Consider the following 137,699-nt stretch of genomic DNA (forward strand, 5'->3'; position numbering starts at 1 on the left):
AATCACATTAATAAAATGATTTTACTAAATCACGTTAAATTTGTACAAAATCGATATTTAGGAATGAAATCATACCAAATTTATAATAAATATTTATTTAAAATATTTTAATAAATTCCATATAAATTTACATATATTTTAATTATTTATTCCGTATAAAATTATTTGACCATAATTTGTACAAATTTTGTATAAAATTTGTATTACTACTTCTCTGCACTTGATAAATTTCCTTAAACTGTACTTATGTATGTATATGAGTACATATATACATATCATTATTCATATTAAATATATATGTATATGATTATGAACACATATATACACATCTTTTATTTATATCATTTAAAAATATAAAAAAAAAATTTCGGGAAACCCAAAATTATGTATCACGTGTATCATGTGATATTAAATTAATAATTACCGCAGCTTCAGCTGCGGTATAGTGAAAAAAAATTAAGCTTTTTTTGGCAAAGCTTAATTTTTTTCTCTCTTTTTCACCTTTTGCTTCCCCTCGATTTCCTTTCACCTCCCTCTCTTTCACCCTTTCCCTTTCCCTCACTCCTATCCCTTCTTCCCCTTTTTTCCACCCTTTCCCCTTCCCTCCTTTCAGAAATAAAATGGTAAGTTTTGAAGGGTTCGCTTCAAAACTTTTTTAGAAAATTTATTTTTTAAAAAAAAATTAACTTTTTAGGAAACGTTTTCTAATGTTTCCTTTGTTTTTTTTTGTAGCGGGAATTAGTTTAGGAGCTTGAAATGGTGAGTTTAACTTAAATTATATATTTTTTTATTAGAAACGTTCTAACTGAACATTTCTTTCTTTTTTGTAGGTTTGGTTTCTGGAAATTTAGAATTCAGAAAACAGTAAGTTTTGTACGTTTTACTACAAAACTTTCATTTTTCTTTTTCTTTTCTTTAAGAAACGTTCTAACTGAACGTTTCCTTTCTTTTTTGTAGGTCTTTTTAGGTGATTCTTTCAGTTTCCTTAAACACGAATTTGGTAAGGTATTCAATTTTTTTTAACTATTTTTGTTAACAGTTTCTAACAGTTCATTACTTTCTTTTATCTAGACGGTTCTCTTTCTGGTGGGTAATTTTTTTTCATTAATTACTTTAATTTAATGAACCCTATTAATGGTTCATTTTTATCTTAGATTTTGCCGATTCTCTCAAGTGAGTGTCCATTTTTTTTCACTTTTTTATTTCTTCATATTCATTATTAACTTGATTTTCTTTTTTTTTGTAAATTTCAGCTTCTCTTTAGGTTTTCTTTCTTTTTTAGGTATTGCCGATTTTCTGGGTGAGTGTACAATTTTATTTTCATTTTATCTATTTGTCTTCATACTAACAATTAATCTTTCTTCTTTAGGTTTTGATGTTTCTTTTTTTATATTTTAATGTCTCTTTGGAAATAAAGGTGGGTTTTTTTATTGTTTGTTGTTTTTTTTTGTCATCTTTGGTACTAAACTACTAAACTTTCTTTTTTTAGATTTTGTCTTCGTTCCACCCTTCAAATACATGGGATTTTGGTAAGAAATCGGACAATATCATGTTTCTATATATTTCTTTAACGAAACGTATACTAACGTTTCAGTTTTTTCTTCTTTTAGAAGACCAAGTCTTTGGACGCGTAAAAACTTGGTAGGGTGGAGGAATTTTTTTGAACTATTCTTTGAGAAACATTTATTAATGTTTCTTTCTTCTTTTTAGGTAACCTATTCTTTGAACTTCCGGATGTGGATTTTGGTGGGCATTTTATTCTTAGCTATTTATTTTAATGAAACGTTTTCTAATGTTTCAATTTTTTCTTCTTTTAGATGGTTCTTCTGGTCTCTCCAGATGCAGCATTTTGGTAAGATTGTCATTTTTTTTCTTAAAATTTTTATTTTGACAAACATTTTCTATCTGTTCTTTTTACTTTTTAGACAGTTCTTCAACTCTTTAGATGTGAAACTTCAGTGGGAGTAATATCTTTTTGTTTTATTCCGTCTTTTATTATGTCTTCTAAAAACAGTTGCTAATTTATATTTTTTTCTTTTTTAGCAGCTTAGACACAGATCTTGGTGAGAAATCAACTCTCAGTTAGATGCATGAGATAGGTAAGTTTCGAAAAAAAGGAATTTGAAACTTAGAAAAAGGTTTTTTTTTAATTTTTTCCTTTTTTTTTTTGTAGTGAAGTTGGCTCCAGCTTGGAAACCAAAATCCCAAGTAAGTTTCAAAAAAAGGAATTTGAAACTTTAGAAAAAAAATTTTTTTAACTTTTTCTTTTTTTAGTGATCGAATGCTTGATTTATACGTGATGTGAACTTTAGTATAGATTAATATTGATACAAAATAGATTTAGATTTAGATAGTTAATACAATGAAGCTGTATTATAACTTTGAGTAAACTGTAATATTACTTTAAATAAACAATATTTTTAATTACATATATTAAACAAATATAAATAAATTTGGTACATTTTTGGCAAATATTTGGCTTATAGATGGCTCAACATCAGCATAAATATAGTTAAAATTAGAATGAATTTGGAATTAATTCAGAACGAATCAATTCAAATTTTGTGCCAAACGGGCTCATCCTTGTATATTGTATATTTTAATATATATTTGGTACAAATTTATACAAAAACTATTTACTGGGCATTATTTTGTTCAATTTCTAAGGCTGGCAAGTAGTAGAGAATAAATAAATAATAAATTACTTTATCAATATTTTAGAAAGCAAAGCCATTCTTACTATAATCCAATAGCTTTAATATAAAGATTATTTTTGTGGAATAAACAAACCACTTTGATTAAATGAATAGTTTATTTTAGATTTAAGCACTAAATTTGTCTTTAGTCTTTACTTCTCTATGAAAAATAATCATTCAATTTTTGTAATTTTCATATATATGGAAACCATACAATTATCATAGTTATTGGATAAAAATAACCATAAAATTTTGTTTATATGCAAAGTGTATGATGGTTATACAATCTAAATAAATTATGCAATGTATGTAGAAATATATCCCAACCAGGTTTGTGCTAAATTTGTGTCAAACGGGCTAATCATTCAACATTTATTCAAAATTTGTACTAAAAAATAATATAAAATTCGAACAAATTCTAAACAAATATCATATTATTAACCCATTTGGCACAAATTTGGCACAAATTTAGCACAAACTTTTTTTATAGGGCAATTCTTTTCTTGTAGAAATATCTTCTGAATTTCTGACTCCTTCCCCCTATAAAGCCTATAAAGCCAATACAGTATTTTCCTTTAATTATATATCTATTATAAGAGGATAGTAGATCTTTCCATTCTCAAATATACACCACTTTGTCAGGGCATTACTGCCACCTATCCAATGATACACTTAATCAAATGTATATTTGGTTAAATCTTTACTGTTTTTTTTTCACAGTGAATTACAAATCTATTTGTAACTATATATAATTTACCTTTACATATTCCACAGTGTCAAAAATGTTTCTGGCTTGTTGAAATTTGGCATTAGCCTGAGTAAGCAATATCACTAATATACACAGTTGGAAGTCGCCATATTTTTTGTATGATTTTGTATACAATTTACATATAAATAAATTTTAGCATATGGTCATTATCTTCAATTTTTAACTACTAATTAAATCAGGTGATCAATCAATAAAAAGTTACCAATAAGATAGATATAAAATTGGTCAGCATTTTACTTGCACAAGTTCATGCTATTAATACAAAATTTCATAAATTCATAATCTGAAATTGCAAAACTATATAAAAAGAAATTATTTGATTTGAATTTTTTATTAAATAGATTTTTTAATAACCAATTTGTTCTTTTCTTTTATTAGCTTTAATAACACTTTTCTTTGAGTTTTTTTTTGTTTTTACCAAAAGCAAAATTACATTAATAATTTATAAATACTAATAGTGAACTTCTCATTACATGATACCTTTATTAAAACATTTTTCAAAACTGATAATTAAAAATCCCTTCATTCTGCTAATATGATTGTCTATTTAAACATTATTAAGCATAGCGTACTATGGTAACAGAATCTGATCTACTTCACTTTTGCAAATACTTTCAATGTAGTTAATCTTCAATAAATCTAGATACAGTACTATCAATTTATTTCATTTTTTAAACACATATATGTCAAAAGTGTCAGACTATACTACATTACTAGGTTTGGCAAATGATTCAATTTTTGTCAATCTTGATAGAATAGATTTAGTTATAAAAATTCTGTCAAACGAGTTATTTGCTAAATATATACAAATTATACAAATTAAAATTAAATTATATATGTCTTAATTTTTTAACTGTCATATTGATATAATGTTATTCAAAAATTATATCATGCCATATTTGGCAGAATGATACAATTTTGTCACAATATGACAAAGAATAGATTCAGTTATATATTTCATGTATTAATTTTTTTCTTTTTATATCTCAATTCAATCTCAATTCATCAGCCTGAGTCATATTATTTACAGGAGATTTTTTTTATTTAAGACTCCTTCCTTTTTGTAATTTTAAAAATTTTGATTGATTTTAAGATTTTATCAACCAGATTTTAAGAGATTTTACAACTTATAATTTTTTATTGAAATTAATTAACATGAGTACATCTGAAAGCTACCCTGGTCAAAATGGTATGCCTTATAAAATGTTAATTTTGATTAGTAATATATAATAACTAATAATTATCTTTTAATTTTTTTAGTTCTTATCTCTTACATAAAAAAGCAAAAAATAAAGGCTTCATATTGTGGATTCTTGAAAAATTACCATGATATCATTGTTATTTCAACTATTTCAGACAACTGGGATAAGCTTAATAATACTTGGGCTGTTTTAAACAATTGGAAAACCCTTGATAATCTTTGGGCTGGCCGTTTTTTAAGTGAAGGAACAGATTTCCCTGATATAAAAGACAAGGTGTGTATTTTTTTTATTTTGCAATGATAGGGCTACCCCTTAGCCGATCATGACTTAGGGTATTACTGGTGACAAATCCCGGTAACCATCCCGGGACTTTCACAGGTCAAAAAGTGAAAAATCAGGCATTAATCAGTCACCAATCGGTCACCAATCAGGTACCTGATTGTGACCGATTGGTGCCTGATTTTTCACTTTTCGACCTGTGTCTTATCAGGTGTCCTAACTTTGTAGTTGTTAAAAGTCTGCTTATTCTGGAGGAGGAATTTACTATGTATCTTCTTTTATCACTAAATAAAATTTTACACACTACTAATAATCACTTTATAACAGTTAAATATAGAACATTCACATTATGCAAGAACATTGCAAATATACTGGAGAAGAATTATTAAGGAATATAAGGAATATAAAAAAGAAAAAGAAAATCATTTAAAAATAATTGAGGTTTCTGCTAAAGATCAGTCTATTCCTGATAAAAATCATTCCTTTTCTGAAGATTATTCTATTAAAGATTATTCCATTTCTTCCAATTCTCCCAAAGATTCCATTTTTACTAAAGATCAGATTATTCTATTAAAGATTATCCCATTTCTTCCAATTCTCCCAAAGATTCCATTTTTACTAAAGATCATTCTATTACTGCTGAAGATCACTCCATTCCTACTAATGATCATTTTATTTCAGCTAAAAACCATTCCAAAATTTCTTATAAGAGTACTAATTTTTCTAATTTCTGTTATGATATTCTTCAAAAACTTGATGAACAATCTAATATTCATCCATTCTATAAATATGCGAAAAACAAGAAGATTCAAATAAAATTATAAAAAATCAAATGGATTTATTTACAATAAATTCAAAATTGGAAAATGATCAATATACAAGTACAAAAGAATTTGAAAATGATATTCGTCTCATATTTCACAATTGTTATACATATAATGATATGGGAAGTAAAATATATTGTCTGGGAGAAGAATTAGAATCCGCTTTTAATAAAATATGGACAGAAAAAATAATTTTTCATGTTAAACAAAAGGAAATGTTAAAAAGAGTGAGAGATACTAATGATGCTGGTTCATCTTCTGGTAAATTATATACTGTATTATTTTTCTTACTTTTTACATTTATATTAATATTATTAACTTTTTATATGTAATTTATTAGAACTTGTAACAAAACAAATTCGAATTTTAGAACAAAACAAAGATAAATTAGTATATAGACAAGTTGTAAATGATGCTTGTCTTATAGCTTCAGCATATGAAAATCTTGTTGCAGGTAATATTATACCTTTTATTGAAATTTTAAAAACATTCCTATCAACAAGATCAAAAATGTCATTATTTTCTGCAGATGAGGCTGTTCTTCAGGCAATTGTTGAAAGCCTTTTACCATTGAAATATCGTATTCCTGAACTTTCACTAGTAATGGATGGTACAAAATTAAAAGGTTTTGGCTGTTTTGGATATTCTGATATTTTTGTTTTAAAAGGAATAGGTGATAGCAATGTTAGTTTAGAATTAAAATACATTTCATTGGTTAAATTAATTGATTTAATTAAAAATTATAAGAATAAATTTAATGCAAATGATCTAGAAAATCTAGATAAAATTATTGAAAAAGAAAATGAAGAGGTTTTGTTAAAAAGATCATATTCATATTGGTCAAGAGAATATGGAGAAACCAAACAAACAACTATAGGAGAAGTATTAGACAATGGGGTTAATCAATTGAAATCATATATGAATGTTATTTCAAATGGAAAAACAATTAATTATTCTAGTTCAGGAATATTTGATGAACGGGTTAAAATAACTAAGTCAAATCCTAATAAATTAAAAGGATTTGTTATCTTGGTAGTTGGCTTTCATCATGTTTTATGGAGGTCTGTAGAAGAAATAATATCTAATTATTCATATGATAATAAGGTTTAAAATATTTTTTCCTAGTATATCATATTAAATTTATTAACTAATTTTAGATGCAGTTATTATTTATTCCTTCCTCAAGAATGATAATAGCATTAAAGGCATTGTTTGATTGTAAAGTAGTAGCAGACTAGTAGTAGTATCATTTCTTATTACATATTACCACCACATTTCATAATCTATCAAATAAAATAAGAATAAGGAAACTTAATAAGCATAAATTTATTTGTCAATAGGAACTACACATATTTGATGAGATGATAGTCTTTATTTATACTTAATCCATTATGTGATAAAATGTATCAAAAATAGTTTCTGTAAATGGCTGAAATGCATAATGCATATTATAAGGTTTAAATGCTATCTAGGAGTTCAACATATATACCATTTTAAGTAATATTAAAATTATTATAATTTTTATAGTATATATCTAATTTGTTAATTTGCTAAAATCATTCCTGAATTCGGATATAATGGTTGGTTCAATTTAATAAACATGTAATGTCGATAAGTGAGATAAACTTATTTTTATAAATTTTTCTTTACAAAAAAAATTGTCAAATAAGATTACATTGTTTTAATATAGAAAGATTGCCATCAACTGAAATCATCTGTTATCTAATAATTATAGCCATGTTTATTTATTTTAATATGGTTTTTTACATTATATATTAAGTACGCTTAAATTTTCTATAAATTATTATTGTACAGAACTAGTTTCTTTCCTGTTTGCCCGATATTATTTTAGTCCGCAGTTCATTTCAACGATCGAAAAAAAATAGTCGGTTCACGTAATATATTTCGAAACGTATAATATTGTGTAATTTTCTATTTAGGAAAAGACATCGATGTTGCATGTATGTGCGCATGAACTTTGTAACGCTATTCGCTTGTTGTACTGTACATCATCACGTGCCAGGCGGCAGACGAATATAGTACGACTGTACGTCTGTACGAGTACCTCATTTTATACTCTTATTATTTTTAGTCTGGCCTTTTAGGTTTATTGTACCGGAATCATTAACTTCTTTGTTTTTAACTTAGATTTTATTTTCCAGTAGTTGCAGTAGCCCACACCGTACTATGTATGATATATTAATTAGTAATAGCTTTCTTAGTTTTATTATTTTTATTTAAACAGAAATATAAAAGTCACAATAAATCAAAGAAAGTATTAAAAATAATACAAAGTAAAGAAAAACCATGATAGAATCCTAATAGCATAAATAGCATAGTAAATTAAGCAAGTTTTAAAATTTTAAATTTATACTGCTAGCAAACCTTATAATATAATATTCATTAAAAAAAAATAATTAATTTATAAATTTATCAAATCGTAAATAAAATCTCTAACAAAATTCTTTATTGAAAAAAAAATTTCAAGCCAAAATTCTCAATACCCTTATTATTACTGTATTAAAAATTATTTTCAATAGAATTTTCTATTAAAAGACTTCTAACCGAAATTCTCCATAAAAAAAAAAGAGTTTTCTATAAAAAATTTTTCAACCAACAAAATTATCAAAAATAAAATATCCCCTATTAAAGAAAAAATTTATAACGAAAATCTCCTATTATATAAAAAAGCAATCTGCAATGAAATTTCTATCATAAAAAAATTCTCAGCAAAATTATTTATCTCTATTAAAGAAAAATTCTTTAACGAAATTCTCTAAAAACAAACCCCATATTAAAAAAATTCTCTAACGAAATTCTCTATCGAAAAAATTTCTTTATAAAGAAAAATTATCCATCAAGAAAAAAAAAATCTTCCCTATTAAAAATTCTCCAATGAAATTCTTTATCAAAAAAAATCTCCCTATTAAAAAAAATTCTTCAATGAATTTTCTATAAAAAAAAAATTCTCAATGAAATTTTTTTATCAAAAAAAAAACTACTACCTCTATTAAAAAAAAATTCTTTAACGAAATTCTCTATCAAAAAAAAAACTCCTGTACAATTACAACTAATAATTGTAATTTCGTTTTAAAAACATTACAGAATATTAAGTCTTGTTTCATTTATTTTATAGGGAGTTGGGAATAATAGGGTTTTTTTTCCTGAAGGGATAAAAACCCTTTCCCATGAAATAAATGAAGCGTGTCACTCATTAAATATTAACTATATTAAACTTAACTATTATAAATTAAAATTAGTAATTTCCCGGCTATCTGTATGAGGCCGGAAAATAAGTAAACGAAGATTCCGGTCATATAAACTCAGCTAATCACTCGCAATTTTTATAAATTAGTATGAAGGTGATCAAGAGTGAACACTTAGTGCGACAGGGGATTAATAGTTTATATATCCATATTATTTTGTTAATTTTTGAGAAATGATTATTAATATAATTCAAATAGCAGATTGATTTTTTATTATAATTTCATTTAATTATGGATATTTTTTTTTAATTTAATTTTTTTTTTTTTAAAGTCAAAATAGTATCTATATCTTTTTTTTATATACAAATGAAAATTTTAATTGTATAAAAAAGAAATTTTTTAAATATAATTTTCTGTGAAATTAAATTATCAAATTGGTGTTTATGATTATGATTTTATTCTATTTTTTTTATAGAAAAATTTCTTTTAAATAAATTGTCAAATTAATATATAATTATTATGTTTTTCATTTTAATATGATTTTAATGAAAAGTCAAAATGAAATTCAAACCTAATTTCGTCATTAAAGTTACGTGTCTTTTAGAAGTTATATATTGTATATTATTGTACGAGCGTTATGCTTAATAATGATCTGATGTGGCAGTGGCATGAAGTGCATTATTAAGCACGCTTGTACAATGGATTTTGCTGCGCCACAATAAAGCTTGTGTTATGATCAACATATTAGCAAATATTGTATTTAGCATAAATATTGTTTGTATATACCCACATTACTTTTTCAGTTTTGATATACCGTAATTATATAGTAATGGCTCATGATAATAATAAAGGTAAAAAGCGCATGAATATTTAATATAAATTAGAATTATTCTAACATTTTTAATCAAATTAATCAAATTGCAATAAGTTTCAAGTAGCACCAAGGAACCTGAAGGTAAATATAATATATTAAACAAGCTAAAACACTAAACAGTAAAATTTTTAAATAAAAATAAATTTACATTAATTTGAACTAACTATATTTTTATTTAAAAATTATGTTAAATGATTTAGCTTGTAAGTTAATAGGTTATTTTATAATTGAATAATAATGGAATTACTTATTTTTGTTATATTCCATATAACTAAATGATTCATTTAACGATTAATAATACTATAGTTGGTAAGTTATTGGCTATTTAAATCTTTAACTCTTTACTTATTTTTCATAATATTCAAATAACTAAATTTTTTGTTCAAATAACTACTTAATAATTAATTATATCGCAGATGGTAAATTACAATATTTAATAATATTCTTAAATATCAATAATTTATATAACTTAACTAATTATACATTCTCTATTTAAATGATTAGAGTGTAAGTGATATATTTAATTTACAGCATACACTTTCGTATTATATTTCATATCACTAATTAATAATTAATAATACTATAGGGTGTAAGTTATATGTTATCAACATTTCTATTACTTAGATAGGTTAAACTAACTAATTTCTTTGCTTAAAAATTATTTGGTGATTTCTTTTAGTTGGTAAGTTATAAGTTATTTATTTGATTCTATTATTACATATTTATATAATATTTACATATAATTTAAACTTTACATTAATTAGAAAGTAAGTTAGAATTGATTTATCTAATTTCATAATATAATATTTCTAAACTAACTAATTTAAAAAAATTATTAGGGGGTAAATTATTTATTTAATTCTATTATTGCATATTTATATAATATTTACTTTATTAAATTAATTATTAAACTTATTTCATAATATAGGGTGTAAGTTACTTATTTAATTCTATTATTGTATATTTATATAACATTTCATATAATATAATTCTTTATTTAAAAAATTATCATAATATACTAGGGAGTAAGTCATCTATTTTAATTTTCCTTATTTATATAATACAGTATTTACATATTGCTTAAACTAACTAAATTCTTTATTTAATTACTAGAACGTGAGTTATGAGTTATTTATTTAATTCTATTATTTATATAATATTTCATATAATTTATTAAAACTAACTAAATTCTTTATTTAAAAAAATTACAGGGTGTAAGTTATTTATTTAATTCTATTATTACATATTTATATATAAATATTTACATATAATTAAACTAACTATATTTTTTATTTAAAACTATTTTAATAATGTAGGGGGTAAGTTATGTATTTTAATTCTATTATTACATGTTTGTACAATATTTATATAACATATAATTTAAACTAACTAAATTTTCTATTTGATTAGAACGTAAGTTATAAGCTATTATTTAATTCTATTACTACATATTCAAATAATATTTCATATAATTTAAACTAACTAAATTCTTTATTTTAAAATTATTAAAATCATTTCATAATATAGGATGTAAGTTATTTAAGTTATTGATTTAATCCTATTATTATTTATTTATATAATACTTACCTACATATGATTTAAACTACTAAATTCTTTATTTGAAAAATTATTAAAATTGTTTCATAATATAGGGGGTAAATTATTTATTTAATTCTATTATTGTATATTTAAATAATATTTACATATAATTTAAACTAACTAAATTCCTTATTTAATTAGATCGTAAGTTATAAGTTATTTATTTTATTCTATCATTAGTTACATATTTATATAATATTTCATATAATTTAAACTAACTAAATTCTTTATTTAAAAAATTATTAATAATATAGGGTGTAAGTTATTTATTTAATTCTATTATTACATATAATTTACATACTAATTTAAACTATTTATTTAAAAATTGTTAAAATTATTTCATAATATAGGGAGTAGTAAGTTATTTATTTAATTCTAGTATTACATATTTATATCATTTTACATATAATAACATAAATTCTTTATTTTATTTCATAATATAGGAGGTAAGTTATTTATTATCTAATTCTATTATACATAGTTACATAATATTTACATATAATTTAGACTAAAGTCCTTTATTTTAAAAAATTATTAAAATTATTTCATAATAGGGGGTAAGTTATTTGATTCTACTATATAATATTTACATATAATACAAACTAACCAAATTCTTTACTATTTAAAATTTTATCTCATAATATAGGGGGTATGTTATTTATTTAATTCCAGTATTATTACATATAGTATTTATAATACTTACTATAATTTAGACTAACTAAATTCTTTATTTAATTAGAATGTAAGTTATAAATTATTTATTTAAATCTATTATTACATGTTTATATGATAGTTACATATATATTTGAACTAATTATTTAAAAAATTATCATAATATAGGGAGTAGTAAGTCATTTAATTAATCTATTAATTATTATATACTGTATTTATATATAACTAAATTCTTTATCTAAAAATTATTAAATTATTTGATAACATAGGAGGTGAGTTACTTATTTAATCCTATTATTAGCAGCCGGAGATAATCCCGAACGAAAGATAATGGTTCGGGATATTTATATAATATTTACATTTTAACTAACCAAATTCTTTATTTAAAAAATTATTTAATAAAATAGCATGTAAGTTATTTATTATTGGTTATATATTTTATATAATATTTAGGTTTAATTAACTGAATACTTTATTTGAAAAATATCTGTTACTTTAGTTGGTAAGTTATTGATTATAGGTTATATATATATATATGTATTAATACAAAAACTAAGTTTACACTTTATTATAATTCTAATTAAATTTTAGAGTAAGTGTTATTTTTTTAAAATTTGATACAAATTTTGATATCAATTTTAATTATTTAAATTTTAGATTTGGAAAAAGTGGAAATGCAATTATTGATGAATTTATTCTAAAAAAAAATTTAAAATGGATTCCTTATAATAAATTTACAAATATTGAATATCTTGATGAAGGAGGATTTGGTTCTATATACAAAGCTACTTGGTTAAATAATAGTGAAGCTAAAGAAGTGATTCTTAAATGTCACAATAATTTAAATGAAAATTTAAATGAATTTTTAAATGAAGTATGTTTATATATTATTTATTTATTTATTTTTTTAAAATCTAAATTATAATTTAATTATGCTAATATATTGTTATTTTTACAGTGGAAATATCATGAAAGTTGTTTAAAATCATTTAATATAATTTATTTCTATGGATTTACAAAAAACCCAGATACTTTAAATTATATGGTAGTAATGGATTATGCAAACAAAGGTAATTTAAGAGGAAATTTAACAAAAATAATCAAAAATAATTGGAAACAAAAATTACATATGTTGCATGAAATTATTTCTGGGCTTAATGAGATACATAAACAAAATCTTGTTCATTGTGATTTTTATGATGGCAACATTTTAAATCATAAGGAAGATAAAATTTATATTAGTGATTTAGGATTATGTCAGCCTGCAAAATCATTTTTAAAAAAGTATGATATTTATGGTGTTATGCCATTCATGGCCCCTGAGGTTTTAAGAGGTAATTCTCATACTACAGCTAGTGATATATATGGTTTTTCTATGATTATGTGGGAATTTACATCTGGAGTGCCACCATTTAATAATAGAGCACATGAACTTCAACTTAGTTTAAGTATTTGTAAGGGTGAACGTCCTGAAATTATTGAAAATACTCCACAATGCTATGTAGATTTAATGAAAAAATGTTGGGATGAAAATCCATTAAAAAGGCCATCTTCTGAAGAAGTTTTAGAAATTATTGAAGAATGGATTTTTCTTCCATATCAAATGAAAGCTAAGGATATTAATGAAAAATTAAAATGCAATGTTATGGAATTTATAAATGCACCAATTGAGCATAATAACCTTTCTACTGAATCTCATCCACAAGCATGTTATACAAGTCGCTTACTTGATTTTACTAGTAAAAAATTGAATGAAATTCTTGAAAGTGAAGATTTACAAGAAATGCTAATAAGTGATAATTTGAACGATTGTATAATTAAAAATATGAAGTCATTCGGATTAGGTATGTAATATATTATAAAAAAAAGCAATTTCGCAAATTATTTAGTGTAATTGATTTAATTTATTTAATTATCTAGATATTAAACATGAAAATAACTAATTGTTTATGTTTTTTAAAAAAATATATTTTTTGTGATATTTGATTTATGCATCCAACAAAAATTCTCCTGTTTTGTTCTTTTTAAATTTATTTAAACACTAAGATGAGAGTAGTAAAATATTTACAAGTTTCTTAGTTTGTAATTTAAATAACTCCCTTTTTTTATAGCTTATCCAAATGTTAAATATATATATTCTCTTTTTCCATTTTATTTAGAATTATTTAAACACTAAGGCTAAAGTAGTAAACATTTTATAAGTTTCTTAGTTTGTAATTTAAATAAATCATTTTTTCTTTTTTTAACTTATTCAATTTATATTAAATACAAATTACCAAAAAAATATAAGCATATAAGACCATTCCTAGTGTTGTAGGATCAGGATATATGATTTGAAACTTTTTATATACATTGTAAAGAGCTGATGACATTAAAGTAATAGAATTTCATTAAGTTTAAAATTTGTAAATCAAGTAAAAAAATATTCTTTAAATTCATAAATATAGCATAAACTTAAAGATGTTGTTTCGATATCATTTCTATTATCATTTTGATATCATTTCGATATTGATTTAATATCGAAATGATATCAAAGTGATAATACTATCATATCGATATTAAATCGATATTGAAATGATATCAAAATGATAATGAAATGATATCACTTGAAAACTTAAAGTTTCTGTAAAGAATATTATATTGGGTAAATCAATTTTGATTGTTGATACAAAAATAAATTTTGGACTCAAGGTCAAAAGTCCACTCTCCAAATTGCTTGTTGAGTATTGGAAACAAATAGTTATTCCTTTTTTTTTAGTGACGCATTTCTTTATTAATTGAATCATATTTGCATAGATTACACATTAATTACATTAATTTTAGAAATACATAGAGGTAAAAATTGAATATCCCTATAACTAAAAAGTCTATCTATTTTATTTTATTTTATTTTATGTAAAGCCGGAAAGACTATTTAAGAGAACATAGAATCTAAAAGACCTTGCCCAACCTTTAGTCCATCATCCACCCAAAGATCTGGACGGACCCATACTTCTTGTTATATAGACTGATCCTGAATTACTACCAATAGAGGAACAGGTACCCACCAGAAAAAAATAAAATCAATTAAATGACGAGCACTAATCCGTATTTTTCTTTCAACCCATAAGGTTGCCACCTGTAAATACTGCAAGAGGTGGAATGGTTTACACTATTTTAAGTTGTTAAAATAGTACAAATAGAAACTATATGTATAAAATCTATATAATAAAACGAACGAACAGATACTAGATAATATTGTCAGATGAACTCATTTCCAAGTCCTTTAAGGTGGATATCATACAAACCTTTTTATTTTTATGATGACCGTAGAAAGTGTCTAAGTTGCCGTTATCATTGGCACATCGTTTGAGTGTTCGATCCTCCATAAGGGCACAAGGCTGATATTTTAAACCAACTTCTTCCCTGTGGTATTCCATGTATATAGCATGGTCTATAGTTTTGACACAATTAAATAACTCTTCTAAGATTTCTGTATCTTCTTGTTTTTTCTGTGCTATTTCTTTTTCTCGTTTCCTTTGTTTGCTTTTCTTAAGTGATCCAGGCACGGTTTGCATGATAGATGAGACTTCGAGTAATTTTAACTCATAATCATGTTGAGCGGTGGTATATTCCATAATCATGCCGCAAAGATCCTCTCAGTAGATACCTTTTTCGGGAGTAGTATCCCATCAAATTCCAGCATCAATTTTATCCAGTTCATATTTCGTATCCTCTATATGGATATCATAAATTTCTTTCATATGGGCTAACCAAGCATGACTGCCAACCGTAAGTGGTTTCAGATTGTGTTTCCTAATTCTGTTGCGAGAAGGTTGATTGTGTAGACCGCCTTCATAAAAGGGTTCTTCTGGAATTAACAAAATATAATGTAGTGGCACGTTTTCAAAAATATCAATAACAGATGGTGGTGGTGTAGAATTACCAAAGGGTGGAGATACAACGGAGCTGTCAATATGACTAAAATCGGACGTGGCTACTATAGGAATAGTGTTAGTTTCAGGAAATGGGAGTAGAAAGGTATAATCATCTTGTTTGGGTATGATAAATTTTTTCTTGTAACGAAGATGTTTAATAGGCTTGCTGAATTGTTGATTTTCTTGAAACAAAAGCATATGATGCTGTGCAGCTCGGAGTTTATCATCCATCGGAGCATCAATTTGTAGATTAGCGTTATGAAAAGTATGCCTTATCGATGCATCGAAGCGTGCCTCTTGTCTTTTTCTGACTTTTGTAGATGAACTAGGAGTACGTCTAAAATTCCGATAAACTTTGCCGTAGATAAAATCGAGTCCTTTTTTAGCTACAATATTACTATTATAAGCGCGATACGTTGTGGTAAAAGAAATGCCTAATCAATTCGAGAAGTTGTTACATGTCTTCTTTTTGGCCCATCTATTGTAAATATGAGTTGCGTGGAAATCTTTGAAAGTCTTGCAGTTACTGACATCAGGTATTTTGTTATCCTTTGAAGTAAAGTACAGGATCAATTTTTTGTGATGGGTAATACAGGCGTGATGGTGAAATGACATTGTGAAAGGAGCTGGGGTAAGACAGGCCACAGCGGTATTGCTGAGCGGATCCACTGTATGACTATGATTACATGGGAGGTAAATACCAAAATAAAATCTATATTTCTTATACGAAAAATTAAAAAAAGTTTTAGTCATGTGATTATTTTCATCATTCTTTTGAGCACGTGATACTATAAAATCTAAGCGCTCCAATAATTTTTTACGAATAAGCCTGAAAAATTTTTCTTGAAATCGTCGAGGAATAACTTTTTGTGTGGAAAAAAAGTGCGTGAGCTGTTTCGATATTTGAAATTTGAAATTTGGGAGTTGACTTGTGGAATTATGATTAATCGGGTCAGAAGACATATGATAATCATTTGTGTAAATCTTCAATTGAAGTTGATTGGTGTTCGGTAAATGATCAACCAGCTCAAAAAAGAAACTTTTTGAACGCCTAAAGTTGTAAATCTTGTTATAACCGGCTCTATGGTTTGGAGTCACATGAAATTTTTCATATTTCGTAGAGAAAATATAGTTTTGTTTTTTGTAAAATGAAGGAGAGGGCCTAATAACCTTAAGGTTTTCAGAGAGTGGAGGGGTATCTGACAAATTGTCTTCAGTGGGTGATAAGGAGTTTGTTGTATTATGGTTAAAAATGAAGTCTTCAGGACCAACAGGTGTATAGTCGTATCCGGGTCTAGGAACAAAGTCATCTGCTCGTGGGAGATAAGACATAACCAACCCTTGAATATGGGTAAAGTAAGAACACTAAAAACCTCGTCGTATGCCCGAGGCGCCCTATAGGGCCTCTTCCCCTTAAGAGTATATATTAAATATGAAAACTCAAAAAAAACCTTCGCTATTTACTGCGGAAAACTAATAAAATAAAAAAAGGGGAAAGAGTTTTTTTTCCTAAAAAGTCTATCTAAAAAAAATTTGAATACTATGCTAAAAGATCTAACTAAGGCACGTGATCTGTAATAAAAAAATTAAAGTATAAATAATAAATAATAAAGTAAAAATAAAATTAAAAAATACAAACTTGTATGGCTCCCATCATTGTCTATATTTTAAAAATAAAAATAAAAAATAAATAAATAGAAATTATTATTTATCGCGGATGCGTAGTCCCTGTTTATCACATGATTCACGTAGTAGTCATGAGATTTATACTTCAAGTCGACCACGTTCCCACGTTTACTTTCTCTCTCATTATTTTTTTACTTTTACTTTCTTTAATAAACCATACCTATTTTCATTTATTTTTTCCCTTATTTTTTTCCCTTTAACGTAAACCTACTTTATGTAAGAAGAAGAATTCGAAAATATTCATCTTTTAGAATTTGCTCATGGTATGTAATTAGGTAAAGTAATGTTGGCTTTAAAGTAACGTCGGCTTTTGTAGTGGTATTGGCTTTGGAATAGCTTAGGGTAAGGGTAATGATAGTTGGTTTAGGTTAGGTTCGTTGTCTCTAGAGTGGTGTTGGTCTGGAGTAGCTTAGGGTTAGGTAAGGGTAAGGAGGTTAGGGTAAGGAGAGTGGGTTTAGGTTAAGGATTAGAATAGATGCTTTGGGGTTAGAATTAGTTTATGAAGTAATCATTTCTAACCCTTCTTTTTATTTTATTTATTTTACTTTTTTTAGATGATTGTAACGAAGCGATCTTGTCTAATAAGGACGAACATGTACTATTATATTCAAGAAAGAAATTTCAATTATGTGAAGATTGCAAAGCCTTTATAGATGGTTAGGCTAAACAACAAGGGTTTCAGATCATTAAAGTTCGTGTAAGTCGTGAGAAAGACATTGTCCGTCGTTGTACGTATATCTGTTCTCAAAGTACTGAAATTTATGTATGGAAAATTACATGGAATGTATAAGAAAGCATTAACAAGGCTTTACGATCTAATTCTAACTCGGAACAGCTTATTAAATTGTTACAAGAATTTTCAGAAGTTGGGAAATCAGATTCAGAAGAATTGAATGAAATAAATCAAGAAGATGAAATAAACGATAACTCATATTGACCCTTTGGTACCAATGTCGCGAAATCCGAAAAAAGATGTGGTAAAAGATGACCGTTGGGAACTAAAAGATTTAAGTCATCTACTAAAGCTTGTAAACCTAAATCATGAAATCAACGACATTGCAAAAAATGTGGGAAAGTCGGGCACTATCAGAAAAATTGAAAGGTAGTAATTGTTGTATCTGTTTTACATACCCTGTTATTTTTTATATTAACGAACTTCATTACTTTAACTAGGAACAAAATATTTAACTTTGGTTTGGAATAATTGGTTGGGCTTGGAGATAGTTAATTAGAATGTATGGATAAAACGAATATATTAATAGAGTAGAAAATGTTTTAATGAGAAATGTATTAATAGAATACGAAACAATTAATTTGTACAATTTATTGACTAATAAAATCACATGATAAATTCACTAATCACATGACATTTAAGGACTAGCGATATCGCCATAGCGAGAAAATTTACTAGGATTTGTGTATATTTTACATGAACTCTAATAATTAAACTTCAAAAATCAATAATCTGAATCCGATACTACATCTGCACGAGTAATTGCCTTCTTTTTTTCTTTTTTCTTTCTTTACATCCGAATTGTCCAAACTTAGATTTCCTGTATTTTTGGTTTTGTTGTAATTGATGGTTTCACTGGTAATCTTTTACTAAAATCTTCATTTAAATGTATAAATTCTTCTACAATCTCTTTACTCATTCCAATATGTGATGACTTTAATCGGCGTGGGCGCTGGCATTGTTGTTGTATCTTTTAACTTATCCTCCACATCAAAATATGACTCAATGTCCATTTGTAAGTCGTCTGACAGTTGTGTAGACATGGTACTTGCTGGATTTGACTTTCTTTTTTGACCCGTCAAAAATGTATTGCTCGCTTTTCCCAAATAATTCTTGTTGACTTTTCATCTGTAACGACTCTCCTATATCTTCCATCGCCGATTTATAAATTGCATCCATCATCTTGTTTTCGTTGTTAAAGCATAATAATATATATGATGACCGTGCGGCCTTATAACCTTCCCGAACATGGCTTTGTAGGTTCTGACGTGCTTTATTACACACTCAAATTCTCGACTTTTTGAAATTTTCTCCTTCAACTTGAGGGCTGCTTGCTGTCTAATTTTGTAAGCCATCATTTTTCCAACAAATAGTTATTCCTTCTTTTTTAATTAATTTAATGAATTTATTTATTTAAAAAAAACAGTGTATAGAGTGTATTTATGGATAATGATGTACAGTATTTATTTTAATTATATTATTAACAACGAATTTTAAAAAAATAGTGTATTTATAATATTAATAAAGATTCGTATATATTTATTCAAATAAGCTGATATAACTTTGAAGTTGTATTCTTTCATCTTATAATAGCAAAATATTTAAACTTTACCGCGAGTTTGAATTTGTTTATTACATAATAATCTATGAAAATATTACCGGACTGATGGGAATATTTGGATTCTAATTAACTAATTATTTCTTTACATAGACTTCCAAACTGTTGTTGTTGTAATCAACTTAAAGGCAACTCGGTTGTATTTCATCAATTTTCTTGGTGATCACATGATGATGACTCATTTTTAGCCTACTATCTTATAACATTTTTTTTTTAAAAAAAAAAAATAGTAACGCATTTTATTAATTATTTTCAAATACAAAAAATTCATTTTGAATTTTTTTTTTGAATTTTTTTTGAAGTGTGAAAAAATTATCTGAAAATTTTGATTTTCGAAAAAAACTAAAAAAACTAAAAATAGACATATTTATTGAACAATGTAATGTATATAAACACAAAATTTGTATATTTTATTGAATAAAAAAATATACGTAGTAGGACCGGGCTGGTCTTTGCTGGGACCGATCCAGGCCGTTCAAATTAATAATTAATTTAACGTCCTTTTTGTCTAAAAAAATTGGGAGGAGGCATAATTTAAACAAACAAACACATTAAATAAACATATATGTAGTAATATATAAAATTGATTATTTTTTTTATTTAATCATTTCTTTTTCTCTTGGCAAATTACATTCATGCTTTTTTCAATTTGCATGATGTGGATCAAGATATCATAATAAATCAGTTAAATGATTAATAAATTTGTTTCCAAAAGTTTCGTGCATTCCTCCAGTCCATCCTAGTGAATTCTATCATAAAATTTGTAATTATGTCATTAAATAAAGGTCTTTATTTGTACGTTACTGGATGACACCATGTTTGACCATTTACAATTAATATTGACAAAGAATTAACGGATTAACACATGGTACAAAATCTTACAAAATATATTTAACTTTGCAAGGTATAAAATGATAAATTCATATCAAATTTTTATAATACTAGCCAATGTTTCATTATATAAATTGTACAGATATTTCCGATCATTAATTTTATAACCCCGTATTTCAATCAGCAAGTCTTAAAAATTTTTATTTTATTGTTCATAAACAGCAATGATGGTGGAAATAGAGTTATTTTTATTTTTATTTATGGGTTCCAGTTAGATATCTAACCTGGACGCGAATTGGTAAAAATAGAGTTATAAGCATAATAGTGTAGTTAGCCGGAAAATATTAGCCGCAACGTGATCCGGACCCGGCTCAGGATAGATCGTCGTGGAATTCCAGGGGATTTTCTGCGATTAAACCGGGTCCGGATGATCGGTAATCAGGAATTCGGTTCCGTTTTCTGGCTAACTACACCATTATGTTATAAACGATGAAAAAAAATTTTAAATTATAGAACAGATTATGTAGAACATGATCCATTTGTGTAAGGCGCGTGCTTAATAACTATTAGTTGGTTATGTCGGTCACGTGATATATTTAATCTGAATTTTCAAAAAAAGAGAGAATTAATTTGGAAGGTCTTATAATTTAACCAACGAAAATGCTCTCAGAGTGGAGAACGATTCAACATAGGCCTTTATTCTAAAAATGTTTGTAAAATGATGGCTTTGTATATTACATGTAATTTCTGCATCATCAATCATCATGGCTTTTATTTTACCATTTTAATCACCATTTGGCGAAAAATTTAATAAAAGATCAAAAAATTCAGATAATTTTTTTTTTAAAAAAAAAATATTTACAAACTATAAATTCTTAATATTATATGACTTTATGCTACATCTTCTGATAATCCATTACTAATATGTTTTAATTTTAGTTGTTTACAAATATCATTACATCTATGATTTGCCAAGAACAACTGATTGATTCCCTCTTTGCCAAAATTTGTTCTTCCAAATCTTAAAGAATCAACACAATGTATTGCTGGATCAGTTAATAAGAACTCATTAGTAAGTTCAATTCCTTGAAGATCACAAACCACTAAGTATCCTTTGGTGTATTCATACGTGAAATGGACGAAAGCTTCAAGAATAGGCCGAAGTTCTGTAATTACACCAGTATTTGCATTAAATCGTTTGTATTCTATATTATGAAATTTTGGTTCAATAGTATAATATCGAGTACTAAAATCGATAGTTCCACAACGTAAAAGTTTTACATTGAGAAATTTTACTTTAGGAAGATCTTTTCGTTCTGTAATCAAATTAAATTCTGTAGAAAGAAAAGATGCAATTGTAGAGATTTCTACCGCCTCAATATACTTTTCAAAAGAATCATTTCGCCCAATATGAAGGTATTCTTTTATCACCATCTTTTTTGCTGGATTTCTTTCGATATCAAGACCAAAGTAAGCATATTTTTCAGCACCTGCAGAAAATGGTTGTGAGGCAATCTTAAAGGAGAAACTTCTAGAAAAGAGATTCGATTTGTTGAAATAATTTGGGTCTTTAAGTTCGTCCAAAGTATCGAGAATAGGATACCACATAACTATTCCTTCTTGTAACGGAAGAATAATCCAATCAGGCTCATTTGGATTCATATCAAGTTTTTTTCGTTGAAAAGAATACAGATCCTTGGAGTCGCTTCCAATAGTACTGGTCATTGAAACAGCATAAGTAATAGATGTTGAGGTAGCTTTAATAAATTTTTCAATTAATTTAATTGGATCTCCTCCTATAAGATCAAATACTGGAAATTCACCAATTATACCACGGAATATTTGAAGCATTATTTCAGTATAATCTGTAATTTTTCCAAAAAAGTAAAGGATATTTTTTGATTGCATCTTTTCTAGGACATTTTCTGCGGTTAGGCCATGTGGATCACCATTTGGATAACTATCTGACAAATCTGTAAATTTTGTACCATGTGGTGGATAATCACCAATGTGAAGAAGAACACGAGTACCATTTTTCCAATCCATTTTGGTTATTGCTTCATTAAGACCTCCGAGAACATCCTCAGGAGCATCACCGCCACCGTAATGAAATACACTTTGCATATATGTTATAAATTGCTCATATTTGTCGGTAAAATCTAAAAATTGTAGACGACCATCTCCATCACAATGATCTCGATAACCACAAAAACCGACCCGAAGTTCAATGCTTGGATTTGTATGTTTAATGTAGTTTGTCACCTGTATGATACAATCTCTAGCAGCAGCAATAAAAGGCTCCATAGAATCTGTGCAGTCTAAAACAAAGCAAAGATCAACTTTCATTGAGAGTTTGATGTTATTGAGCGTTTTGGATATAGCCTTTTCTCGCAAAAATGTAACTTTAGTCTTTAATTCATTTTCTGTATTAGAAGTTATTGTTGTATCAGAAGACAGAGTATTTGCCTCATCAGCATAACGTTTCAAACGTTCCTCAGTGATGTTTAATTTTTTTAAATCAGATGCGAATGAAGAGGGGATAGAGGTAGATGTCGTATTAGAATCTTCAACCTTTATGTTTATTGGCTTTTCTTCAAAAGAAAAAGTATTTATCTCATCAGCACATAATTTCAGACGTTCTTCAGTGAGGTTTAGTTTTTCGGTATCATTAGAACGTGAAGGGGTAATGGAAGTTATAGTATCAGCACTTTTGGCTTTCGCCCGTTTTTTTGATTTTTTTTTCAGGCAGAACCACTTTGACATTTTTATGAATTATAAAAAATAATAAAAATTATTTTAAAAAAATTATAAACGAAAAATTCTCAGGGTTAATATTCAAAAATATTAATATTTTAATTTTTCCAAATTAGTTTAAATAAATTTCCAAATCAATGCAGATAAAAAAGATTGGCGTATGTAATGACAATGACTTAATGACTCCATATATATATATATATAAATAAAATTTTCTGGACATAGTTAAATTATTTATCCGGATGTTAAAAAGAACATGTTGATAGAAGTTATTACTATATTTAGTTAATATCAGCTAATGATTCATTTATTTATATTTATAATTTATAATTTATTTACTTTTTATTTCTAAAAATTCACCCAATAAAATAAATTAATTAAAAATCACGTTTATTAATTTAATATTGTTTATCTCGCTCATTAAAAATTAATTCATTCATCTTATAAAATTATATTATTTATTAGTATTTTTTGCGATGCGTCAGGATACCAATTTCTTAAGATTTCAAAACTAATGAGTTATAAAGCGAAAGTGATGTTTTACAGTTCGTGATTAATTTATGATGATCACTTGATGGTTAGGTAAGGATTTCTGTATAGAATATTTTTAATAACAAACGCGCCCAATTGCTAAAAGTGATGTTAATAATTTGAAGTATTATGAGTGGTTGTAAAAGAGTAGTTTATTTTTTCTAGCAATGCTTTGTTAATAAAAAAAAAATTTTTTTTGTTTAAAAGTTTCGATTCAAACTTACCGAGGTCGAACCAAAAACCTAAAAAAAAAAAAATTAATCAACGAAACGTTATAGATGATAAACATGCAATAAGTACAAAGATCAGATCATTATAATATAACAGATATTAAATCATAGTGAAAGCTTACGTAGTAACTCGACTGCATTTGGGGTAATTCATTTGATCCTTTTAAAAATGTTCAATAAATCACTACCATTTGACAGTTTATATTCGGATATATCAGATGGGTTTGAGATAGGTAGCTTTGTTTCACTTTTTAGCCCGCTTTCATCGATGCTTTTTATCAGGACAGCTTCGTTTTCTTCATCAAGCAACACACTACATTCTTCTTCATCCTCACAATCTTTCCTTTTCTTCAATGATTTGTTCTGAATGTATACTGTTATCGTTGATTTTTAGGCTAAAAAACATTCCGTCAGAAAGAATATAATTATATGAAATTGATAGAGCAAAAACCAGTATTGCTAATTTTTCTATCAAATAAATTCATAAAAAGAAGTAATTAGATATATCCAATCATTAATTAAAAGCGAATATCTAAGCAATGCAATTTTTTTTTAAAAAGCTTACCTTTTTTGTACTATTCTCGTCTAAATTATTAGTGGCGGTAATGGTAAGCGATGGTTCGTTAAAAAAAAAAAATTTTTCTTTGTTTAAAGTTTTGATTCAAACTTACTGAAGGATCCAGTCGTCCAATCGAACCCGAAACCTAAAAAAAAATATATTAGCGAAACATTAGCGACGTTTCGTTAAAATGTTTGTTTTTTTCATAGTTCGGATCAAAACTCACAGAAAGAATCCAATCGGACCTGGAACTTAAAAAAAAAATATTAACGAAACGTTAGCAATGTTTTTTTAAAAAAAAATTCTTTTTTTCAATTCGAAACTTACCCAAGGAGCAAACCCGATCATCGAAGACGAAGCCTACAAAGTTGATAAAAGGAGAAATAAATAGTTTCTCCAAAACAAAAATTTTTTAAAAAAAAACTTAGAAGAAGGTTTCTAAACGATCCTATCATTCAGGACCCGAGAAACTCACTCTACCGATACCTACAAAAAAAAATCAATTTTTTTTTTAGAAAAAAAACAAAATAAATTTAAAAAAAAATAACTGAGTAAAATGAAATGCTCTGAAACTTACTGATTCATTCCATGACTCTGATCTACAAGAGAAAGCACAAGTGCCGTTCAATATCAGCCGAAAATCCAGGAAGTCAACTTCCGAAGCTATATGTCCAAGGAGACCGAAAACCCGCCTAAAAAGAAAGAAAATAATGAACAATTAATAAAGTTCGTTAAGAAAATATAAAGGGAAAAATAGAGGAAAAAAAAAATTGCAAAAAAAGAAACTTACCAAAAACTTATTTCCAATGAGATCAAATAACTGCATCCATGAGAAATTCATCGCTGAATTAATTAAAGCCGAAAGAACCCTAAAAAAGAAAGCAAAATTTCGTCGAAAAATATCTTTTTTTTGAGTAATATTTATCGATTTTTTTTTCTTTTTCTTTCCTTTTTAAAAATTCTCTTCTTCTTTTTTAGAAAATTTTATCATTCGGAAAAATCTCAACTATAGTTATATCGATATATTGGGTCTTATATGGTACCAATACTTAAGGAGAAGTTATATTAAATTTTACTTACTAAGAATTTTTTATTCAATTATTATTGAAGAGACCTGTCAAATTTTTGTACATACAAGTGAGAAGGTAAAAAGATACCTTATACACTCGTATCGGATTTAAAGGAACTTTTGGTTTTGATTAAAGAGCATCGGTTTGAGCTAAATAGAAAAAAGATTGTTAATCATCAAGTCAACAAATTTAATATTTGATCATTAACGATTTATTGTCCGAAAGATGAATAAGATGATACAATACCATACAATAGATAAAAAGTCTGGTAAGGAAAGACTTTTAAAAGAAAAAATTCGCAAAAAAAAATTTTTTCTTTTTTGAAAAAAAAATCAAAATAATATTATTGATAATAAAGTGAGTTTTGAAAACATACAAACTATTACTGATACGACTGGATAAGATACCCAAGCCAATATAATGTTCTTAATAATTTTTCGCTCCATTTTCAAAGTTACGAAAGAAGCGAATATATTATAAAAGTATTATTGTTTACTTAATAATTACCGGGGGGTTTTTTTAAAAAAAAGCATATTGTTATTTCAAAATATAAAAATAATAAATATTTATGACAATTTAAAATATAAAAATAAATAAATATTTATGACACAAAGAGTTAAGAATGAGGAAGGAGTTTAAGGAGAGAAACTTTATAGATTCTAAGATGATCTTTCGGCATACAAACCCATATTTGAACAGTCTGATCATCTGATCAACCGTAAACGTGGTCAATCAGTCTGGCCGAAATTTTTCAATTTCAATTTTTTTTCTTTAATTAATTCACCCGTTATTAAAAAAAATATATTTTTTATTTTATAAATAAATAAATTATTAATCGCTTTTATTAAAAGAAAAAAAAAATTAAATAAAATTATTAATTGTTTTTTATTAAAAAAAAAAGTCATTTTTGGCCGGATGGTTGAATGAATATCGAAAAACCATCAACCCGTCTGGCCAAAATTTTCTCTTTGCCAATCAATTTAAAACAAAGCAAAGATCAATTTTCATTGATTGATTAAATTTTTTGACTTCAATTAAATTAAGGTTCGAATATTAATTGAATCAACACGTAAATCTAAACTTATTATTGGGGGTAATGGAAAAGTTGTACGTACCACAAACTGTCCTTATGTACGCGGGCAAAATAATGGTACTTGAAAATAAAGGCATTTTTGAATGAGTTGTTATTATTGAGAAAGATTATAGTTCTTCTTGGGTTTAAGTTATTGCCCACCATTCATGGTGCAATAATTGAATACATATAGATAGATATGAATGAATGAATTTTTGCTTTTACGGTCAATGGTACAAAATATTCAGAAGTACCATCGAAGTTTTATTCAGCGTTACGTTATCTTGACCGAATTCAAATTAAAAAAGATATTTTTAGTAAAAATTTTATGACTTATAATTCAACAAATTTATTTTGAAATAATAAATAAATATAAATAGATATACGCAATATACGCTTACTATTTACTTTTAATAAAGCTAAGAAAAGTAAATTTCTTGATTTTCGTAACGTCAAATTTATGATCTTTTTTTTTTTTTTTTTTTTTTGTTAAACCACGTAGAAGCCTGTCATACATATTGTTTTACCATGCTTGAGATAGAGCGCTCCTAGTTCTATCGTATTCTTCATATGCAGAATATAAAAATTATTTTTTTATTAATTTTAATATTAGTTATTACAAATTATTATAGTGGTTAACTTATGAGTAATTATGTTGATGAACTTATTTTTGATTTCAATTTAGCTGAAATTATGCGTAATACGGTTTTACGCCACTGATAATTACTAATCACACGATTAATTATTGTCCGGAGAGAAGCGAAGGACAATATATGTCCACGCACTATGAAAAAAAATCATCACGTGAATTTCTCTGTCCGCCACGTGATCGTCTCCCAATGAAATCGCAAATTTTAGTTTTTCAACCGTTTTCTAGTTGTAATTTTAATAATTCGACATAAAAGAAATAAGTCAGTAACAGAAGAGGCACAGATAAGAAAACCTCTACTCAATTTTTTCTTATTAGACCCAATATTATTTTTATTTTTTGATATTTTGTAGCTTGTTCACTAAGGGCAGTGACATATATTAGTTAATATTATTTTGTTAAGTGTACCCAGGTAAGATATTTGTGATCGTGTCTAATATAATCAATCATTTTCTTCTAAAGTATTATTAATTAATATATGTCACTGTCCTTGAATTGTAAACTGGTTGTAACAGGTAAGCCTGAACGAAGCTTGCCACCTCTACGAAGTGTTCAGTAGAAACAGTTTATGGGTTAACTATATCTGCTGAACAAGAGCAAGCATTAATAAATATGTGTTTTAATTGTTTATAACGTACTAAATCGTAAAATTTTCTTTTAAATGTGTGCGTATAACGATAACGTAACAATATTTTATTGAATAAGAAAGTTACAGATATAAAAATAGACTGTTTCTTCATCCAAAAATCTGCAATCAACAATTGATCAGAAATTGAAAGAAATATTTTCAAGTATTTGCAATTTAGGATGAGAAAATCGCTATTTCCTTTCGATGGAAACGAAAAGAATATTAAATAATTACGAACATTTCTTTGGGCGTCAGAGATTTTTCAAAAGGTTGGCGATATGAGTTGGAGTGGTTGGTGTGGTGGTGTGGTTGGTATGTTTATGGGTTGAAGTGGTGGTGGTGTGATTAGTATGGTTAATGGGTTGGTGTGTCTGACGAACGATCTTTGTTTTTTTTTGGAATGACAAGATCGTGATAACATCATAAAATGACTAAAATGTCAACGTTGTCAAACTCTGCTTCTTCCGGTCCTGATGATTTTTTCAATTCCTAATTGAATTTTGTCGCCTCATATATTGAGTAAAGAGGTATGTATTATCTATATATTTGTGAAGTATTGGCTTAAGCAAATCAAAACCTATGTAAAGTTTTGGTATGCTGATATAGACAGCTTCATAATTTGTCACCTCCATTAACTAAATATTACTTGTTATTCAATATATTTAATACAGAAATAATTTCGTTAAATTAGACAAATTCATAATTTTTTATCCAGGTTTATATATATGAAATTAACGCCGATAATTTATCGTTGAAGTTAAAAAAAGTTGTTAATAAAAATTGATGAATCTGTAAATTAAAAGAAAAATTAATAATGACACGCATTAAAGCATTAATTATTGAACTTAATAATATAAGTTTCAACGTTATGTAAAGAAAACTGAACTACTGCAATGTATGTAAAAGTTACAAAAAAATAAAGGGTCTGTTAAAAATTGAAATAATTAATCGTAATTTTTAGTTATAACTTTCCATATTATATATGATTATAACGATAATACTTTTATTATAATGAATTTGTTGTTTATTCTTAAGAAAATATCACGCGAATTCTTAATTAAATTTATATGTTCACTACATTCCAAGTTCATTGTATAAATATATATCCGGGTATACAATACATCATTATCAGTTATATCAACAATATAGCTCGATAAACATTTTACGCAATATATTTTATCTTTCTAAAAAGCATTTCAATATAGTTTTCTACGCAATATAATTTGAATCATACTAATAAAGATAAATTTAATTGGCATAGGATTTATGGCGTTGGGTCAAAAGAATTTTCATCAGCTGCATTTACAAGTTCCGTTTTATTATAACTAGTACTACAAATATCAATAATGATAATGAATTTGAAAAATCTGAGCACAATCTATGTGTCTGAATGCTACATTATTATGTACGGAAGTATTCTAGATTTTCTCGTGGAATTTCAGAATTTATCGTACGTAGTATTACATGAAATATATTTAAATAGTACTTTATTGAAAGAACACAATTATGACAATGATGGAAAATACAAATTAACGAGAAAGAAAAATAGAAAGAATGTGAAGTCATTATCTATAACAAAAATGTACATACTATGTAAGGTAAAAAAAAAAATAATAATTTCACATTACAAATTTGTGGTTTCGAACACTAAATATTAACAAAATCTCGCCATATTATTTATTTTCGTTAAGTTACTATTATATATGTCAAAAAAAAAACCTCAAATAATACAAAAAAAAAACAAAATAATCAATTTTTTTAAATCCATTTAAAATCTTCCAAAGAATTGTTATAACAATCTTTGAATTGTAATAACATAGGAGCTCTATCTTTCCATTTATCAAAAAATATTTGCGTTAATTCTAATTCATTTAATATTTGAGAAATATTAAATTTAAACCTAAACAAATTATTTGGTGATGATTCAGCTAATATTAAGAATACATTCTCCCAATAAAAATCTTCATTTAAATCAACAAGAATATATAATCCTCTTAAATATTGACAATTAATTAATAATTTCTTTAATTCTAAAATATTGTGATTTCTAAACAATAATTTAAGATATTTCAAGTTTGGACATTTGTTATAGATAACCCGAATAATTCTTCTATTATTAATCACATCATGACTTACGCAATCAGTCTTTATTTCAATAAGGGATTCACTTGCATTTTCAATTAAACTTATTAGAACATTGATTGGAATATTACTAACTTCTATAATTTGTAAATGAGGTAAAGAAAAATTTTGTAAACAATCCCATTTCATGGTATGAGTTTCTGTTTCATCAACTAATTCTAATTTTTTTAAGTTTACAAAAAATGAAAGAAATCTTGTGATAGGTGGTTTGGTTAATTTAATATATTGTATAGTACTTGCATGTTTGGCTAACGAATTTTCAAGAATTCTATAGATTCCATCATTATATTTTAAATGATTGGAATAATTAGAATAATTAGAATAATTAGAATAATTGATATAAGTGGAATAAGTGGGATAGTAAGAATAACTAGGATAATTGGAATAATTAAGATAATTGGAATAATTTGGATAATTGGAATAATTTGAAAAATTGGGATAATTAGAATAATTAGGAAAATTGTGATAATTAGGAAAAGTGGGATATTTTGGATAATTTTTCAAAAAATAGACGTTAACTAAATTTTTAAGGGAATCAATTAATTTAGTAATATGAATATAATTATTGTTATGTTCTTCAACAATAATTTCTAATTCATTAATTGACTTACATGTTTCTGTTAACCAAACTAAAATATTACTATTTATTACAGTACTACAACTAAGAAATTTTATTTCTGAAAAACATCTTTTTGCTTCAGGAAAAAGATGTATTGGAATTCCAGATTGTTGAGGTATATAAAGGTGTGTAAATTTTGTATTTTCATTAATAAAAAGATCATAAATTTCAAATTTAATTTTGAAATTTTCATCAATAGTATAAATTATTCTATCAATTGCATTTAAATTATTTAAATCTAAATGTTTACAAAAATTAATATAATTAAAAAAAGGTTTTTTATATGAATTTATTGGTAAATCAAGATTTTTTAATTTATTTCTTGATTCTTCTGATAAATGTGAAAAAATTACTTTTATTAATAATTTATCTATTTTATATGGATAATTTAAAGGTTTCCAAGGATTTTTCCATAATATTGGAACAATTATTTCACAAAAATTTCTATTAACTAAAAGAAGTGAAAAAAGTGTCTTTTTATCATTTTGTAATTCTTTTGATATCAAATAAAGAATATCTGTATTTAATTTTGACATTTTTTTTTTAAAAAAAAAAAGAAAAAAAAATTTGTAATGTAAATTATTTTTTTTTATTTATTTGTGTAATATGTATAATATCCCTGTTTCACGTATCACATCATATTCATTTATTTGTGAAACAAAGAACACAAAGGAGTTTTGCAGCCTGTTGATCATCAATTTATGAAGCCAATTTTGTGCTGATTATTAAACATAATGTAGGTACAAAAAAAGAAAAATGAATATAATAGATAAAGTATTATTGATCATGTATAAATCATATTAATCATATTGATGATAATCAGGAGTATGTTTTATAGACGGTCGGAAATGAAAGTTCCACCTTTAGTAGTTCCGTTTATATTAACGTATTCGTTCCATTTGTGAGTAACCGGTTAATAAATCTAAAGGTCCCATCAATCATTTTGACCGATTTATGCTCCTCCTCCTAATCTTTTGTCATACCTCATCCGACCTCTGAAAAGAAAGATTTAGGAAATTACTCTTAAATATCATGTCTCTCATTTATTATCTGAAAAGACTTTTTATTATATGTCATTACGCTATAAGTCAAATCTACTAGCAACGTAACGTCTGTCAGTTATCATACCCATAACAAAAAAATATATATACACATCTTTACTTGCCGGTAAAATGCAGAAAACTTACGTTACACATCTATTCTTTTCGGCAACAATATCGAACTGCGCATTTTTTTCAGGTGATCGAAATCACATGACGGCTTATGCTACGATAAGAAAATATTTCTTTTTTCATTCTAAACCATTTACCAGACATTCTAGTTAAGATGAATTTGATAATTAATTCTGGATCTGATTTTTTTTTTTTTTTTGAAAGATTCGGTAGGCGTGATCAAAACATTTATCTCAGCTGGATCCAAGCTTTGCTCTTGCGCTTCTATTGTATTTAACAACAAATAGTATATTTAACAAAACATTATTTACCGACTGTTAATTAAATCAAAGAACAAAAAAAATATTAATTTTCACATAACTTCATATTTTCTAATTCTAATTTTGCATTTGTAAGAGATTAGAGCTATTCGTTCTAAACGTATAATTATCAAGGAGACCTTTTCTTTATATTCTGACACACATTTGGAGAAATTTTTTATCAAATTAAAAGTAGAGAACAAAGTATTTTTTTCTTTTTTTTTATTTCGTTAGAAAAGAAAAAATTTTTATTTTATTTTTTTATTTATTGATGAGTGTCAATAAAGAATACCAATTACAAAAACAGTTGCATAAACATATTACAAAACAGATTTATCGTATGTAACATAGTATGATAAATACAGTCAGACCTGTCTATAATCACCCCATATATAATCACATCCTGTTTACAAATTTCAATGTCCCGAAATTATAAAGCCAAAATACATCACAATCATATGCTAATCACTATCACCGGTATAAAAGAAAATTTATGTTTAAGTTATTGTAAAATATGTCACATGACAATTATTATATAATAAGTCAAATTTGAGCCAAAATGTAGTGCCGGCTAGAATTATAATTTAAGTCTAGCCAGCAAATGTTTTTTTTTTTTGAAAATTCCATGTAATACTGGTCAGGATTATTAAGATCTGGCCTGAACTATCACTTTAATCTTTAAAATTTTTTGTAATCAAACTTTTATATATTGTGAATATATATGTAATATGTGGTTCACTATGTAATCACACCTATCTATTATCACCAATTTTTGGCTTGCCGAAAGTGGTGATCTGACTGTATATAATTTTCAACGAAATAAACTACAAAACAAAGTAACGTGCTATTATTGCACATGATTGTAAGGCAATGAGGTATCACATAAGTTATTTTTCATTTTATGCTTGTACTAATTTATTAGAATGGAAAGAGTTTTTAATTCATATTTAAGAAGTTTTTATATCTAAGAACATAACTTTAACAATTTCTAAAAAAATCAACTTACACATTTTTTTATTACTCATAAATAGAAAAACATATCATAAATCAATTATCTACTATATTTACTTTAATATTAGTAATCAATTATAATATCACAAGTTTTAGGTAAATAGTTAATAAACAAAAAAGAATACGCCATCACATCATAATCTTATTATCCATAAATTTAGATAATACAAAACAAAAAATAATATTATATTAATTACTACTAGCGGCGACAAAGTCGCCGCACATCAGAATCCTCTAGTTATGTAATAAAAATAAATATAGTTAATTGAACTTATTCAAAATGCATATCAAATTCTTTAATAATTCCTTTTGCTTTATATTTCTTCATTAAACTCACTATATCAGCGGAATATTCCCTTATATCCCTATAATTAAATTGCAAAAACATGGGATGTCTACCTTTCCAATTATCAAGAAATCGTTTTAAGGATTCTAATTTATTTGGTATAAATAAATTATTAAATTTAAACTTAAACAAACTAATTGGTGATGATCTAATTAATATTTCAAATAATTCTCTTGGATCAAACAAATTATCAACTGAAATAAACAATTCATCTAAATATTGACACTTAATTAATATATTTTCAAATTCTGAGATATTTTCATTTATAAGGATTAATTTAAGATATTTAAGTTTTGGACATTTTTGATAAATGGCCTGAATAATTTTTTTATTAATAACCTCTTCATATAATATGCAATCAATACTTATTTTGGTAAGATATCCACTTGTATTTTCAATTAAACTTGCTAATATTTCGACTGGAATAGCTCTAGTTTTTAAAGTTTGTAATAAAGGTAAAGATAAGTTCTCTAAGCAATTCCATGGATAATGATAACTACCATCCAATTCTAGTTCTTTTAAATTTACAAAAGTTGTAAGGATTTTTGTAATAGGTGGTGCATTTATCTTAAAATGTTGTATGATTTGTGCGTGTTTCATCAATGAATTTTCAAGAATTTTATTAAATGAATTATTATTAATATTTGGATTATTAGAGTATGAATTATGAATATGAACATTAATTAATTTTTTAGGGATATCAATTAATTTAATAACACCAAAATTATTGTTTTTCTCTTTAATATAAAGTTCCAATTCTTTAATTGATTCGCATATTTCTGTTAATCCAGTTAAAACGTTATCGTTCATATCAACATTACAGCTAAGAAATATGATGTCAGAAAAACATTGCTTTGCTCCAGGAATAAGATTTATTTGATAATTGAATTCTTGAGGTACATAAAGGTGTGTGAATTTTGTATTTTCATTGATAAAAAGTTTGATTATTTCATTTTGAATAATTGAAATTTCATGAAATTTAAATAAATAAATTATCTTATTAATTATACTCAAATTTAAGTATTTACAAAAGCCGATATAATTGAATGAAAGATTTTCATATAAGGTTATTAGAGGATAAATATCATGACTCTTTAAGTTATTTCTTGATTCTTTTGATAAATGTGAAATAATTGTATTTAACAATAGGCTCTCCCTTTCATATTCTAAGTATTTCCAAGGGTTTTTCCATAATATTTGGATAACTATTTCACAAAATTCTTTATTAACTGGAAGACATGAACAAAGTGACTTTTTATTGTCTCGCAATTCTTTGAATATCAAATAAAGAATATCTCTATTTAACTTGTTCATTTTTTTGGTAAGAAAAATTTTCTTTTTCATTTATTGATGTAAGACTTTTCTTTTTTCATTTGCAATGTAAGACTGATGTAAGATTGATGTAAGGTGAGCGGATCTGCGGATGATCCCATTATATAATGCGATCTCGAAAATCATACGATATTTTTATCACCTGTCACACCCCTCCGTTAGTAATGAAAATATATTCTTCACATATTATTTGTCACATCATGATTATATTTATTGCCGTATTCAGAAAATTTATTATAGATCTTAATTATTTGCTCTCTGATATATGAAATAATATAATATTTATATTACCAAAAAAAATTTTCTGTAGACATGATCTAGGTCATATGCCAATGTTTTCATTTAATATCATACTGTATATTTAATAAAATGACATGGAAACTCAAGACATATGTACTAAATTATTTTATACAAAGATTAATTTAGAAATCTCTTTATGAAAAAAACCCTTTATTTTAAATTAAAAAAAAAATGAAAATTGATATTATCTTTTAATGATTATACATAAATATAATAAAACTATAAGTCTACAACATACAATAAAAAATTTAATTTAATAAATTCACCATTCAAAATCTTTAAATTCACTATGTAAATAATAAAATTTCTTAATAATTCCTTCTGATTTATATTCTTCTATCAAATCAAATAAATCAGTAGATGCATGTAAATCAAGTTGTAATAACATGAGATGTCTTCCTTTCCAATTATTAATAAATAATATTAAGGATTCCAGTTTAATTAGTTTAATTGATTTATTAAACTTATATTTAAATAATATTTCGAATAATTTATCCCAATCAAATATGTTTTTGTTAATAAAATATAATCCAATTAAATATTGACAATTAATTAATAATTGCTCTAATTCTAAAATATTTTCACTTATAAGCAATAATTTAAGGTAAATAAGATTTGAGCAATTTTGATAAATAGCCTTAATAATAATTTTATTTTCAATCTCATTATGTATCATATTTTCAATGCTTAATTTGTTACGACTTCCATTTATACTAATAATTAAATTTCTTAAAGATTTCATTCGAAAAAGATTGGATTTTAAATTTTATAACAAAGAAAAAGAAATATTTTGTAAGGAATTCAACTTTTCATTGCGATCATCAACTATTAATTCCCAATTTTTTTAATTTTACCAAAGATGAAAGAATTCTTGTGGCAGGCGGTGTAGTAATCATAAAGTATTGTATAGTATTCTATATTTCAATATACGGTATGAACTTTTCTACTGACATGATAGTATTAAAATTTTCTGTTTATAAATTCCGAAATATGGTATATTGATGATGAAGAACAATTATCATTAGAATTTTACAATTATCATAAAAAATTATACCTTTATTTCTATTGTATTATCAGTTATTTAATTATATTTCTTATTCATTATAAATATTAATAAAACTTCTCTTTTACCATTCAAAATATTCAGAATAATAATCAATACTTTTAATAAATTTTACTAACTTGTATTCTTCAATTGAATCAATTATTAAATCAGCAAATCTATATGGACTTATTTGTAATAACATGGGATGTCTTCTCATCGTGTCACGGCTGTCACGCTCTTCTCATTTGCCACATGATATTAGATTATTAATTTATTTATTAAATATAATTAAAAATTATAAAACTACACGAACTATTACAGAAATACTTTGACATATGTGTAATTAGACGTATCTAACCATATGCATACTATTTTATGATATCCAGATTTTCCGCTGAAGTCCATTTCACCAAAACCCATTTCGCCGAAGGGATATTTCACCGAAAGGACGTTTTGCCAAAATACCATTTCACCGAAACTTCCTGATGATATCCATTTGATAAAATGGCTTCAGCGAAATGGAATTCAGTGAAATGAAGTTTCAGCCGTTTAAAATCTGCAGAGAATTCTACATGGAACCATCATGGAAATTCCAAATGGATCCAATTTTTTCAACTACCCCACCAAAAAATTTTTGGTAACGTGACTTTGTACTACTAATCTAAAAATAGTAGATATCGATGAAAAAGTAATATTTTTCACAGTTCTTACTTCTCGCCCCAACTGTTTTGTATTTGCGTGTTTTTTCCCTTGAAATATATATTATTCTTTTTTATTATAGTTTACTTTATTCTATTTTCTTAATTTTATTGTATTTTATTTCGTTGTAAAAGTAAAAACGCGTTTTTTATATTAAATACAAAATTTATTTACAACCTTGGGCTTTTAAAGGTAAACTATCAAGTTTTGAATAATAATAAGACTTTCCATTTAATACATTATAAAAATTATCTTTTTATTACTATTATTAAATTTATATACAGTAAATAACACGAAGATTTATTGTTAAATTTCTAAAATAATAAATAATTTATTCACTTATTTTAATTAAAAAAGACCAACAGTAAATTTTATAAAGTGAAAAGGACTATAACTGATAAGAAATGTTTAAATTAAACATTTCTAAATTTTTTTTTTTTTTATAAAATCTACATTTTTAAGATAAATGTTCCCTCACTTTATTTTTTTTTCTTGAAAAAAAGCCGCGAAAATTTTTCTAAGATAATGTTGTACAAAATAAATCTAATCAATAAAACTCATCAAGTCACGTTACCGAAAATTTTTTGGTGGTGTTCTTGGGGTAGTTAATATTTCCGAATACCCTGTGACGAAATATGTGGAGTGGATTCACGGTCGTCACACGTGGATTAATATCGGGTGATTTGTAAAAATATTTTAATTAAATTATATATTAATTTAATTATATTTATTATTTAATTCACGAACAAATACCTCAACTTATACTCGTATCTCACGATTACTATTTAATTTTAATTTTTTTTAATAATTACCTAGATTATATTTTATATTTATTCTTGAGCCGCAAAAAAAGAATTTATTATATAATAAAAAGGCAACAAATGTTCGTTCTATATTTTATATATTTAATTTATATTAGTATTTTTTTTAACTAGCACTGTTATACTGTGCTATTAGTAATTTCTTGAACTCCGCAGTAATATCTGCGTAAGAATCCCACGTATTCCGCTAAAGAATTCTACGGATTTCCAATGAAATTTTGCGATACACAAAAATCTCGGAAATCCACATATTCCTATTCGAAGTGTGTGGTTTTTTATGCGGATACTTGTCCACACAATTCGATGTGTAGAATTCCACGTGTTTCCAAACTAACCTACGTGGTTTTTGGTGGATCGATCTACCTAAAAATTTCCTGATGATTTCGCTCATTCCATTTGATTATTTTATTGTTTTTATACTACATACATAAAGAAATATTTTCTAGATAAATTTTTGAATTAGCTGATTTTATTAAATTTGTCTTGTTGTTTATAATACATTAATCTTTTTTTTACTGACTGCTGAATAAATGTTTTATTATTGCTTAACAATTGATATTAGTTACTTGAATGTTAAAGTAATAATATCCTGGAAAAAAAAACCCTAAAAATAATTTAATTTTTATTTTCATTCCGCAATGAATAATTTTTATAAAAATGTTAATCTCAGCGAAATGTCCTTTCAGAAAACATCCCTTCGGTTAAAAATCACTTCGGGTTTCGGTGAATTGGCTTCGGAGAAATGGATTTTGATGAGAAGGACTTTAGTGAAATGTACCGTAACCTTATTTTATATATTAATACACGGTATGAACTATGAACTTAGTTTATTACAAATATTTATTTAAAAAATTCCGAAATTATTGATACATTTATGTTATTTATATAAGAATTTAAAAAATTATCCTTTAATTTAAGCATAAAAAGTATGAATAAAATAATTACTAAATACATCTCTAATTTACTATATATATTAATAAAACTTCTCTTTTACCATTCAAAATCTTCAGAATAACTCCAATTACTCCGCAAATAATCAAATCTTTTAATAACTTCTGAATCGATTAAATCAGTACATCCATATGGAGAAATTTGTAATAACATGGGATGTCTTCCTTTCCAATTATTAATAAATAATTTAAAAGACTCTGGAGTAATCAGCTCACGAGAAATAATATCAAACTTAAACTTAAATAAACTGGTTGGTGATGATCTAGTTAACATTTCGAATAGTTTATCCAGACCAATTAAATTTAAAATATGAAAATAGAGTCCATTTAAACATTGACATTTAATTAATAGTTTTTCTAATTCTAAAATATTTTCAATTATAAACACTAATTTAAGAAACATAAGATTTGGACAATTTTGATAAATAGCTTTAATAATATTTTCATTATCAGTTTTACTACGAAAAATATTATCAATACTTATTTTAGTAAGATTTCCATTTGTATTAACAATTAAATTTCTTAAAGTACTGGTCTGAGAAATATCAGTTTTTAAAATTTGCAATGAAGGTAGGGATATAGTATTATCTTCTAAGCTATTAAATTTTAACTTTATATTGCGATTAATAGTATATAATTCCAATCTTTTTAAATTTACCAAAGATGAAAGAATTCCCGTTGCAGGTGGTGTGTCTATATTAAAGTATTGTATAGTATGAGCATGTCTCATTAATGAATTTTCAAGAATTATATGAAATGATTCTTCAATATAATATAGACTACTTCTGATTGGATAAGTACATAGTACAATTCCAGTACCGGAGGTTTTTAAACGAACATTAATTAATTTTTTTGAGGCATCAATTAATTTAATAATCTCATAATTGTTGTTCCTAGATTCGATAGAAAGTTCCAATTCTTTAATTGATTGGCATATTTCTGCTAACCCAATTAAAACGTTGCCACTTACTCTATTAGTATTACAACTAAGGAACACAATTTCTGAAAAACAGTGTTTAGCTCCAGGAATAAGGTGAATTTGATAATCAAAACGTTGTGGTATATAAAGATGTGTAAATCTTGTATTTTCATTAATGAAAAGATTTAATATTTCACTTTTAATAACTGAAATATTTGATTTTGAGTAATTAAGTTCAATAAAATAAATTATCCAACTAATCGAACTTAAATTTAAATGTCTACAAAAACTGATATAATTAAATAAAAGTTTTTGAAATAAAACTTTAAATAAATCATTATCTTGAATAAATAAATTATTTTTTGATTCGTCCGATAAGTGTGAAATAATTACGTTAATTAATAAGATTTCACTTCTATTCGTTAAGAATTTCCAAGGATTTCTCCATAAAATTGGAACGATTAATTCACACCATGTTTTATTGACCGAAAGAGATGAATAAAGTGTCTTTGTATCATCTTGTAGTTCTTCAAATATCAGATAAAGAATATCTTTATTTAGCTTGGACATCTTTGTGAGAATTTTTTTTTTTGTTATTGAAATGATCGTTTATATTAAATAAATGTGTCCGTGTAACATTGTACGATTACGTACGTATTTGCACTAAAATCACATGATATTTCAATCACAGTGTCACGGCTGTCACCTTCCTCTCTTATGTCACATGATAATGGTTTATTAATTTTTTTTTTGAGAAAACTTAACCTAGACCTGGGGTTTAGGCTTCTTATCCTAGACCTGGGGTCCAGACTAGACCTTGTGGCACAGCTGATCATTATCAGCCTCATTTGTTTATTTTATACCACCATTTTTTTTTTCACACGAAATAAACGCTACGCTCACTCTCTTTCTTACACTGCTCTTTCATTTGGTTTTTTTCTTTTATATTATTTTTTTTACACAAATTATTTTTCTTTTTCTTATATTAATATTTGTTTATTACCATTATTTTCATAATAATGTATATTAGAACAATAAAAAAATCTTTTTTATCAAAAATTTTAAATCTAATAAATCAAAATGTTCTTTATCTAATAATTACACTTTAACACTTGCAATAGGTAAGTTTATTCTGGTTTCTTTGAGTTTTGGATTAAATTATTATGTATTGTTTGAAACTTCTTTCAACTAAAGTTTGTGACTTTACTAACATGTACGTGCTTTTTGTAGATTTTCATGGTATAATTTTAGCATTCTGATTAAATTAATTTGGCTTTGGTTGATATGTTGAAAAATAAAATTGTTTGAATACTCATATTTACAAAATTTCAATGGAAATTTGTGAAGTATTTTCATTTTAATAATGGTATTTTTTTTAATACAAGGTTATTTTGTAAGGAGAGAATAAATAATAATATAATAGATAATTCTTTGCCCAGTTGTCAAATATTTGATAAACATTTCTAATATTTGGTTTAGTTTAATTTTTTGTCATAAAATGTTCCAAGAAAAATGCTTATATTTCGTGTCTCGTTGTGAAATAAAAAAATTAATTTAAAAAATCTTGAAAAATTTCTATAAATGTTACACGCATAGTAGCGTATAATGTATTATAAAAAAAATTTATGAAAGTTTTCTAAGATAAAAATGTTACGAGCGTATTAATGTATATATTATAAAAAAAATTTATGAAATTTTTTTTAAGATGAATGTTATGGTTGTTACATCGTGAAAAATTTAGATAACAGATAAATGTTATGGGTCTAGAATAAGAAACCTGAACCAGGGGTCTAGGATAAGGACGCTTATTTTTTTTAAAAAAAAAATTGATAAATGTATTTCTTTATTAAATAAAATTGTAAATTTATAAATGTAAAATGCACGAACTATTGTACAATCGGACGAATTTAACTATTTTAGTAGTATATAACAATATACGGTATGAACCATGAACTTATGTCATACTTTCGGAATTTTTTAAATAGAAATATTTGTAATAAACTATTTATTATAAAAACAATTATTTATATAAGAATTTAAAAATTGCCCTTTATTTTAAACAAAAAAAGCGTGAACAAAATGACTATTGCATAATCTAAATATATCTCTTATTTACTATGCCTATTAATAAAATTTCTCTTTTACCATTCAAAATCTTCAGAATTAATCCGCAAATGATCAAAACTTTTAATAATTTCTGGATCAAATAAATCAGTATATTCATATGGAGTAATTTGTAATAACATGGGATGTCTTCCTTTCCAATTATTAATAAATAATTTAAAAATTTCTGGAGTAATTTGTTCACGAGAAATAATATTAAACTTAAACTTAAATAAACTAGTTGGTGATGATCTAGTTAACATTTCGAATAATTTATCCAAATCTAATAAATTTAAGATTTTAAAATAGAATCCATTTAAATACTGACATTTAATTAAAAGTTTTTCTAATTCTAAAATATTTTCGATTCTAAACACTAATTTAAGAAACATAAGATTTGGACAACTTTGATAAATAGCTTTAATAATATTTTCATTATCAGTCTCACTATGGAAAATATAATCAATACTTATTTTAGTAAGATTTCCATTTGTATTAACAATTAAATTTCTTAAAGTATTGATCTGAAAAATATCAGTTTTTAAGATTTGTAACGAAGGTAGGGATATATTATTTTCTAGGCCATTAAATTTTAACTTTATATTGTGATTAATTTTATTTAATTCTAATCTTTTTAAATTTACCAAAGTTGAAAGAATTTTTGTAGCAGGTGGTGTATTTATCTTAAAGTATTGTATAGTATGTGCATGTTTCATTAATGAATTTTCAAGAATTATATGAAATGATTCTTCAATATAATATAGATTATTTAAGATTGGATAAGTACATAATGAAAATATAGCATTAATGGTTAATAGACGAACATCAATTAATTTTTTAGAAGCATCAATTAATTTAATAATCCCATAACTGTTTTTGCTACTATTTCTCAGGTCAACAAAAAGTTCCAATTCTTTAATTGATTGGCATATTCCTGCTAATCCCATTAATACGCTGTCATTTACTCTAGTATTACAACTAAGGAACATAATTTCTGAAAAACAGTGTTTAGCTCCAGGAATAAGATGAATTTGATAATCAAAATGTTGAGGTATATAAAGATGTGTTAACTTTGTACTTTCATTGATAAAAAGATTGTATATCTCATTTTTAATAATTGATACAATCGATTCAGAGTAAGAGTAATAAAATTTAAAAGTACTATTAATTATCTTATCAATCGAACTTAAATTTAAATGTTTACAAAAACTGAAATAATTAAATAAGGGTTTTTGAGAAAAAGTTGTAAAAAAATTAATACCATGAATTATTAAATTATTTTTAGATTCTTCCGATAAGTGTGAATTAATTACGTCAACTAGTAAGTAGTCATTTTTATCCGTCAAATACTTCCAAGGATTTTTCCATAAAATTGGAACGATTATTTCACACCATGTTTTGTTGACCAATAGAGATGAATAAAGGGTCCTTATATCATCTTGTAATTCTTCAAATATTAGATAAAGAATATCTCTATTTAGCTTGGACATCTTTGCGAAAAAAATTTTTTTTTTGTTTATTGAAATAATATATAAATATGTCCGTGTAACATTGTACGATTACGTCCATTTGCACGAATATCACAAGATATTTCATCATCGTGTCACGGCTGTCACGCTCCTCCAATCTGTCACATGGTATTACTAGTTTATTAATTTAGTAAGTAAAAATTTTAAAAATTACACGAAATACTTTGACCTAACTATATGCATACTAATTTATGGTACCCAGAATTTCCGCCGAAGTCCATTTCACCAAAACCCATTTCGCCGAAAGGAAGCTTCGTCAAAATACCATTTTACCGAAACCTCATTTCACCGAATTCCATTTTGCCGAAGCCATTTATCAAATGGATATTTCGCCGAATGGACATTTTGCCGAACGGATATTTCACCAAAAAATTATTTATTCCATTTGGCTATTTTATTGGTTTTATACTAAATACATAAATTTAATAAAAATCAGCTAATTCAAAAATTTTTCTAGAAAATATTTCTTTATCTAGTTATTTATAATACATTGTCGCCGTTTTCAAAATAGTGTACGCAGTTTATTTATGATTGTATATTCGAATGCCAATATTCGCCCGGTTTTCATCCGTTTTTTGTCCATATTTCGTCCGGTTTTCGTCCGGTTTTCGGTTTACTTTTTTTTTTATTCAAATTTAACTGCGTACATCATTTTGAAAATGGCGATAATCTTTTTTTTTTACTGACTGAATAAATGTTTCCAGTTATTTATTTATTGCTTAACGCTTAACAATTGATGTCATTTAGTACTTAAAATCTCTAAAAATAATTTAATTTTTATTTTTAATTACACAATGAATATTTTTATAAAAATGTTAATCGCTACCATTTTGGCGAAACGTCCTTTTGGTGAGACATCCCTTCGACGAGATGGCTTCGGAGAAATGGATTTCGATGAGATGGATTTCAGTGAAATCATGTACCGTAGCCCTATTTTATATGTCAATACACGGTATGAACTATAAACTTAGTTTATTACAAATATTTTTTTTAAAAAAAAAGATTTATTATATTTATTTAAAAAATTCCAAAAAACGATTATTTATATAAGAATTTTAAAAAAATATCCTTTAATTAAGCAAAAATAGTATGAATAAAATAATTATTACTGTATTATCTAAATATATCTCTTATTTACTATATCTATTAATAAAACTTCTCTTTTACCATTCAAAATCTTCAGAATTAATCTGCAAATAATCAAATCTTTTAACAATTTCTGAATCAAATAAATAATCAGTACTTTCACATGGATAAATTTGTAATAACATGGGATGTCTTCCTTTCCAATTATTAATTAATAATTTAAAAGATACTAGAGTAATTTGTTCATGAGAAGTAATATTAAACTTAAACTTAAATAAACTAGTTGGAGACGATCTAGTTAACACTTCGAATAGTTTATCCAAATCTAATAAATTTAAGATATGAAAATAGAATCCATTTAAATACTGACATTTAATTAATAGTTTTTCTAATTCTAAAATATTTTCAATTTTGAACACTAATTTAAGAAACATAAGATTTGGACAACTTTGATTAATAGCTTTAATAATATTTTCATTATCAGTCTTATTATGGAAAATATAATCAATACTTATTTTAGTAAGACTTCCATTTGTATTAACAATTAAATTTCTTAAAATATTGATCTGAAAAATATCAGTTTTTAAGATTTGTAACGAAGGTAGGGATATATTATTTTCTAGGCCATTAAACTTTAACTTTATATTATGATTAATTTTACTTAATTCTAATCTTTTTAAATTTACCAAAGTTGAAAGAATTTTTGTAGCAGGCGGTGCTTCTATCTTAAAGTATTGTATAGTATGTGCATGTCTCATTAATGAATTTTCAAGAATTATATGAAATGATTCTTCAATATCATATAGATTATTTAAGATTGGATAATAAATACTAGTACATAGTATAACTACAGTATCGATGATTTTTAAACGAACATTAATTAATTTTTTGGAGGCATCAATTAATTTAATAATCTCATAACTGTTGTTGCTAGGTTCAATAGTAAGTTCCAATTCTTTAATTGATTGGCATATTTCTGCTAACCCAATTAAAACATTGCCATTTACTCTATTAGTATTACAACTAAGGAACACAATTTCTGAAAAACAGCGTTTAGCTCCAGGAATAAGGTAAATTTGATAATCAAAATTTTGAGGTATATAAAGATGTGTAAATCTTGTATTTTCATTAATGAAAAGATTTAATATTTCATTTTTAATAACTGAAATATTTGATTTCGAGTAATTACGTTCAATAAAATAAATTATCAAATCAATCGAATTTAAATTTAAATGTCTACAAAAACTGATATAATTAAATAAAGGTTTTTGTAATAAAATTTTAAATAAATCATTATCTTGAATCATTAAATTATTTTTTGATTCGTCCGATAAGTGTGAAATAATTACGTTAAATAATAAAATTTCACTTCTATTCGTTAAGAATTTCCAAGGATTTCTCCATAAAATTGGAACGATTAATTCACACCATGTTTTATTGACCGAAAGAGAAGAATAAAGTGTCTTTATATCATCTTGCAATTCTTCAAATATCAGATAAAGAATATCTTTATTTAACTCGGACATTTTTGTGAGAAAAAAAAAAATTTTTTTTTTTCAGAAATGCTTATATAAATATGTTTGTGATACATTGTACGATTACGTACCACATTATGTCATTATGTATGTCACGAAAAATTCACATGATATTTTCGTCAGCAAATAAAGTATTCGCTGATAATGTATGGAATCTTTCATATTTCTGTATATTTTCTGTTGTCCGGAAAATTGTCATTATTTAGATAATATCCGGAATCTTACTTTGGTTTATTTATTTTCCATACGTTATCTAGACATAGTACCGGACATTCTCGCAGTTTTTGGACATCACTTGTTTATAGGGTTCTGTTTATAAATTCCGATAGGATTGTAATAAAAACTTGGAATATACTGTAAATATGAAACAATATTTTAGTAAGGAAATAGAGTTCTATATTTTAAACAATTGTATCTTTATTTGTAAAAAAACAAAACAACAAAAATGATTCTGAAAATATAATGTATTACATAAAATCTATTATAACATTTAATAAATAAATTTAATTAGTTTAAATTTTACTTTTACCATTCAAAATCTTCAAAATTATTTTCATTTAACTTATTAAATTTTTTAATAATTCCTTCTGATTTATATTCTTCAATAAAATCAATTAAATCAGCACATCCAGTTTTATCAATTTGTAATAACATAGGGTTTCTACTTTTCCAATTATCAAAAAATAATTTTAAAGATTCTAGTTTAATTGGTTCACAAGAAATGATATTAAACTTGAACTTAAATAAATTATATGGTGATAATTTAGTCAACTTTTCGAATAGTTCATCCAAATCAAATAAATTCAAGACAAGAAAGTAGATCCCATTTAAATACTGACAATTAATTAATAGTTGTTCTAATTCTGACATGTTACCCATCATAAACAATAATTTAAGATACATAAGATTTGGACAATTTTGATAGATAGCCTGAATAATACAATTGTTGTCAATTACATTATGAGGCACAATGTTAACACTTATTTTAGTAAGGCTTCTATTTGTATTTACAATTAAATTTCTTAAAATATTGAATTGAAAAACATTGGATTTTAAAAATCGTAAATTAGGTAGAGATATATTTTCTAAATTATCTAATTTCATACTTTGAACTGAAAAACTTAATTCTAATTCTCTTAAATTTACCAAAGATGAAAGAATTCTTGTTACTGGTGGTATAGCTATCTTAAAGTATTGTATGGTGTTTGCATGTTTCATCAATGAATTTTCAAGTTTTATATGAAATTCATCATCAATATTTGGAAAATCTGAATTACTGGTTGGAAAAATACAACCAAACATCATATGATTGACTATTAGACGAACATTAATTAATTTTTTAGAGGAATCAATTAATTTAGTAATACCATAACCGTTATTTCTCGCTTCGATAGTAATTTCCAATTCTTTAATTGATTGGCATATTTCTGCTAATCCAGTTAAAAAATTGTTGTTTGATTTAGAATTACATCTAAGGAACGTTAATTCTGAGAAACAATGTTTGGCTCCAGGAACAAGATGTATTTGATAATCAGACCGAGGCAAATAAAGATGTGTAACTTTTATATTTTCGTTAATAAAAAGGTTGAATATTTCACTTCTAATAATTGGTATATTATTTGTATATTTCGATGAATAATGACTATAAACCATCGTACTAATCACACTTAAATCCAAATGTTTACAAAAGCAAATATAATTAAATAAAGGTTTTTGAGGTAAACTTGTAAATAAATCAATGCCTTGAATTTTTAAATTATTTATTGATTCTTCCGATAAATGTGAAATAATTACGTTAAGTAATAAGTTTTCATTTCCGTTTATTAAGTATTTCCAAGGATTTCTCCATAAAATTGGAATAATTATTTCACACCATGTTTTATTAACCGAAAGAAATGGATAAAGGGTCTTATCATCATTTTGAAATTTTTCGAATATCAAATAAAGAATATCTCTATTTAACTTGGGCATTTTTACGAAAAAAATAAAAAAAAAAATTTTAATTTTTTTTCGAGCAAATAATAATATGTTTGTGAAACATTGTACGATTTACGTGTTTATTTATTATGCGTTATGCGATGATTTCCCAGCGCTACACAAAAGACGTCACTAAAATCACGCGATTTTGTCAAGGGGTCGATTTTCAGTTTGATTTAGTATCACAAATAGTATTTATTTCACATAAAATAAATAAATAAATAACAAATAGTATTTATAGTCTACTTTTATGTATCTTCTTTAACTTGTTGATTTTCATTTGTTACATTATTCTCAGTTTATAAATAATTCTATTTATCATCCCATATGTACACGAATACATAATGCTGATCATTTTGATAATAGAGTATTAATATATGAAAGTAGATAAGATTCTTTGATATTATTTTATATATACTGCCATATAAGGGTTCTCTAATAATCATTTACCGACAATTATCTCATTGACAAATGTTTCGTTGACAATCATCTCACCGATAGGAGAATTTAGAATTAGGATTAAATAAGGAAAATATTAGTTTAACGTCCTTTCTGTCTCAAAAATTTAGGGGAGGGAATAATTTGAACATTTAAACATATTAAAAATTTTTAAAAATTTCGGAAATTTTCGGTAAAATCGGAAATATTTGGTACCATACAATTTTAGAAAAGAGGGAAGGTGCTTTAAACATATGTGAAACATATGTGTTTAAATTACCTTTGAAATTTTTAAAAATAAAGGGGGAGGAAGGACATTAAACTAAAAATTAATTTGGAGCGGCCTTATGGTTGGGATTATGTTAGGATAAGGTTAGGATAAGCGAATTTGGATTTCGAAACTGTCGATGAAATGACTATCGGTAAAATGGCTTAGTAAAATGATCCCTGTCGGTGAAATGATTGTCAGTGAAACGTTTGTCGGTAAAATAATTGCCGGGAAAATGATATGAAACAGACCATATAAAGATTTATCCGAATATTTCAGTTTACAAGTTCATAAATAAGTTATTTTACAGAAAAAATATAGAATTTAAATTTTCACTTATCAAAATTTTTATAAGGATGAAGGATACAATTTTTGTGCAAGGATTATTTTGAATTATTTAGATGATTTTTATTTATATAAATATATGTGATTATTACGTATTTATTTTTCAAACTAAAAAAAAAAATGATAATATATAATATGTATAGTAATTCTGAAAATTGGTTTTCATTAATTATAATAATAAAATGGATTTAATTAATTATAAATCTTTTACCATTCAAAATCTTCAAAATAATTACTTCCATGCAAATGATCAAATTTATTAATAATTCCTTCCAATTTATACTCTCCTATTAAATCAATTAAATCACTACATCCATTATATGAATCAAATTGTAATGATATGGGACTTCTACCTTTCCAATTATCAAAAAATAATTTTAAGGATTCTAATTTAATTGTCCCATATGAAAGAATATTATTAAATTTAAATTTAATTAAACTAGTTGGTGATGATATAGTTAAAACTTTAAATAATTCATCCCAATCAAAAGTTTTTATTGCGAAAAAATATAATCCAACTAGATACTGACAATTAATTAATAATTGTTCTAATTCTAAAATACTTTCATTTCTAATCATCAATTTAAGATACATAAGATTTGGACAATTTTGATAAATAGCTTGAATAATATTCTTATTGTCAATCTCATTATGAGGTATATCATCAATACCTATCTTAATAAGATTTCCATTTGTATTTACAAATAAATTTCTTAAAATATTGATTTTAACAACATTAGATTTTAGAATTTGTAATGAAGGTAAAAATATATTTCCTAAATTATTCGAATTATTATTTTGATTATTAACATATAATTCCAATTTTTTTAAATTTACTAAAAAAGAAAGAATTTTTGTCTTAGGTGGTGTAGTCATTTTAATATATTGTAAGGTATGTGCATGTTTTATCAATGAATTTTCAAGAATTATATGAAATGCTACATCAATAATTGAAGTATATGAATAATTGATTATAAAATCATTACAAAATCCATAATCTGTTATCAAACGAACATCAATCAATGTTTTAGAAGCATCAATTAATTTAGTAATCCCATAATTATTTTCTTTTTCTTCGATAAAAAGTTCCAACTTTTTAATTGATTGACATATTTCTGCTAATCCAATTAAAACTTTATCATTTATTCTAGTATAACAACTAAGGGAAACAATTTTTGAAAGACATTGTTTGGCTCCAGGTATAAGATGTATTTGATAATCAAATCGTTGGGGTAAATAAAGATGTGTAAATTTTGTATTTTTATTAATAAAAATATTAAATATTTCTTTTTTAATAAATGATATTTTACTCTTATATTTCGAATAATTATTATTAATTATACTATTAATCACATATAAATTTAAATGTCTACAAAAACTAATATAATTAAATAAAAGTTTTTGAGATAAAACTATAGGTAAATTAACGCCTTGAATTTTTAAATTATTTTTTGATTCGTCTGATAAATGTGAAATAATTACGTTAAGTAATAAATTTTTGTTTCCATTTGCTAAGTACTTCCAAGGATTTCTCCATAAAATTGGAACAATTATTTCACACAACGTTTTATTGACCAAAAGTGATGAATAAAGGGCCTTATTATCATTTTGTAATTCTTCAAATATTAAATAAAAAATATCTTTATTTAACTTGGACATGGTGGTGAAAAATGAAGGAAAAAAAAAAAATTTTTTTTTCCTGGGAATAAATGTTTGTGAAACATTCATTGTATCGTACGATTACGTGTTTATTTATTATGCGATCATGCGATGATTCCTAGCGCCACCAAAAAGTCGTAACTAAAAATCACGTGAAATTTTATCAAAGTTTCATCAGGAGCTTTGTAGCTTACTTTTATGTATATTCTTTGATTGGTTGAATTCCATTCGTTCCATTTTTAAAACAAGAAAATTCTATCCATAATACGACATGTAACGGGGATCCTTGAGAGGTGACATTATTAACGTACATTTTCCAAAAATGTACATTATTATATATCCAAAAAAGTGTTATCCTTAAATGGTAATTTCTGACAATTTTGCCAGAAATTATTAATTGGTATTTGGCAGATTTCGCAAATTACACTATTCGATATATTCTGTTATTATCACGTGACACCGACGCAAAAAACAACTGATTTACGATCCGATACAAATCAGAATGGCGAATAAAAAAAAAAAGGATATGGGATATCAACCAGATTTCCGGTGTGATTAGCCGATCCTTTTTTAATTTGAAATTAGTATTACGGAACAATTTTAACCGGATAAAGAATAGAAATTCCTTACTATTTTTTTTATCGCTTTTCACAAACATTTCGTAATGCATAAGAAATTTAGACTGTTTTTAAATATACATTTATAATTTAAAAATCGTCTGGATTTTACTGATTGTTCCATGAAATTTTTCGGTGTCACAGAAAACTTAATATTATTCGTAATCCTATGAAAAAATGGACAATTATTTTTAAAATATATGGATGTTGGCTTTTCCAAAATATTTTAGGAATAATATCCTGAAAACTAAATAAAATTATACCGCAATTATTTCTGATTAGTAAAAATAATGACCCGTGACCATATGACACGACCCGTAGGTTAAGTCATTTCTTTGATCCGGGTCGGACACGGAAGATGCGAATCATTCTATTTTTTTTTCCATAGCACTAAACCGCGATATTAAAACTTAATTTTAACTTCGTATGTAAAAAATGCATATATTTATTATAATTCATTTTTTTTTGCAGTTTGCCGCCTTTCCTTTTTTAAATATCATTTAAACAATTACGTATTATGATGTCATAGTAATAATTAAATTCATCTTAATTCCTGCGCCACATAATCAGTTTTAACCCAATACATTAAAAAAAGCTATTAATTAAAGATATGAAAAATTTTTGAAACATTACTGCAAATAAACTATGTAATAATAATCTACTTTGACAGTTTCCAAATTTCATGAGCATAAAGAAGCTTCCTTAGTGGCACTTTAAAAACTTGTAGGTTGTTGGGAAGAGACGATTCGAGTTGTTTTTTAACTTCTTTCAATACTCGTCGTTTACCTTTATGAAATTCGGTATTACCCGTTGCATTAATTTCCATCAATAATTCGAACTCATTAACAGTCATCTCAACATCTTTTAATTTGTTCTCCAGCTCTGAAATAAATTCTAATTCCTTTTCCTCAAAATCCGTTCTATTGTTATTTCTCTTCTTACGAATGGCATTTCTTACTTTTCTCCATGTGTCGGTACCCAATTTAGCTTCTATTTCTTCAATAAGATCAATAATATAGTCTCTATATATGGATAAATCATCTACTAAAGACATTTTATCTATCAAAATTTCTTCTAAAAGGTTTAAAATAGCATCAAAAACTTTCTCTCGCTTATTCATCATATCAAATAAATGATTTGTGTTATCGTTGAGAGCCATAAAACATTCTTTTATCATTTCCCAGTCATCAATCGTTTCTGGTCCTTTTTGTGAAACAACTCTTTGATGTAAAGGTTCCTGAAGTTCTGAACTGTTGCGTTTCAATTGGTTAAGTTGATTTATGTCCATGGTTAACTAATCTGATCGAGGGTTCAGTATTATTTGCAATAACAGTAGGGTATATATAGCAAAATTATGAATCTTTGACACGTCATATGTATTAAACTTGACCCACAGGTGGGTCATAATAAGTATAATTAAACTGTAACAAATTTTAGCCGAGGGTATATACTATAATACACTGTACATAAGATATAGTATAACTCGGTCATTTTTCACAAAAAATATCGGTCCGTCAAAATCAATAACTAATATATTGTTCTTAATATTGTTTCATAAAATTTTTGGGAAATGATTTTATTGATTTTCATAAATCTGGAACATATGTCAGGGTATTTATTTAAAAAAAGGCAAATTAATGTTACGTAATTTTTAGGTCATGCAAGTGGTTATACGATTGACCGTGTTTGACTAATTCAGAAATAAATTAATAAAGCGCAGTAACGCTCTGATTAATAATAGTGTAGTAAAAAATAAAAAAATAAAAGACTTAATTCATTCTCAGTTGTTAATATTTCCTAATATAGGGATCAAAGAATTTATTTAATATTTTCATTAATCTGTTTATATGTACTGACGCAATTGCAATATGAATTAATAAAGTTAGTTCAATTATATAACAATTATATTATTAATCCATTTATACATTAAATTTTATTGACTCAATATTAATATAATCTAATAAAGTTTATCATCAATTATTCAATCAAACTGCAGGCAAAAAGCTTAACATATGGATTTTTTAAATGATATAGAAACCTAATGCAATTCATAAAATTTATTTTTTATATCTGAAAAGGGCTTCAATTATCATTCCAGTCTTTTGAATAAATTTTCATTATAATGTAATTAACAAAACAATAATATAAACCAATTCTAATTATATTAAAGGGATGAAAAAATTTCGGATTGAGCTACTCGAGTCAGTTCGCTCCATTCAGTTTGTTGCGTCAACAGTTTCAAATTGGTTTTAATAAATTTGATATGTACTGTCTCGGATCTGGACAAAGTGACAAAAACTGATTATGGAACTGGTTTTTCAGCTTGACTCTACTCAATTTAGTTTTTCAACAGTATCAGTTCGCAAACTAAGTGAGTTATTCCATTCCTAATTAAAGTGAAATAAGTTTCATACAAAAAAAAAAATATAATTTATAATTTTTTTTATTTCAAGTTGATAACAAGATATATTTATATAATAAATTTATTATTACGCAAAGATATAAGATACATTTGATTCTTAGTTGCATTTTGGTGAACTGCTTGCTTCTTGCTGTCGAGTGGTTATAGAATATTTGATAGATCTAATATTATTTTTGTTATTAATAAGTTTGCAATAAAATGATTATTGTATTAATTTCTGTAAAAAACCAAATTTATTATTTAAAAAATTATTATTTAATTGTTATTTTATTATTTTAATACAAGATGACAAGTAGGAATGAATTATTGAACTAACTAGAAGTGAGAAAATAGCAATAGGAATAAAAACAACTAATTACAAAGCCATGAAAGTAGATTTTTCCTTTACGATATTACGTATATAAAAATATTTAATAAAAAAAATCCACATAATATCTTAAGATAGTATAAAAAAATAAAAAACAATATTTGAGTATAAGATTTCGAATTTGATTCGTTTAGTTGTCAACATCATCATCTATTATTTAAAAATTATTAAGTTTATTCTACATCATGTAAAATAGATAAAGGTAATAAGTTAATACTCACCCTTTAATTTTAATGAACTAGAAATCTCTAAGTCAACTAACTGAGAATCCTGACAACCTATTATAATGAATATTATCTTAATTATTTTATAAAATTTATATAAAATAATATATAATGCAATACCTTCGTTATCTTCTTCATTAAGATATGTTGTAACAATAAAGGATGAATTAATGGGTTTTGATAAATTTTTAAATGTAAATGCTCTACTAGTGTAAATAGCATCAGGATCTTTTTCATACAAGGCTGAAATATTTGGTATCTCTTTATCAGCTTCTTCAAATGCAATTCTAACTTCTTTTCCTTTATATCCATATTTTTCATTATCATAATATTCATACCAACAATCTAATATTTCATATAATTCATTGGCTGTTGGTCTTTGATTTGGATCAGCATTCATACATCTATGAGCTAATTTCTTATAAATTTCAGGAGTTCCTTTTCCAAATTCTGGTCTGAGTCCATTACATATTTCTAATGCTAAGCTATTAACATGTTTTCTTGTATGAAAAGGTGGTTTCCCAGATGATATTTCAGTCATAATTACACCAAAACTATAAATGTCAGAAGATAATGTATATGGTTCTCCATTTAAAACTTCTGGAGCAATATATGGCAACACACCAACTATTTTATTACTATCTGATGATTTCTGTTCATTTGATGGTCTAGATAATCCAAAATCTGAAATATAAGAAATTCCATAAATATTTAATATATTTCCACTATGAAAATCTTTATGAAAATATCCTAATTTATGTAAATTTTTAAGGTCTGTTGCTGTATAATATAAATATTTAATTTTATCATTCCAGAAAATTTTATTAAAATTATTTGAAAGAATATTTCTCAAATTTCCATCATCTGCATATTGCATAATCATCATAAATTCTTCAGTTGCTGGATCTTTAGTTATTCCATAAAATTTTAAAGAAGTATCTTGAAAGCAATTTAATTTCCAATGTGTTTTAAGCTATTATACAAATTAAAATAAATTAAATTAATCTTAATAGTTATTAAAATTATAATAAGTAAATGTGAAAAAAATATACCTCATTCAAAAAATCAGCTGACATATTCTGTGATCCATTCAGCCTTTTTAAAGCAACTTTTTCGGATTTTGGTTCACTTTTTATCCAATTTCCATCATCTTGTTTAATGTATTTTGCTATACCATCAATCCAAGTTGCAGAATATACTTTTGCAAATCCGCCTTCACCTATTTGTTTCATATCTTCAAATCTATCAAATGAAACCCATTCAAGAAATGATGGATAACCATGTCTTTGTGTCGCATTATAAATTATATCCTTGATAAGATTATCAATATCATCATTTCCACTGGTCCATCTTTCAATTATGCAATGAGGAACACATTCTTTACACCACAATTTTCTAGGTGGATTATAACAATTTTCATGATTAATTTTTACGGAATTAGAATCTTTATCAGAAATATTTAATTCATTAAATTCAGATGTTAGTTGGTTTTCATTAATAAAGCTCATTTTTATTTTATAATTCTGTTAGAAGTAAGTTTGTCTCAAATTTTGTTTGAAAAAGAATTCCACGGTCACAAAAAAAATTTAGTGTTACCTAATACATAAATATTCGTTGAATTGCACCTGTTGTGTAACTCCGTACCTGTATCAATTAAATATGCAATCTACCTCAATGAGGATAAAAAAGAATCGGCATAAATTTAGCCGATATAAATCATTTGCTGCGGTATGACGATCATCAGGACCCCTTGCTTTGAAAGTTAAGATTTCCAGGATAACTGCTTGTGGATTGTGTGACTTGTGTCTGTGAGAGCAATTGAATATTAGGAGTGCTAGTTTTAGTTGGTTAGTAAAAGTTGCATTACTAGTAGCTCAACGGGTGGTACAGTATTTTGACTCGGATTTTTGACGTACAGTGTACTGCATATAAAGTTAGTCTAGGTAGATTTTTTAGCCAACACAAATTTTAATTAATATAAATTTTGTTTGTGATTTAATTATGTATTAGTTAGGTATTTTATTGTGTACATTTTTATCCTCTTTTTTATTTTTTTTTTATTGTTAAATACCAGGACCTAAAAGGAACCAATCAAATTTGCATCACATTAATACAAATATGACGCTAGAGTTTACTTTATAATTTAATAATTCCAAATCAAAAATCAACTTGATGAAAATAAGAAAGTTACTGTAATCTATTATACTATCGGAAAAAATTATCTAGAATGTCATAACTCGAAATTTAAACTACACAATACAAATTAATTTTGTAAGCAACAGCGTAGCATGAATAGTGTGTGAGCGACTTTCTGTGAGAAAAGTAATTACAAAATAGATTATATTCATAGTAAATTTTCATTATTTCAAATAATTTTTTTTTTCTATCGGATAAATCTAGAGATCATTTAAGATATTAGCAATAATTACATTACAGTATTAAATTTTTACTCATGTAAATATTACACTCCATAATACATTAAAATGTTTGTTGAATGACACACATTTTTTATTAAATTCATTTTAATTTCTATAAACAACTAACTCCAAAAAATGTTCAATTAGATAAACTCACGATTTCCTTTTTTTTAGTATAAGAATATCAAGATTTGACATTCAGTTTTTTTTTAAAGAATATCATTAAGTTATCAAAAGCTCAAATAAATCATGAGACCTCAGACCTGTATCATAAATGTAAAATTTTTAAATTAATTAAATTTTAAAGCAAAAAACTCATTGGAACTATTTCGTTTCAATTATGATTTTTGTTATTCACTCCAATACTTTAAATTCAATTTCTTTTGAGTTCTTTAATGATGTTAAGCATATGGTTTTTTTAACCGGTTATTATTTAAAAAAAAATATTAGAAAATAAGGTAAACCTGGTTCCTTTATCTGGTATATAAATATATAATAGATTAAAGAAGTTAAAAGACATAAACCAGTATGATTCATAAAATTAAATAGATTAGTACGAGTAATAGAGTAATAATAAAGTTTACAACATCGATATCTACGGAAATGTCTATTTGATAATTACTTATAAATTTAATACAAAATAAACTATTGTGTAATTATTTTATTATGAAAAAGTTAATCGAGAATTTCTCAACGTGAAAAAAAAAAAATTTTTTTTCATGAAAAGTTAATCGAATAATGGACGTACGTAAGATGTAAGTAAGATAAAAAGATAAAAAAAGCATTTTTTTTCCTAAAATTAATGTTTGTCCCATTTGAGAGATCATGTGTTGAGCTTTTGTTATCCAAAAAAGTTTTTTTGCAAACTCTGAGTAAAGATCATGGACTACCCTGACTTGTAGTTAAAAATGTTGTTAGTATAGTAAGTATAACGATGATAATTTTTTTTGAAAAATAGTATGATAAATCACTATGATTGTCTTTTAATTGCTTATTTATAAACTTTTCTGCTGATTTTTTTTCGTTTATATTAAAATAACATAACATGACATTGATGTAGTAACAGGCTAACAGCCCTAGGATCGCCCCCTAGGATCGCCTGTAAAAAAATGATAGTTGGACGGTTATATGTGACTTCGGAAAAATTATAACAAAATATTTTATGGTGAATTTGGCGATACCAATATCTCGAAATAATTTTTTTATTAAATTTAAAATTAAAAATATCATTCCAATTAATTAATTAATTATATGAATTAAGGATTTGTACTTTCAAACTTTCAAAACTTTCAAGCAAAGATAAATGATCAATCATAAAAGTCTATTTTGATCAATTATATTAGAATATAATTATTATCATTAACTACTACTTATCAATTAACTATAAATTAAAAAAGCAAAAATTTTCAATTTAATTAAATAAAAATTTTAGTTACTAAATACTTATAAGGTCCATCCCTATTCACTACTAATATGTTTAATAAATCTAAATATATTTATAAAAGGTTTTTTTTTTTCTATCTGATTTTATTAATATCTCTTCTAATTTCATTAATTATAACAGGATTAAACATTCTTTCACGATTATGAAATGGTGTCGTAGGATTTCTCTTCTTTTGATAATCATTTTTAAAACATAAAGATGAAGCATCATTTGGTATAGTTTCATTCATTAAAATACTAGGAAGTTCTACTAATTGAAGAACCAGTCCAAGTTCTACATGCCATTCAATATGACAATGAAAAGCCCAAGCAAATACCAGGATTATCAGCGATGAAACGTATAACCAAATATCCAAAACCAGGAACGGTCACATTATCACTAATTACAGGATTTTTCTTATTATATTTTTTTTCATCAGGATATTCATTTTTTTCACCAACAAACATTACACCAAAAACGTGTCCGTGCATATGAAATGGATGTTCATCAGTATTATTATTCCATAAAGCAATTTCTACTATACCATTTTTATTATCAAAAATTAATGAATTTTGTTCTTTAGGTAATTCTTCTGGTGGAATATGTCTTATAATTTTATTTATGGTTGGATCATTAAATTGTGGTATAAATGAACTATTGTTCATTACAGCTTTTACTATACCATCACCTTCTTTTTGAAATTTAACGGTAATATTGAAAAAGTCACTAACATTAGTGCCTCGACCCGTATTCGGATCAATCCGGATTGATCCAGATTTTTTTTTTTTTCAGATATTCAGATTTTCACGGTTTTCATCCGGATTATAAACCGGATGAAAAATATCCAGTTTGACCCAGAATCCGGATGAAATTTTTATTATTTTTTTTTTATTAATAATAATTTTGCTGATCCATAAAGATCTATATCTAAATGATATAATGGCTAATTATTTTTGTGCCTAATACCAATTTTTTTATTAAAATTTATTAAATTTATATTTGTTATATTAAACTTTTTAATACAGTAAGTTTAAGAAGATTTTTCGATTATAATTTATTTATTGAAGTTTGTATCAGATTTGTTTATTTAAATTTATACATTAACAAATAACAAATAATTTTAGATTTAGATTTCACATTCAAACGTTCAAAAAAAAAAACTTTATATTATTTTTGTTACAACAAAATAATAATTATTGTTTTAAATGAAAAATTGTTCAATATTATAAATTTATATAATTATAACAACTTTTTTTAAAAATTAAAACTAGTGTTATATCATTTGATTCAAATGATTCTTTAATTTTTGAAAGAAGAAACAAATCCTTAAAAAATTGCCTTACTAACCCAACACATCTATTTATAGTAATCTTTAGCTGTATATAAAAATATCTTGTTTAAAATTTTATAATTAGTTAATTTACAAAGAAATGTTAAACAATAGTCTGAGACAATGCTGAAATAATATGAAATTGTTTTAAAGAAAAGTATTTTTAAAATGAAATTGGAATTATGTAAATTTCGTGGTCTTGGATAATTTTGGCCAAATTTGTAATTCTGGCCGAAATTAACATCACGTGACACCAGAAAATAGTTTAGCCACTGGGTAAAATGTTACACAATTTGTAATTCTGGCCGGCATTATGAATTCTGGCCAGAATTATTGCCGATCATTTGTAAATCCAATCCGGTTTCTGGTTTCTATCCGGATTATCTGATCCGGATTTAAAATCTGGGTCAATCCGGATATAATCCAGATTTTTTTTTTGTGTAATCCGGATGACAGTTTTCATCCGGGTCGAAGCACTAACTAACATTTCCATCATATTTTGTAACGGGTTGAAGAGGTGTCAAATGTTTTGGATCAAGATCACGACTAGGGATTGGAATCGATTCCCATTATTAGAATCGATTCTAAAATCGATTAATCGCGATTAATCGTTTCGCAAATACCGATTTTTTTTTATACAATTTATAATAGGTGTGTTTAAACACATATCACGTGATTACAAAAATTACAGTGATCGACGAAAAAATATCCTTTTTTGGAAATTTGTACAACCTTGTGCGATAGCAACTTGAATTTTATTGGGAGATAAAATTTCCTTTTTAGGAAGTTTGTGTCCTGTCACGTGATTCGCGGGCGGAATTATGAATTTGGCCAAAATTAACTATTATGAACAAATAATAATTTACAGTCAAATTAAACTACCCCAGCAACACCGGCAATTTTTGCACAGATGTCACATATCACATAATATCAATCACGTGATTTTAATATTTGCTTTACCTTTTATGGTTGAACAATGGTTTTATTTTAATATTTTTTGTACTACAACTTTAGTCTCCATTTTTCGCGTCTCCTTACGTCTCTATTAAATATACAAGTTTTAAATAAAACTTTTTTATTATAAAACTCGTTAAATTTTCAATTTAACACTTGTATTTCGTTAGTTTATACATATTTACCTTGACTTTAGGAATGTTTTTCTTTAATAAATTACAATCTACAATTACTGAACGTGAACGGATAGACAAAAAAATTCGCGTGTAAGTTTCTTTGTTTTTATACTATAGTGCTTATAATTTTTTTTCTTGCTTTTTTTAATTACAAAATGGTCTTTGATTTATTGGAATTAAATGTTATATAGACTTATTATCTAACACAGTTTGTCTTTTAACAGGATTAACTGTTACAGCATTACAAAATAGATACTAATATGTAAGAGCAGTTAGATTTATGGGAACAGGATAATTATCATATATTTTTATTTAATATACTAGTAGTAAATAGTTTTATTAGATTTTGGTTAGATTTATATAATTTTAATATATAATATTTAATAAAATTTTATGAAGTTTATTAAAGAAAATCAAATTTATTCAATTATTTTTTATTATTCAAGATACATTGTTGAATTTGTATTATCTTTCCAAGTTCGTGGATTGGTAATTCGTCTATTAAATTTTGTAATATCATTAACAAGCTTTCGAACTCCATCAAAATTCTTATCCACTGCTTTTATTCATTTGTAGTTGTTTGAGGCATGTTGCTCATGTACAATTGATATTGCCTGATCAAGATAGGACTCAATTTCTTGAAACTTTTGTTCCATGTTTTCTAATTTTTATTTACAATTAAATTTAATTAATATTAGATATATTTTAAAAGAAAAAATTTAAAAATACTCCTGTTATTTCTATACCTTTCATCCTTTCTACTTCTTCTACTCCTTCTACATCTTCTGTATCTTCTGCACCTTCTGTTATGTTTGTACCTTCCATTTCACCTTCTGATCTTTTTTCACCTGCTACTTTGTTCAATAAAGTTCCATTAAAATAGTTTTGCTCTTCAGGTACCATACCAAGAAGAGGATAAATGCCTTGTCTTTGTACAATATTAAAAAATTCTATAGTAATTATATTATTAACTGATTTAACCAAATGCTTACAAAGAAAAAACCTATTATTAAGAAATGCAAGACAACTACAAATCCATTGATCTGTATTAGTATAATATAACTTGCCTGAAAATTCTTGCTTTGCTAAATTTTTCCAACATTTCTTAAATTCTTTTCTCCAAGAAACTTTTTCCCTTCCTGATTTATATTTGTTATACATGGCTTCACTATGAGGTAATAAACGTGTTATTATGATAAAAGTGACCAAATCTAAACGCGGTCTAAAAATCTGGGCAAATAATTCCTCTTGATTACTTTCCAGTGAGATTCTACTAACATTGTAGTTTTGAAAATACAAATTTTTTCTGGATCTGCTGCTCGTGCCCATAATACCCATAAATTAAATTTATACCAATTACACCACATGTAAGCCCAGACATATTTTAAGTCATTTTCATAACAAAAGTTATACATTTCTTCTGTTAATAATTTCCAAATGTCTTCACTTGATAAAAATTCTCCACTCCCAATAGGAATGAGTGGATGTAAGTGAAAATGCTTAGTAAACAATTCTAAAATTTTTACCTGTAAGGTCTTAGGACAAAAAATAAATGGTAAATTAGGTGGTATAATAGGACACCATAGAATATCAATGAAAGAAAATTGGGAATTGGCTTCAATAGGATTATAAGCATTATATTTTGGCTCTGAATTATCTGCTAATTTTTTTTTGATTGATTTTTTTGCATGCCAAAGACAAAGTTGAATTTTACAATTACTCCACACAATTTTGGCAGCATTGATTTGAGACCAGTCTTTATCTGTTAAAAAATAAATAAATAATTAATAAATTGCAAACCAAGTTTTTTTAAATTAGTTAAGAATGCAGTTAATATTTCAGTTCTAACTCCTTCATCCTTTTTGGCATTATCAAGAAACAGATATGCAGCTGCAAACCTAGCACCATCTATCTGACCAATAACTGCATATAGTTCAAAATTTAATGCATTGGTTTTGTCTAATTTCAAATTAATTAAAATTAATATAAAACAAATTAGTAAAATAATAATCAATAAAATAATGCTTACAAGTTGCATCAATAAGAATTTCTTGATTATGAATAAGTTTATTGAAAAATGGCATAATAAATGCCAAATATTTGACATTTCCAACAATATTTTGCATTATTATCTCTTTATTGCTTTCTTCTAATAATAATAAACTTGATTTTAACTGATCTAAATCTTTTTGATATTGTTTTTTAATTAGTATAGTCCACCAATAGTGACATTGCTTCTGTGTTAAATTTGGATTATTAATCTCTAATTGACTAAAAATTTCAGCAGGAGTTTGATGAAGCCTATCACCTATAAAGTTTCTGATTTCTTGATTTACACTGATTCTTTCTGGTCTATCATGGATTAAATCATGATAAAGTTGAATATCAGCTGTTTTTGAATTAATATCTATTGCGATTTTAAGTATTCCATTACAATCATATCTCGTAATAGGCAATTTATCACGCTGCTTTGATAAATTTTCAATTTTTCTAGCCCTTTTAGTTAAATCAGAATTTTGTGAACACTTGTACCAAAAACTAGAAATAGGCTCTTTTTTCTTTGATTGATAATCACAATTGAATCTAATATAAAAATATATAGAATGAATTTTTGCTAGCATTCCATTAATCAAAAAGTATTTTTTAAAGAGTGTAATACTTACATATAATAATATCCATCACTCTCACATACAAGATTTCTTATATTATCTGCAATTTCTTTTGCTGAACCACTAAAATCTTCAAGTGTAATAGTTTGGAAAAATGCTATTCCATGATCAAAATTCTCCACATACTCTTGCTGACCTACTGAATAAATCAACTCTTTTAACGCAATAGACATCTCTTTAGGACTATGTGTTTTTACATGGTTAACTGGGTCAAAGTTTTCTTTATTTTACTGATAAAAAGATCTTCTTTCTGCTCGACATTGACTACATTGTTTAAAAATCTTGCCATTTTTTCCTTGAAAGAAAGATAAATCTTTATTTATATTACAACACGTACATACTTGATCAACCATTTTAAATGTATAAACTAACGAAATACAAGTGTTAAATTGAAAATTTAATGAGTTTTATAATAAAAAAGTTTTTTATTTAAAACTTGTATATTTAATAGAGACGTAAGGAGACGCGAAAAATGGAGACTAAAGTTGTAGTACAAAAAATATTAAAATAAAACCATCGTTCAACTATAAAAGGTAAAGCAAATATCAAAATCATGTAATTGATATTATATGATATGTGACATCTGTGCAAAAATTGCCGGGTAGTTGTCAAATTAATGAAACTGCGCCACAATAAGTAGATTCGATTTTTATTCGAGATTCGATTTAAAATCGATTCTTATCGATTTTCGATAGTTTCGATTTTAATCGAATCTTTTCTGATCCCTAATCACGACAAATTTTGAAATTTTCGACAAATTCTTTTGATTTAGGTTTATCATTTTTTTGATCCTTCATATTTAAGAATACCAAGACTATTCCAATCAATAGAAGAATTAAAATTAATTGTCGCATTGTTAATTAGTGCACATCTTTTATCGATAGTTGCACGTATCCAATACTTTCCAATCAGTTGATCAGCATTAACAATTATAGAATAACGTTGTCCAACATTAATAGGTAATTTTTCAATAATAGTTGGTTTAATATATATACCTTCTGATTCAATAAGTTTTAATTTATATTCATCAATAGAGAATATGAAGAAAGCATCTGCAGCAGTGTTGATTATACGAAATCTATATTTTTTATTCTTTTTAACATTATAAACCGCCAATGGAGCATTTGGTTTACATTTAGATCCATCTGGAACCCCATTACAGTTATATCTACTACGACCGCTCAAAAGTGGTGAATCAGGAACGGGTCGTCTACCAGTATAAGTTGGAGATATGAAATTTGGTAAGATTTCACCAGTTGTTCTTTATAATTAATAAGTTAATTTTTTAATAAATAAAATTTTCGAATTTTATAAAGAAATGAGATAATTTATAATTTCTTTTACCTATGATGCCAGTCAGACAATGTAATGACGTATTCATAATCATATTCTTTTAAATATGGATCATCTGGAACGTGGACACTTTATTTATTAAAATATACAATTAGTAATGTGAGTGTATATAAAATTATTATAATACTTTACATTAATGCTCCTCGTAAGCCATCAGCGTATTGAGCCATAAAATGAGAATGATACCAAAAGGTACCGTGTTGGTCTCCAGTAGTAAAATTGTAAATAAATGAAACATCATTTGGAATTGGACATTGAGTCTAATATTATTATTGAATAAAGTTCACTTTTTATTAAGTATTAAAAAAAAACAAACGTTAGAAAAAAATAATCATAATTTTACTTACTTGTCCTGGAACTCCATCGTACCAATTTGTACCATGTTGGAGCATACCATGCCAATGGACGGCTAAAAATTTTTAAAGAAGAAAATGAATCTAATATTTAAAAGTTTTTTTTTTTGAAAAAAAAATTTAAATACCTGCTGGATCACCAAATCTGTTTTCAACATTTATGATCATTCTATCTCCTTGATTTGCACGAATAATTGGAGCAGGATATTGACCATTAAACCCTCCAAACAGTTCTTTCAAAACCATCAGGAGATAATTTAACTTTTTTTAATGTCAATTGATAATAACGAGTTACTGATTTATTAGTAAAAGGTAGATGTACAAAAGGTTTAAAATAATCGGTTTGAATAAATTTAAACGGTTCATGACGCTTTTGAATTTCATCAGTATAGGCTCTCAAATGAAGATGTTCATCATTATCAACATTATGAATTCTTCCTGGAATGGCCAATAAACAAATTACAAATAATGAGATAAAAAGGATCGAGACCTTCTTGAGATTTAATTTCATTTTTATATAATATATAATAATATTATTTACGTACCCGTACTTTTTGATAAAAAAAAATCAAAAGGTAAGGGACGAAAAATGGATTATTCTTAATGTCTTTATATATTTATTTTTTCAAGAATTACAATTGTTTAAATTGCCATTTTTGTTTAGTTGCTTATTATGTATGTTACATATTTCTTTGAACTTACAGCAAAAAAAAGGGACCATTTTCAATCCCGAAATTAGTTAATTTCCAAAAGAATCAATTTTTTTATTAAAATTCAAATTAGTATAATTTATTTGATGTATCAACAATTTAATGTGCAATGTTTCTTTTAGTAATCTATTATAAAAAAGGAAATGGAACAGAAAAGAATTTAGAAAAAGCCTTTATTGGTCTAATGTGTTGAATGTATTTAATTGATGTATTTAAAAAATTTTGCTAAACTAAAAACAAAAAATTTTAATGAGAATACATGCCAATAATTATCGGTTCCGAAATCCCGAATATTACTGATCATCGATTCTGTCCCATTATATCTTAGAATGACGATCAATGACGATCAAAAGAAGAAAAAAATTTTTTTGTGTAAAATTGAATTGAATGTATGTTGCCAATTTATTAAAAAATAATAGAACGAAAAAGAACGAAAAACAGTACGATAAACAGTATGAAAACTATAGTTAATTAAGTTTGAGAAATAGTTAATGGTATCGGTATAACGATGTCGGACAACCTTTTTCCTGACATACCCTTTGCCCGACAACGATTGTCCAACAAGACATATTCCCGAATGAACATTTTACTGACAGGACAAGGACCCAGAAATATATATAAAGTGTCAGGTTTGAGTTTGCGTATTTTGAATTAAAAAATCATGAAAATCTCTCCTTTTTTAGATAATTCCAGTCAGAATTTTATTTCCTATTATAGTAACCGACTGACATTATCATAATTCCGGCCCTGAAAAAATGCGTACAGCTCATAGTAAAAAATTTTTTTCATCACCTAACCCCTATATATATATTTCTGGGTCCTCATGACACATCTCTAATGGACATTATACCGACATTCTAGTTTTCCCTACATGACATTATCCCGACAACATATATCCCGACAGACATTTTCCCGACATGTTGAAAATGATTTACAAAAAGTAATTTATTACTGTAATAATGTAAATATAAATATAATTCTCTTACATGCTATCACAACCAAAAATTTCAAAAAAGATTAAATGTAAGGAAACAATTAGTTTTTTATTTAATTCATCCATTTTATTTATGTCTAATCACCTACATCTTTTAAATATTAGTATTCCTGCAGCACAATAATAATTATTTTTTAGATTTTAATTTTAATTTTTTTAGGTATGCGTCATTATTGTTGCTTATTGGTCGTAGTAGGGAACAGAGGTTACTTTTTTACAAGTGAGGGTCTGGTTTATGATAGCTGTTCTACTGTAGCACTCCCTATAAAAAAATTGGATACGTTTTTTATAAAGTTTTTATACGATTTTTTTTCCTTAGAAATAACGTATCATAATAGGATACGGAAAAATGCACAATTCCGTATCACTAAAAATATGGTTTGGATACGGAATTTGCACGGGATTTATATGGAATTTACATGATTTGATCACTGATTTTATCACGAAATTTATACGATTTGGTCACTAAATTTACTATTTGTATTACAGTTTACTATAATTGTATTTACATAAATCTAATTTTACTTTATTAAATTAGATAAAAAATAAAAAATAAACAAAGTACAAATACATTATGAAAATTCCCTCCTTATTAAAACCACCTATTGCAACCAAAATTATCTAAGTTCAGGTTCATTTGGAGTCAAACAACCTAAAAGAACAAAAAAAAAAAAGATTATAAACAAAACCCCATATAGTATCTGCAATCGTCCAAGTCACCAAAGGTCAGCATTCCTACAAAAAAAGAAAGAGAACTCCAGAATGTCTGACTTACATAAAAGAAAAGAATTATGAGGCGTCTAATGAAAAGAAACCAAAACAACAAAATAAATCCAAAACTGACCTACAAAAAAAGAAGACTCTGAAGCAACAAAACTGAAACAACTACAAAAAGAAAAGAATCTGAACCCAACTTACAAAAAAACAAGAAAATTTGAACTGACCTAAAAAAAGAAAAAAATCCTGAATCATCCTACAAAAAAAAAGGACTCCTAAACTGATCTACAAAAAAAGAAAAAAGAAACTGAATATTCTCACAAAAAAAAATCTGCTGGCCTATGAAATTAAATATAAATAAAAAAGAAAGGGGAATAAAGAATAAACCAAAAAAAATATTTTTTTAAAAAGAGGGGTAACGAAGTTAGGAAAGTTAAAAAAAAATTTTTTTTTAAAGCCCTATGAAAAAAAATTTCTTTAAAATATACTTAAAATGTACTTAAATATTTTAAAATATATCTAAAATGTACTTAAAATTTTTAAATGTACTTATAATATACTTAAATTATATTTAAATTGCAATTAAGTATATTTTAAATGTAATTTAAGTATAAAATTTTATACTTTAAATATACTTAACAATTTTAAGTATATTTTAAGTATATTTTAAAATGTTAAGTATATTTTAGGTATATTTTAAAATATATAAGTATATTTTAAGTATATTTTAAAAAAATACATAAGTATATTTTAAGTACATTTTAAAGAATTTTTTTTTTATAGGGAAGGGAGGACATCATAGTTAGAAAAATAAAAAATTTTTTATAAAGAGGAAATAGAAATAGAAAGAAGTAATTTTTTTAAAAAAAAAGAAGAGTGGGAATAAAAGAAAAAATTTTTTTTCAAAGGAGAGTGACGAAAAAAAAAAATTTTTTTCAAAGGAGTGACGAAAAAAAAAATTTTTCAAAGGAGAGTGACGAAAAAAAAATTTTTTTAAAGTGAGGTACGAAAAAAAAAATTATTTTTAAAAGGGGGTGACAAAGAAAGAAGAAAAATTTAGAAAAAATAACAAAAATAAGACAAGAGAAAGAGAAAGGAAAGGAAAGACAGAAAGGAAGATCGGAAGATCAAACTCATCAAAGTAAGGGTTTATATAAAAAACAAAAAACGTATCATAACAAAACAATAAACAATCATGTGATCTCGTGTTATGATACGGGATTTTTGTAAATTATCTTCTAAAAATATTAAGTTTAAAAATTCCGTATACATTCCGCATGATTAATTTTTTCCGTATACATTTCTTATACATTAGTTTTTTTAAAAGATGTTCAAAAATGAATTGCTTATTAAATATACGGAATTTGTATACGGAATCTATAGAAACGTACAAAAAATGTATACAAAACGTATCCTTTCCGTATACATATTTCTTATAGGGACTATACTTACTTTCTGATTGTAATATAATTTTACTTTAACCGCTGCCTGCTTGACATAAAATAAATAAATAAATTCGATAATGCTAAATTCTTAATTTATGTAATATAACGTTATTACCATTATAAACGCAACAATTATTATTAATATAATCGTTATTTATTTATTTAATAAACCTAAGATCTAAGAATAATAATCAAATTTATTAATTACACCTTCTGCTTTATATTTTTCTATTAAATCAGAATATTCATCATTAATATCCATATTAAATTTTAATAATAAAGAATTTCTACCTTTCCAATTATCTAAAAATAATTTTAAAGAATCTAAATCAGGAGATACATAAGAATTATAAAATTTAAATTTATATAAAGTAATTGGAGATAATCTAATTAATAAATCAAATAAATTATTCCAATCAAATACTCTATCATCAGTGAGAATATTTAATTTAATTAAATATTTACAAGTAATTAATAATTTTTCTAATTCAATAAGATTATTACTTTTAATTACTAAAGTAAGATATTTAAGATTTGAACAATTATGATAAATAACTTGAATAATTCTTTTATTATCATTCTCACTATGATAAGTATAATCAATTTTTATTTCATCAAGAGAACCACTTGTATTTTCAATTAAATTTGTTATAGGTTTGATTGGAACATATCTTGCTTTTAAAATTTGTAAAAAAGGTAAAGATAAATTTTCCAAACAATTCCATTGATAATGACGACTACCAAGACAACTACAATCCAATTCTAATCTTATTAAATAAATAAAAGATGAAAGAATCATTAAAGTAGGTTGTTTAGTTATCTTAAGATAACGTATAGTATTTGAATGTTTCATTAAAGATTTTTCAAGAATTTTATGAAATGGTTCATAATTAATATGAATATAAAAGTCATATTTAATTAATAAACGAACATTAATTAAATTTGTAGGAATATCAATTAATTTAATAATATCACAATTATTATTATTCTCATCAATAATAAGTTCCAATTCTTTAATTGATTTACAAATTTTTGATAAACCATCCAAAACATTATCACCTATATTGGAACTACAACTAAGAAATACAATATTTGAAAAACAATTTTGAAACCCAGGGAAAAGATTTATTTGATAATTAAATTGTTTAGGTATATAAAGATGAGTAAATTTTGTATTTTCATTAATAAGAAGATTGATTATTTCTAATTGAATGATTAATGTATCATTATTAATAATCTTTTTGATTTCTATTAAATTTAAATGTTTACAATAACTAACGTAATTGAATAAAGGTTTCTTATATGAAAAATTAAAGTATTGACCTAATTTATTTTTTGATTCATCCGATAAATTCGAATTAATTAAATTTAATAATAATTCTCTTTTTCGTAATTTACAACCATTCTTTAAGAATTTCCATGGGTCTTTCCATAAAATTGGAATAATTGTTTCACACCATGTTTTATCAACAAAAAGACAAGAATAAAGAGTTTCTTTATTATCTTGTAATTCTTGAAATATTAAATAAAGGATGTCTTTGTATAGTTTGGGCATTCTTCTTTTTCTTAAAAAAAAAAGGAAAAAAAAATAAAAATGAAAAAATGAAAAAAAAAAAAATTATTTTTTTTACAAAAACGGTAATTAAATGTTAGTATAAATGGTTTGTGAAATGTCGTACATTTTTTACAAATGATTGGTGAAATGTTGTACCACATTTTTAACTTTTCATATCAAAATGATCATCAATGACAAATTATGGTGAAATGATAATTTTAAGGAACGGAACGGAAAATCCTAAATAGTGTCTTATTGGCTCGTTAGATAATTTAAACGTAAAATAATATAATTTCGACCACAAATTATACTATTTAACACATAATTAAATCAAATACGATCAATTTTAATTCTTTCTAATAAATATAAACATTTCTTTATAAAGTATAATTTGTAAAATACAAATTATATTTACTTAGACTTTAAATGATTAACTTTATCCTATATTTATCACTAGCGTCGTAACTAGATTTTTACGCTAACTACGTAATATTTTCTACGTACGTCGGTACATGAACTATTGTTGATTAATTTTTTTTAGTATTTTCTATTTTAAATTTTTTTTCTTTTTTTTCTGCATTTTATTTCCTAAATGTCATTTCATCTTCTTTATCTTGTATTGCTTTATATCTTCTTTTATCATCCTTTGTTCTTTTCTTTTCTATTTCATCTACCCATTACATCTTTATACCTATTATATCAAATAGTGATTTAGAAAAGCTCTTAGGAAGTTTCAGCTGTGATATCATCTGATTTTACATTCGGTGGTAATGAGATACTACGAATGAAACAACCATAACTACGTTCTTGGATATTAACGTTCATTAAAGGAACAAAGATATTATTTTCACGGCTAGAATGAATATTACCACGTCTAGCTACGTTCAATCTATTGAAAATATGACTAATTTTAGTTTGATTAAACATTTTGTACTGATTGTTCAATTGAAAATATTGATGTCTTTGAATCTACATTCTAAAATAATACCAATTTTATTAAAGATGTATTTACATTTCAAACTTACTGCTATCAATTTATAATAAATTATTTTTCAAAATTATACGAATTTCACGAACATAACATCGGTATTCCATCACGAGGTATAATTTTGGTTTATTCCCCGGAATTTACAAAAATTTCGGCTGAAATGGAACCATCATCATTTGAAGTATAGTAATAACAAATATGTTATTGACAAAGCAGATACATAATTAATATTTTATCAGTTTACAATTGATAACTTTTATTAATCAATATTAAAAGGTCCTAAATTCTACAACCTAATTGTTTTAATAAAACATTAAAATCAAAATTTACAATTGTATTATTAAATTTATTTCATTATAGTACAGCACAGTTTAGTATTTAATTACTAGATAATAAGAAAATAATATTAGTATAATCCTGTACTGGTATACCCTTATGAATTATTTTTAATTACGACTTGCTTGTAAACAAAATTTATGTTTTATCGTATTCGTTCAGTACTAGACGCAGAATTTTACGACGATTATTGGAAAATAAATGGTAATATCAATAGTAAAAAACTTTATTTCAATTTTCTAGATTCTCCTAAAATTAATGATTTATTTTTTCTTCTGGAGGAACGAACAATGCGCAGTTTTCATTAACGTGAAAATCAACGATTTACAAAATATATACGTTATTTATAATAATATATTAATATTAAAAATGTCAAAATTTGATGTGCTTTATTATTTGATTTAATTTAGTATAGAATCATTAAAAAAATCCACAGCCATGAAATCATAACAGATCAATGAATTGGAAAAAAATGATCCGAAATAGGGTATCAATGATCGGAATAACTTCCACCATTGGTTAAAATATTCCTTATTAGTAAAACAAATAAAAAATAATAAAAAAATATATATCAAGTGAAATTAATTTTCGAAAATGACCCAATGGAAACTCTATTTAAATAAATTAAATATCTCAAATGGAGACTCCGCCAAACATTTTCATATTGTAAACCTTTTATTGAGGAATCATGGTGTAACAATTGTGACTCACTTAGAACTAATGATGGAAGGATGGACCAGTGGAAATTCGGACGTTGACAAGTTTATAAAAGATACAATATATAATACAAGAAAAGATGGTTCTTGAATGGTTTCATTTGATAGATTTATAGATATAAAAGAAATTGATGAAGGTGGATTTTCCAAAGTATATTCTGCAATATGGACAGATGGTAAATCAAAATTAGTACGTTTTTATAATGTTATTATTAATTTAATTATTATATTTTTATTAATGATAATTTATTTAAAAATTATAGCTTAAAATACATTGGAATACGTTTAAAGAATATGGATTAACATTGTACGGAATAACTAATAATCCGGATACTAAAAAATTTATGATGATGATTATACAATTTACTGATAAAGGAAGTTTGTGAAATCGTCTTTCAAATAATTTTAACAATATTTTATGAATAGATAAAATTGACTGCGTCAAATATCAATAAACCTTAATGAAATTACATATTTTCATAGTGAAAATATCTTACAAGCTGATGAGGTTATATCTTATATTTCAGATTTTGGATTATCAGGACTAGCAAATGAACAAATATCAGATGATAAAGTATATGTAGTAACGCCATTCATATATTGCACCAGAAGTCTTAATAGAGAATCATATACATCACCGTCCGATATTTATAGTCTAGGTGTAGTTATGGCTGAATTACCATCAGGAAAACTATCATTTTACAATAAAAAAACTTAGCAATATGTAGTGGACTAAGACCAGAATTTGGAAAGGGAACTTCTGAATGTTATAAGAAATTAGCTTATAAACGTATGAATTCTAATTCAATTGAAAGACCACCAGCTAAAGGATTAAAATAAATATTTCAATTTTTGTATAGCTCGATTGTAAATTCTCTAGAATATTGTGGTTATAAAGGAAAAGAAATTAAAGCAGCATTTGAAGAAGCTAAAGAAATATCAAACATCTCAACTTTATATGACGCTATATATACTAGTAGAGCTTTTGCATATAGAAATTTATGATATAGCGAATATTAGGCGTGATACGGATTTTGATATATGAAAAAAATTAACAAATTTTTTCTGATTTTTTTTACGAATATAATGAAGAATTGTTGTTTATACTGATTTATTTTCAAAATTTACGAATATACCAAAGAATTTTTGCGAAATAAACTTACTATAAAGAACTAACATTTTCTCACTGTAACAACACATAAAATTAATAAGTAATGAATACGCTCATAACTTACTGCTGTTTTTTTACTCTAGCTATTTTTAAAAATGCTGAAAGTCCATCCTGTAAAACCTATAATAAATAATAGTAATAAGCAACTTAATGAATTTCATAGGAAACATAAACCACCCATAACGGCACAAAAGGAAAAAATTTGTTTGAAAAAATTTCTACTCTATCTTCAAAAATATTCATATAGTGATATAACAAAATTTCATGTTAAAATTTTAAATTCGCGTAATTTATTCATGTAAAATTAAAATAATAATTTTTAACGAACTATTCAGTAAATTCATTATAGTGATTAGTAATATGCCGAATATTCGCTATGATATACCAAATATTTCGTCGAATTTTTGAAAAAAATTTAAAAATTTACAATTTCACATTTACCGTATAGTAAGTAATACAAATTTCGGGGTTCCTTCAATGTTCATAATATTATTATCTTTTCCCTACGGATAATAGTATGAAATATCTTATATTTCTTTCATTTACCATATTTAATAGACAAAGTTCATTTAACTAATCATACAATATTATTATTCGTATCCACCTTGATTTTCATTAATTAAAAATATTTTAATTCGTGATCCGGATGTCGATCAGTGAAAATTCGTAAATAATAAGAATCTGCCGTCGCCACAAAGACAAGTCATTTTTTAATTTTCATCGGAAGGGAAATTAATAATGCATTCGAAAGCTGTGGTTTTCTGCTATAAAATACTGCGTAACATTTTCATTTTGTTATACTTGATGCAATGATACCTTATCCACAAAAATGCCAATTAAATGAATTTCATTAATGATCTACAAAATTTCGCCCCATTTTTTGATAGTAATTTTCACTGATTTATAGCCGGATCTCGAATTAATTAAAATTTTTATTTCAAACTAATTTATTTTTGATATAATTTGGCAATGATTTTTCTATTTTTTTCTATTTATAGGCTTATTGCTATTTATTTTTTTAAAAATACAGAAAAAAATTTATATGATCTACATTACCGATAATTTTACTTCGCATTTTTATTTTAACCATTTCGGGTTAGATTTATTTTTTATAATGATCAGCTGCTGCTTACGAATTTTCTTTGATACAAAAATAGTAATTTTTGTATACAATAGTAGTACAAATAGTAATACAAATAAGTAATACAATTATACAAATGTGCGCAATTTGTCGAACTTCGTTCAATTCATAATTTTTTTCTTTTCCCCATAATAATTCTGAAATTTATTTTGAGTAACGTAGTTATTTATTTATATAACTAAAATTAAAATTATAATCCACAGCTCAATTTAATATGAATGAAACCCCAAAAAATTTATGGAAGAGTACTGATTTAAGTGAATATCAGGTAATGGCAATTTAATATTTTTAATAATTATAATTATTTTATTGAATTTTTGTAGTTAAAAATATCAATAATTTTTTGTCTATTAAAAGCTCCATGTTACAATTCCTACTATTGATTTAACTATTGAATCAGAAAATGTAGATGAAAGATTAGTTTATATAAGAGATTTAGAAAAAAGAAAACAAGCATATGGAATATGTGGAGAATGTAAAGAACCTGGCACAGGATACAAATGGTGTCAATCTTGTAATGCTAAAAGATTTAAAGATAACTTTAAAAATTGGACTAGTGGAAATAAAGATCTTGATGAATTTATACAGCAATCACAACTTAATGCTGTATATCATAAAAAATATCTTGAATGGATACCTTTTGAAAAATTTCAAAATATCACTTATATTGCGGAAGGTGGTTTTGGTAAGATTTATTCAGCTGAATGGCCTGAAGGATATATTTATTATTGGGATATTGAAAATCAAAAATGGTATAGAGAGCAAAATGATAAATATGCATTGAAAAGTTTGAATAATTCTTCTGATATATGTTCAGATTTTTTAAATGAGGTAATTTAAACTTACTCTGTCTTATATATAAAGATTGTTATTTGTATTTATTTATAATAAAATTTTTCCTTTTTAATGATAATTAGATTAAATCTCATCTTCAGATTTATCTTAATGATATTGTTCAATGTTTTGGTATTACTCAAGATCCAAATAATAAAGAGTATATGATGGTTATAAGATATTGTTATGATGGAAATTTGAGAAATTATTTAAATAAATCTGAAGATTATATCAATTATAAATCAAAAATTGATCAATTACAACAAATTGCAAGAGGACTTTTAGATATTCATAATGCTGAAAAAGTTCACAAAGATTTTCATTCAGGTAATATATTATTTGGTCCTACATATATAAGTGATTTAGGAATGTGTCAACCAGCAAATATAAAGCAAACAGTTAAAGAAAAAGGAATTTATGGAGTATTACCATATATGGCACCAGAAGTTTTACGTGGACAACAATATACAAAAGCAGCAGATATTTACTCATTTGGAATAATAATGAACGAATTTCTTTCTGAAGAAATTCCTTTTAATGATATTCCTCATGATGAATTTTTAGCTATTAAAATATGTATAGGACTTAGACCAACAATTTCTAATGACATACCAAAGATACTTACAGATTTGATAATAAAATGTTGGGATGCTGAAATAAAAAACAGACCAACCACTAAAGAATTGCATCAACTATTAAAAAAATGGGATGATGGAATTTTAGAACTTGAAGAAGGTGGTGCCAATAGTCAAAATAGTGAAATTTATTTTCAAATAGAAGAATGTGATAAAATTAGAGAAGAAAAATTCAAAAACAGGTCAAATGAAGATAAATCCAAAAGCTTCAAAACGCATCCACAAGCAATTTATACTAGTAGACTTTTAAATTTCAAAAATCTTCCAATACCAGTAAATTTTTCAGATTTATCATCTTTTAAATTCGATTTAGGTAATTAAATTTAATTTTGTTTTATCATATAATCCATATTACATTATTAATGTTGTTTCTATTTTTAATAGACACTAGTTATACTGCTCAATCAACATCAGCAAATCCAAGTAAGTATTCCCTTTATATTATAATTATTTTATTATTTATTAACGTTTAAATACTATAAATACATAATACAGTTTCAGAATGCTTAGATTGCGAAATTAAGTGAATTAGGTAAGTTGTAATTTTATTGATATTTTATATCTAATTTATTTTTTTTGAAATTTCCAAGATGATGAACATAATACTGAATGAAGTTTCTTTTTATATGAAAGTTGAAGTCAAATAGTTTAATCATATATTGAAGTTAGTTACTTCTATTTTTCTTTCATTTATACTTTATTTATATAGAATATTCTTAAATATAAAATCCAATAAATCTATATGTACTATATATTATAAAAATCTATAAAGATTTTAAACATAAAACTGTAATACAATAAGTATATTTGCAACTGCAAATATTCCGCTCAATGTGTCTTTGCTCAATGATAATTGTTATAAATTCTTGGTGAAATTTCATTTATTATATCATTTTATGTGTAATAAAATAAATGGTTTTGGTTAATACTTAAGGTAGTTAGATCAGGTTAACTAAAATTCATTTTTTTTTTTTGAGATGAAAATGATTGCGATTAATCACATGATATTCTATCAAATTATATAAGCGTTAATAAGCAAACATGTTATTTTTTTTCTTCACTTTTGATTTCCGCAATTAACCTAATTGATTTTTATTCGTAATATAAATCCTAATCTTTCACAATAAATTAAATAATTTATGTTTATTTTATCAATGATTATTAAATATCAACTACCTCCATTCAAATCATTCCACCACATTTACTTTTGCATTTTTTGCATTTAAAAAAAAAAAAGATTTGAATGGAGATTTAGCCCTTTAGAAAATGGATATGCTTTAATCTGTAAATAACAACAAATAAATAATAGTTAGGAGTAGCAATATCATAGGACCGAATGATTGGATGAAAATGGGCCATGTAGTAGTAATTTTCACCAATCAATGAAGGTCTTTGTGACCGATATAGCCCACATCTAATAATGGTGTTATCGTTTGACATTTTTGATCATGCATTAATTAATAACATCATAAATAAGCTTTATTTAGCTTACTATAAATTTCATTTTTATGCTATTTTTAATCCACTTTATTAGCTTTTCCTGCAAAATATTCATTTACACCATATTTTTTACTTCACTTTATTATATCAATCATGCGTTATTGCTATGTTTAATAAAAATATTAGTCTATGAAAATCTGCATGATCCTATTGGGCTGAACGATAATATTATTTATTAATCATAGTGCGGGCAACGTTTACTACTCGTAATACAAATTTACTCGAATCCTATGATTAATAATTACTATTTTTTTGGTTAAATTAAATTCACTGGTCAATATTTGAGAATTATCTATCGGATTAGTGTCAATATCAATATCAATAGACAAAAGTATCAATAGAATCAAAAAATGAACTTATATATAATAATAACCAAATAGATATATATAGTAGATATAATAGGTTTTTGTTAATATTACCAATATTAACATTATTTGCATTTACATGAATGACTGAGCATTATGTAAATATGAATAATTTATTTATATTTTAGACAAAGCAAGATCAATTCATCATATTTATAATTATTCATTATATGGCGAAATAAAATGATCCCAAATTTGAGTTATTAACTAAACGTTCGTATTCCTCTTCTCAGAAGAAAAACTTTATCAAAATTAACCAATTTCAGCTGCTTGCAAAATAAAAAGATTAATTTGCGATCTGTGAGCCTACTGCAAAGAATTCATTGATGATTTCGGTGCAAATTTATATCGATCATTAGTAATTTTTTTCTGATATCCCTTAAAATAATGCTCTTTACGAGTTTACGTGAACCCATTCAACAACAACATATTTTAATACATAATAGTTACACATGATTTTTCACTTTTATTTGACATTCCCATTTTCTGCAGGTCTTTTGCAGTTGACTCGTGGATCACGAATTAAAAAATATTTATTTTATTAGTTTGTATTGATGGTTTTATATTTGTTTTATATTATTTTTATTATTATTACTATATCCATATTTTGTTGGATGAAAGTTTCTTCTTAAAGCTTTTCATGATTTATTTTCATAATTACAGTAAGTGCTTGATGTAATGTCTATGCAATACAATGAATTTCACGATAAGGTCAACCTTATTTATAGAAAGAAAATCTTTTGAAATATAAATGTAGCGGATCTTTTGTATATAGAATCAATACAATAATCTTGTACTGATTTCTTGTAATCAGACAGGAAGATTAAATACAGCAAGAAGAACAAGAACAAGATTTTATCAATCCTGCTATTTTGTTCTTCAATTAAATAATCTTGAACATGACCAAATGATTATTCAAGTAGTTCATCAGCTGCAAACAATAATCAAAGAATGTATGTCTTCATCCAATTAGTCAAATTAATTCACCAGCGTAAGCATACTTTAAAATAACTGACATATTTTTTTTTTTATTAAAATCATTTGAATAAATAATGCTTATATTAAATTATTTTAATTATTCATTTTAAATCATTTCAAAAATAATTGGGACAACATTTGGTTTATTAACCAAATTATATTATTTTTCTTTGTAATCTAAAGCACTGACTAATAGTTATTCTTTCAGCATAAACCGTATACAACTTTTTTTCTTTTAAAAAATGACATTAATATTTATTTATATAGCAATTAGGTTTGACGTATCGGTGTATATGTTGTGCGTCAAGTGTTGATTTGCGTCAGATGCAGCCGACGTGCGTCAGAAGTAGATTGATACCTGACGCGCGTCACTTGTGATATAAAATATGCAAAATTAAGTTATAATTAAATTAAAATTTTCAAACTTAAACTAAATTTCTTTATTAAATAAGTTTATTAATCTTGTTAAAAAATATGTAAACCTGTAATATTAAATTGATTAGACTCAGTTTCATGGAAAACACTTCATTCAAAATATTAATAAATTACAAGTTTTTCAAGTAAATTTACAATATTTAATTAAACATAGATTAAATGGCCATAAAATTTTCACAATATGTGTAATTTATTGTAACAAACAAATTTACTTACGGAATAAAAGATAATTTTATTAGTAAAAAAAATTTTTTACTATAGGAGAACTTTATTGTGTGTTTCAAGTGACGCGCGTCAAGTGTCGATTTGCGTCAGATGCAGCCGACGTGCGTCAGACGTAGATTGATACCTGACGCGCGTCACTTGTGATATAAAATATGCAAAATTAAGTTATAATTAAATTAAAATTTTCAAACTTAAACTAAATTTCTTTATTAAATAAGTTTATTAATCTTGTTAAAAAATATATAACCCTGTAATATTAAATTGATTAGACTCAGTTTCATGGAAAACACTTCATTCAAAATATTAATAAATTACAAGTTTTTTCAAGTAAATTTACAATATTTAATTAAACATAGATTAAATAGCCATAAAATTTCACAATATGTGTAATTTATTGTAACAAACAAATTTACTTACGTAATAAAAAATAATTTTATTAGTAAAAAAAATTTTTTTACTATAGGAGAACTTTATTGTGTGATTCAAGTGACGCGCGTCAAGTATCAATTTACATCTGACGCACGTCAGCTGCATCTGACGCAAATCGACACTTGACGCACAACATATATAATCGTGATAATGACTTGAAATGATACATATATTGAAAATTTTTCATACCCGGCTACATAAAAACATACACTTTTTTATACTATATTTCATATTTAGTAGCAAAATAGCCTAAATAGTTTATCGGTAGTTAAAAATTGTTTAGTCTTTCGTGGTATAAACTAATAAACTAATTGTTTCACAGGAAGCCGTAGATAAATATTATTGATAATCACGGCAGAACCGTGATGATCAGATAAATAATTTTGCTGAGAATAGAAATTTCATGATTGTAGAATTTTTTTTTTTTTTAATGAGAAAGATTTTTTTTGATTGATCATTTCGTTAGATAAAAAAGAATTCTTTATCAAAAATTTTATTTTATAAAAAATCTAATAAAAAATGAAAAAAAAATTCTCCACAAAAAATTTTTTAAATATTTTTCTCACGTCAAATATCTGATATTGACTTGCCCGTTCACCTATTTCTTCATACATTTTATTTTTTGGAAACCTTGGAAACCTATATTATATAGCAAGTATTAAAGTATTTATATATATTAATTTTATATATTTTGACGTTTTTTGTATAATGAACTTAACTAACTTTCACCGGGGGTGATGATCACCGGTGACTGAAATTATGACGATCGACTAGCATTAAAAAAATATAGTGCCGGTAAAAATTGATAATTCCGGCCAACAGTGCTGATCAGATTTGAAGTAAAAAACTTTATATAAATAGCACAAAGTAGTTAGGTATATGTTAATCAGTTATACAGAGAATTTTTTTTTTTAAAAAAAAATTTTATTTCATAAAATTTTTCTGTATTGCTTTATATAGTATTATTCAATAAAACTATTTAAAACTTAAAAAATTCATTTTATTTCTATTGACTTTTTTTACTTAAATATTAAAAGTCTTTGAAAAAAAATAAAAACATTCGCGAAAAAATTCAAAGTTAAATGTTACATAAGATCAACCAATCATTCTTTACCTTCATTTTAAAAAAAAATTTTTTAACTGTTGTATTTTTATTTTATTTTTTTTATAAAAAGATAAACTTCGTTTTTCTTCCCTCGTCCTTTCCTTCTTCTCTTGTATATTATTTAAAAAAGAGTTGAAGATTACCGACTCCTTCAGTCTCCTATGCAACATTTCGTAAGTTTTAGAAAAAATTTTCTTTTCTTTAATTCATTTTAACGAACGGTTACTAACAGTTCATTTTTTTTCTTTTTTAGACAGTTCTCCGATTTCTTTGGACGCGCGGGATTTCATTTTTGGTAAGTTTATTTTCCTGTTTTAGTTTATTATTCTAACGAAACATATGTTAACGTTTCGAATTTATCTTTTTTGTTTAGATGGGCCTGGATATATGGAAAGAAAATTGAGACTATTTTTTTCAAATTTAAATTTTTAGCAATTTTTTCGGGACGCGTAGAATGAGATTTTGATTTTTTTTAGATATCAATGAAGTACTACCTTTTCTAAGCTTAGGAATATCATAAGGTGTCGTGAGAGTTGATTTAAGCCATGTCAATTTGTTGATTAGATTAAAGACGAGTACCCTCCATATGGTACCTATGTACTATTGTTCAAGGTCAAGATCGAATTCAATAATCTATCTTTCAATATCTTATGAGATCTTGGTAAGAATTCGGTTAATTCATTTTTCTTAACGAAATGTTTTCTAATAGTTCAATTTTCCTTTTTCTTAGGCAGCTGTTTCTTCAGATTTCTTCAGATGCGATAGAATTTAGTGGGTGGGTTTTTCTTTGAGACATCTATTTTAATGAATGTTCATTAACATTTCACTCTTTTCTTGGTGAACTTCAATGACGAGAAACAGATGTAAGAAGCAATCAAGAATTCGATAAAGATAGAAGGTTAAGATTAGGCTTGGAGTATCCATGGAGGTTGAGTTTCATAACAAGCGATCTGTCCTAACAGATGGTACTCACACAAGAAATGACAGTCTTCTCTGGAAGATATTTTCATCCTGTCTTTCAAAATAAATGGATATTACGAAGGGTAGTTCTTTTTTTTAGAGCTCTTGTCAATTTATTTAGAAGATGTAGATTTGGGTAGGATTATTAGGGGAGGACGTTCCTAAGACTGTAATCTCACCAATTAAAGATAATACTTCTCCAAACGGTGTTATCAATATAATTAACACTTTTAGATGGGAATATAAACTACCATCCAAGAGAGAAAGAGATGATTACGTTTTAGTGCTAAACCCAGACTAATGTTATATTTTTTTTCCATAAGCCACAACGCTCTATATATGACGAATCAACATCATCTTTTAATGATCAGTTCACCTGATACTTTGTTGTTTTACTAAATAGAATATTTAATTTTTACATAAGTTGTTGAAAAGGTAGTATTAATAAGGTGTAAAAAAAACATGTGATGCAAAAATATTTTAAAAAAAAATCTCGAAAGAGAAATCATTTATATCATTTGAACAATGTTCCAGATTCGTCATTTGCCAAATATTTCAAAATTTTGATTTCTAGTTCTTTTTTAAAAACATAATTAATAATAAACAATAAATAATGTAATAAACTATTTGGACTTTTTCTCGGTAGTAGTTTTAATTTTACGCTTTTTGACGGCTTTGGGTATTTTATTCTTTCTTTTTTCTCTTACCACTTCTTTCGCAGCTTTCTTCCACTACTAAAACAAGTATAAATGTAACGTTAATCACCAAATAAGACATTATACTCTAATATAATAAACAAATCCGTACTTTTTAGATTCTTTGTCTTCATTTCGTTTTCCTCTAGATTGTTTCCTTAACACATCATCATCTTCACTTTCTTTCTTCATCTTGATCATTCTTTTTTTTTTAATTAGTAATGCATAATTAGTTTAATCATAAATGATTACATAATTATATAAAAGTAAAATAATGTTACGCAGTAAAATGTTGCGCAGCAATCATGTGATATAACTGGACCCGTGATGCCGATCAATGTCGAATATGTTTGACATGTTCGATATGTTGCATATGTCCGATATATAGAACATGTAGCATATATGGGATATATAAAACATGTAGTATATATGGAACATATAGTATATATAGAATATATAGGATATATAGGATATATAGCATATGTAGCATATGTTAAACATTTTTAGTTTGGAAATTTATGTATATATAGACCTGTAATTAGACCTAAATTCAATATAGGAATGTGTGTAAAGAATTTAATTAATAAAATGTTTACCCTTTAATATACACCTTAATTTTAAGTTTGGTTTTATATGGTTAATCTGCCTTCCCTTATTTGTGTCTGATTGTATGCGCCAGTGTGAAGCGATACTCTATTCACATCTGATTGGATTGATTTTAACATATACGTTGATCCTTAAAATTACCTTCTGCTTTATTAAATATAAACATTTTTTAATGTATAGCTTATTTTTAAGCTCATAAGAACTGACTTCTAACAATAATAAAAATTATACTTAACCCTATAACTAACCGTTCTAACTATTTTTTATAAACCCATGCCATATTGAACTAACTGATCTATTTTCTATAAGACTGTTAATCATTACTTTTTCTAAATTTTTATGTTTTTTGGTTTTTCCTTTTTTTTTAAATCCCAATTTTCGTACCTTTTCCTTTTGTCTTTTTTATTAATTCCTCTCTTTTTCTCCATTTCTATTACTTCTTCGCATCCGCTTGATCCAAATTTTGTTTCGAAGTTCATAGCAAAAATTAAGATCAATTTTCTTTCGTCCTTATTATAAGAAATATTGTTTTGAATCTATTGTTAAAAACTCCTCTAAAGCTCTAATTAATTTCCACTTTCTTGTTCTGTTTAATAGAATCGTGGATTTTTTAAAAAGAATTTTGGTGAAATGAATATTTATGTCTCTTATTATTGCTACTTTGTTTTCGTCTCCTGATTCTGACAAATTTTCTTCAAAGGATACTATTGCATTAAAAATTATTTCTCTAATTGTGTATTCGTTTGCTTCACATATCCATATGTGTTCCTAATCTTCTGCTTCTATTCGCATCTTGGACATGCACTTGAATCTATTGTGTTTATCTTTCGATTATATAAAGTAGCATACGTGGGTAACTCTTTTATTAAATTTTTAATTTTATATGATCGTTCTAATGCGTCTTTATCATTGGTTTGACGTTTAGAGAATTGATTTCGATTACTAATAAATTTCAATCAAATTTATAAGTGAAATTATAATAGAAAGGATCTTCAATTATTCAATTAATTCGCTATTTAGAATTTCATTCTTGTATTTCACGTTAGTCTTTGATTTTCCCCATTCTCTATAACCTCCTGTAATCAAATTCTTGTCCCAATATAAGTCGAATTCATTTACTATCAATCCCTTCAATTCAATGGAACATTCTGGCAAATTTTCCAAGTTAGGATCTTTCTTTGAGTTCATATAATCTGTCAATTGATCTTTAATTTTCATGGCTTTTTTATATTCTTCGTTGTTGAATATACTCAAAGTATTATTCGTTCTTTCTAACCAATCTTCAATCCACATCAGTTTTATCACCGAGAAATTTTTTGATGCTCATCTTGATGTCATTAGTCACAGAAACAGATAATTTACCATCTAGAATTTTATCTTTTAAGAAAGAAAATATTTGGATTAATAAAAAGAATATAAATTCAATAGCGAAATCTTTTTTTCCTATAAAATACATACCAAGATGAGTCCTATTTGCATGTTTACTCAAAATTTTAAGTTGTTCTTGTAATTTAGTTTCAATAACTTTTTTCTAGCTTCATCAGATACACCTCACCAGCTGATAATAAACTTCATTTAGAAAGTCCTTTTTGATATTTCATTGATCCAGATAGTACACCGCTAGCTTGTAATTTTTGTCTTAATCAATTGTACTGTTTAGTAAAATCTTTTAATAAAAATGATAATTTAACTGTGTATTATCTATAGATATAAAAACAAAATCTCAAATATTTAATTATGCTTATGATTTACCTCCTGTTACATTATCCCATTCTTCATTATCGTTTAACTATCTTCAAAATAATCATCAAAGCTCCATCGTCATCATAATCAAATTCTTCATTATAATTAAAATTTTCTTTAATATTTTTATTTAATTCATTACTTATTTGCTGTTCATCTTGTTCACCTTTTACCACCGTTCGATTCATCTCACTGCGACGAATCTAATGGCAAGAGTTTCATCTCTTTACCATCGATATTGACGGAGTTGGGTCGCTATAAATGTTTAATGATTATTGATATCGGAGCACGGTCTTGTGATTATATTTGAATGATTTTACTACCATTCGATTCGTCTCACTGAGACGAATCTAATAATAAGAGTTTCATCTTTCTAGCATCGATATTGACGGAGTTGAATTTCTATAAATATTTAATGATTATTGATGCCGGATCACGTCTAGTGATTGGATTTGAATGACCTTACTATTAGAATCGCCTCATCAAGACCATTTATTGTTAAAGTTTTTAAATATAATTCGGCCAAAATTAAGGTTAAATTCTGGCTAAGTATTTTCGTAATACGAAATTAATTACGGAATACTAATGATTACTTAAGAAATACAGAATTACGTAATTACGTATTTCCGTAATACTAGAATAATTTCGGACACAAGTATATAAATTATATCTGGCATATTCTGAAATCGTGTGAAAATTTTTTTGATCATAATTATCAATTTACATTAATGTTGACCGCTGATTTTTTTTTATTTCAGTTTTACTTCGTCATAATTTTTTGATAACATGTTGGCAAGGTTCGTTGAAAAGGAAAAAATTCTTTGAATATATGTACATATTTTTTTTAATAGTTGTCACGATTTCATTTTATTAACCTTTCTGTTAACATGATATAGAATCTAGATTGAAGAAGAACTAAAATTCATGGAATGTTGCTTGATTGAAATTAATTCTTCCTATTAATCATTCTGCATTTTATAAAGTCACGATATAACTTTTTCAAACTAGACTTGAACATGTCACGTTTTGAATGAAGAATTTCTTTTAAATCAAGTAATTATAAAAGAATTTGCGTTTATTTCTTTTATAAATGGATCACATTGATTCTAACATATTGAGATCACATTGATTATAGCATATAGAATTCCTTTTACAAAGCACATTTTTTCTTTACTTACAACCTTTTCCCTAGCACAAACAATCTATATAACTAAAATGAATACTTATCAATGATTAAAAATTTGAATATTAAATATTTATTAGGCGAAATAAAATCACTCATTAAATATCAGCTTATGCGACAATTATTCCCCTATTATGAATGCCAATTCCCAAAACTCACAAAACCTCTCATACTTTCATACAATAAAAATATCAATAAATAAACTTCTTTTTTTTTTATATATCAATAAGCTTTATTTAATAATCATAGGTTATAAATTACATCATGTTCAGAAAAGTAAAAAAAAAATATTTAATAACTAAATATCTCTAAAAAAAAAAAAATAATAAAAATAATAATAATAATAAAGACACTTAGTGATTTTTTCAAAATTCGAAATCATTAATGAACATGAAATCTTTAGAATTTTCAAAAATTTTAATGGTTTTATCCTTTTTATACCTTTCAATCATTTCATTAAATCTCTTTTTATTCTTATTAAATTCCTCTCTGCTTAAATATCTAGTTTCGTAATAATTAGCTAAAATAGGATATAAATATAAAGGTTTTCTACCTTTTTTACCTTTCCATTTCTTAAAAAAATTATCCAAAGTATCTATCTTAAAATAACAATAATGAAGTTGAAATTTATATAAATTCTCTTGAGCAGCATCAGCCAAAACATCCAATAATTTTTTACCATCTTCATCATTATAAATACTTCCTCTAAAAATATATAAACCTTCCAAATACTTACAATTAAGTAAAAGTTGTTTAAAATCTTCAAGATTTTCGTCTTTTAAATAAGTTTTAAGATATTTAAGTTTACGACAATGTTCAGTGATTGAACGTATAAGTAAAGCGATTTGTTCTTCAGATTCTTGATTCCCTTTATCCAACCAAATGACTTGAATAGTATTTTTAGTTGCTTGAATAATTTTTACAGCAACGGAGAATGATATACCAATTTGAAGAACTTGTAATTGAGAAAAATTATCAAATTTCAATTGCTTATGAACAGTAACATTACGATATCTACTATCATATAATACTAATTTTCGTAATTTCGTCAAATTTGTAAGAAGATTATTATAAAAAGATACGTTATTTTCGATAGTTAAATCCAAATAAGTAAGATCACGTTTTTCAACTATAGCATCACCAATCATTCCATATTGTTTTTCTAAACTAGTATTATTACTCTCATTAACATTATCTCTAATTATGATAGATTTCAATCTTAATTGAGCTTGAAAAAATTTACTAATTCCAGTAGGATTTGAACAAGTAAGATTAATATCAACTTTTTCTATTGATTTACATAATTCGGTCAAACTACTAATAAGTTGAATGAATTTATCATCTAAACGTAAATGATTGAGATTGGAAAGATTTTTATCAATATCAGGAAAGTCGGTTAATTTATAATTACAATTAGTTAAATCGATAAAAATGAGCGAGGAACATTTTTTAAAAAAAAATTTATAAACCTCTTTTTTCAATTCACTTCTTTGAGATTCATTATAATTATTAAAAGCATAATTATAAATATCATTATCTTTTTTACCATCAGCTGAATATGTATGATTAATATATCTGAGATGACTAACATAATCGAATAAAGGTTTTGGAGGTTCTATTTTAATGTTTCTTCCCGCCAATATTTTTTTAGAATCATCAGGTAATTGAGATAGAATAGTTCTAAAGAATGGTTTCGATTTTTCAAGTTTATCTTCATTTAAGAATAAGCTCCAAGGATCCTTCCATAAAATTCTCAACGAAGTTTGACACCAAAGTCTATTAACGAATAAACAAGAAACTAAAGATTTCTTATCATCGTATAATCTTTCAAATATGAGAACAAGATTATCACTATTGAGAATATCAATATTGAGTTTATTTTGTTTAGGCATTTTCGTTAAAAAAAAAAAAATTTTTTTTTATTAAAAAAATTTTTTTTTTTTTTTGCTTCTTTTTAATCTTTTTTTAATAAAAGAGGGAAATGCGTGGCAAGTTACACGTGAAAAAACAAAACGTAAACTTTAGTAAAAATAAGGGAAATGATTGACATATTTATATTGGCTTTACGCCGAGGTTTATCTAAAAATAGATTTGATCTGCGATTACGTATACCACAATGTTTACTATTGTGATTTTCTAACGCAGTAAAGAAATCAATGAAGAATTTCCTGACCGAAATTTCTGATTATGTCAATAATATCACAAATTTTTTTATTAAGTTTAGCACATTTTATTATGTCTTATATTTGATAAAGATTGACAGTATTTACTTATCTCTTTTAAGTTATTGTACAAAGAAACTTTTTTAAAAAAGTAAATAAATATACTGACTAAACAGGGGTTCATTTATACACAAGTATATCAAGTATATCTTTGAATGTAACGTTCTGGGAATGAATATACGTTAAATTTTAATATAAAATTTATAATTTACGATTAAAATTTATTTATTATAAAGTTGTGATAAAAAAAAAGTCGGGATTATTATTTAATTAAAATATTACATATCTGATATAGATATGCTTTTGCCAAATAAAATATTAATTTTTTTTTTAGCCAATTATTTTCTATATCAAATTTTTTTTTCCAATGATTCTGTCGTAGTATTAAATATTTTCACACGTTAACTTGAACTAAAATTGTACACGTGATTTAATAAATAATTACGTAAGTTGTTAATTGACTATTCGTTATTATTTGATATATTGAAGGATCTAAAACAAAGCTTATCAATCGTCGTCTGACCAATAATTAGTTGCTTGATTATATAAGATATGTGGCATTTGTGGGTTACAACACACTAACGCAGTCTTCGTTAATATTACGTTGTGAATTAACGTTAAAGTATTATTTAATAAAAGAAATCAATTAAAATAGTTCAATTATATGCAATATATTATTATATTATCCGCACGTTAGTCCGTCACTTACTTACATTGTTTAGTCATGATATTCCAGACTAAAATAATTTTATGTCAAAGTAGATTGTAACTGATATATTAATGCAAATAAATAATAATTATTGGTTAGGGGGGTAAAATATCGGTCACCCCGAATAACTAGGTTATTGCGTTAGTCACGCAAGATCGCTATTATTATTGTAAGAGAATTAAAAAGTAAACTAAACTGTAAAACTTATTAAAGGATTAATTTGTAGTCATATTTAACCGATAAAAAAAAAATATTAATTATTTAGCCATCAACAAAAAAATATCAGTCCATCAAAATCAGCATGATCCTAATTAAAAGTCAATATTAATCACAATCAAGTCATATTGCATGTTTAAAAGAAATCTATCACATACTTTATAGTGAATGCAAAAAAATAAGTAAATGTATAAATCTAATATTGTAAAAATTGACTAATAGATAGAAGCTAAATAGTAATTAATTGTAATTAAATTAATACATTTTCCTATTTCAGGAATAAAATTCAAATTAAAAATAAATTTATAAATAAAATGTAAATAATAATATATTGTAAGCATATAATATATATTTATTTAGCATTACTTTGAGCTTCAATATTCGATTCTTCAAATATTACGCTTCCTTGGGACATTTACAGTTGAAATGAGTGCACTTAATGGTCTACTGGTATAAATTGCACCTGGATGCTGAGAAATTGTAGGATTTATATTTCTGAAGATGACCTAAATATTATACCTTGTCTTTGTATATCATTTATTCTCTTGATGTATATTCTGAAATGAAACAACAGAAAAATAATTTAATATACTTTTATAAAATTTAATATAAATGATATTATACCTTTAATGTTATAGGATTTTTCAATTGATGGCTCCAATTTATTATCTGGAAAAAAATATTATTATTTATTGTCTAGAATAAACCTAAAGTTAAATTGTATACCTTGTTTTAGTATATCAAATATCATTGATTTGATAGATGAAGATTTAGAATCAATGATCTTAAATCTTAATGATCTGCTTGTATATATTGTATTTGGATGACATCCTTTAGTAAATTCTGGTCCAAGTAATTTTTGTTGAGTCAAATCTAGTCTTTTATTCTCTGCTTGTTTAAGCTGTTTTGTGTCTATTAATATATTGAGACGCAACCAATACTCACATTTATCATGTAGAAGGCCTTTTCGTAGGATCAATTTCAACATCTTTTCATTAAATTAACAAAACATTCGGGAGTATCTTTTGTAATTTCAGTGCGTTTTCCAATCAATGATATTCTGTATTATGTTTAATATCAGCAAAGGGTTTACAACTTGTTGTAAATTCCCACATGACTATAAATATCTGATGCTTAAATATTTCTGGTGCAATATATTATTTAATTAAGTATTATTTCATTTATTTGCGGGCTGTGACAATCCAAAATCTCCAATTTTACAAGTCCGAGTTTCAATTATCCACTATGGAGATCACGATGTATAATATCATTATTATGAATATTAAAAAGTCTAAAGTAAATTACATGATTAAATGTATTATAAATTATCAATAAATAATATAAATATATTTAAAATAAATACCCATCTGAAATTTGATAAAGAAAATTCATTTTATCTTTCCATGTAATATCAGCAAAATTTTTTTGTAAATAAATCATGTAAATTTCCTCTTGTTGCATATTCCATTATTAACATATATTCATCTGTATTAGGTTCTTTTGTAAGGCCAAAACATTGAAGAATATTTTTATTAAGCCGACAAGTATAATTTACTTTTAACTAAATTTTTTTTTTAAAAAAAAAATATTATAATATTGAATTAATAAAATTATGAAAATCTGATGTTCGAATGTTTTAGTTTTACCAACATTTAAAAACTCTTTACAATTTTTTGTGATTTCTTAAGTCGCTTTAAAGCGACAACCTTATGAGATTCGTCAAATAAAATTGCCTTATACATAATGATACCGAATCCTCCTTCGGCTAATTTTTCTAAGCTTACAATTTTAAGAATATGGAACATTAATATAAGAATAACCATAGTAATAACTTTTAATAAATGTATAAACATTTAATGGGTCAGTATTTCTGTCCTTATTATATAATAATTAACAATCTCATAATTACTTATAACCCTAAATCCTAGAATTTCATCTATATCATAATTACCACTAATAATATTTTTAAAATCAATAGAAACAACCAATATTCTTTTACATTTCTTACATTGAGTTGCCAAAAATAATATTAGTTGTTAAACAATATCTACATCCAATCTCCGACTACAGACTGATCAAGTATTAAAAACATCCCACCATGGTAAATAAAGAACTGAAATAGGTTTTTCATATATTGAATTTGTCTGTTCTGAAGAAATTAGATAACAACCCGGGCACATTCTATATAGCCGAAATTTTTAGTATCTAGTAATTTTCCGCATAACTTACATAATTTACAAAAATCTCTTTACGTAGTAGTATAAAATATCCAAACGCATAATAAGAGAAAATCTGTTTAAAGGATATTATAAATGAATAATTTTCGCACCACTCTTTAATATTATATGTTATAAACATTTCATTCATATTATTTGTTTTACGTTTTTGACACAATCAATGTGTACCTATACACACATCCAAGTATTTATTATTGCAACTTTTGCAATATTTTTGATAATATATATGGGTCTTATCGTATTCATTTCCACAATAAAAACAAATTAACGTCATTTCGATTAAATGAAACAAAGTTAATTTGATATTGGGCTAAGATTTTAATCTTGGTGTTGGGTCAAAAGAATTCTCATTTGCATTTATGAGTTCCATGTCGTAAAATGTTTGATAAAAAACATATAAAAATTTTGAGATGAATTTATAACATTTTATGTAACATTGTATTATTAATTTTTCAGCCTTTTTTTTTAACTCTTCACTTATTAAAGTTCTTGGTGTTGCCTTTAAGAAATTTCCAGAGTCCGCCTCATTATTTTGTAAAGGCAGTTCCTGTTTCGCAGCTATTTGTACAAGGTACCTTGCAATAAAATTTAGTGATTAATATTTGTGCAACATATAAATAAAATCTGGGCTTTGCGTTATCGTACAAAGCTTTCATGCAACTGTTAATTTTTACCATAACAAAAACCGGGTTCATATTTCTTGAATTATTATATCAAAAGATTGATAAACTTAAAATATTTCCAGCCAATCACAAAAGGTTAGTTACCGCAAAAAAAAAATACAAAAAAAAAATAACAAAAGGTGCTACAGAACTATTATTTACAAATTAACGTCGTAAAAGAACTCCATAGAAAATGTTGCTGATCAAAAGAAAGTCTTTGAAGAAGGATTCTGGTGTCACAAATTAACCAATATCAGTTGTACAAACTTTACTCCATGTAATTTTAAGCAGTATATATTTTTTTAAAAAAAAAATTTACCAAATCAGTGGTAAAACGTGGAAAAGATCACGTGGAAAAGAGTAATTATATCACAGTTCCTTATATTCTATTCAATAAAATTTTCAGAGAACCGAAAATTAGTTTTTTAAATAAATATTTATCTTTAATGCAGATGTTATCAATGTTCATCACATGAGCTGAATCAGCTGGATAATAAAGTTATAATAAAGTTATAATGAATTAAATACATAATAAAATGAATTTTGGTTGTACTCTTTCTGTGAAATAAAAATAAAAATAAAAGTACATAAATGAATTTTGTTAAATATTGTATGTTAAGGGATTCATATATTAGATATAAAATATTTCACTCACTCACTCATGACAAATTTTCTTGACTCGTTGACCTCAATCTGAAATCATGTGATTTAGGATTAAGAATGACATAAGATGGTGGCGCAAAGATATTCTTGAACGTTTTATGCTTTAGAAATCATTATGAGTTTGATTTAATTGAATTACAAGATGTATGCATATCAAGTTTGCGTTTACAATTAATTCTATTTCCTTTCATAAAATCCTTTGATATGCTAATATCTATTTATTCCTTAACTGTTAATAAAATGTTCCTTGTACTTAAAATTGTAAAATTAATGAAAGCAAATCTTGGTGATTGGTAGTGTGCCTTCTGGGACTTCTTGAACGGCTTAAGAAACGAAAGTAATATTCCTTGATATTTTTATTCAGTATTTTTCGATTCAGGTTAAATTCCAATAATTTACCTTGATACTACTTGATTAGATCGATTGGTTTTGAATTTTGATGTATTCATATGATCTTTTTATTGATATAAAAAAAAATTCCAAAATGAAAAATACTGTAACTGTATAAATATATAAATTTCGATAAACATTACCAAATATATATTGTTGATCATATATATAAATAAGAACCTGATTTTTATTGTACAACATTAATTTCATATATAAATTCAAAATTTATCCGACTTTTTTCAATTTTTTTATATTAGAGAAGTTCGGATAAAAAGATTAAATTACAATCAGTGATTTATGCATAATAAACGAGTTTTATTCTAAAATTGGGTTTCACTATATTTTTTAAATATGGGTTATTGACAAATTTGATTATAAGTGATTATGATGCCCTTTTAAAATCAAATTTGCACACGTAAAATGATACTTTATATTGTAATCGCGTCATATCAAATGCATTTTCTTTTCGCCTTTTCTTCATAACTTTAAAATACTTGTAAAAACAACTTTTCTTACAATATTTTCGATAAAAAATGGTGATCATTGAGATTTTAGATGAAGAACATACGATGTAAATAAGGACGCTCAAAATATTCAGGTGAGTTTTAAAAAAGGGTTGTTAAAATTATAGCTAAAACTAATCAAATTTTATTATATAGGTATTACCAACTAACAGTGATTCTAGTAGTGATAATGAATGTATAAAGGAGACAGGAATAACATATTTTACGAAAAATCTTGGTGTATCAACAGTTATTTATTCAACTATACCTATAGTAATATCCTGCAATATCTTCTGACGGTGTCGCAATAGTTTTTAGTATACAAGGATGGAAAATCATTTTGATGCATTTAATGATGTAAGTTAATATTTAAACCGGCTTATTTCAATTAATTAATTAAATGATTTATACTTTTTAGATACAGTATCTATTGGTAGCGGTGGTGGTTCTCCTATTCAAAAATGTCCTTTTTTTTGGTAACATTACTGTTACAAATTATGCAAGAGAGTGCCAAGGAATCAAACATTGTTCCTTTTCTAATTCTGCTTATAAATGCCTAACATTGTGAAGTAGACTTTGAATCTGATCTTTACAAACAAATTAATAAAGACAATAATGAAAATAATAAAGAAAATTATACATATGTAAGTAATGTTTAATTCAATTTTTGATTAATTAGCATAATTAATTAATTCTTATTTAATTATAGTACAATTCTTGCTGCTCAAGATTCACAATGTAAATTTAAGCAAAATGGTATCACTTTTACGATTATTTTGAAAAAGAATCTTACAAATATCGTTGGATTATTGGATGTACTAACTATAAGCCTCAAGAATAATGGCACAGATATATAGAGATTGATACTCAAAAATTGATATTGATTTATTACGCAAATTATTCAATGGAGAACTATTGTAAGTATGTTTGATTAGATTTTAATTTTTATTATTTAATTATTTTTTTATTTTTTATTTAAACATTCGTTTATTTATAACTTTGTTTGATGTTATCAACTTGAAAGTCCATTCAAGTTAAGCATATTTACGGTAATGAATGGAGTTGTATTTTAGGTGATCTTGATATGGGGCAGATGAAGGGTTTAGGATTGTCACCACATAGTTTAGATACAACATGTGAATGGGAAGTTCACATTATGAATATCTTTAAGTTATGTCATGTACATTTTCAAAGGTTAGAACTCAATAATTATAATTATTATTTTATTTATTTATTTTTATTTAATTTTTAATTCTTTTTTTTTTGATTTTAGAAATGTGAAATGTGAATAATAAACGTTTTAGCGATCCAATTAAAAAAAAGATGACTTCATTGCTAAAGCAGCAAGCAAAGTGGAATTAAATCAAATTTTTTCAGATATTGAAAAATCTGATGAAGATGGCGTGAAAGGTATATTGCTAAAATTTTTTTTTAAAAAAAAATCCGATTTCTAACTTTATTGTTTTAATTAGATTGGATCGACTATTATCAAATACTTCATATTTTAGCAACAATTAATTCTTCAGCATCATTAATGGATGTTGAAATATGGAATCGGTATGGAAATAATACCAACGCAGCAGAAGCAGCGCACTTTTTAGTTAATAGAACTCAGCTATTTTATGGTTAGTATTTAATATACAGTATTTTATATAGTAAAATTTAATTAATTATTAAATACTTTTTAATCGAAATTAGATGAACGTCATTTAAAATAATTGAAATTCAAGATCTTTCAGCTTTTCCTTATACAAAACAAGATAAAAGCCAAGTTAAAAAGCAATTACTTGCAATAAATCGAAAAGGTAAACTTTTAATTTGAAATTTAATATTTATGCTAAAAACTAATATACTTTAAAATTTGCAGAAATCGAATCAAAAGAATAATGAAGATAAAAATTCGGTTAAAAGGAAATATGGCCGATCCAAAAACCAATCTTATGAATTTACGATCAAAAAAGGTTGATATCGAAGAAAGACGTTTGCGTTTGGAGTTTGAAATAGAAGAACGAAAAATAATTTTAAGAAAACGTTGAGAAAAGCAGTGGCTGAGGTAGAGGCTATTGAAATCGCTAATGAAGAAGCAAAATTAGCCTTAAAAAAAATGATTAGATTTGTGTACTGATAATGAAATAAATAAACCAGTTTATAATTAGTAAATACTTTGATTTAAATATCAATAATTTTCTTAACAAATTGAGATAATTTTCGACAAATACATAGTGTTAATTATTGGGATTTTATTTATCGGTTAATCATCGAGTTACAATTATATATCGGTAATTATCACATTTTGATTTTAATAAGGATGCATTCTCGATAGAGGTGGAATAAGAATTAACGTCCCAAAATATACACTTATAATTCTGTATATTTTCTGACTTTCTTTACAACTGAACACTGGCCATGATACGAACGTTTTTAAACATGATTTGAAAATGTCTGAGTATTCCCTTTATATGATAAATTAAAGCTTGTCGGAAAATCATATACAGTTAGCGACATAATTCACAACTATATTAGCGTCTTTAATTGTTACTATTACATGTTTAATTAAGCCTGAATTTTTTTTAGTAACGGTTGTACAATTCGGTGTTGAATTGATCCATTTTGTGGAACGATTTTGATAAAAACAGCAGCGAATAAAATAGGAGATCAAGTTCCAATTCAATCTTTCGCTCGATTATTTAAAGGCGAAGATACATACAGTATTCCACATTTAAATTTGTTGCAAGACGCATTATTCAAAGTTGAAGGCGCAGGACAGATCACTGCTGTTAACTCATGAAATACCAGACGAAAAATCGTAATATAAAAAAATCTTACAACAGAATTCTCCAGGTTTCTTGCTTGAAACTTATTTATATATTTAAGTTTTTATTTGAAATATTTATAAATTTAGAAATTTCTAAGCCGTATAAATTTATGTTACATAACCATAACAAGATTAGGCCCACCAGCCGATATGTTTTAACGCGCTTCCATCTAAAAGTCTATTTAAAATCTAAATCATTCAGTTAAAATGATAAATTATCCCGCGCCCATACATTTCTAAAAAAAAAGAACAAATGATTTAGTAAAATTAACAAAATAATTAAACAATTATAATTTTATAGTACATTCCGGTAACAAAATATAAAGTGAAAAGTTCAATTTTATTATTAATAGTAATCACAGTTACAACTAATCAGAGTGTATTCAAATATAATAATTATACCGTAAATCCACCGTAATTGCTGAAAGTTCCTTTGTTAACATTTGTCTGATTATATTAGAACGTAAACATTACACGGTGCGATATTAATTAAATGTAATCTTCATAGCCATAACACTCTTTCAAATCCTTCATCAAAAGAAATATCATTATTTATATCCATTCAAATTCTTCAAATCCTTCATCAAAAGAAATATTATTATTTATATCTATTCAAATCCTTCACCAAAAGAAATATTATTATTTATATCCATTCAAATCCATTCAAATCCTTCACCAAAAGAAACATTATTATTGAACTTTTTCACTATTCCTCTTGCTTTATATTCTTCTATCAAATCTTCTACATTTTCTATATGACCAAATTGTAATAACAGAGGACGTCTACCTTTCCAATTATCAAAAAATAATTTTAAGGATTCCAAACTGGGAGAATCACTAAATTTAAATTTAAACAAATTAATTGGTGATGATTTAATTAATACACCAAATAATTCATCCCAATCAAACCCAACATTTCCAGTAATGAATAATCCATCTAAATAATGACATTTAATTAATAAACTTTCGAATTCAGAGAGATTATTATCGTTATGTGTCAACATTATTTTAAGATACTGAAGTTTCGGACATTTTTGATGAATAACTTTGGTAATTATTCTCTCATCATTTAATACATTAACGTTAAGTATGGTATTAGTTTTAATTTCAGTAAGAAGCCCATTCGTACTCTCTATTAAACTTATTAAAGCATTGAATGGAATTTTACTAACTCTTAAGATTTCTAAATAAGGTAAAGATACATCATCTAAATAATTCCATTCCAATACATCGTTAAGACAACCGCTCACTTCTAATCCCCTTAAATTTACAAAAGATGAAATAATCTTTGTACTCGGTCTTTTAGTCAATTTAAAATATTGTACGGTATTTACATGTTCAATTAAAGAATTTTCAAGGGCTATACAAAAATATACATCGCTGTATGAATGAGTTGTTAAACAAATTTTCGATAAATTCCTTTGACCCCTGATTAATCTAATAATTCCATCATTATTATTAAGAGCTTCTATAAAAAGATCCAAAACTTTAATCGATTTACATAATTTTATTAAACCATCTGAGAGTTCATTCTTTATGCTAGTACTACAATTAAGATATTGAATTCTTGAAAAGCAACTTTTGGCTCCAGGAAAAAGATGTAGTTGATAAGCAAATTGATAAGATATATAAAGATGTGTATAATATCTATTTTCATTAACAAAAAGATTAATTATTTCATTTTCAATAATTGATAATTTTGATTTTTCTTGAAATGATTTAATCATTCTCTCAATTTTATTAAAATTTAGATGTCTACAAAAACTAATATAATCAAATAAAGGTTTACGATATAAATCTGTTAAAGAATCAAGTTCTAGTTCCATTTTTTTTTCATCTGAAAGGTGAGAAAGAATTATATTTAATAATAACTTGTCTTGTTTCTTCTTTAAAGTTTTCCATGGATTTTTCCATAAAATTGGAAGAATTATTTTACACCAAACTTTATTAACTGTGAGGCATGAAAAAAGAATATTTTTATCATCTTGTAATTCTTCAAATATGATAAAAATGACATCGTCGCTTAGCTTAAACATTTTTTTTTTTTTAGAAAAAAAAAAATTTCCAAAAATGATTAGCAAATATCTCCATTTCGTCATTTATTTATAAAATTATATTGTTGTACAGAATTGATTTTGCTTAGTAATTATTTAAGACGATCTGAACAAAAAGTCCGTCACGCGGCCGATTTTTTGATTTTTTTTTCTCATTGACAAATCTATAATTAGAGTATAAGTGTTAGGAGGGCGCAGTGGGGTGTACGATATTAACGTACGAACTGACCCGAGTTTATTAAGGAACTCCCATTAAGTGTTATTTATACCTTACATATGTTTAAAAAGTAAGCCTATTTTCATTTTGTTTTACTGATAAAAGGAATAAAGTTTTGTGAAATTTTAAACAAAAAAATAAAATTACTTTAATTACTTTAAAAAAGTTTGCCGTAGTATTTATTGATTGCTACTGCATACCGGAGTTAGACGGAATACACAAAGCTGCACGTTATATCAACAAAGGAATTCTATATTTTTGTCGATCAAAGAAGAAAGTCCTTAAAGAAAATAAAGAATTTCTAAAAACATGCATGTAAACTTTATTATATTATTTATTTCTATTTATAAATTTAACAATGACAGTATAATATAAATGACATATGCGTGATAATAAATATGAATATGAGGAAAAATTTACACAAATATTTACAAAGAAAAAAAAAATTTCTCGTAAAAAACTATAAAATCTCGTAAAAATTCTTGAAATTTTTACCATACTAATAAATAATATTTCTTATAAACAACAAGTTACATAATACGAAAACAAAAAGAAAGATAATAGTAATAGCAAAAATAAAAGTAATAATGAATAATGATAATGTTATTAAACAATCTTTATAATCAAAATCATCAATAAGAAATTCAATAAAATCAAGAACATAATTAATGATAGGATATATACGTTCAAAATCAAGGTATACTAAATAATATCCATCATATTTTTTACAATGTTCAATTAAATGTTTGATTTCATTATCTGACATCCATGATGGAAAAACTTCATAAAGAACTCCTTTTTCTTCAATAGAATTTATATGATTTCCACTTCCTGTTATAAATTTTATAATTGTTATATTTTTGTAATAAGATTCTTTAATTGTATTTATAACAAGACGTTTTGCCGTTTCACGTTGAAAATTATGAAGATCAACTTCAACTTCTTTTAATGATGAATAATAATGTGACATTGTTATTATATATTTGATTTAATATTTAATATGTTTTTTAAAAATTCCAAATATTAAAAAAATGGTTTAAAAAAATTTTTTTCGCTAATAGTGTTTGAAGGGTAAAGAAATTTATCTTTGAAAATTTTCTTCAAAAAAATTCTTAAATTCTATGAATTTTGTAAGACAAATTTTGCACCTTTTATAAACATTTTTGAAACAACGAATGAAACACAAAAAAAAGGATTTTCTTTATTTTCTTTCTTCATAGAGTGAAACAAACAACGAAAAGTGACGTGCCAATAAAAATCCTTTTTTACTATCAGTTAATGACAATCATAAGACCACATGACTATAATACCACTACTTGTGACCCTGATGACGATCACCATTCACCACTATCAAAAATTAGGGAAAATTAGGGTGAAGTTCCGGGCAAAGTTGTGAAATTCTTCCTGAAATTTCTCCCTAATGCTAGTATGATCAATAATGAAGATTTAGCAATTTTTTAGAAATTTTCTATTCATTTTTGTATTATCACAATATTTGAAAAAATTTTTCTTTTTTTATTGCTTGCACGAACATTTTTTTATTTTATCTTTTTCTTTTTTTTTAATTGCGACGGATCTAAATTCCGGAGTCCGGAGTTTATTTGATATGTAAGAATAAAAATATTAAAATATTTAATTTAAAAAAAATAAAAAATAAAATAACAATATGTAAATAAATGATAAAATGACAATGTACAAATAAATAACAGGATATAAATAAAAGATAAGATACAATAAATGCAATAAATGTAATATAAACTAGTAGAACGTGAAACATTCCAATATGTATTGTGCACTATTTATGAAACTAATAACTGTATTTAGTTATACAGTTGACCCCCTTTATAGTCACCCCAGATATAGTCACATCCCCCCTTATAAGCACATTTACATTACTAATAAGCTTATTAAAAAAAACCCCTATTTAGTCTCATCATATAGTATTTTTATAATCACACCAATTGTTTTTGGTCCCGAGGGGTGTGACTATATAGGGATTTGATTGTATACACTACGCATGTAAAAAACAAGAAGTAATATTAATATTAATAAAAAACATCCTGATCTTAATAAATGTTCAATAATTAATTTTCTGATAAATAAAGGATTGGGAGTTAAATAAATATAAACTAAATAATATCCATCATGTTTTTTACAATGTTCGATAAAATATTTAACCTTAGAATCTGTCATCCATGATGGAAAAGCTTCATAAATAACCCCTCGTTCTCCATTTGCATTTATATGATTTACTCGTCCTGTTATAAATTTTACGTGCGGTACTTTATTAGAATGACAATTTCTGATCGTTTGTATAACGACATCTTTTGCTTGTTCACTTGTAAGATAGAGCAAATCAATTTCAACTTCTCTCACTGGATAATAACAGTCCGTCATTTTTTGTTGACTTTTGTTGAATGGGTTGGAGTTTTCTTTCTTTTTTTTTTTAAAAAAAAAATTGCAATAATTTTCAATTTTTAAATTTATTCCAAATTATTTTGATAAATTTCTAGAAATTTTCGTAACGATAATACAAGAAAATTTAATCTTTTTATGAACAAATCTAAAATGACGATCAGCAAAAAAAAAACTAAACCGTAAAAGAGGAATAATACTTTTTATCATGCATGAGCTTTATTTATAGGAATGAAACTCTTAAAAAAACAAAAGCGGCGTGATGATCTTTGAACAATAGTTTCGAATTTTGACGATCGTTTCAGAAACTCAATATGCAAATGATGCGCAACAGTAAAAATAAACAAAGTTTATTTCACACACAATAACTTTATAATTTTCAAACATTTATTCATTTTGTACGTGCGTGCTAAACGTGCTATATTATTCGTATTAATGTACTCTGTTAAATGTATCAGAAATAATAGTTGAATGAAAATTTATAAAACAAAATCTTCAAAAAGGAAAAAAAAAGAGATATTGATAATAAAACTTGGTTTGAATAAAACTTTTTACGTTTTAATGTACGTATTATCTTAAAAATAAATTTTTTTCTTAATTGTTATAAAATAATTTTATACTATAAATAAGTTCTAGTTATATATTATATAATACAAGTGTATCATATTAGCTCCTGTTCAATTCCGGTCGGTTCGATTCTTTCGGTCATATACATTCTATATAGACATTCTATTGATGAAACTGAAAATAAAAATTTCATGGGCCAAAACTCAAAAGGTTGTGTTGATATTTCATGTGTTACACAAAAAATCAGACAAACAAACCCTAGTCGAAAAAATGCAACCGACCGGAATTGGAAGGATTAATTGATCTATTTTTGTAATGAGATTCTTTAATTGTATCTATTAGGGAAACGGTTACCCTTTACGAGGTCCGGATCTTATCACATTGGAAATGATTATACAATAATATGAAAGGTCAAAGATAAAAAAAGCAAACTGTCATATTTAATTTTTGATTTAGTATTTCGCATTTGTTGTACAAATAATTTATTTTGTTTTATATTTTGTCTATAAAATTTTACAAAATAATAAATTCTATCTATTTGGGTGCGTTGAAAAATTTTATATTGTAGATTTTCCAAAAATAAAAATGAAACAAAAAAATATTCATTGATCAAAAAGCTAAAAATATCTAACACGAAAAAGGTAATTCAATCAATAACACATTTGTAATATATGAAGAACCAATTATATATCAGACTCAAAGGACATGCGGGCGGACATTTCCTCATCTAAAACACATAATGACAGTCCTTTTCTACACTCCGGACTAATCAAACGTTTTGCGGTTTTACGCTGAAGATTATGAAAATCTGCTTCGTTGTTATTAATTTGATTAATATGTTTTTTAAGAAATTGCAAGGATTAAAAAAACGTTTTTAAAATAATATAAAAAGGACTAAAAAATTTCAAAAGATCTTGCGCTAAACAGTATTGGAAGATAAAGAAAGTTATCTTCAAAACAATTCTTAAGATTCTAGAAGTTTGTAATTTGAAACAGCGAGTGAAACACAAAAAATAGGATTAAACAATACATATTTTAAGAATTGAAACGACGACGATCTTTACCCGTATCAGTTAATAACATCATAACATACCACATGATTATATAAATTAAAATATCACCCGCATGGAGTTTCGGGTAGAGTTAAAAATGTGAAATTAAATGATCATCATTTAGCAATTTTCATTGATAAATTTCGCAGTTTATTTGATAATAATAAAAAAAATATTTGATTTTTAAAAAAATAAATAAAATAACAAGATGCAAATAAAATGTATGATAAGATAAAATAAATGATAAGATATAAATACAAGATATAAATAAATAAAAATAAAAGACATAAAAACTAGTAGAACATGAAACATATGTAAAAATCTAGTATTAATTGTTAGTGTTTGAATACGTTATTTTATAATAATCCAAATAATCGCCCAATGAACTTGATAATAAGTTATAACTAATATCTGATATGTATAAAATAAAAATTACTACTAATACTACTAATAATAATAAAACTAAAAATGATAATAATGCACATGATTTATTAGCACACGCTCCTTTATTCGAAGAATTAAGATAAACTAAATAATATCCATCATATATTTCATAATCTTGGACCAAATATTTAATTTCAGAGTCTCTCATCCACGATGGAAATTTTTCATAAAGAACCCCTCGTTCTCCAGTTGAGTTTATATGATTTCCTCGTCCTGTTATAAATTTTACGCAGAGTATTTTTCTAGAATGAGATTTTTTAACAGAGTTTATAACGAGACGTCTTGCGTTTTCACGTGTAAGATAGTGCAAATCAACAACTTCTTGCTCCAATGAATCATAGTACATATTGAATAAGTTGGAGTTTATTTTTAAAAAAAATAATTGTCAATTTTTAAATTATTTCAAGAGCGTTCTTTTTGATAAATTTCTTGAAATTTTCATAAGAAAATTTAACCTTTTTATAAACAATCTAAAACGACGATCAGCAAAAAAAAACTAAACCGTAAAAGAGAAATAAAGCTCATCATGCATGAGGTTTATTTATAGGGAATGAAACCCTTAAAAAAACAAAGACCGAAAAAATTGTCGTGATGATGATCTTTAACAATTGTTTCGAATAATTGATGATCAAACTATGAAATTTAAATATGCGCAATAGCAAAAACAAAGTTTATTACACAAATAGCTTTGTTGAATGTGCCATAGCAAATAGTTGATGAAAATTTATAAAACAAATCTGCAAAAGGAAGAAAGGAAACCTTGGTAACAAAACTTGTTTTGAATAAATTAATTATATACTTTTTACGCCTTAATGTATAACCTTATAACAATTAAGAAAGAAAAAAAAAACATTTTATAAGTAATTTTATATATAGGATCAAAATATGGGTAAATAAGTTTCTCATATTAGCCTTGTTGTTCAATTCTGGTCGGTTGCACTTTTCGGTCATATACAAAATAGACCACCAAAAATTTTTGGGTCAAAAGGTCGGATATCCCATGTGGGATAATTTTACCACACCACCTCGCGTGTTACGAATATTAATAGTGTTGGTTACACTGCATAAAGTGTGTGACATTTTATGCGAGTGACAAATAGAGATCAGACCACAAAAAATTTTTAAACAACGCGGCCGCCACAAAGTCATCACCTGTACTACGCGAGGTGGTAAGATTTACCTCCCATGTGTTACACAAAAAATCAGACAAACAAAATGAAAAATGCAACCGACCGGAATTGAAAGGATGAATTTAATAATTGATATATTTTTGTAATAAGATTCTTTGATTGTATCTATTAGGGAAACGGTAACCGTTACGAAGTCCGGAGCTTATCACGTTGGAAATGATATGAGAGGTCTAAGATAAAAAAGCAAACTGACATATTTAATTTATTTAATTAACTTTATTTTTGATTTACTTCACATTTGTTGTACAAATAATTTATTTTTGTTTTATATTTGCTATAAAATTTTACAAAAATAATAAAAATTCTATCTATTTGGGTGTGTTGAAAAAAATTTATATCAAAGATTTTCAAAATAATCATTGATCAAAAAGTTAAAAATATCTAGCTAACACGAAAGAGGTAGTTCAATCATTAACACATTTGAAATCGGACTCAAAGGACATGCGGGCGTATAATGGACATTTTTTGTAATATCTCATCTAAAACATATATGTCAGTCCTTTGCTACGCTCCGGACTAATAAAACGTTTTGCGGTTATACACCAAAGATTTACTCCAACTTAATTCAATGGCATTGTTGTTATCAATTTGATTAATATATTTTTTTAAGAAATTGCAAGGATTAAAAAAATGTTTTTAAAATAATATAAAAGGACTAAAAAATTTTCAAAAAATCTTGCGCTAACAGTATTGGAAGATAAAGTAAGTTATCTTCAAAAAAATTCTTAAGATTCTTGATTTGAAACAGTGAGTGAAACACAAAAAATAGGATTTCTTTCACAAACAATACATATTTTAAGAATTAAAACGATGACGATCTTTATCCTATCAGTTACAACTATCGGGTAGAGTTATCATCACTGGTGAGATTTAGCAATTTTCATATAAATTTCGCAGTTTATTTGATATGTAATATTTAATTTTAAAAAATAAATAAATAACAAGATGTAAATAAATGTATGATAAGATAAAAATAAATGACAAGATATAAATACAAGATAAAATAAATAAAAATAAAAGACATATAAACTAGTAGAACATGAAACATATGCATAAATCTAGTATGTATTATGAATCTTTAAATACGTTATTTTAAGATCCATTAAATAATCGCTCATTAAACTTAATTCTGAATCAATTATAACTAATAAGTATAAAATAATAATAATTGCTAATAATAATAAAACTAACAATGATATTTCTTTGAATGCGCGTACAAAGAAATCAAGATAAACTATATAAAATCCATCACATGGATCATAATCTTTGACCAAATGTTTAATTTCAGTGTCTAGCATCCACGATGGAAATTCTTCATAAAGAACCCCTCGTTCTCCAGTTGCATTTATATGATTTTCTCGTTCTGTTACAAATTTTACGTAGGGTATGCATTTAGAATGACTATCTCTGATCATTTCTATAGCGATAAGTCTTGCTTCTTCACGTGTAAGATTGTGCAAATCAACTTCATAGTACGCCATTTTTTGTTGACTTTTTAATATTGAATAAATTGAAGTTTCTTTTAATAAAAATCGCAACAATTTCAATTTTTAAATTATTTCAAGAGCGTTCTTTAAAAGTTATTTTGATAAATTTCTTGAAATTTTCATAATACAAGAAAAATTTAACCTTTTTATAAACAATCATAACGACGATCGGCAAAAAAAACTAAACCGTAAAAGAGAAATAGAGCTCATCATGCATGAGCTTTATTTATAGGGAATGAAACCCTTAAAAAAACAAAGACCGAAAAAATTGGCGTGATGATCTTTAACAATTGTTTCGAATTTTTGATGACCCGTTTTAGAAACTATGAAATTTAACATGCAAGTGATACGTAATTGCAAAAACAAAGTTTATTACACACACAAATAGCTTTGTTAAATGTGCCAGAGTAAATAGTTGATGAAAAATTTATAAAAGAAATCTGCAAAAGGAAGAAAGGGACCTTGATAACAAAACTTGTTTTGAATAAATTAATTATATACTTTTTACGCTTTAATGTATAAATGAACCTTATAACAATTAAACGTTTTATAGGTAATTTTATATGTAAGATCAAAATATGCGTAAATAAATTCTCATATTAGCCTTGTTGTTCAATTCTGGTCGGTCGCATTTTTCGGTCATATACAAAGTAAACCATTCTATTGGCGAAATTAAATTTTTGGGTCAAAAAGGTCTGATATTACGCGAAAGATTTACTCCAACTTAATTCAATGACATTGCTGTATCAATTTGATTAATATGTTTTTAAGAAATTGCAAGGATTAAAAAAATGTTTTTAAAATAATATAAAAGGACTAAAATATTTTCAAAAATCTTGCGCTAATAGTATTGAAAGATAAAAGAAAGTTATCTTCAAACAAATTCTTGAAGTTTGTAATTTGAAACAGCGAGTGAAACAAAAAATAGGATGTCTTTTTCTCAAACAATAGTATTGAAACGACGACGATCTTTATCCGTATTAGTTAATAACATCATAACATACCACATGACTATCATATAAATTAAAATATCACCCGCATGGAGTAAAAATGTGACATCACTGGCAATTTTCATATCACGACCTGATAAATTTCGCAGTTTATTTGATATGTAATAACAAAAAAAAAAAATATTTAATTTTTAAAAAAATAAATAAAATAACAAGATGTAAATAAATGTATGATAAGATAAAAACCACAACTATCACACTGGTGAGATTTAGCAATTTCATATCACAACCTGATAAGTTTCGCAGTTTATTTGATATGTAATAACAAAGAAAAAAAAATATTTAATTTTTAAAAAAATAAATAAAATAACAAGATGTAAATAAATGTATGATATAAAGATAAAAATAAATGACAAGATATAAATACAAGATATAAATAAATAAAATAAAAGAAATATAAACTAGTAGAACATGAAACATATGTAAAAATCTAGTATGAATCGTTAGTGTTTGAATACGTTATTTTATAATCCAAATAATCGCTCATTGAACTTAAAGTCGAATAAGTTACAACTAATATGTATAAAATATAAGTAAATATTAATAATAATAAAACTAAAAATGATAATAATGCACATAATTGTTTGAATGAAGGAGCATGTGCTAATAAATCAAGATAAACTAAATAATATCCATTACATGGATCATAATCTTGGACCAAACGTTCAATCTCAGAGTCTAGCATCCACGATGGAAATTCTTCATAAAGAACCCCTCGTTCTCCAGTTGCATTTATATGATTTCCTCGTCCTGTTATAAATTTTACGCAGGGTATGCATCTAGAATGACAATCTCTGATCTTTTGTATAACGACAAGTCTTGCGCGTTCACGTGTAAGATAGTGCAAATCAACAACTTCTTGTTCCAATGAATCATAGTACGACATTTTTTGTTAACTTTTGAATATTGAATAAGTTGGAGTTAATTTAAAAAAAAAATAATTGCAATAATTTTTAATTTTTAAATTATTTCAAGGGCGTTCTTTAAGTTATTTTGATAAATTTCTTGCAATTTTCATAATTAAAATTTAACCTTTTTATAAACAATCTAAACGACGATCGGCAAAAATGCTCATCATGCATGAGCTTTATTTATAGGGAATGAAACCCTTAAAAAAACAAAGACCGAAAAAATTGTCGTGATGATGATCTTTAACAATTGTTTCGAATTTTTGGTCAACTATGAAATTTAAACACGTAATAGCAAAAACAAAGTTTATTACACACACAAATAGCTTTGTTAAATATACCAGAGCAAATAGTTGATGAAAATTTATAAACAAAATCTGCAAAAAGGAAGAAAGGGACCTTGATAGCAAAACTTGTTTGAAATAAATTAATTACATACTTTTACGCCTTAATATATATAAGAATGTTAGAACAAATTGAAAATATGCGTAAATAAATTCTAGTTATATACTGTATAGTATACAACTGTGTCATATTAGCCTTGTCGGTTGCATTTTTCGGTCATGTACAAAATAAACCCAAAAAATTTTTGGGTCAAAAGGTCTGATATTCCGTGTGTTACACAAAAAAAGACAAACAAAATGAAAACCCAAGAATTGAAAGGATAAATTTAATGATTGATGATATATTTTTGTAATGATATTCTTTGATTGTATCTATTAGGGAAACGGTAACTGTAAGTCCGATCACGTTGGAAATGATACAATAAAGTCAAACAAAGATAAAAAAAGCAAGCTGATATATTTAATTCACTTTATTTTTGATTCACTTTAATCTATTTCACATTTTTTTTGTAAATTTGTACAAATAATTTATTTTGTTTCATATTTGCTATAAAATTTTACAAAAATAATAAAAATTCTATCTGTTTGGGTGCGTTAAAAAAAATTTTACATATTTTTACATCAAAGATTTTCAAAATATAAAATGAAACAAAAAAAAACTTAATTTGAAACAGAGAGTCACTGCGAGTGAAACACAAAAATAAGATTTTCTTTAATTTCTTTCTTTCTTTCTCAAACCGTACAATATTAAGAATTGAAACAACGAAAAAATGACGTGACGTCGTGACGATCTTCATCTTAATATACCACATGACTAATTATCCCCACTATCAAAATTAGGGAGGAGTTCTGACAAATTGTTGTCTGAAATTTCTCGCTAATGCTGATCATGATCATCACTGGTGAGATTTCTATCCTTCGGATCTACTATTTGATATGTAATAATAAAAAAAAAATATTTAAATAATAAATGACAAGATATAAATACAAGATATAAATAAATAACAAGACGTAAATAAAATACAAAGATGAAACATACGAGTAAAAAATATGGAATTTTTATAGGAAAAGTTTAAATAAAAGCTTATAAAGTGAATGATATTTATGGTATGTGATAATTATTAAACGCATGATCGAACGATAACACTTTGAGCTACTATCGGGACCTTCATTAATTGGTTGGCCACTACGTGGCCCATTTATTTCATTATTTTACAGTTAGACCCCTATATAGTCACACCCTATATAGTCACACCCATCCATTTTTACAGAAACCGACTTAAAACATAATAAAAAAAATCTTTTCATATCAAATATTTTAACATACATATTATTTTTATTAATGATTAAACTTCTTTACAGTCACTTTTCTGATTTGTTGTAGATCTTCAATATGGAATTTTACACAAATTTTGACATATTAATTGTAACACACCATACAAAAATATGTAATTTCGCCACTTCAAATAACAAAAACTAACCAACCAAATTGTATATTATCAGCACAGAGGTTCGTGATTACAGTCACTCCACTGTATTAATCAATACTTTTGGCCAAACCAACCTGGTGGTCTAACTGTATAAATATAAAGATATATCTATGTATAAAATACAAGTAAATATTATAATTACTAATAAAATATAAATAAATATTAATAATAATAAAAGTGATAATAATGTTAATGAACATCCAAAAATTAATCTTCTGAATAATGAAGGAGCATGATTTAAATCAAGATAAACTAAATAATAACCATCATATTTTTGACATTGTTCAATTAAGTGTCTAATCTCATTATCTAACATCCATGATGGAAAATCTTCATAAAGAACTTCTCGTTCCCCGGTTGCATTCACATGGTTTCCCCGTCTTGTTATAAATTTTACGCAGGGTATTTTTCTAAAATGACAATCTTTGATCGTTTGTATAACGAGAAGTTTTGTACGATAATGTAAATCAACTTCAACTTCAGCTTCTTTCAATGAATAATAATAATATGACATTTTTTTGTTAACTTTTAAATATTGAATAAGTTGGAGTTTTAAAAAAAAATTAATTTTTAAATTATTTTCAGTAAAAAGTTATTTTGACAAATTTCTTGAAATATTTATTTTTATGAGAAAAAATTTGATCTTTTTATGAACAATCTAAAATGACGCTCATCATTCCTATAAAAAATTTTATCCGTTCGTAAAAATGAGCCTTTCCCGGATCCATTCACGGAAAATGTAAATTATTCGATAAATCCCGTGATATAAGGTTATTAAATCCGGAAATATGAGCCTTTTACGGAAAAAAAGATGAAAAAAAGTCGATCCATGTTTTTTATATTCCCATGAGCTCTATTTATGGGGAATAAAAGACCGAAAATTAGCGTGATGATCTTCGAATAATCGTTTTAAATTTTGATGATCCGTTTCAGAAATTTCATATTAAAATAATTTAAACATGTGACAACAAAAAACATTCATTTCCAATATTAATGTACTTTATTTATTAAATATGCCAAGCAAAAAAGTTGTATGAAACAAAATCTGCAAAAGGAAAACAAGAAATCTTGATAACAAAAATTTTGTAATAAATCACTTTTTATATAACCATATAATGAAAAAAATTTTATTGTATTATTATGAATTTAGTATGAGAGAATAAATTAAAGACGATCAAAATGAAGACGATCAAAATATGCACAAATGAACAAAAGAAAAGGGATCTACATTATATAGTACAGTTAAATAATCATGGTGTATCAGGTTTGTACAATTTATCAAGACCAATCACTAGAATCACTAGAACCGGATGACATTCGCATAAGTTAATATATATAATAATAATAATAAAGATATAATGAAAATATCACAAATAATAAAAATAATAATAAAATTATAATAATAATTAATGATTTATATGAACGAGATACATAATCTAAATTAATATAAACTAAATAATATCCATTATATGGTTCAAAATCTTGTACCAAATGTTCAATTTCAGTACCTATTACACATGATGGAAAAGCTTTATGAAGAACTCCTCGCTCTCCATTTGAATTTATATTATGATTTCCTTTTTCTGTTATAAATTTTATACAGGATATTTTTCTAGAATGAGATTTTTTAACAGATTTTATAACGAGACGTTTTGCGGATTTGCGGTTAAGTTTATGAAGATCAATTTCAGTTAATGTATTGGATAACATTATTATTATTGATTATTGGTTAATTTGTTATTTTCTTTTAATTATTAATATTTGAAATTGAAAAAATTATGTCGAAGTAAAATCAATTTCCACATTATTTATAAATGATTTGAAATAATACAAATATTACGGACAAAAAGGTATAATACGTATAATACGTATATATATTTCTATTTTAATAAAAGTGTTTTCCTTTCTTGTTTTACGATCACTTTCATTGACAATCTCGTATCACAAAAAACGTCATACCTTGTAATCTTTGTTTGGCTACAAAATCAATGAATGAAATCATTGATAGTCAAATTTGGTTGATTGTTAAACCGGAAATCCGGAACTACGGAATATAAGATACCCTATTTTCTTTTTTTACATTGGTGTTTTAAAAGACTTATTAAGTATAAATGTTTACTTTTACAATGAACTTATTTAATAATCATCAATTTTTATTTCTCTTTTAATTCATGAATAAACAAAAAAAAATTTTATTTATATTTCCTCTTTTTATTTTTTATTCTTTGTATAAAATAAACTTAATGAAATGCAAATACTTAATAAACAGGCGCATGAACTAAAATAATAGACTGTTATATAACAATCGGTTCCTGTACATTCATTCCTTTTATGTTGATCATTATTATAACCGAACAATAAATTAAATAGTTGCCCTCCAAAAGCCGGAATCTATAAAATAAAATATGTTATTAATTTGTATGAATTTTGTATGAATTTGTATGTAAAATAAAATTAATAATAAAGTAAATATTTACGCATGCAATCATTCCCCTAAAAATTTTTAAAAAAAAATTTCGATTAGAATTTTATATTTTAAATATTGTTTCTATTGTTTCTCTACTTTTATATTTAACTTACCAATTAGATCCAAATCTTTTAGTTCCAAACCATTCACTAACGATTATAGGAGTAATGGAATATAAATTTCCAAATCCAACTCCAACAAATATTGTAACTATCAATAATTTATCCAAATCATCAACATAAAATAATATTAATAATTGAGCCAAAAATATCCAAACTCCGGATAATATAAAAAAGAATGATCTAGGTATTTTAAATAATAATCTTGCCATATCCGATATAAATCCGATGGATAATCTTCCTAAACAAGAGAAAATAGATAGAATGAATACGTGCGTATTTTGTAATTTATAAATTGGTGGTAAAGTAGAAGAAGAATGTGAAGAATATAATGATTCGATTATCGTTCCAACATTATTTATATACATCAATCCCGCACCAGAAAAAAAAAACATTGTTATTGCTAATAATTTTGCATCAATATTATTAATAAAATCCCATCCACCAATATCAATTTCTTCGTTAATTTTATTTTGTAATAATGGTGTATCTTCAAATTTATCATTTTGTTTTGTGCTACAAGAAGATGAATTTCCTTCTTCGAGTGTTACAACGGTAGTATCCTGATTTATTGATGGTGGTACTACGACTAAAAACCAACTTCCAATAAATATACATAATCCTGTACTTATGGCTAAAAATAGTAAGAAATGATAATTATCATTCTTAAACCACAAACTATTTATTTCTGAATATATTGCTGCTGATAATCCGGATAACGCAATCGGTGCCCCGAGTGATATTCCTCTGAATGATGTAATGTTTTTTGCCTAATTATCAAAAAAAAAAAAATTTCATTTCACGAGCGTTATTAAAATTTCTTATCATTTTTGACCAAAAAAGAATCCAATACATTTTTGACAAAAAAAGGATCCATTATTATTTTGCCAAAAAATGAATCCATTATCATTTTTATTTTTTTTAAAAAATATAAATCAAAGGCACTCACGACTATTACGAGACTTGACATTAAACCTGTAAAAAAAAAAGAAAAAGAAAAATTAATCAAAAATGAGCGACGACAATCAATGCAAGCAAACACAAAAATTTACCTGCAGCTGACGCCATTCCTGCTAAAAACATGTAAAAAGCACATAATAAGAATGATGGCCTAAGATTTCCTTCATAAGTCATTGCAAGGCAAAAGTATCCAATGAATATAATAAAAGCAGCAAAAAATGGTCTACATATAAAAAGATAACCATTAAATCACGTGATTATGTGACGATTATGTGACATTAATTAATGAAATTATCAAATACCTTCTTCCTCCAAAATTATCAGCTATATAACCAAAAATTGGTTTACCAAGATAAACACCATAATTTGCAGCACTTCCAATTGTATTTATTTGAATAGAACTAAAATTTAATCGTTCTGCCAATGTTGTGCTATACGCGGAGAAAAGATATTGTGTACCACATACTGAAGATATTAAAAGTGCTGCTATAAAACTTAATGTTAGTTTTATTACTCGTAAATTCATTTTATTTCTTGCTAAACTTGAGCGATTAAAAATGAATCTAAAAGATCGATCGATTAATTATTATTTAAATTATAATTAGGGTAAAAATATGATTAAAATTTTGTTTTTTTTTACAAGCGATTAAAAAGTGAATGATCGAACAGATTATTATAATTTTAAGAAAAAAGGGTGAAGTATATGATTTAAATTTTGTTCTTTTTATAATAAAATCAATAAAACAATTATAATTATTAAAAAAAAACTTACTGCAATCATAATAATTAGAAAAAAAAAATAAAATAGAATAACGTTTAAAACGATGCATATTTATGATTTTCACCTGTGATAGCCTCGTCAATAATCCTGTAAGGGGATGATCGACATTATCTGAATGGGATGTGAATACGGAGCTTCATTAATGAATAAGGAGTTTCATTAAACTCTAATAAATAGAAATGTATGAACACAATAATTAATTTGTATTAGTGATTATTATATGGTAATATGACCATTAATGTGATCGATAACACAATATTACTCCGATATTTCGAAAATGAACACAAAATAAAACATTCCGGTTTCCAGAACATAGATCGACATATTTCATGATGCTTTTTTGATCAATGGTTAATAAATCCACAACAATTGCGTCATATCAAATATCGAAAATAAGAAATTTGTATGAATTTGACTTTACATTATAACTATGAAAACACTAATTAGGTTATTCACCAAACTTATTTGTTTTACTTGTCTATCTCTTGTTCAAAGAGGGGAATTGAGAGGTAAATTACCGTAGTACAGACTTATCGTAATAGATTACTTGGATATCGGTATACCATAAGCGGCAAAGTGATCGACTTGATTCCGGTGCGTGGTGTTGATTTGATGCTAGCGCAGGTCAAGTACGGTACATTTGCCCATAAGTGATTAGTGAACTACATTGATCGCTATGATGTGCTTGTTACGCAGAAATATCATTTAGATTAGGCCGTTCCAACATGGTTGTTTGTTTAACGTACCCCACCCCTTCTATTTTTTTAAAAATCTAAATTTTGGTATATAGTAATAACACATATCAGTTATGTTTAAATGCCCCCTTAAATGGGTCTCTGAATTTTCCCGAATTTTCCCAAAATTCTTAAAATTTTATTATGTTCATTTCATTTAGTTTATTTGGTGAAACCCCTTTCCCCAAGCTTTTCAGAAAATCTGGACGTTAAACCTGAAACAATCAAGTTGGATAGATCGGCCATAGTACTACACACTATAAAAATTAATGGTCACGGGTCGATGGTGTCATAGACACCCAATAAAAATCGCAAATTTTAGTTTTATCGTGTCCATCTTTTTTTTTGCTCCGAACTCACAATGGATTCTGCTCCTAGTAGTTCTTAGTAGTGCTTCGATCCGTAGCGGTTTTATCCGGATTTTCATCCGGATTGAATTTCATTAAATTTCGCTGGCACTATGAGTTTGGCCAGAATTAGTATAAATTTTTGGGATAATAATACTTTAATGTTGATTTAAATTATAGTCTGTTTAAATCTGAAATTCATAATCTTTCTCAGCCATAATCGTCACATGAAATTATTCAAGTTTTCATCCGGATCGAAGCACTACCCTATAAAAAATTTTATCCGTTATTTCTGTAAAAACTCCGTAAAAATGGGCCTTTCACGGATCCATTCACGGAAAATGTAAATAATTCGATAAATTCCGGGATATAAGGTTATTAATTCCGGAAATATGAGCCTTTTACGGAAAAAAGACGGAATATAAAAACGGATAGACTTTTTTTACAGGGCTAGTTCTTAGAATAACCCATCCTTGAACAAAGATAACTAATAATAGGAAGTAAAAAGTAATATATGTATATCTTTAATTTATAATCGTTTTAGTAGTTTTAAAGTTTTAAGTCTTAGTCAACAATATCGTTTCCTAATTATTCCTTATAGTTATTTCTTTATTTATTATTATTGTATACAATCATTATTTATTTAGTAAAGCATACATTTATTATTCACATTACATTCTATAAAATTATACTGTTAGAATCACATGCTAAAGCCGGAAGTGATGTTAACACTATCATCTCATTTCGTAGAAAAATCTTTTAGAGAAGATCGTAGAAAATTGTTTTTTCGCGACTTTTGTTTAAAATGTTAAAATTATTATATAAAAATATTTTCGATTATGTTTATAAAATGTTAATTCGTTAGAACGTTAGAAATTGACATTAAGGCGACTGATCTAAAATAAAGATAGTTTTTGAAAAAAAAATATTTATACCAAATTTTTTTTTTTTTTGAAAAAATCTAATCGTTTTTAATGATTTTGAACTTCCCAGATCATAATCTTTAAATTTTTTAATTCGTTAAGTTTTTTTTTTTTATTTAAATATTGACCGTTTTTTATTATAATTATCAAAAAGCATTTTTTTATAGCAATATGGAACACAAAATCATACGCCGCCGTTAGATTCGGAGCACACTGCAGACTTTTACCGAGTTTTACCAAGTAAGAGATAAAATGCCAAGTATGTAATTATTAATTTTCGAATATTAACAAACCGTAAGACCATCATATTGGCACCAATAGCCAAAACGTCCAAAGGTTGACATCGCCATAGGAGGACCAAGAGAACTCTGTTTAGAATATTTTTGCGGAACAATAACCTATCCACTTATCTATCTCCATAAAAAAGTTAACGTATTTTATTCCGTAAATGCAACATATTCTCGGAATTTAATTATAAAAAATTATTATTCGGTATAAATATTCGGGTCAAATTGTTTAATGACAAAAGATCGCAACAACGAATCAATTAAATAAATGGATAAATCATCTTTTTTTTAAAAAAAATCGTGTTGTTTAGAAAATATACTGTATGGGTCTAAACACTTGCGTGGTTTATTGATCATTTTTTTTTTCCAATAATTAATAATATCTATATGCGTCGGTTTATATTATTACAGTGAACGTAACAGTTAAGCCAATAATATTAGTTATATTATTAAATAAACATCATTAACACGCTATAATGATTATATTTAAATTAAATAATAAATTGATTACTAGTTAGTTGTATTAGTCAGAAATTTCAAAGTCGACTGATTAAAAGTACTTGTCGTCGGAATTAATTACGGCATATGAATCCGTAAATTTATATTGATGATTTGTTAGATATTTAAATGGTAAAATCCATATTTCGTAATGCCGTAATTTCAATTCGGCAATTCCGACGGCATTTATAGTCGCAATCTATTAAATACAAAAAAAATTAAGAATTATCAACTAATTTAAAAAAAAAATTTGAAGCTTTATTACTTTCTTCATTATCGACATATGGAGTAATAATGGATTTAATGTTCTTCTAGTATATATAGAAGTTGAAATGTTTGGCAATTCTTTATCAGCTTCCTTAAATGTTTCTTTAATATCTTTTCCTCTATAACCAAGTTTCTTCATTTTATAATTTCTCATACATAGAATAATGCCAAAAATTACACCAAAACTATAATATCTCCGTTCAAGACTTTTGACCTTATATCGTCGATTTTTGTTCATTTGCTAGTCCAGATAATTCAAAGTAATAAAAATATGGTATCCGGACTTTTCGCTGAAGTCCTTTTCACCGAAATCCATTTCGCCGAGGCAATTTCACCGAAGGGATATTTCACCGAAGTACAGTCGCGTCGGAAAGTATCGCCCGATTCAAATTTTATAGTAAAACATATAAAAAATTGAAAATTTCAGAAGGCTATATACATATTCAACTTTCTTTTAATAACCATTTCTAAATTTTATATCATTTTAAAGCCAATACCATATTCTTTGAAATATTGATGTTTGAATTTTGGGAAAGTTAAAATGCAAGAGCTATTATTTATAAGGTAAAAAAGTTTTTTTTTATATGTTTTAGATCCGAAAAATAAAATTTATATATAAAAATGAGCTGCATATATATTTATATTTCTTTTATTAATTATTTCTAAATTTTATATCACTATAAAGCCAATATAATATTCTTTAAAATAACAATATTTGAACCTTGGGAAGGTTAAAATGCAAGAGCTGTTTTAATCTTAAAACTCAGTATTCATTTTTTATATGTAATTTACTATGTAATAGTGAATCGGGCGATACTTTCCGACGCGACTGTACATTTCGCCGAAATGCCATTTCCTAAGTGGACATTTCGCTGAATGGCCATTTTACCGAAACCCATTTCACCGAAACCAGTTCACCAGGACATTTCGCCGAAATTGTGGAATTTTTTAAAATTTTTTCTTTTTTTTGAGAAAATAAACGAATTATTTAATACATTATATTAAGTCATGTTTATTTTAATAAAAAAGATAACAAAGTCATCATAAAATGAAAATGAAATAGTTTAGAGGGAATTTGTACTTTGAGCATTTTTTATTTTCTTTGTATCGAATTGTTAATTATCAAGGAAACATTTATCTGTTATAAGTTAATCACTAAACATTTTCTGCGAAATGTCCTTCGACGAAATGGACGATTCAGGAGAAAAGGATTTGATGAAATGTCCACTCGATGACATCACATTCGGTGAAATATTCCTTCAGCAAAACTTCCCTTCGGCGAAATGGTTTTCGGCAAAATGAAATTCGGCGAAACGTACCGTAACCAAATTTTATTCCGCCATCTTTAAAACAAATTCCATCATCGTCCATCATCGTATTTTAAGCTATAATTTGCAAATAAAATTTTTTAAACAAAAATATTTTAATAATTCTTGATATTAAACAATAGAAACCAATAAAGTGAAACATCATCATATTAGAAATAATTTAATATAGAATTAAAACGTAATACATTTAAATATTTGTGATATATATTCGTCCATTTTAACCTTTTCAAAGCAAAATTTCATAGGTCCATCATTATTTCACCAATTTCCTTTATATCTTGTATATCTGTAAATCTATAAAATGGTCGAAATCTTGATTATATCTTCAAATAATACGAAAATTATTTAAAGCTTTTACCGAAGAATAAAAAAAAAATGTGACCCATTAGAGTTAATAAGTATGGACTAGTGGAAATCCCGATATTGATAAGTTTATAAAGGATACAATCATGCATTATGAAGATTATGAAGGGTATTTAATTTACTAAATTAGTTCTCGTTGGGTTAATGTATTATGAATATGACTAACCAAAAGTAGACCGATTTTTTTTCGGATATATTTTTTTCCGATGTATTTTACTGCATTATGATAATTATTGATTATTAAATAAATAAATATTGTGATATCGATATTCATGTGTTTCTCATAAAATAAGATTTTAATCGTTGTACAGTCGGTGTATTTAAAATAAATTATTCGTAAAAATAAAAAAATTTGATATAATCGGTTTTTACCATAACAATTCTTTTAGAATTTAGATTTTTTATAAATATGGAAAAAGAATTTTTCCGTTAAAAATTAAGAAGTAACAAATTTTCTATTAATAATTAAAGAAAGAATCTGGAAACTGTAAAGAGTATTCATAAATAAAGAACATCAAAATATTACACATTTATGATGTAATTTTATAAAATGACTTGACTATAAATAGGTTGCTTCTTCCTTGGCGGGTAATCTTCTTTAATTTGTTATACAATACAAAACGTAAATAAATATCTTTGTTATCAGAACAAGACAAGGTGTGAATTTATAATTTATAATTGGCGCAGCAGACTCGTGAAAACAACGATTTATATAAATAAGTCTTTATTTGTTACACTCGAAAAAAAAAAAGTACTTACAATACAATATGATCATTTGATAAAAGTTGGATTGTCCATGCAATGCAACGTGATGTGAATTATTTTCTTAGAAAAGTAGAAAAAAAGAAAAAAGAAGAAAAGAAGAAAAACAGAAAAAAAATAAAAAAAAATATTATGACTATTATAATTTTGCAAAAAAATCGAAAAAAAAAGCTTGATATTCGGATAAAATCTAAATAATTTGAAATTTTTTAAAATTTTTATCTTAAAAAAACATCTTAAATGAATATAGAATTCAATTGGATACAATATTAAAACAATGTACAATGTAATAGATACAATATCAAATAAAAATGTAACAATATAATTATAGATACAATATACAACATAATAAACAAATATCTTTATTTATATATATAAAAATTTAACAAAAAAAAAACCAAAAGCTTAAAGGACTAAATGTCTATTTAACGAACTAATATAATAATAATATTTAGTTCGCCTTAAAAAAAAAAAGCTTTCTAAGCTTTCTCTATAATCCTTAACGGCTTAACAGTTTTCTATACAAATGTGGTTTAGTTAAAATGTCCAATTTTCTAGCTTTATAAAATAATCTGAAAAATATATAATTGAAAAAAATGTTATTTTAAACCGCCATAAAACCCAAATAATCAAATAAGGTTATAAGGTTATACTGATATCAGATAACAATTTTGTATCGTTCTTGAACGTAACCTTAAAATTCTCCATATAGTAAATTATGGAAAGTATTATCCATTGTAACGACTATCATTCGTAAGTAATCATTAGATTAGATTGTGCTTCTTCGCCGATGACGTCAATGAATTATCGATGTTGTCATCGTTCAGATTAACGTCGCAATAATATCCGTCTATTCCTGAGGATGTAAGCCTTTTCTCAAGTATCGTTATCCTTTCTCTTAAGGATTTAATTTCTTTTTGCGCTGATTCGTAAAGCGTTTCAAGTTGTGAAGTTTTCGTTTCCAAAGTTCGTATATAATTACATTGACGAAATTTTCTTTTATCAGCTAAATTTTTAACTTGCTTTTCCTATTTGACGAAAAAAAAAAGTTCAGTAAAAAAAATCACATGTTTTCGCGTGTAACTATGATAATTCATAACTCTACCTTCAAGTTACGATGAAAATTACTATCTTTTTTTAACTAATAAATGAGACTCACCGTTAAAGGCATCGTCATATATTTTCTACGCTTAATTAGAATTTGTTTTTCGACATGACTCGAATTTAGAGCTTGTTCTGTAAACATAATATTCAAATAATAAAAAATAATGTTAAAGTTGTTACCATTTATTGTTAATATATATGTTTTCTAATATCGTACAATAATTGTGTATCTGAAATAAAGTTTTTTTTTTTTTTTTTTGTCGCTTTTTTTCCGGTTGTTATACAATTATGAACAAAAATAAAAATACAAATATATGACATGATAATAAAGTCATTTTGAGGACTGTATTAGAATAAAATAATAATAATAATTTTTTATAAGATTTAAAAAGACGAAAAGGTACCATTATAAATTGGTCTTGACAAAGGTAAACTAAAACAAGCGGGCAACGATCGATTCTCATCCATTTTTCGAAAACGAATAAGTATGAAATTTGTTGCACGAAGAGCTCATCCTTTTCATTGTAATCGTATTTTTATATATAAAATTTTTTTAACCCGGAAATAATTACGGGAAATCACGAAATTGGTTATTTTTAATAATTAACCAAAATATAGGTAAAAGAAACGTGCCCATTTAATTGGATGTCCTTAAAAAAATTCTAGCCAATGAAATATCTTATTTTAGACATCACTATTTGATCATCTTAACTTAAATAATATATAAGGTTGTAATCTGACTTAAAAATTAAAATGCATATGAAAAATAATGTAGGGTCTAACCATAATTCTAAAGTTCGTTTAACATATTTCTCATCACGTGATAATATTGTTTCAATTAAAATAAATTTGAATAAATTTTGACGATTAAAATTTATAAAAAGAAAAGCCGTTAAAATATTAATTAAATTATTATATGGTTTCTATTTTATAAGTTTCAGATAAGGTTTATATTTAAAATTATCATTAGTATAAAAAAAAAAAATTTCTTGTTTCTTTTCCGAAAATAATTAATAATTATGATCTGCATCTGGATATTCACTTGGTGTAATGATTCTTTTCCCACACAGACTGAATTAAAAATACTTGGTGGTCATACCCTAAAAAAAAAAATCTAGATATCGCGATAAACGTATTTCAGAAAAACGAGGTTTAATAATATTAATGTATTGGTTTTTGATTTCAATTATGGCGCAAAAGATATCATGTACAAGTTAAAAGATTAGATGTTTCAAAATTCCTGATATTGGTTTGGATAAGATGATTTTTTTTTTTGTTTAAAATAATATTTTTTTGTGAGAACAAATATAAAAGGTATTTTCATTTATGTATTGTACATATTCTAAAATTGGGTAAAGTTTGTGGTCACAATATTTACTAACCAATAAAATTTGGGAAAAGTAAATAAAAACAATAAGTTTTATTATAGGTTAGTTATTTTTTTTATTAATAACAAAATTTTTTTATTTATCTATTTTAGGAAATATTTTGTCGAATAAATTGCGTTAATATTTTCGCGCCGATTTTGTCACATTAAACACAATTATCAAAAATCACGTGACGAATTTTAAATTTAAACTTTATTATCATACTACTTTGCAGAAATTTAAAATTTTTTAAGGTATCATTAAGCTACCTTAACTATACTGTCTATGAATCTTATAATGTGACGGTCAAATTTTTTTGGTATATCATCCCTATAATGAAATGGCATTTGGATGATATTTGATGTGGTCATGTAACATTAATTTGCATGACATTTTAACTATACTGGACAGATATTTTTTACAATATTGTGAAATTGTTAAGAAGACATCTTTGTAGCATATTCACGATATTCTAAATGCATTTTTTATATACAATTATTTTTTAAAAGATAAAATACTATTTTGCGTTGCTTATCATCATACAATCAGAAAAAAAAAATTTTTTTTGCAATTATTTATTAATAAATATCAATATAATGCAGCTTTTAATTATAAATACATATTTATTGCATAAAAAATTTTTTTAAAGAGAAATAAATCATAGAGCCAGATTCATAGCAACTTCAGTGTTGGAACCTCAGATTAACACTTCTAGCATGTGACTATCATATGACTATCTAGTGGAATCATAAACTTCATAGCCACGCTCAATTAAGGGAATGTATTACTAGACCTACGCTAAAGATAACTTTAGCAAGGCTTTCTTTGTGATTTAAAAGAAATTTCATACACTTTGCCAGCTGATGGGATAGCTCATGACCTCTAACTTCAAGTCTGATTATACAAATAATAATTTTATTTTTTGATCTTTCTTCATCATTTCTTAATTTTTCCAATTCTCTTGTATCATCATTCTATCAGAATAAATAATAATGTCAGAAAATTTATTAACGAAAAGTTTTGCTATTATGTTAAAAGTTGTTATTTACCAAAGCAAAATCCAACCTATAAAAAGTATAGTTAAGGTACTTCAAAGAATTCCTAAAAAGAAAAAAATATAAATGAGCAAATTAAACATTCATCAAATTAAAATAAATACTTTTATTTTTGTTTATAATCACTTGTTTTTTTTTTTGAACTTTTCTTTTACGAGTTTGCTTTATTAGTAGCGCAGTTTGCATTTTATCTTAAAGAAAATGTCAAATTAATTATTAAAGTTTAGTATAAAATTAAGATATTAATTTATATAGATTAGAAGATTGAAAATGCCAGGTAAATCATTTACAATATCTTCCTGTGTTATTACTTATTCTTTTTGAGCATGACTACGGGTTTGTCTTTTTTGTGGCATAATTAATAAATATCTTTAATAAAAATTTATTGTAAAAGAAGTTAAAGGATTTGATCTTTGCAACTTTTTTAGCTTTTTATAGAATAAGCTATCGACTAATAAGATTATTGACTGCGTGATTGTATAACAAATCATTGATTACCATAAATGGTATTGCGTAAGAAAAAAAAGTTAAAAAAAAAGTTAAAAAAAAAGTTTAAAAAAAAAAGTTTAAAAAAAAAGTTTTTAAAAATTTCACATCTTAATATTTTTGAAAATGTAAGAGCTTGAATATTTTTCAAAAGATTTTAATTTACTGTTATTCCTTTAACAATTTTTAAATACTATTATCTGTAAAAACCTTATCTAGAGATGTATAAAATAATATTAACTATTAAATTCTTACATAAATTTAGGAAAAAAAAATATGAACTCGTTTCAACAATAATTCCGATATTAAATATTTAAATGTCAAAGTTCATGTTAAAATAGATAAACAAGTTTATTGTCATCTGAAATCCCCAAAAAATTTTCTTTATATAGTATACGTATGCTTATTATATTATTAAATGAAATTTAAATTTTTCGTTATTCTCAATTTTTATATTCAAATATATCTCAATATTTTTAGTAATGTCTGAATCAGTGTTCGGAAAATGATTTAAATGATAAAGATTCATCATCTGTATTTTCAATCATTTAAATTATATTATTGCGCTTTTCAAAATTGTGCTACCCCCTGCAGGTCATCTAATAAAAAAGATTATGAGATTATGATTATAGGACGATTACAGGACAAAAACTGGACAATTTTGTCCTGTAATCGTCCTATAATCATCCTATAATCGTCCTATAATCATAATCACTCAGTAATTGTCCAGTAATTGTCCTGTAATTGTCCTGTAATCATAATCATCAAGTAATTATAACGTATACAGAATTCTGAAAACTGCGATAAATAATATCGTGTATTCCAAATTTATTCCGCTTATTTTAAAATAAAGGTAAGTTATATTACCGTATATTATGTGTATAATAATAAAAAAAAGAAAAAAATTGCATCACGTGATTTATTATTTTATATAATTATGTTTGACAAATCACGCGATAATGTGATTAAAATTGAATTATCCGAGCCATTTAATGTGGCTGTGAAATGAAAACAAATGGTAAAGATAATAGTATGATGTCAATTATTCAAAACCAGCTAAAACATAATCCATTATGTAAAAATGTGGCATATTTACAATTATACACACAATATTTATTTTAAAAAAGAAATTATCTATTTCCACATTATTAATTTAAAGTGGCACTGTTCGTTCCGATTGTGGCGCAATGGGCGCAATGGGCGCAATGTAAAAAATCGTGGCAAAAATACACTTGTACGAATATAAAAAATATAACCATGAAATATTTGTCATTATAGAAAAACTTTCTTATAAAAACACCTTGAGACAATAAAAATTTCTTCAAACAAATTAAACAAACAACGAATTAAAAAGTTATACATATCACGAAAAAATATATTATCTGAAATCATGCAATTAAAACACTTACTATTGATTTTTGGCTTTACTATGGCTTTAGCGAGTAAATAAATTATTAAAAAATTTTTTCTTTTTTATCAAATTAGTCAAACGAATTCTTTTAATAATATTTTAATTCACCATTGACGCAGACGCAGCACCAGAAGCCTATGGCTATAAACGTGACGCAGAACCAGAAGCCTATGGCTATAAACGTGACGCAGAACCAGAAGCCTATGGCTATAAACGTGACGCAGAACCAGAAGCCTATGGCTATAAACGTGACGCAGAACCAGAAGCCTATGGCTATAAACGTGACGCAGAACCAGAAGCCTATGGATATAAACGTGACGCAGAACCAGAAGCCTATGGATATAAACGTGACGCAGAACCAGAAGCCTATGGCTATAAACGTGACGCGGTACCAGAAGCCTATGGATATAAACGTGACGCGGTACCAGAAGCCTATGGATATAAACGTGACGCGGTACCAGAAGCCTATGGATATAAACGTGACGCAGAACCAGAAGCCTATGGATATAAACGTGACGCAGAACCAGAAGCGTATGGCTATAAACGTGACGCAGAAGCTGAAGCCTATGGATATAAACGTGATGCAGAACCAGAAGCCCAACCAGGGAGAGCATGGTCGTGATGCAGACGCGTGTGAGGCGCGCTCTATGGCTATTATAAACGTGACGCAGACGCAGAAGCTTAATTTTAAAATTCAAAAATTAACAAATTTTTATGTAAATTTATTTTATTCGGTAATATTGTATAATAATTAAAATATTCAATTTTTTACTTCATAATAAGGTATACTATATGATATTAGTTTAATAGAACTATTATATTTTTACTGTCCCGACATAGATCAATTATATAATAAAATAAATTTCATACATTAAACCTTTTTTTTTTTTGATTATTGATATCATAGTAAATAAATTAAATTTAATATCATTCTACTTACTAATGGGTTGACAGTGTTCTTTTTTTTCCTACCTTCCTACCACTAGGCGTCACCTGTCGACATAATTAAACAAATAAAACTCTTTCTCGTACCAAAAAACATTTTTAAGAGTTTTATGAACACTTTTATAACTTCTTTTCCATAAAAACTTTTATTTTCACACTTTTTCTTCATATTTCTATTTCGTGAAATTTTAGGTACAATTTTTTTATCGACCTGCTTCGCCCACTCAAAAGTTACTTAATAATATATGAAGGAAGTGTCCAACTCACATACAGAACAAGCCGTTTTACGGCTTTACAAACCACTTCGATTCTTTTCACAAATTTCGCTTAACCCTGTATTTCCGGAGTCGATACTCGGATTTTTTTAAAATTATACTAATGTTCGTTGTTAATAAATAATAAGGTAAATTAAATAAATACATCATTATCCATAAATACACTCTATATACTGTTTTTTTTTAATTAAATAAATTCATTAAATTAATTAAAATATAAATAAAAAAGAAGGAATAACTATTACTCGAGGAGTGGACTTTTGACCTTGAGTCCAATATTTATTTTTCGCCTATATATATCCGTAGTTCCGTACAAATGAAAAAAAAAATGAAAATGGAATAAAGGCGCTCACCATAGCACTAGTCCGATCACTGACCTAAACCTAAAGGGGAAAAGGACAAAAAATGAAAAATGAAAAAGAAAAAAAATAAATTAAAAATCCATTTTAAAAAACTGTGAAAGGAAAAAATCCAGTCTTAAAAGAACCGGAATGAAGGGGAAATTTTTTAATAAAAGAAAAAATCCATAAATCTGGTTTTCAAAGCCCGTAAAAAAGAAAGACGAAAAAATTTCTCGGTTTAACCGTTAAGGAAATAACCAAAAAAAAAATAATTTTCAGTTTAATAAGAAACAATGGATAAATTCAGTTTAACCATGTCCTGAAATGATGGAAATGGCACCGTTAGCATTACTATCACAACTGAAACTGGATTAGTGTTAGTCACAAGATTGGCTATCAGGACATGACCTCAATAGCCAATCAAATTACATGGAATAGACAATTCAAGAGGGTAATCTAAATATCACAATTATTCAGTGGACGTTAATATTGTCTTCTGATCAAAATAATTATCGTTAGTCGTTACCATTAATATTTGACACGACAAAAACACATACTGGAGATGAACCAAGTTGATACACAACTCAAATCAAGAAAAAGAAGTATTCAGAATATATTTTTTTAAGAGTAATTCATAAATGAATTATAATTTAATATTTACAATTGTTGTAAAATTTATTTATTTATTATTTTATAATAGTGAAATTAATGTGACTAACCGTTACGAAGTCTGGAGCTTATCATATTGGAAATGATTCAATAACGAACAAGCTTATATATTTAATTTAATTTATTTCGCATTTGTTGTAAAATTTGTACAAAAATAATTTATTCTATTTCATATTTGGTATAAAATTTTACAATAATAAAAATCCTAAAACTTTACATCGATCGAATAGCTAAAAAATTATAATACGAAAGAAATAGACCAACACATGGATTAATAGCAGATCGAGATATTTTCTACTGAAATTTTGATCGAGTAGCTTAATAATGACTTTAAATTGTTTACAAGATAATGTTTATTATTTTTTTAAAGTAAGGAATTATCAAATTATTTACATTGAAATAGCCCATTTACTATTTGAATATAATTTTTACACTTTATTCATTCATAATTTTTTTACGTTTCATCAAAGGTTAGTAAGATTAATGAAAAATGCATGGTTTCAATTCTTGATTCACGTATAAACAATAAAATTTTCGATCCTTCAATATTGGTCACCTTTGTAATAATAATAACTTCTATATACGGATGGAATACCTTACATTTCTTTCATTTACCATATTTACTAGACAAGGTTCATTTGACCAACCATATAACTGATAATATTATTATTAATCTAAAAATTATTTTCCTAGTGTAATCCATCATCTAGCTTTGATTAAAATAAATTTTTTATTCAAACAATATTTATTTTGATATATAATTTGGCAATGGTTTTAGTATAAAGTTTTTATCATAGACTTGCTACTATTTTTATTTTTTTTAAAAAATTATATGATGTACGTATATATTATCGAAAAAATTAATACTGAAAAATGCATGAACTTTACAAAACGCCTTATATGGCCATCATTTTAACCATTTCGGGTTAGATTTATTTTCTTTCTTTTTATGATCAGCTGTTGCTTACGAATTTTTGTCACAAAATCACAAAAATAGTAATGTCTGTATAAAATAGTTGTACAAATTGTAATACAAATGGGCGCAATTTATAGAATTTCATAATTTTTTTTCTTTTTCTTTTAATAATTCTGAAATTTATTTCGAGTAACAGTTTACTTATTTATATAACTAAATTAAAAATTATAATCCACAACTCAAATTAATTAATATGGATGAAAAGCCAAAAAATTTATGGGAGGAAGCTGATACTAGTAAATATCAGGTAATAGCAATTTAATATGTTAATAATTATAATTATTTATTGAATTTTTGTAATTTAATTTTTTGTCTATTAAAAGGCATATGTTACAACTTCTACTATTAATCCAACTATTGAATCAGAAAATGTAGATGAAAAAATAGTTTATATAGAAGATTTAGAAAAAAGAAGACAAGCATATGGAATATGTGGAGAATGTAATGAACCTGGTACAGGATTTAAATGGTGTCAACCTTGTAATGCTAAAAGATTTAAGGATAACTTTAAAAATTGGACTAGTGGAAATAAAGATATTGATGAATTTATACAACAATCACAACTTAATGCTGTGCATTATACAAATTATCTTGAATGGATACCTTTTGAAAAATTTCAAAATGTCACTTATATTGCAGAAGGTGGTTTTGGTAAGGTTTATTCAGCAGAATGGCCTGAAGGAAATATTGAATATTGGGATATTGAAAATCAAAAGTGGTATAGATATAGTTATAAATATGCATTAAAAAGTTTGAATACTTTTTCTGATATATGTACAGATTTTATAAATGAGGTAATTTAAACTTGCTTTGTCTTATGTATAAAGATTGTTATTTGCATTTATTTATTAATAAATTTTTTCCTTTTTGATGATAATTAGATTAAATCTCATCTTCAGATTTATCTTAGTAATATTGTTTACTGTTATGGAATTACTCAAGATCCAAATAATAAAGAGTATTTGATGGTTTTATATTATTGTGAATTTGGAAATTTGAGAAATTATTTAAATAAATCTAAAAATTATATCAATTATAAATCAAAAATTGATTACTTACAACACATTGCAAGAGGACTCTTAAATATTCATAATGCTAAAAAAGTTCACAGAGATTTTCATTCAGGCAATATATTAGTTAATAATTCTTATTATTCATTTATAAGTGATTTAGGTATGTGTCAACCAGCAAGTATAAAGCAATCAGTTAAAGAAGAAGGAATCCATGGAGTATTACCATATATGGCACCAGAAGTTTTACGTGGATACCAATATACAAAAGCAGCAGATATTTACTCATTTGGAATAATAATGAACGAATTTCTTTCTGAAGAAATTCCTTTTAATGATATTCCTCATGATGAATTTTTAGCTATTAAAATATGTAAAGGACTTAGACCAACAATTTCTAAAGACGTACCAAAGTTACTTAAAGATTTGATAATAAAATGTTGGGATGCTGAAATAAAAAATAGACCAACCACTAAAGAGGTATATCAAATACTAAATGAATGGAATGATGGTGCCAATAGTCAAAATAGTGAAATTTATTTTCAAATAAAAGAATGTGATAAAATTGGAGAAGAAAAATTCAAAAACAGATTAAATGAACATAAATGCAAAAAAAGCTTCCAAACACATCCACAAGCATTTTATACTAGTAGACTTTTAAATTTTAAAAATCTTCCAAAACCAGTAAATTTTTCAGATTTATCATCTTTTCAAATCAGTTCAGGTAATTAAATATAATTTTATTTTATCATATAATTCATTTTACATTATTTATGTTATTTTATTTTTAATATATGCTAACTATACTGCTCAATCAACATCAGCAAATCCAAGTAAGTATTCTCTTAATTATCATTATTATAATTATTCTATTTACATTTGTTAACAATTAAATACTATGAATACATAATATACAGTTTCAGAATGCCTAGATGTTCAATTAAGTGAATTGGGTAAGTTATTATTTATTTGTAATTTATTAATATTTCCTTTCTAATTTATCTAATCTATTTTGTTTTTTTATAGAACTAAATGAAATTTGTCAAGATAGTGAACATAATATTGAATGAAGTTTTCTTTATATCAAAGTGTGTGTTGAAGTTAGTTTTACTTTTATTTATCTTTCATTATGATTTATAAATTATTATCTTTAGTTTTTTTATTTACGTAATATATTATAGTACATATATAGTGGATTTATTGGATTTTATATTTATGAATATTCTATATATAAAATAAAGATTTAAAACTTTTTTTTAAATGTAAAACTGTGATATATTTGCAACTGCCAATATTCCACTCAATGTATTTATGAAAATCATATTAATTATTGTGCGTAATAAATGTTTAGGTTGGGTTGATAGTTTTTGGCTGCGCCTCATCTTTAAATAACATAACTATCTCATAGTATATTTGTAATATATGAAAGAACTGATTATATATTGACTCAAATGGCGGACAAACGGAATGGTTTGTACCACCTCATCTAAATCATATAGTCCTTCATTATACTTCGGAATAATAATAGTTGCTATAGTGTATTGTAGGGATGGCAAAAAACATGTTTTAAACGTGTTTTAAAACATTAAGCACTTACTTTACGATGTAATACATTATTTGCAATAAAAATTTAAGCACTTTATTATATAATATATATTTAGAGTATAGCCGGACCGACCTTGTTGGGAATATAGCTTAGTGATACTAGTGATTCGTTAAATAAAATGTGCGCTAACTCTTAAAAAAAAAAAATAATTATATAATATAATCTTCTAATCAATCAATTATATCAATAACTAATGTCATTTCCACAATAATTACACACTTTTGACGAGGTGTTTTTCGTAACTTTTCAAAGTGCTTACGGACGTCTTCCGATGATGGTTTTCCACGAGAATAATTCTAAAAAAAGGTTGCTTAAAAATACAAAAAAGGTCATTAAAAAATAATTACGCAATAATCATGCCGATCAATGTTTTAAAACAAAAAAAAACGTTTTAAAACAATAAAAAACTGATTTAAATTGTTTTAAAACATCTTGTTTTAAATCACGTGCCATTGGGGTGGTCAGTCAACTAAGTAAATCAAAACTATATGTGGTTAACTAACTATAAGCTTATTTAAATTTTTTGATTGAAACTCATAATATTTATATAAATTCATATATAAACGTAAAGCTTATTTTTTTAGATGCCCAGGTTGAATAACAACTTCTTTCTCGGCTATTTTGGTATTAATTAATTTTTATGAACTATGACCATAAAGTTACGAAGCATTTTTTTACATTAACCATTAAATTTTCTAGTAATATAGACTAAAAATCCATCTATATGTCAAAGTTCAACTGTTCAAACCAAATATTAGGTATCTTGTATTAAATATAACAAATAGCTTCGTAACTTTGTTTATATGGTTGCATTAATGATTTTCATATAGTTTTTTTCTTAAGATACACAATAGTTAAAGCTGTACATCTAATTTAACAGTAAGATATAGGTATATATAAATAATACAAACGCCTGTTCCATTTTAAAAAAGCAAATAAAGCACATCTTGATAATATTGGAAAACTAATGAAAAGGCATCATCTACCAGTGAAGATGTATATTCTGTCAATGAAGAGGTGTTTTATGACGAAGAAGTGTTATCTATTAATGAAGAGGGGCCTATTGACGATAAGAATCCACAAAAATCCCATTTAATTTCAATGATACAATAATTACCTGAGAAAGATATATCTCAAGCAAGAAATCTTATTTCAATTATGTGATATCCAAAAGGGCCAAATAAAGGGAAGATATTTTCGTCATATTTGCAACAAAAAACATAGCTATTTTTTATAAGCATCATTCTTCTCATCAATTTTTAAAAGACTCAAATTCAACAATTTACGATGATATTGCTACCTCAATATTACATAATCAAGGATCGACATTTTTGTTTCACAAAAAAATTCGATAATAAGTTTTTATATGGTACCACATATAGTTTTGATTTACTTAGTTGACTGACCACCCCAACGTGCCATCCCTAGTGTATTGGTTTAAAAACATCATTTCATATCTTCCTAAGAACAAGTTCTAGTTTATAAATAAAACTTCAAATTATGAATAAAGTAAAATTTCGATATTTGAAAATTTTTCAAATCGTAATAACATTTCTCATTCGTTTAATTGGTAATATATAATTAAATTGGAGTCGCTTATTTTAGTGGAAATTTATATATACATATTTTTTTTTTAAAAAAAAAGAAACATCGAATAATTTTTATACCATGATTGTTATTACCTCATTATTTTCATTAGGTAAATAATTATTATGTTTTATACAACTTGTACGTAAATATTAATAATAATAATAATAAAATATTCTAATATTCTTTATAATTTTTTCGTCACTTTTCAAAATATGATAGCATATAATTTATTTATAGCAGAGAATCCAGAATTCGTGAATCGGTCTTTGAGATTAGTATTTAATATGTATGATAATAATCTTGATTCGTACGTATATTTTTATTAATTTTAATTAAACGAAAATTTTGTCAAAAATATTAATAATTTATAAATATTTATATTATTTTATATATTAGAATATTATTGATTGTTTGATTTTTTGCAGGTAAGGAAATATATAAATTTTTATTTAAAATACTTTTCTTTTTTTTATTTTTAACCTCTCTTATTATAGTTATTATAAACACTCTTACATTCTTTACAAGTTGGAATGATATGTGTTATGTATTTAGTGTAATTCGCTGTATGAGTCATATAATTGGTTATTTATGTTTGATAATGTTCCTTTCATGTGTTATTAGGATGGATACCAAATCTGAACATAATTCTCAACAAAATGTTGACGAGAAAACTCCTTTATTAAATGATGATGTTGATGTGAAATTAATTGATGATGAAGAAATTAACGTGAGATGTATTGAAGCTGATAATAAAGAAACTGAAGTTGATGTAATCGATGTTGATGTGGAACTAATTAATGATAATGAAATTGACGTGAAATGTATTGAAGCTGACAAGAAAGAAACTGAAGTTGATGTAGTTGATGCGAAGTTGATTAAAATTGATAATTCAAAAGGACAACATAAAGTATAAATTGAAATTGATATTTTTATTTTATATCTAGAGAATTGTATAAGACAAAAATTCGTTAGTAGTGTCTGTGGTGAACCAATTAGTTATAAACATAGTGATGTAGGCTAAAAATTCGAAATTATGTGATCTGAGTGGCTTCACTGTGCAATGTGAAACTAAGATAGTTTACAATAAAGCGTAAAGGTTGATTATCCATTTGATAGATAACTCTTATTAATAAAGACCGGTCATTGCTAAAGACTAACATGGAAAGTAGCTAGAAGATAAATATTTAAGGCAAGTAATAACTTTTAGTTAAAAATGGTGTCAAAAGGACTCGTTTGATTCTTTATCATTAAGGCCACTTGATGATACACAAAACAAGTGATGAGTTGGTAGTCTAATATTCGAAACTGCTTGACTTTTAGGGTAGGAAAATAAACTAATTAAGAGTATTGCTCAATTTCTTGAATCTTTACCAAGCAATGTAACAAAACCATCGCTAAGACGGAATTGAAAGGATGAGCGCAAATCGACTCAATGCAACATTTAATGCTAAATCTCCAAAAAAAAGTATTCCAAGGACGGATAATATCATTCAAAAGAGATAGGGTCCTTAATCATGAACAGTTATATAGCTATATAAAAAAAAAATAAATTATGAACATTACTTTTTATGACTTCTGAGGGAGTACCTTCAATTGGTAGATCATTTTTAAATAAGGATTACATTGAAGTGAATAAAGATTCTAATCAAGAAGAATCTGAAGGAATCTAAAGGATTAATGTAATAAACTCATTTGAAGTCAGCAGAATTTCAACCACCTAGGACATGAAAACTTGGCTAAGGTAGTTAATAGACCATTTGCTGGCGATTTTCTTAGTGATAGTTGGTATTTTGGTCGCTTGGGTTGAGCATATTTTATTTTTTCTTTCTTTTTCTTTTTCTTTTTTTTTCTTTCGGCGTTCTCCTATAAATTCCTTGGAATTGGGTCTAGATAATGATATCTAATAAATAACCATTGGTAAGGAAGCTCAGCAGCAGTGAGTTTACATTTCCTATTTCTATTTAAATAAATGGGAGTCATCCTAATAATAACTTGTAAATCATTGGTAACTCTAAAGGTATAAAGTATCTGTAAGGTGTGCTTTTGGTGAAATGAACTTAGAATAGATTGTTGAGGGTTTGCTATTGAGCTGTTCAATATTTAAGATCCGATTTGTCCAACTATAATTTAGCATTACTACCAAACCACGCATTTTTTAAGTTACAATACAAAGAATCTACCTCATAAGTATTCATATTTTAGTTGTCTATATATTTTAAGTTACGCTAATGCAACGACTTTTAAGATTAATATATTCATTATATTGTATACATAATTCTCATTTATAATAGTGGATATAATACTAAAATATAATGAAGGACCAAAAAAAATTACTATTAGCTGTACGCATTTTTTTAGAGACAGAATTACGATAATTTTGGTTAATTTCCAAAAAAGATAATAGGTTTCACCAGAATTATCTAAGAAAGGAAAGATTTTCTTGATTCATTGGCTGTAAACTGTAATGCTGTATAATATATTTCGGGAATCCTTCAATAATTTTTGTTTGATTAAGTAAAATGAACTAAAAGCATTTTTATCCTTTTCAATGAAATTAGGATTTCCGCACCTTGCTGCAGGATGAACAAAATATCCAAGATCTAACTACTTTTAGAACTTTGCGACTGCGTTGTTAGCCGCAAGTTTACATTATAATTTTACAACTATTAAATTATTCGAACTGAAATATTACTAATTTCTAGACATTAAATTTTTAAATTTATATTTAAATAATTATTCTGTATGTTTCTAAATATATGGTAAAGATGTTCCTAGTTTTCAATTTAATATTTATTGCATCTACGAAACTAAAAAATAAAAGTAATAAACCAAATATAAAGCTAAATAAAGAATAAACATGTTATAAATATCTTTCAAGTAAATTTCATAGTAAAATTAGTGTAATGAGTAATCAGTAAGGATACGATGTTTGATAGTATCTATTTATAATAATACTAAATATATATTATATATTACTCTTAACTAAACATTATCTTTGATATCTAAATATATTGTATATATTGTATAAAGTTTTTAACCTAAAAAATTTCTTTATGGAATAAAATTACAAAAAAAAGAAAATAAGTTTTGCCTAAAATTTTCCACTGTTGAAGTATAATATGATATACTTTGTTTGAAATGACGTTTGAAACTTAAAAAAAACTGACAATAAATTTTTTTTACTTCATGTAATGTTCAGCACTTAAATACTTTTAATTCAAATAATACTCTCAAAAATGATATCTGATTTAAACGGGTTACCAGATGTTATTCTACAGCCAAATAGGATCATGCTTTTTTCATCATGCTGATATTTTTAGATAAACTACCATTGCATAATTATTATTGATATTTTTGACGTTGTTTAATCAATAGTTTATTGTATTTATAAGATGATCATTGGCGGCTGCAGAATAACATAGTTATTTGATAGGGGTGTTAAAATATCATCCGAACTTGCTTCGCAGTTCGGTGATATTCTAACCCCATCAAATAACTAATACATATTAATTACAGGATGAAAACTGATCAAATTTTTGCATTCAAATGTAGTAAAATGGGTTAATCATTTTAGATATTCATAACATATTTATTAAAATTTATACAATTTAAATGAATAATAATTTTTATTGTAAACGCCAATATGTGTTACACAATTACTTTGCTGTCACATAATAATTTATAATAAATTTATAATTTATTCGATAATTGAAAATTCCTATAAAAAAATAGAGAATTGAATTATTTAAATTGCAAAACTAAGAATCATTTTACTACTCTAATCTTAGCGTTCAAATAATTCCAAATAAAATAATAAATAATAAAAATGAATTTGTTTCAAGTAAATTATTGATTTAAAATCCATCTAAAGAGAATAAATATATTAGTAAATATAATATATTAACTGATCATTACTATAAATAATTTATTTCACTTAGGTGGTGACATTTATTACGTAATATCCATTTACTATAAGCCCATACCCCACCCCCATGTAATATGAAAAATCTTACGTTACACTTATATGTTATATGACCTTTAAATACCCTCCCACCCCTAAAATATTACGTAATAAATGTCACTGCCCTTACCACTAATACTAATATTTGATCGTTGCTGCATTATTTCTCTCTCATAGTCATTTTGAACGTCTACTTTTATTTAATAAATCAAATTTAATAAAGTATTAATTCTTATATTCAACGAAAATTAGAATTAAATATTTAAGGCTTTACCATTATCCATTTTCAATTTTTTAAATAATCTGGATGACTCTTTGCTATCATTATCTATAATCAAGATATTAATAAATTAGTATTTATTTCATTATAAAATTACCTTTAAAATTAATTGATGTATATTGATTACTTGATTTACTAAGATTACTAGCTATAATGTTTTATTTATACTATAAAATTTAATATTGTTTTAATAAATACTTACTATTATCAGAAATACTAAAATCATATGATCTAGTGGTATAAAATACTATTTAAAAAAAAAGATTATTTCAATCTATTCATTAATTAAAGGATTTATATATATACTAAGAGTCTAAGTCATTATTATTAAATTTATATCACCTTTTTGCTCTTCTATTATTATTTAATTAAAAAAAAAAAGATATCATTAATTATAATATTAAAGAAAAAAAATTAAATAGTTAAT

At 25.5% G+C, this 137,699-nt stretch overlaps 40 protein-coding genes across 40 annotated transcripts; 9 read left to right on the forward strand and 31 right to left on the reverse strand.

Moving 5' to 3' along the window:
- Positions 1–4,620: 4,620 nt before the first annotated feature.
- On the forward strand, positions 4,621–4,967 carry OCT59_016044 (uncharacterized protein; the record flags this gene model as incomplete). Its single annotated transcript, XM_066132215.1, has 2 exons — positions 4,621–4,654; positions 4,726–4,967. The coding sequence occupies 2 exons, from the start codon at positions 4,621–4,623 to the stop codon at positions 4,965–4,967; spliced, it is 276 nt and encodes a 91-aa protein (XP_066003224.1).
- An 811-nt stretch (positions 4,968–5,778) lies between these two features.
- Positions 5,779–6,880, forward strand: OCT59_016045 (uncharacterized protein; the record flags this gene model as incomplete). Its single annotated transcript, XM_025308578.2, has 2 exons — positions 5,779–6,031; positions 6,111–6,880. The coding sequence occupies 2 exons, from the start codon at positions 5,779–5,781 to the stop codon at positions 6,878–6,880; spliced, it is 1,023 nt and encodes a 340-aa protein (XP_025185937.2).
- A 6,844-nt stretch (positions 6,881–13,724) lies between these two features.
- On the forward strand, positions 13,725–14,064 carry OCT59_016046 (uncharacterized protein; the record flags this gene model as incomplete). Its single annotated transcript, XM_066132216.1, has 2 exons — positions 13,725–13,965; positions 14,042–14,064. 2 exons carry the CDS (start codon positions 13,725–13,727, stop codon positions 14,062–14,064), a joined length of 264 nt encoding a protein of 87 aa, XP_066003225.1.
- Positions 14,065–14,871: 807 nt separating this feature from the next.
- Positions 14,872–15,790, reverse strand: OCT59_016047 (uncharacterized protein). The gene has a single exon (XM_025324449.2). The coding sequence runs from the start codon at positions 15,742–15,744 to the stop codon at positions 15,349–15,351; it is 396 nt and encodes a 131-aa protein (XP_025185940.2). The 5' UTR covers positions 15,745–15,790; the 3' UTR covers positions 14,872–15,348.
- Positions 15,791–15,792: 2 nt separating this feature from the next.
- On the reverse strand, positions 15,793–17,370 carry OCT59_016048 (uncharacterized protein; the record flags this gene model as incomplete). The annotated part of the gene is made up of 3 exons (XM_066132217.1): positions 15,793–16,472; positions 16,566–16,758; positions 17,209–17,370. 3 exons carry the CDS (start codon positions 17,368–17,370, stop codon positions 15,793–15,795), a joined length of 1,035 nt encoding a protein of 344 aa, XP_066003226.1.
- Positions 17,371–21,654: 4,284 nt separating this feature from the next.
- On the reverse strand, positions 21,655–23,669 carry OCT59_016049 (uncharacterized protein; the record flags this gene model as incomplete). The annotated part of the gene is made up of 1 exon (XM_066132218.1): positions 21,655–23,669. One exon carries the CDS (start codon positions 23,667–23,669, stop codon positions 21,798–21,800), a length of 1,872 nt encoding a protein of 623 aa, XP_066003227.1. The 3' UTR covers positions 21,655–21,797.
- A 6,488-nt stretch (positions 23,670–30,157) lies between these two features.
- OCT59_016050 (uncharacterized protein) lies at positions 30,158–31,696 on the reverse strand (the record flags this gene model as incomplete). Its single annotated transcript, XM_025331544.2, has 1 exon — positions 30,158–31,696. The coding sequence occupies one exon, from the start codon at positions 31,694–31,696 to the stop codon at positions 30,158–30,160; it is 1,539 nt and encodes a 512-aa protein (XP_025185944.2).
- A 2,217-nt stretch (positions 31,697–33,913) lies between these two features.
- On the reverse strand, positions 33,914–35,302 carry OCT59_016051 (uncharacterized protein; the record flags this gene model as incomplete). The annotated part of the gene is made up of 1 exon (XM_025330044.2): positions 33,914–35,302. The coding sequence occupies one exon, from the start codon at positions 35,300–35,302 to the stop codon at positions 33,914–33,916; it is 1,389 nt and encodes a 462-aa protein (XP_025185945.2).
- A 580-nt stretch (positions 35,303–35,882) lies between these two features.
- OCT59_016052 (uncharacterized protein) lies at positions 35,883–36,362 on the reverse strand (the record flags this gene model as incomplete). Its single annotated transcript, XM_025324450.2, has 1 exon — positions 35,883–36,362. One exon carries the CDS (start codon positions 36,360–36,362, stop codon positions 35,883–35,885), a length of 480 nt encoding a protein of 159 aa, XP_025185946.2.
- Positions 36,363–39,175: 2,813 nt separating this feature from the next.
- OCT59_016053 (uncharacterized protein) lies at positions 39,176–40,624 on the reverse strand (the record flags this gene model as incomplete). The annotated part of the gene is made up of 1 exon (XM_025324451.1): positions 39,176–40,624. One exon carries the CDS (start codon positions 40,622–40,624, stop codon positions 39,176–39,178), a length of 1,449 nt encoding a protein of 482 aa, XP_025185947.1.
- Positions 40,625–42,195: 1,571 nt separating this feature from the next.
- On the reverse strand, positions 42,196–43,647 carry OCT59_016054 (uncharacterized protein; the record flags this gene model as incomplete). The annotated part of the gene is made up of 1 exon (XM_025331545.2): positions 42,196–43,647. The coding sequence occupies one exon, from the start codon at positions 43,645–43,647 to the stop codon at positions 42,196–42,198; it is 1,452 nt and encodes a 483-aa protein (XP_025185948.1).
- A 1,202-nt stretch (positions 43,648–44,849) lies between these two features.
- On the reverse strand, positions 44,850–46,298 carry OCT59_016055 (uncharacterized protein; the record flags this gene model as incomplete). The annotated part of the gene is made up of 1 exon (XM_066132220.1): positions 44,850–46,298. One exon carries the CDS (start codon positions 46,296–46,298, stop codon positions 44,850–44,852), a length of 1,449 nt encoding a protein of 482 aa, XP_066003228.1.
- A 534-nt stretch (positions 46,299–46,832) lies between these two features.
- OCT59_016056 (uncharacterized protein) lies at positions 46,833–48,278 on the reverse strand (the record flags this gene model as incomplete). The annotated part of the gene is made up of 1 exon (XM_025333680.2): positions 46,833–48,278. The coding sequence occupies one exon, from the start codon at positions 48,276–48,278 to the stop codon at positions 46,833–46,835; it is 1,446 nt and encodes a 481-aa protein (XP_025185949.1).
- A 1,264-nt stretch (positions 48,279–49,542) lies between these two features.
- OCT59_016057 (uncharacterized protein) lies at positions 49,543–51,005 on the reverse strand (the record flags this gene model as incomplete). Its single annotated transcript, XM_066132221.1, has 1 exon — positions 49,543–51,005. Exon 1 carries the CDS (start codon positions 50,992–50,994, stop codon positions 49,543–49,545), a length of 1,452 nt encoding a protein of 483 aa, XP_066003229.1. The 5' UTR covers positions 50,995–51,005.
- Positions 51,006–52,269: 1,264 nt separating this feature from the next.
- On the reverse strand, positions 52,270–52,899 carry OCT59_016058 (uncharacterized protein; the record flags this gene model as incomplete). Its single annotated transcript, XM_025310102.1, has 1 exon — positions 52,270–52,899. The coding sequence occupies one exon, from the start codon at positions 52,897–52,899 to the stop codon at positions 52,270–52,272; it is 630 nt and encodes a 209-aa protein (XP_025185950.1).
- A 1,631-nt stretch (positions 52,900–54,530) lies between these two features.
- OCT59_016059 (uncharacterized protein) lies at positions 54,531–56,132 on the reverse strand (the record flags this gene model as incomplete). Its single annotated transcript, XM_025314058.2, has 4 exons — positions 54,531–54,550; positions 54,622–54,678; positions 54,745–55,597; positions 55,677–56,132. 4 exons carry the CDS (start codon positions 56,130–56,132, stop codon positions 54,531–54,533), a joined length of 1,386 nt encoding a protein of 461 aa, XP_025185951.2.
- Positions 56,133–58,558: 2,426 nt separating this feature from the next.
- OCT59_016060 (uncharacterized protein) lies at positions 58,559–59,129 on the reverse strand (the record flags this gene model as incomplete). Its single annotated transcript, XM_025310103.2, has 2 exons — positions 58,559–58,734; positions 58,802–59,129. 2 exons carry the CDS (start codon positions 59,127–59,129, stop codon positions 58,559–58,561), a joined length of 504 nt encoding a protein of 167 aa, XP_025185952.2.
- Positions 59,130–61,490: 2,361 nt separating this feature from the next.
- Positions 61,491–61,827, reverse strand: OCT59_016061 (uncharacterized protein; the record flags this gene model as incomplete). The annotated part of the gene is made up of 2 exons (XM_025329397.2): positions 61,491–61,585; positions 61,671–61,827. The coding sequence occupies 2 exons, from the start codon at positions 61,825–61,827 to the stop codon at positions 61,491–61,493; spliced, it is 252 nt and encodes an 83-aa protein (XP_025185953.2).
- Positions 61,828–63,180: 1,353 nt separating this feature from the next.
- On the reverse strand, positions 63,181–63,766 carry OCT59_016062 (uncharacterized protein; the record flags this gene model as incomplete). The annotated part of the gene is made up of 3 exons (XM_066132222.1): positions 63,181–63,195; positions 63,261–63,507; positions 63,588–63,766. 3 exons carry the CDS (start codon positions 63,764–63,766, stop codon positions 63,181–63,183), a joined length of 441 nt encoding a protein of 146 aa, XP_066003230.1.
- A 604-nt stretch (positions 63,767–64,370) lies between these two features.
- Positions 64,371–65,545, reverse strand: OCT59_016063 (uncharacterized protein; the record flags this gene model as incomplete). The annotated part of the gene is made up of 5 exons (XM_025310104.1): positions 64,371–64,854; positions 64,938–65,015; positions 65,079–65,206; positions 65,294–65,355; positions 65,428–65,545. The coding sequence occupies 5 exons, from the start codon at positions 65,543–65,545 to the stop codon at positions 64,371–64,373; spliced, it is 870 nt and encodes a 289-aa protein (XP_025185954.1).
- Positions 65,546–69,343: 3,798 nt separating this feature from the next.
- On the reverse strand, positions 69,344–70,720 carry OCT59_016064 (uncharacterized protein; the record flags this gene model as incomplete). Its single annotated transcript, XM_025324452.1, has 1 exon — positions 69,344–70,720. The coding sequence occupies one exon, from the start codon at positions 70,718–70,720 to the stop codon at positions 69,344–69,346; it is 1,377 nt and encodes a 458-aa protein (XP_025185955.1).
- Positions 70,721–71,443: 723 nt separating this feature from the next.
- On the reverse strand, positions 71,444–71,647 carry OCT59_016065 (uncharacterized protein; the record flags this gene model as incomplete). The annotated part of the gene is made up of 1 exon (XM_066132223.1): positions 71,444–71,647. The coding sequence occupies one exon, from the start codon at positions 71,645–71,647 to the stop codon at positions 71,444–71,446; it is 204 nt and encodes a 67-aa protein (XP_066003231.1).
- A 991-nt stretch (positions 71,648–72,638) lies between these two features.
- On the forward strand, positions 72,639–73,600 carry OCT59_016066 (uncharacterized protein; the record flags this gene model as incomplete). Its single annotated transcript, XM_066132224.1, has 4 exons — positions 72,639–72,805; positions 72,869–72,950; positions 73,024–73,138; positions 73,479–73,600. The coding sequence occupies 4 exons, from the start codon at positions 72,639–72,641 to the stop codon at positions 73,598–73,600; spliced, it is 486 nt and encodes a 161-aa protein (XP_066003232.1).
- Positions 73,601–75,286: 1,686 nt separating this feature from the next.
- Positions 75,287–77,068, forward strand: OCT59_016067 (uncharacterized protein; the record flags this gene model as incomplete). Its single annotated transcript, XM_066132225.1, has 6 exons — positions 75,287–75,340; positions 75,430–75,757; positions 75,890–75,903; positions 75,990–76,854; positions 76,926–76,964; positions 77,037–77,068. 6 exons carry the CDS (start codon positions 75,287–75,289, stop codon positions 77,066–77,068), a joined length of 1,332 nt encoding a protein of 443 aa, XP_066003233.1.
- A 7,767-nt stretch (positions 77,069–84,835) lies between these two features.
- OCT59_016068 (uncharacterized protein) lies at positions 84,836–85,132 on the reverse strand (the record flags this gene model as incomplete). The annotated part of the gene is made up of 1 exon (XM_066132226.1): positions 84,836–85,132. One exon carries the CDS (start codon positions 85,130–85,132, stop codon positions 84,836–84,838), a length of 297 nt encoding a protein of 98 aa, XP_066003234.1.
- A 1,844-nt stretch (positions 85,133–86,976) lies between these two features.
- OCT59_016069 (uncharacterized protein) lies at positions 86,977–88,664 on the reverse strand. The gene has a single exon (XM_025314060.2). It carries the CDS (start codon positions 88,655–88,657, stop codon positions 87,131–87,133), a length of 1,527 nt encoding a protein of 508 aa, XP_025185959.1. The 5' UTR covers positions 88,658–88,664; the 3' UTR covers positions 86,977–87,130.
- A 1,933-nt stretch (positions 88,665–90,597) lies between these two features.
- Positions 90,598–90,900, reverse strand: OCT59_016070 (uncharacterized protein; the record flags this gene model as incomplete). The annotated part of the gene is made up of 1 exon (XM_066132227.1): positions 90,598–90,900. One exon carries the CDS (start codon positions 90,898–90,900, stop codon positions 90,598–90,600), a length of 303 nt encoding a protein of 100 aa, XP_066003235.1.
- Positions 90,901–94,982: 4,082 nt separating this feature from the next.
- Positions 94,983–96,085, forward strand: OCT59_016071 (uncharacterized protein; the record flags this gene model as incomplete). Its single annotated transcript, XM_066132228.1, has 7 exons — positions 94,983–95,011; positions 95,077–95,182; positions 95,392–95,561; positions 95,641–95,651; positions 95,709–95,777; positions 95,840–95,992; positions 96,066–96,085. The coding sequence occupies 7 exons, from the start codon at positions 94,983–94,985 to the stop codon at positions 96,083–96,085; spliced, it is 558 nt and encodes a 185-aa protein (XP_066003236.1).
- A 1,418-nt stretch (positions 96,086–97,503) lies between these two features.
- OCT59_016072 (uncharacterized protein) lies at positions 97,504–99,258 on the reverse strand. Its single transcript, XM_025314061.2, has one exon. It carries the CDS (start codon positions 99,216–99,218, stop codon positions 97,836–97,838), a length of 1,383 nt encoding a protein of 460 aa, XP_025185960.2. The 5' UTR covers positions 99,219–99,258; the 3' UTR covers positions 97,504–97,835.
- Positions 99,259–99,598: 340 nt separating this feature from the next.
- On the reverse strand, positions 99,599–100,446 carry OCT59_016073 (uncharacterized protein). Its single transcript, XM_025314062.2, has one exon. The coding sequence runs from the start codon at positions 100,421–100,423 to the stop codon at positions 99,953–99,955; it is 471 nt and encodes a 156-aa protein (XP_025185961.1). The 5' UTR covers positions 100,424–100,446; the 3' UTR covers positions 99,599–99,952.
- Positions 100,447–101,530: 1,084 nt separating this feature from the next.
- On the reverse strand, positions 101,531–101,850 carry OCT59_016074 (uncharacterized protein; the record flags this gene model as incomplete). Its single annotated transcript, XM_066132230.1, has 2 exons — positions 101,531–101,545; positions 101,632–101,850. The coding sequence occupies 2 exons, from the start codon at positions 101,848–101,850 to the stop codon at positions 101,531–101,533; spliced, it is 234 nt and encodes a 77-aa protein (XP_066003237.1).
- A 1,965-nt stretch (positions 101,851–103,815) lies between these two features.
- Positions 103,816–104,277, reverse strand: OCT59_016075 (uncharacterized protein; the record flags this gene model as incomplete). The annotated part of the gene is made up of 1 exon (XM_025324454.1): positions 103,816–104,277. The coding sequence occupies one exon, from the start codon at positions 104,275–104,277 to the stop codon at positions 103,816–103,818; it is 462 nt and encodes a 153-aa protein (XP_025185963.1).
- A 1,713-nt stretch (positions 104,278–105,990) lies between these two features.
- Positions 105,991–106,701, reverse strand: OCT59_016076 (uncharacterized protein). The gene has a single exon (XM_025314064.2). The coding sequence runs from the start codon at positions 106,600–106,602 to the stop codon at positions 106,180–106,182; it is 423 nt and encodes a 140-aa protein (XP_025185964.1). The 5' UTR covers positions 106,603–106,701; the 3' UTR covers positions 105,991–106,179.
- A 1,347-nt stretch (positions 106,702–108,048) lies between these two features.
- On the reverse strand, positions 108,049–108,504 carry OCT59_016077 (uncharacterized protein; the record flags this gene model as incomplete). Its single annotated transcript, XM_066132231.1, has 1 exon — positions 108,049–108,504. One exon carries the CDS (start codon positions 108,502–108,504, stop codon positions 108,049–108,051), a length of 456 nt encoding a protein of 151 aa, XP_066003238.1.
- Positions 108,505–110,180: 1,676 nt separating this feature from the next.
- OCT59_016078 (uncharacterized protein) lies at positions 110,181–111,128 on the reverse strand. The gene has a single exon (XM_066132232.1). The coding sequence runs from the start codon at positions 110,872–110,874 to the stop codon at positions 110,443–110,445; it is 432 nt and encodes a 143-aa protein (XP_066003239.1). The 5' UTR covers positions 110,875–111,128; the 3' UTR covers positions 110,181–110,442.
- A 1,808-nt stretch (positions 111,129–112,936) lies between these two features.
- Positions 112,937–114,432, reverse strand: OCT59_016079 (uncharacterized protein; the record flags this gene model as incomplete). Its single annotated transcript, XM_025330045.2, has 4 exons — positions 112,937–113,716; positions 113,896–113,921; positions 113,999–114,129; positions 114,209–114,432. The coding sequence occupies 4 exons, from the start codon at positions 114,430–114,432 to the stop codon at positions 112,937–112,939; spliced, it is 1,161 nt and encodes a 386-aa protein (XP_025185967.2).
- A 6,098-nt stretch (positions 114,433–120,530) lies between these two features.
- OCT59_016080 (uncharacterized protein) lies at positions 120,531–121,803 on the reverse strand. The gene is made up of 3 exons (XM_025331547.2): positions 121,705–121,803; positions 121,356–121,432; positions 120,531–121,224 (listed from the first exon to the last, which is right to left on the reverse strand). Exons 1-3 carry the CDS (start codon positions 121,766–121,768, stop codon positions 120,961–120,963), a joined length of 405 nt encoding a protein of 134 aa, XP_025185968.1. The 5' UTR covers positions 121,769–121,803; the 3' UTR covers positions 120,531–120,960.
- A 3,795-nt stretch (positions 121,804–125,598) lies between these two features.
- Positions 125,599–126,241, forward strand: OCT59_016081 (uncharacterized protein; the record flags this gene model as incomplete). The annotated part of the gene is made up of 2 exons (XM_066132233.1): positions 125,599–125,650; positions 125,739–126,241. 2 exons carry the CDS (start codon positions 125,599–125,601, stop codon positions 126,239–126,241), a joined length of 555 nt encoding a protein of 184 aa, XP_066003240.1.
- Positions 126,242–129,018: 2,777 nt separating this feature from the next.
- OCT59_016082 (uncharacterized protein) lies at positions 129,019–130,905 on the forward strand (the record flags this gene model as incomplete). The annotated part of the gene is made up of 7 exons (XM_025323407.2): positions 129,019–129,072; positions 129,149–129,476; positions 129,606–129,619; positions 129,707–130,559; positions 130,660–130,668; positions 130,753–130,788; positions 130,862–130,905. 7 exons carry the CDS (start codon positions 129,019–129,021, stop codon positions 130,903–130,905), a joined length of 1,338 nt encoding a protein of 445 aa, XP_025185969.2.
- Positions 130,906–133,243: 2,338 nt separating this feature from the next.
- On the forward strand, positions 133,244–133,944 carry OCT59_016083 (uncharacterized protein; the record flags this gene model as incomplete). Its single annotated transcript, XM_066132235.1, has 2 exons — positions 133,244–133,338; positions 133,653–133,944. The coding sequence occupies 2 exons, from the start codon at positions 133,244–133,246 to the stop codon at positions 133,942–133,944; spliced, it is 387 nt and encodes a 128-aa protein (XP_066003241.1).
- Between the last annotated feature and the right edge of the window lie 3,755 nt (positions 133,945–137,699).

This window comes from Rhizophagus irregularis, chromosome 24 (assembly GCF_026210795.1).
Source record: "Rhizophagus irregularis chromosome 24, complete sequence".
Taxonomy (NCBI): Eukaryota; Fungi; Glomeromycota; class Glomeromycetes; order Glomerales; family Glomeraceae; genus Rhizophagus; species Rhizophagus irregularis.

Coding starts and splice junctions, on each gene's coding strand:
- OCT59_016047 (XM_025324449.2), bottom strand. CDS start 15,744: ATGATTATGGAATATACCACCGCTCAACATGATTATGAGTTAAAATTA.
- OCT59_016069 (XM_025314060.2), bottom strand. CDS start 88,657: ATGCCTAAACAAAATAAACTCAATATTGATATTCTCAATAGTGATAAT.
- OCT59_016072 (XM_025314061.2), bottom strand. CDS start 99,218: ATGTTTAAGCTAAGCGACGATGTCATTTTTATCATATTTGAAGAATTA.
- OCT59_016073 (XM_025314062.2), bottom strand. CDS start 100,423: ATGTCACATTATTATTCATCATTAAAAGAAGTTGAAGTTGATCTTCAT.
- OCT59_016076 (XM_025314064.2), bottom strand. CDS start 106,602: ATGGCGTACTATGAAGTTGATTTGCACAATCTTACACGTGAAGAAGCA.
- OCT59_016078 (XM_066132232.1), bottom strand. CDS start 110,874: ATGTCATATTATTATTATTCATTGAAAGAAGCTGAAGTTGAAGTTGAT.
- OCT59_016080 (XM_025331547.2), bottom strand. CDS start 121,768: ATGGATGAGAATCGATCGTTGCCCGCTTGTTTTAGTTTACCTTTGTCA. Junction 121,433..121,704: donor GTCAAGACCAATTTATAATG/GTACCTTTTCGT, acceptor TTATGTTTACAG/AACAAGCTCTAAATTCGAGT. Junction 121,225..121,355: donor ATATGACGATGCCTTTAACG/GTGAGTCTCATT, acceptor TTCGTCAAATAG/GAAAAGCAAGTTAAAAATTT.